Source organism: Manacus candei, unplaced genomic scaffold (assembly GCF_025592945.1).
Source record: "Manacus candei isolate 608988 ecotype Guabito, Panama unplaced genomic scaffold, ASM2559294v1 h1tg000113l, whole genome shotgun sequence".
NCBI classification, from domain to species: Eukaryota; Metazoa; Chordata; class Aves; order Passeriformes; family Pipridae; genus Manacus; species Manacus candei.
This window is the reverse complement of record NW_026138161.1, coordinates 1,271,271-1,415,449: the sequence shown is the minus strand read 5'-3', so window position 1 is coordinate 1,415,449 and position 144,179 is coordinate 1,271,271. Positions and strand designations below refer to the sequence as shown.

General features: G+C 43.0%; 1 protein-coding gene and 1 long non-coding RNA gene across 3 annotated transcripts; both read right to left on the bottom strand.

Moving 5' to 3' along the window:
- Positions 1 to 76,018: 76,018 nt before the first annotated feature.
- On the bottom strand, positions 76,019 to 84,509 carry LOC127461826 (uncharacterized). Its single transcript, XR_007900203.1, has 4 exons — positions 84,299 to 84,509; positions 82,987 to 83,109; positions 77,340 to 77,456; positions 76,019 to 77,251 (listed from the first exon to the last, which is right to left on the bottom strand). It is a non-coding gene; the product is annotated as an uncharacterized LOC127461826 (long non-coding RNA).
- An 8,276-nt stretch (positions 84,510 to 92,785) lies between these two features.
- Positions 92,786 to 138,502, bottom strand: SYT16 (synaptotagmin 16). 2 transcript variants are annotated; one of them, XM_051769884.1, is made up of 5 exons: positions 138,020 to 138,502; positions 117,443 to 117,699; positions 112,981 to 113,424; positions 111,721 to 111,910; positions 92,786 to 100,180 (listed from the first exon to the last, which is right to left on the bottom strand). In XM_051769884.1, exons 1-5 carry the CDS (start codon positions 138,483 to 138,485, stop codon positions 99,867 to 99,869), a joined length of 1,671 nt encoding a protein of 556 aa, XP_051625844.1. In that variant the 5' UTR covers positions 138,486 to 138,502; the 3' UTR covers positions 92,786 to 99,866. The 2 variants fall into 2 exon arrangements, with proteins under 2 accessions (XP_051625844.1, XP_051625845.1); XM_051769885.1 differs by lacking the exon at positions 92,786 to 100,180 and having other exon boundaries at positions 111,657 to 111,910; positions 137,930 to 138,502.
- Between the last annotated feature and the right edge of the window lie 5,677 nt (positions 138,503 to 144,179).

Genomic DNA, 144,179 nt, shown 5'->3' with positions numbered 1-144,179 from the left:
CCTTCTTAGTTTGCATGTCTAATTTCTTTATTAGACACAGTCATTCCAGCCCCTCTAAATATTTATTTCCAGGAAGAACAGGTTCTGTTGAGCCATTAGTAGCTGCAGTCTTTCCTTCATGCTAACCTCCCTGCCTCCACCATGACCCTACAGTAACATCATCCAATTATATATGCCCATCAATTCCCTCATTCTGGGGAAATTGGGTCTATTTAAATTCAGAAGCCTAGCTCTTTCCTTCACCTCCACAGCTTAATATGCAAGGTCAAATCTAACAGTTATGTGATTTCTGTTCCCAAAAGTCTACAACCTTTACTACTTCTTTTCCCCAGTACCTGCCATCCCCGGGATTGCCTCATATTCAGTTCTTTCTTTTGTAACTTGCATTCAAATTCTAGAATCCCTAGTTTATCAAAATCCTTCATTTTCTATCCAGTTATAACTCAGTGAAGCAAAATACTGGTTCTCTTAATTTCTTTACTCCTTCAAGAAAAATACATATTTCAGCACCTTGCTTAAAAAGGGTGTAAAGAAAATTCCTTCTCTCTGTGAAGCTGTAGTAAATCACTAATTAGTTGTATAGTTTCATCCAGGTCAAGAAAAAGAGAAAAAAATAATCTGCTCTTCCAAGTTCATCAGTCTGGCTGCAGGTAAACAAGCTGCAGTGATAACCACAGGTGGAACTGTTATTGTAACTTCCCTCACAAGCCTGAGCCAAACAGGTAGGGATGAGGGCAATGCCTTGGTGGTAGATATTTGTGTGCCTTGCCACATTTTCTGTGGTACACAGAGAAATCTGTAATGTGTTTTTCCCCAATTTTCTCAAACAATATTTTTGTATAAATGCACAGAAATAGTTTGCAAGAGAAACAATCACCAGCTGACAGCCAGCCAGCTCTGCAGATAATGGATGTTTTTATACTTTCAGACTCTGAAATGCCACATTCATTGCTGCAAGGTCAGCACTTAAACAGTTACAACAATGTTATTTAAAGCTGCTTTTCGGCACTTTGAGTAATAATTAACTATCTTAACATTGTTGGTTAGCTGCCACCATCAGACCACCTGATTTATTGCTCTATCAGAAAAGTTTTGCTCTTAATAAAACACTCTTCAATTCTGTGGAAAGTCTCAGATTTATACATCACAAGAAGTCACACAGCCTGGCCTGGAATGTCAGGATAACTGTCTTCTGTTCCTCGCTCTTTTCTTGATCTCCTCTGTGATTTGAGACAAGTTGCTTCTCTCTGCACTGGTTCTGTCTGCTCTGTAATCAGGGCATAGACCATGTCCCTGGGAGGTGTCTGTGAGTGCCTACCACAAACAAGGCTGCAAGTCTGAGTATCCATAAAAGAAGGTGACAAAATGGTGTGACATCTCAAACGAAGTGTCATATACCACTGCTTTGTAGAGGATAAAAACTTCCACCACTTAGTCTAAAGGAAAATAATGACAATAATTTTAAGTCTCACTGAAAAATAGGATAAATCTTTCTCCAAGAGAATTAGCATTAACATATTTAAAATGTGCAGTAGATATTACATTTTAAAATACAAATAAAAATTGTGTAAGAAATGCACCCATACATCATTTTACAAATATGAACAGGATTTGAATCTCTATTTGTTTTCAGCAAGGAAAGCTGTTATTCCAGTTCTGGAAAAACCACAACACGTTCAGTATGGGAATCAGACCCAAACCTAACAAAATAGCATGTGTTGATTCTTGGTCTCCATAAACAAGACAACTAAACACCAACTTCAGCATTTTACAGCAAAGAAAAGGAGTAAATACATTTTTCTATAGAAACAGAAAACTTGAAGAGCTTTAATATTTTTGGCAATTATATTCACTCTGCAATACATCTACATCAATCACCACCCACACATGCTTTGAAGACTGAGAGTAGATAGTAAGTCTAGCAGAACTTCATGGTGGGAGTTGTGAGGCTTTTTTTATCAAACCTTAAAAGTAGGCTTGTGAAAGGTAGCTTTAAAAACCTGGTTAAATCCCAAGGATTTTAAAATATGGGACTAACTACTCATCTCTCAAGCTTTAAACCAGTGGGTTCACCATTTTAGGTAATTCTTAATTGAAGATTGGATTATTTACTTTAGTTTTTTAAAATAATGGTTTGCTTTAGTTCATAAAAGTATTTAGATCAGGAAGCAATACTGACTTTTTTCTGGAGTAGGTCAGAATAGATGGCCAGTAATCCTCCTTCTGATCCTGCAGATTTACAAATCCCCTACTGATTCAAAGCAGGGAGATAGGATGAAAAAAACCTGTTCTCATTATACCTTGGATAGAGGCACAGGTAAAAGCCTGGCCTTTTAGCATAGCCTAAAATTCTAATCATCATTCATAAAATAACCACAAGATCTCTGCTTGACCCAACACACAGCTTCCAGAAAAATTTCCAATCTTGATGCTTCAGTTTCAAATGATAGAGAACACACCATGTGCAGTCACTGGATCTACTCATTTGCACCTCAATAGAAAGCAGCCATATGAGAAATTAATCCTCCAAGTCCTTCCAGTAGAGCTGAGAAAAAAGAAAACAAAACAGAAAAATACTGCAATGACTTAATTTTTATTGATCTGAATTTTACAGCAGGACAAAAAGAACTCTTTTTCTATATGGACTACTGCACTCATGCCAGATACAGAAGCTTACATGGCAAAAAAAGCTTAGCTCCAACTAAACTGTCACCACTTGTGTACCATTTGGGCAGTCAAGGTGGGCACTTTTGCTAGTGTATCTGGGCACCCAAGCCTATAAAACAGAGTTTTTAGCAATCAACTCAATAGCCATCTACTTAATATTTTTATTTCTCTATTGCATACTTCATTCTCAGAGCAACAGTGCAAGAAGCCTTTATTCTGGGCTCTGACTTTTATAACTAAGGAAGGCAGCCAGCTCCCTTGCGAAGGATTCCAAGACAGTAAATTCACCCACGTTAGTGTAACCTGACTCCATGACTGCCACAGACCACAGCAGAAGCTCACAGCTCCTGGCAGCAATGGGGGATCATTTTTCTTCCTCCTTATGAAGCTCTTCTGGTTGGGGACACCTTTAAAGAAGATTCTCCATGTTCACAGTCAATTGTTAACCCCTGCCAAAGAGAAAATAACTCTAACCCCAAGAATTGGTGGGTTGGAGGGTCACAATATCAAGCCCCCTCCTCTATCCTGAAGCAGCTCTGCAACAGCAACATGTCCCTCCAGGCCCTCAGCCCTGGCCCTGCGGCTCTCAGACACACTTGAAGGCTGGTCTGCAGACTCACCATGAGGGACTGTCAGGGCTGATGTGGTCCTTCTGCTCAGCTCACATAGTCCTTAAAAATGATACAGAGGGTTCAAGAGAAGGTCCTGTGCCCACACAGCTCTGTGGCTTACCAATTTGGTTCTCGAGCATGTGGTGCCACCACCTAATAATAATAATTCTGCCTGTAGATGCGATTCAAAGGCCAGAAGCTTTTAAAAAGACCTACTAGGAGTGGTACTCTGTGGCAGCAAGGGCCAAGCCACTTGACTTGGTACAATACCTCTGAACAGACCAAGGCTGCAGGAGAGAAGATCCTACAGAACAGAAGTGTGACCTTTCCGAGGTTCTCTGAGTATCCTGAGCTTGTCCCCAGCCTCCTCAGGGGACGTACCTAGGAGGGTATGCCAAAGGATTCATGACAGAGACAGCCTGAGTTCTTGGTTTTTAGGACACAGATGGGCCCTGGTGACAGAACAGCATGAACTCAACCAGCAAGTGTACAGAGTCTTGCTTGTGCTGCGCGTTATTGCTGCTTTTCTCGGGGCTTTTAAAAGCACAGAATTCTGTAAGAAGCATGTGGGAACTATTTCCAGCAGTAACTCCACCCCCTAGCATGAAGCTCACTGGGCAGTGGCAGATGCTCTCTGCACTCTGGTCTCTTCCTTCCTGACACGTTTTTACGCCCCACCCAGGTGGAGGTGACTACTCAAAGTGACTTAATCATCACACTGCCCTCCGAGCAGGGCTTCGCTGTGTCTCTTCCCAGTGGGTAATTTACCTTAGATTTAACAAGTGCCTGGAGTTTTAGTTTCTGTTTTTAGTTCTTGGCTTTTGTTTTTGTTGGCATTTTCGATTCAGGGTGCATATATACATATACAAAAATACTGCCAGGGTATTGTCATAATAATCTTGAGGGAAATAATGCTTGAAAAAATGGGAGGTATTCTTCCTACACTCCCACATGCTCTGCTTTTAAAAGGCGAAGGAAGCAAGAAGCAAGCAAAATATCAGCCACATTCTCTAGATAATCTATTCCTAGATTATCTAGGAGAAGTCACTGAAGTGAATAAAATGTTTGGTTATAAATTCCTTTTGGTTTTGAGAAATTTATCACAATGAACTTGAATTAGCCCTTCCTTTTGAATGCACTCATGTTTTTGAAGAAATTAAATTCATCCAATGTGATGAGGTTTTGTTTATTTTTTACCACTTTAGGTCCCACGGAAGGTGTGAGAGTATATTCCTGCCTGCTGCAGGCTTTGCATAGTAATATGATGTTGTTTTCCCTTTCTAATCTCCAATATATTTCTCTGAAACTGCAGATGCACTGAATCATCAAGCTTTGTGTTTGTTTGCAGGGGATAACAAAAAAAAATCAAGCACAAGTTAACTTTGCAGTGCTTTTCCTTGTATTTTCAGTGTTTGAGTTATACAATGTCAATCTACCTCATTGATTACCAATGGAATTAACAAGTAATATTTCTAGTCCTAAATTACTTACTTATCCTAAATATGCAAGACTTTTAGAAGCAGGAGCAAGCAAGACAAGTTGATTCTCACTCTGATATTAGAATGTGGAGGAATGACTCTGCTCCAAGACCTCTCCCTCCTAAAAAGTTTTTGTAAGGAATAGCTCCATTTTCATCTCTGAGCTAGGCAGCTCACTGACAAGCTTCAAGACAGAAATAAAAATAATCAACAACATTCTGGAGCTTACATCACATCTAGTAATGGTGTTCAGAGAACCAAAATGAAATACCAGTAATATATTCAGCAGAGTCTTGACTCAGTGGGCACAAGAGGAGTGGTGGGGCGGGGAAATCGTACCAAAGAACATAAAAAAAAAAAAGAAAAAGAAAAAGAGAACAGTGATTTTCTGTCTTTAAAACCTAAATCTAACAGAATATTTCAAAATGAAAGTTACTTTTTACAGCAGTCATGCTGCAAGAGGAAAGCTTGTGCACCACACTAAAACCCAAACAGGTATTAAAAGCTGTGAAGTTTATCTGCTACGGAACAGAAGGACAAAGACAAGGTCATTGACTGTGTGCAAGTGAAAGAACAAGACTCAAAAATCCCCAAATAAACAGGGGCAAAAAATAATCTCCTTGGCAAAGTTTTGCAGTATTTGAGCATTAGGAGAAAGTCAGAAGCAATATTATTGACTAACCAAGCTGACATTTGGCTACGGAAGTGTTTAATTCTTATAGTTCCTAAGAGATGAAAGGAAAGCATTTCCAACTCCAAGTGATGGTTTGGCACAGTCAGCTACAGAACACAGAATATCGACATTCTTTTCTTAGTGGGTCAAGAAAGAGAAGTCCTGAAGACTTCTCATTTGCCCTTTGCCCTTTATCTTGCTTGAATAGTTGAATTTCGGCAGCACCTGAGTCAAGTTTTTCTAGCAAACCATTCCCATCTTTCTTCAGTCTTTCTTGTAGGGAGATGGGTGAACAGGAGGCATCCCAGGAGGACGTGTGTGGGAGGCTACCACCACGTATGTGTGTCAAGCCACAGCATCCACAGAAGAGAGACTGATAAGATGGAAGAAAAACTCCCTGAGAAAAAGAGCATACATGGCACTGTGCATCAAGCAGGAGGCTGCAGTAGTGACTAATCACAGTCTGGAAGGTGATACATCCAACCCCTGGCAAGTGCTCAAGTTGGACCAGCTCTTCTGATCTGGAATAAAATCGCTCAACACATCTCAGTCTCATGGCAGAAGCTGCTGAGAGAACAGTAGATAAGTGTGAACATTTTATAGATGGCAACATAGATCACCTGGCATCTAATAATTGTGGGATGTCCTTGTTGACATGACCAATGTCTGAAGACTAAAGAATCTAAATAATCATATCTGTTTTCTGAGAAAGCTCCAGCTGGGCAGCAATTCCACTATCAGTGTTATATTGGCAAAGCTGCAGCAGTACTTTATAATGTTCAGCCACAGATGACAAACTACATCCCAGTGGATATTTCATTGTAAACTGCTCCAGTCATTCTCTGCCACCCCGCTCTTCTTGTTTGCCAGCTACCTACAAGCAGAGTACAGATTTTTTTCCCATTTTACTCAAAGACTGTTTGCTAAGATTTCCGTGCACAATCTTTGATCTGTGGATTGCTGCACGTATTTGAAATTCAACATTTGACCTGCATCAATTGCTGACAGGTGAATTTCAGCCATAGGACCGAAAATGCAGGTTCAGGATCAGACCTATGGTGCAAATATTAAAATATACATTTAAGAAATTGTACTAATTTTGGAAAATCATGGCTTAAAAGTCCCTAGGTTTATTCCATAGACTCATCTATAAAGGATCAGTAACCTATGCAGGAGAATTCATTCCAGTTCTCATTTTTTTATTCATTAGCTTACTGCTCCACCTAGTATCTATCTGTTTTTGAATTTAAGGAGATAGAAATTCTTGATCAATGTTGTTATAACTTAAGACTTCATGCCTCCATGGCCTGTTCTGTTTTCTTAAAAAACCTCTCTTCTCTGTACTGACAGTCTCCTTCCAGCACATCTCCTCCACAAGAAACTTCTTTACCTCTAAAATACACTCATTACCCCGCAGTTAAACCCCTCCTAATTTCCCTTCGTTTATCCTTTGTGCTTTGGAAGAGGACAGCCTATCTGCCTGCAGATGAACATCCCTGTTACAAGCCATGCTGGCCATTTCCAAAATGAACACCCAGGATACTGGTTTGTGCTCAGGTCCACCCCGTCCAGGTGATGACTCAGGTAGAGGGGACACGTACACACCACCCAGCCGTGTCTCCACTGGTCCCCACTGTACCCCACTGGGCAGCAGCCCCTGGTCTGTCAGGCTCAGCACCTTTCAGGAAAGCTAAATTCTTCCCTTCTCTCCCTTCCTTTAGACATTATTAAAAACCTTCATTCCCTGATGATTCACCAACACACCTGGGAGCAAGTTCTGCTTTTTGTTCGTCTCCGACTCAAATCTGTGCTTCCCCTTAGCAACGGAGTGGCAAGACTTCGAGATTCAAAAGAAACAAGAATGAGTGTGTAAGTGTACGCTCGCTTCCTTGGAGTGCATGAAAGGCTAATTATAGAAATTAAATGCTAATTTCTTCAAGATTAATATAGGCAAGTGAAAGGCTTTTGCATTATCTGCGTAAGAGGATACTTCAAAAGCTTTCGTCCTTTTGCTCCTCACCTGTTATTTCTACCCTTCCTCCTGGTGCTGGGTTACACCAGGTCAGAATTTTAATTGGTGCTCATTAGCCAAGCTGTGGATGCTCCTCTATGGTCAACCTTTGTGCCCACAGGCGATTGCTGCCTGTGTCTCCGTAGTGGAAGAGGAAAGCAGACCCCCCTCCCAGCAACAGCAGCACTTTGAGCTCCATCACCAGTGGCTTTCCTGACACCCTGTGGAGAACTGTAAAGGGGAATAAAATATATTAGAGAGAGAAAAATTTTTGCAGTCCAGCTCCTTTGTCTGCCAAGAAGACACAAAAATCCAAACACATGCATTTCCAAAACCTGTGTTATTTTGTTGTGATTTTTAATGGGCACTGACTTCTGCAATTTAATGTCATGCTTTACCATGCTCAGAACACCTCAGTTCAACATGCACCATAAACTGTCCCTTAAAGCACAGCACTGCAAATGAATTGAGGGTATAGTAGATATTCATACACAATGTGATCTAGTGGAAGGTGTCCATGGCCATGGCAAGGGGGTTGGAACTGGGTGATCTTTAAGGTCCCTTCCAACCCAAACCATTCTATCGTTCTATGACACATGTTAATCTGATTTTTTATCCAAAAAATCTCTCCAGCACCACAGAGGGTCTTGGCATATCACACTCTGAACACATGTAAGTGAATATAACTACATCACAAGAAAGAGTATTTAAAAGTTTATTCTCTCCCTTTGGTTCTCTAAGACAACTTTTGGCAGAACACTGACTCATTGCAACCTGCCATCTGACCAAGAGCTGACCAGGGCTCTCTAACTGGAATGCTGACTCTACCAAAAGCAGCAAATCCACATCACAGTAGAAGATCTCTCTTAGACAATAATAGGGAGTCCCCAAACACATCAGGGGCCCACTCCATCATGTCTCAGTGGAAAATCAAGAAGTGGGATGACAGTAAAATGTATGCTGTGCTGTTCCTAAAGCACCCCATTTTTTGATGCTCCAAGCAGGAAGGTCAGTATTAGGTTTATGTTGATGGTTCTCACCCTGAAAGAGCTACACAACTAGTCCCAGGAACTCCATCAGAGAAAGAATAACAGAACTGCCCCCATTTAAGAGCTGCAATAAGGCAAGGAAAGAGAAGGAAATAATTTGGTATACCTACGTGCACATATTCATTAAAGATAACGAGAATAATTATACACTTGGGAAAGGCGAAGACAGGTCCTCAGAATATCAAGAGGTCTATAAAAATTCTGGTGAAAGGCACCAACACCTAAATAAAAAGGGGTGTAATTATTTCCCACCACCCACCTCTGCTGAGTGTGGGAAGGGACAAGAATCTCAGCAACAGAAAGTAAATGTCGCAGATGGGACAACAATTGGGAGACGCTCTGTAAGGTCCCTACAACAGAAAATGGCTGAACTGATAGGATCCAGCAACAGGATTTACTTGCAGGAACTCAGGCAAAATTAAAGGGCGTTTCACACCTCTCCCTCAGTGGTGGGAAATGAACAGGCAACTCTTCAAAACTAATTGGAAAGGGTTAAGGTGAGTAAAAACTGGAATGGGTTTCTAGCAGGCTGGTGGTGTTTGCATTTCACCTCTTTCAACATCAGGTTATGAAAATAATCTCCTACATTCCCCACCTTGTTAAAAAGCACAATACCTCTTCCTTGCAATATTTCTGCTGCAAACCTGAAGTTTGAATTAGACAACAGAACAGGAAAATATAATTTACAGTAAGAAGACTGCATACAAACATCTTTTGCCTCCGGCATAAATGCATGAAACTATGTAGACCCAGCAACACAGCGAAAATGGGTTTATTGAGCTGATATCCTACATATCTTTCTACATTAATTGTCCATGAACTGCAGTTGATTTCATAGGGATGGTGAGGAAGCTGACATCATTAAGAAAGGAGAAAGGAGAGGCTTATAAGAAGATATCCTTTGAGCACCAGGGACAGAAACTTTTCAGCAGTAATTTAAAACCCAACGGGGTGCCCCTACTGGGAAATTAACATGTGAATAATATACATTGATATAAAAGTATAACCCCCTCATTTGATGTACACATCACACAGCTGCTCAAAACATTTCAGAGAGCACAGAGAAGTGACACATCTCAATATGAGAGACTTAGGGACTCCTGTTGTTGCAGAACAGACATTGTACTACAGAAGTTTTAAAGCACAAATGCCTTCAGCAATTTAAGCTCTCGCTAAAATGTACATCCACTCTTACACAATTCCACCTCTAGCATGAGCAAAAGACAACCAACACTTAGGATATAAACCTGAGATGTCACTAGGCTCTAATCAAATTTCAGAATCTTAATTACATTAATCCTTGGTGCTAAATTCGTACACAAGGATTTCATATACGTGTGTGTATATATATACGAATTTTTAAATTTAAATGAAATTTTAATCTATATTCAATACAATAATATAGTTTATAATCACAGTTTAATTGGAGAATATCCTAAGCCAGACCTCATTTCCCCAAAATGTTGCAGAGAAAATCTAAATCCAGAATGAAGACTGATAGCAACAGAAGTCCTCAATGTACACTCTGTGTTATTTAATCTCCAATTAATAACCAAGAAAGTTTCACTGCAGCTTTGGATTGTACCAACAGGAAGAGCAGAGAAAAAAATCCATAGCTGAAGGGTCTGCAGCGGAACAGGTACAGGTCAGCTGGAGGATTGTGAATAACCCCTTTGTTCTTGTTCAAGAGGGCCACGGACTAAGCCATCACTTTCCAGTACTATTTCAAAACAAAGGGCAGAATATGATACTGATGTCTGGATGCTCAGAGATTACAAAAAAACAGAGTTCTGGAAAGCATTTTTGCCAGATTTTTTTAATAGCTTTGCTTTAGATAGTAACTTAAAATCCTTTTTGGCAGCAATTATGCGGCAGAACGTACGGATGAGATGTGGCACACATTCCACCATATGGGCTAGAAAAAAGCAGATGTCTAGGGAATATCTTCAACTAAAAATATTGTGTCTTATCCGGCTAAGAGAATTGTAAATATTTTAAATGATAGTCAGAATATTTAATTGCACTCTTTGAAATACTGGAATTTACATGTAAAATAAACTGACAATTAGATACAGCACCTTGAAAATGTACTTTCTAGCCCTTTTCTGTGATTGCATGACAACACAGAAAAATTCAATGAAAAAAAAAAGGCAGAAATCTTCTGGAAAATCTTCCAGTAAGAACAAAGGTAATGGGAAAGTATACCTTCATCCAAGGCAGATTTTGGTTGCCTTCTGAAAGATAGTAGAAAGACCTGATGACCCAGAAGACCTCTTCCCAGTCTTCACAAGTGTCTGAGCTAAAATTAGTGTCTCTTGGAAGCCAGCTGCAGAGTATTTGAGACACCATGACTTAGCGAACGCCACCCATGTGCTAATTTAGCAGACAAGGAAGATTGTCATGGAGGGTATCAGAGTGAGTCACACCAGAAACTAAAAATCTCTTTTTATGTGATGGAGCCTCACAGAATCTGATTTCTTCCACTGCAGTGCCTGGGGAAACAAGGCACACCGTACATTATACAATTCTAAATTTTTTCACATGTCAAGCGGTATTTGTACAAACAATGGAATTAGGAATATTAGTCATTATTTGGTCAGGCAATGATCTGATTTGCATGTGAAAGCCAGTGTTTGCAGGAAAAGGCATAGGACCAAACATAGTTGTAGACTTCAAATAACCAAAAGAAACTGTAAATATTTCTATTAATCCAACAACAAAGTTGAAAGGTTGAGAGGGACATTAAGATACAAATCAAAATCCAGCAACAACACCCTCAGATCCTACCCTTCCTTTGAGAAGGGATATTGGATTTGTTTCAACTAGACCTTCAATAAAATGATCCCAACTGTCTCATGGTGGGATGGATATGGGGGGGAAGGGGATGCTGTGTTGTCAGAGGGCTGCAGGAGTACAACCCAGCATGTCACAACCCTTTACATCTTCCAGGGAGAGGAGATTCTTCTCTGAGTATATTCTGCTCTAGACTCTCTTCTCTCCAGTGAATGACTGCAGGGCAAACATAAAAAAATTCCTACTTGAGGTTTTTCAGTGTCCTCAATGGTCTTGATGGTGTTTGTCACTTTTGGACTCTGAAGCACTAACACTACTTCTCTCATCTGTATTTTATTCTCTGCAAAGCTGGGCATAGAAAAGCAGAAAAGAATGGCTTTGAGATCCCAATGTATTTCCAGATATGACTTCCTGGTACTTGGCTGTGCATCCTGCAGCTAGGACAGTCACTGTTGTCCCTTCCCTGCAGCTCAGTCCCCCCCATCCACTGGGATCCTGTCTTCAGTACCTCTGCTTCCCAACTGGGTAGCAAGACATTTTCTTCACCAAAATACACAGAAACACAGTGTAGACATCTGAACATTTAGAGATGACCCCACAATTTCATCTTAAAATTCAGATCAAGCTGTCAAGACTGTCTGGAGTCAGCTCATCCCAGACAGCGCTGCGGGAACTTGGGAAAAGCACCACTAACATCAACCCATCCAATAAACGAAACCCTGGGAGTCAGCAGCAGCTGCTCCTGCAAGCTTCCAGCATCACCGTGGACCTGCTTGTGCATCTAAATGTTCCAGGGCTGCTTGGGAATGGAGAATGGGATAGCATCCACAAACAACTGTACAGCCCCCCTCGGTGCTCTGAACAACGATGCACTTTGCTGGTGTGTTCAGCATCTTATTAGTGGTGCACTAGATTATCTCCTCAGGGGTAACATCCAGTCTGGTCAATAACACCAATAAATCCAAGGCTAATGCCCAGCAACTGAAAATTTAAATGCAATGGCTGGTATACAAATTCCCAGTGACACCTCATGATACTCTGTATAACAGGCAGGCACAGATGAAAAAACAAACTCAGTGCTACAAAAAAAAAAAAAAAAATCATGATTAGGAAATGTCTTTCCACCCATACATCACTTCTTAACAAAGAGAGGGAAGATACAGAAATTGTAAATACAGTTTTGGCTCAAAACAGAGCCTTTCCATCGGGTTTAATGGTATAGGATCAAACAAGCAAACAAATAAAAAAAGTACTTGGAGAACAAAAGCATAAGACAAAATCTAAAGAAAAAAAACTAAAAGAAATAATGAATCGATCCCGGAAAAATATCTGAAATACAAACTAAATAGATACAAAAACTGAATAGAAATCCTGAGCAGGAAAATGAAATCAATGTTATTTCATAAATGATTCTGGTTTTCATTAAATAATTTCTTACTTGAAAACTCTTTGTTATTAAGAAAAATTGTCTCGTACATAGGTTTTTCAGCTACTAAGATTTAGACAAGACCTCTCTGTAGCTGTCTTACACACTAATTTCACTGTGTGCAACACCAGATTCAAGAGATTCAGATTCAGACCTATTTTTGTGTTGTGTGATGCAACAAGCAATGTCATCCTGTACAGCAGAAAAGGGAATTTAATCTCTTTTGATTTCCACTGCAGATCACTGAGTCATTACTGTTCTATTATGTTTTCAGGACAGTAGATTAATAGAGTTTAAAGCCATTATATACTAAGTCCATGAAAACCAATCTGCTGCCTATGCCATTTCTTACCATATTAAAAAGTCTCAAAAGGTAACTGAATGAAAGCTCACACTGAAGAAAAGAAAATAGATCGAGTTGTTTGCTTAACCCTGCTTCTGAGTTTCCAGTGGCTTTTCCATATTTATAATAGAAGCAGGTGATATAATGCACTATGTATTTCAAGTCCTCTGCTGTTACAGAACCAAAGGATCAGACAACCATTTTATCCACTGCCCCTGCTCAAGCAGGGCCAACTCAAGCAGCTGCCATGCTCAGGTATTGGCAAGTCCCTACACCCATCTTAAACCAACAAAATTGAAATTGTTCTAGAATAATTAAGGGTGAAATATCTTAGTGCAGAACTCTTACTTGCTGTCTCCACTTGAGATTCAGCCATGCAAAGTTCCACCACTGATCCCTGAAATCCTTCCTAACCTGCTATGGGACTTCACTTTCCCAAAATCCATGTCCAGCAGAACAGAGCCAACCCTTCTCTGCAGTAGCAGGTGCCCTTGTCACTTCATGCCACATGAAGAAAACATAATCTTGGAGCACCACTGGTGCTGGCCTTCCTTACCCGCAGGAAGATGAGCTTTAGAATCCATAAATTCTCAGCCAGGATAAAGAAGAATATTTCCTCTATGACAAACCATGCTCATATCTTTCTGGTTTTCCCAAAGCTCTCAGCTTCAATTTTTCGAGGTAAACTAGGAGACTCACATTGACTCATCAATTTCATAATAACTTCAGATGTATTTGTAAGAAAGAAATGCATTAACTCTCTTCAAAATGGATTAGGCAGACCTTGAACAAATTGCTAACACTCTTTAAGTAACTCTTTTCCATTGGTGAGAAGCCAAATACTCTCAGTCAGAAGCACTAGACCACTTTTTCCACTAAACGAGAAGTCTTACAAACCATTAGCTTCCATTTCAGTTATTGGGCAATAGTAGACCTTCATTTAAAATCCACCTGCTCAGGAAGCACCTAGCAGAACCACAGCACTGTATATGAAAACAAAAGGAGTGAGTGAAAATAACAGAACTGAAGGATGGATCATACTATTCCTGTCCAAGAGTAACCCGTACCACTATTCCACTCCATGTAACCAACACATCATTCATGTGCTGTGAAAGTGAAATGAAAATCAATCAACGAAGTGAAAAATCACTACAAGTCTGTCCACGCCAATCTGACCTTTTGTAATCACAGATCTGGCTTCTATTCCTTGCATGATGGGATCCTAGAATTAGACCAAAAATCTGCACCCAGATTTGAGATGCTGCAGGTCTTTTCAGAGCTGGCAATCAGCTTCTCCTTCTTTATAGGTAGGAGTCATTTGTCGGAAACATTATAGCTGATGTATGTCGGAGTTTGAACTTCTAGTACAGCTGAAGCTTGAGGATATTCATAGCCAAAATAAGGACTTTATTTGCAGGTGAACTGTTACCCTGGCATCTGTGAAGTTTTGATTGATGGAGTAAAGCACATACATGCAGTCACATTCTGCTGGCTGCGGGTTCTGAATTACTGACACCACTTTTCTATTCCTGATGCATTCCAGATAGAGGCATGAAGGATGTGACCACTGGGCTAGAGAGCGAGAAAAAGGCTGTGGTCCTTCTGATCCCTTTCCCTTCAAGTTATCTGCCTTCAACCGGGAACCTCATTTCAAAATTCCTGATGGGAACTAGGCAAGCAAAGTTCTGAATCCTTCTTCATTCCCCCCCAAATCACTAGGTCCCTTAGGCAAGGTGTCCTTCACATCTGTTTGCTATGAAACCTGTGTTACACCATCACAGCTACCACTTCCCTGGTGCTTTGCTACGATCTTTATCCCACAAAACAGTGCCAATTTTGTGCCAACTGTGGTCAGTGCAGATTAGGGCTGGCGGATGGAGGGAAGGACTGATGAGCTCTGCTTTTTCCATGGTCATCCCTTTTTTTCCTGCAGTCCTCATTGCAGCAAGAAAGGTATCAAGAGCTTTAACCACTACATCTTTAAACACACAAGTTAGTACTTTCTCTCCTTCCAGACAGTAGATTAGTGCAGCCTGGCTGCCAAACATGATTAATAACTCTGCAAGGGCCTTTGTGCTGCCTGCAGTATTTGCCAAAAATGGCAGAAATCAGAAAAGAGGAGGGTGTACTGCAATGACAGTTATTTCAGAACGAAATGACTGGTTTTTTGTGATTAAAGAACAAACTCAATTACATGAAGAAAACTCAGTGACATAAGCCCTCCTCTACTTCCCTCCTCCCCAGGCCCCATCACCCCTCCTTCTTTAAAGTGCTGCTTGGCATTCCTGAGATTAATTTCAGGGCTCTAAAATAAACACTTCCAAAAATAGTAAGAGGAAATGGTAATCTTGCAAAGTGGAGTTTGTTAGCTTATTTTCCAGAAACCAGAAGCCCTGCCTGCTTGAAACCCTTATTGCTCTGCACAGCAAGACACAAGAAGATAAACGACTTTCTGTATCAGCAAAGACCAAACACGCTGCTGTGCTGGTGCAGAGGCTCAGGCTTCAGGATGTGTGAAAAGCCAGTGAGCAACACGGGGCTGGAGGGGCTGGGGCAAAACCCCAACACAAAAGACAGTCTCTAGTCTATGAAACCCCAGTTCTGCTTGATGAACAGGTTGGCTACTAGGAGCCCAATCTGTTTCTTAGAGGCATAGATGGTCTCTCAGAGCCATAGGTGTTCCTGTCAGAGTCAGCACCAACTTCACTGGAAACATCCCCAAGAAACCTTTTAGCTTAGTCTGTGAACACCAGTTATACAGGTTAATACTCTTCACAGTCACATGCACGTCCTCATTCCCAACAATTTTTGACCATCTAAACTCTGCCTCTCTCTGTAATCAATATCCTAGCCCTACCTGTCACCCACAGTGTGAGTTCATTATGTCCAGTGTGGGAAAAGGACTTCACCTGTGATGCCAGTCATTCTATCCTCCAGGATATCCAGCAAGAAGGCAGCAATCACTGCTACAAAGGAAAAAGGTGGAGTTGAAAAATATATGGTGACACTCCCTGGGAAAAGTGCAGCTTCCCGACTCCAGTGGTCAGCTGCCAAAGCCACTGTGCACCACACAATTCCTTCAATCTGAATAATGGAGATCAAAAACAAACAAACAAATAAAAAGGCAAGGCTTTCTCGAGGCTGCAGTTTCTAAATTGTCGTGTTTCTGCCTCAAAGTACACACACAGCAGAGCTCAGATAAGCTGGGATGATACTTGATAAGCATCAGTGTCTTTTGGATGGGGGCTTACATTTTTGTCTGAAGTCAAAATAACTGTACCATTAATTCTTTATGACAATCTGAGACAGCAGAGAGGATCTGTTCTGTCAATGGAGCATCTCCATCTACCGTTGGAGAGTGGAAAAGGAGCAGCACACCCCCCACAGGGAAGCAAGATGAGGGATTTGCCAGCCAGCAGGATTGCCAGGAGCTCCATCAAAAGGCTGAGGGAGCATTTGGGACTTAGAGAGAAATTTTGCTTCCTACTCTGAGCTCTATTCCAGTGTCTATTAAGAAAAGAATTTTCTAGATGTCATCGTTTAAAAAACCCAAAATTTTAGGAAAAAATTTGCATGTGAGCCAATAAAAAAATGTTGCTTTCTTAATCTTGCCATCTCAAATAATTATCTAAGGAAATTAGAAGTCTCTAGGTGGGATATTTGATGGTGAAAGTTTAGATGCTAAAACAGATTTAAATCTTTCACTGATGACATGAAACATGCAATAGCCAATAAATTTTAATAATTTTTTTACAATATTCATCAGGTTTCAGACATTTCTAAAATAAAAAAACAAAAAGCCTTGTACTTAAGTTCCAAAGGGATTCCAAAAGGTATCTAAGTGGAGATAAAGGATTTCAACCTTTTCAGGGTTCTAAAGTTTACTGAATTCACACTCCTATCTTTGATCATCTCCTAACTGAGAAGGAGAACATAATAGATGATCATACTCAGCACTGCACAGCAAGGTATGGATTTAGTGAGGGGCAATAGCAAAACTGAAATGAAGACATTAATAAACCTGCCTGTCAGAGAAGATGTGGAATGATTCCAGACTAAAAACTTCAACACCGCTTTCTAATTACAGATTATTCTTCATCATAGCAGCATGATGAAAACAATCTCGATAAAGTTACCTATTCATCAGCTAACTGTCATTTCCCCACAATAATAACCCTACTTCTACATAGAAAGCAAGAGCTCAATATCTATCACTGGTACAGAAACAGCTCCTGAAACTCGAGGGATGGATTAGAAGAAAGTGAGCTATTTGTCACTTTTATATGGCCTTTTTTTACTGTGCATGTGATGTAGAAGTGGGATAAAAATTAACGAGACACGACTGCTCCCATGCTGCAGAATTTAAGCACCCACTTTAAACAGGGTCCAAAGAAGAAAGGGAATTACTTGCACACCTGAAAACATTCGCTAAATTCAAGGTTTTAATGCTGAAGTATGACTGAAAGCAGCCTCAGAAGATGGCATATTTTCATGATTGATATAATTCAGAAAACAATATTTTAATCTTGAAAGTGATCCACTGTGGTTCAGAGGCTGCAATTGCTGTGCATGTGTGCACAGCCCCAGCTTGCAAAGGAACGAGCAGGAGAAATCCAAACACCTTTTTTTACTGTGTAGACAGTTCTTAACTTATTCCAAAACCATTTTGGACATCTGTGTTTGGATTAACATTTTTCTTCTCCTCATCCTTATCAGGCATTCTCCTTGTCAGACCAGAAAAAAAAGGGAAAAAAAAAGAAGTCAGACCTACATAAGGTTATTCCAAGGTCAGAAGATGACAAAGACCAGCTTCTTCACTCAATGCTTCCATCTCTCAAGGGTGGAGGGTTTAACCAACTTTCTCAAAGTGACCAAGGAACTTCATTGTCACTCCTCTAGTAAACCAAAACCCAACTGGGATCTCTTTCCACATGTAAAATAGGGAAATAATTACGTTTCAGCTCTCTCAAGAAAGAGTATTGAATCACAGTTTGTCTTTGGGCTAAAAAGATTGGAGGCCATCTACTCAGTCTGCTCTGGTTTGTCTCCTCTTGAATTCAGGGTTTCCGTGGAGGGAGATGAATCCTTGCATAGGCTCCATGGGTCATCCTCATTACAGCTCTTCCTCATCACAACCCCTTCAGGTCTCCCAGTTCATCCTTTGCAATTGATACCTCTCAATCTTAGGAATCCTCCTTGCTGCAAGGTGATAGAATCATTAAAGTTGGAAATACCTCCAAGGGCATCAAGTCCAACTTTCAAATACTACCATGCCCATTAAACCATGTGGTCTACTCAGTCTTTGAACACTTGGTGACTCCACCACTTCCACAGGGAGCCTGTTCCAATGCTTAACCACTCTTCAGTGAAGAACCTTCTCCTAATATCCAACATGAACCTCCCCTGGTGCAACTTGAGGCCATTTCCCCTTTGTCCTATCTGTAGCTGCTTGGGAGACAATCTCATTTCAGGTAGTTGTAGGGAGCAAACAGATCCCCCCTAGATCTTGACAGACAGCCCTAGCTTTAGTCATATGTGGTTTCTTCTGCTCCAGGAAGACTTCACCTCCTCCAGGTCCAAATTACTATTTTCATTCCAAGGATCATCCTCACATTCCTTGGGGATGGAAACACCTCCGCACACCACACAGGTTGCCCAGAGAACTTGTGGATACCCCATCCCTGGAAGCATTCAAGGCCAGGTTGGATGGGACTCTGAGCAACCTGGTCTAGTGGGAGGTGTCCCTGCCCATGAGAGGGGGGTTGGAGATAGATGATCTTTAAAGCCCCTTCCAACCCAAACCATTCTATCATTCTCTGATTCTCTGATCTGTCAAGTTCCATGCACTGAGTTTCCCACAGCAGAATCTTCACACACTCCTCCTGGTCTTGTAAGTTATTGACCAGTAACTCTGGACTGCAGGAGCACAACATGAAGCCCCACGTTCCTGGGTGGTCACCTAGAGAGCCAACAGTTCCACCTCTGCTCCCCAGGGAACATAAGACTGAGTCTCTTTAGACATCCGTCCTGTAGCACACTTTAAACAGGTCTTCTCCTTAAAGACATTATTAGATGACCTCGTAGTAGAGAGGATTTGAATGAAAGGAAGGACACAGCATCAGAAAGCCAGTTAAGGCTTTGATTCCTCGAAGGCTTACACAGGGACAGTCCCAAAGAAATTAATTTGTAAAATTAAGCACATGCATAAGTGCTCACAGAATTTACGCCTGAGAGACAGCAGGCTCTCACATAGCCTGGGAGAAGCATATCCAGCAAAGGATATCCTACTTTTGAATCAAAATAGGTTTCAATAAACTTAACAGCTCCACATAAACATTCTTACAAGACCATATCCATTTACTGTTGGAAGGATATAAAAGCATCGAAATAGAATTGAAAATGATTATTACATCCCTACACTGTAAAAGTGATTGTTAAGGGCATCCAAGAAGTTGAGAAAATATTAAGTTTTATTAAACCCTGAGGGGAATTCAGGAGACCAGAAAAGACCAGAACAACTGCACAAAGGTATTGACAAATTCCTAGAAACACAGAGGCTGGAAATCCAAATGAGTGAGTGTCAGGTTAAAATAATCTGATAATCTCTCTCCACTGGCAAATAACAAGGGGCAGGGGGAGAAATTTCCAAGGTTTCCTGAAAACTGAAACCCTTTCCTCCTTTTATTTTGGGGAAAAAAAAGTAAAGATAAGCTTTTTGTTAGGTGGGGAAAATGGGACTTTGCTATAGAAACGACAAACCTCCAGCAGTGGAAGACCAGGAAAGCTACTAACACAGATGGTGAAACAACAGAAACTTTTCATTCAAAAAAGGAAAGAGAGAATACATTGAACCTATACATAAATACATACATACATATCTATGTGACCATATATATATAAATATATACATATATATATATGTGGTCACCAATGGCAACCATCTAAGCTCCTGCAAGAGGTCTGCAAACTAACAGAGTCTATCTCACCATGCTTAGGCCAGCATGGTTTTGACAACCAGATGATATCACTTTAGCAAGAACAAGCCACAGTGAGAGTGGGGACCAGGGAGAAGAGCCCCAGACATAAGGCTGCTTACAGGAGTGTTATGAAGAATATCATTAAAACCAGACAACAGATGCTTCCAGCACCATGGGAGGTGCCTTATGCAGCACAAAAGTCTCAGCATGGAGGAGTTGCCTCTCCGACTTATGAACACTGCACAAATCAAAACCCTGAGCTCTCAGATATTAACCAGGATCAGATGCCTTTGCTTCGTGTGAGCATATGACCAGTAAAGCAGAAAGGAGACTTTTTTCTTTGCGGGAAACTACCTTACAGGCCATTTAAAATACAAGATATCTGCAAAGAGCTCTGAGCAGCTGGGATGCATTTGCCTCCGGATGACTGCAGAAAACTTTGTGTAGACAGGTGATGATCTCCTCAGGGCAGCAATTTGGCAGAGTGCTTAACTGAGAGTGCTACTTGATGACTTCACACATCGGTCCAAACCACAAACACTTTTTAAATCTAAGCAGTTCTACTAATGAATAATGAATTAATTTTCATCTTATTCTGAGTATTCTTAGGGGAATTCTTAATAAATCTGTAATTTATTAGACACACACTGCATTTCGTGATGAGGAACTCTGTCTCAATGAAAAAATTGATGGTCCTAATCTCCCTTAAGCCTGATTCAGGTCATGAACGGTCCCTACCAAAGCCTACACTCATCCCAGCTAATTTACATGTGAATTACAGTCTGGGGCACAGGTAACAGAATTTCTTTTGCTGTGGCAGCAGACTTATTTGATAAAATCTACCATTTTGATGAAAGCAATTTCCTTGTTGATGAGGATACTTTGCTGCCTTACACAGTTTTCCCCCATCTCCTACGAGGCAGAGAAGGAGAGTCAGAGCAATTAGAAGTACAGAGATGTCAGCATGAATTAAGTTGCCATCAATAACACTTGTCATGTTTGCCTTCTTATACATTTTCATCTAACTTGAGCCCCAAAAGAACAGAGCTACTGCTCCTCAGGGTTCATATATGAGAATAATGGCCAAAACAAAGCACATTTATTTTGGAATAGAGAGTGCTTTTAGGAATTGGATCAAAACTAGAGGATTATTTTTTCCAGCATCCTGTTGCTACCAACAGCAGGTACCAGCTGCTTCAACAGATGATACAACAGTGTTAAAGTCATAGAATAACCTATCTACAGAAAAAAAAAATTACTGTTTGATACATAAACAAGTACTATTCTATTATTTTTTTGTCCTGCCTGCTGTAATACTGGTGGTCTCTACCAGTGATGTAGCTGTCCCCTATGACTCAGAAAAAGATTAAAAAATTATCTTGTCTGCATGCAGGGGTTATGTGGAGTTTGATATATTAGGTGCACTGTGTAATATAACTAGTATTCTCAACAACTACAGTATTGTGTCGAACATGATTTCTCTGTAGGTAATGAAAGCCTTGAAAACCAACAGCTACAGCAGCAGAGCAAGATTGGTTTTCTAAATTACCAGAAAGAAAAGGTTTTAGATTGTTATGGATTCTGTGGAGTAATTCACCTTTAGAGAGCTCTGCTGGGCACATTAAAATTCACAAACCACACAACCTATGGCATTACAAACATTAATATTTATTGCTGCAAAAGCAGTAACAATGCTCGTATTTAATACAGTGATAGTGGCTACTGTGACCTCCAACAATTGCCACTGGCATTAGTGGGAGACGGAGGCTTTTCTTCTCCACATGGAGAAAAGACCAACACAGATCTTCCTGCTATTTTCATGGGAAAAAACTTTTATCAGCTGTGCTGTGGGAAACAGGGAGGGCAAGTGACAACAAAACCTAGATAGGTCATTACTCATGGCATTTAAGCCATGACATCAGTCTGGCAGGCAAAGCAGCACCTGCTTCTCCCTCCTGCATCCAGCCCCTCATACACCACCACAGTGTTCAGGGTAGGGATGCCAGTTCTGGTGTATCCTAATGTAGGAACCCATCCAGAAAGGGTCATGGGATCCTGTCAATCCCATTGCTTCTTGATTTCAAGTGGCTTTCAGTAGCATTTAGCAGAGCAAGTTTACAATGTTCAGCAGCTGAGGTTCAGATTATTTGATTTATTTAGTGTGTTTTCACTGATACAGGCATGTCACCAACACATTTTCATTCCAGCTGATGAATGTTTTTTTCTCTTGCCTGATCAGATCATCTTCTTTTTTTGAAAAGACATTGTTCCTCAATAGTGCAGGGACCACTCCAGCAATTCTCTTTTTTTGTCCCTTACATCCCTATCTCCCTCTCTTTTTTTTTCCAAGACTGTCAGTCATCACCAGTAATATTTTTAGGGGCCTGTAGACATTCTTCAACAAAACTAGGATCAGTGCAACTTCTACCATCAGAGGTTTTAAAACAAGATTCCACCTCCCAGGTAAAAAATCACCCAAAGAGAAAAACAATCCTGCATTTAAAGACACAGTAACATAAAAAAAGGTTCCTTAAATCCCTTGGGAATTGTCACTTAATATCAGCTGAGGAACCGACTCACTTCATCTGCAAACCTGACCTCAAAACAGGACAATTTTTTCATTTATTCCATTCAGGAATCTCAATGGTAATTCAGAGTCCACCCCGAGTGAGGCCCTTTCTATGACCAAACTACAGCTCAGCCAGTGCAGGGATGATATATTCATCTTTACAAAACAATGCATGTTGTCCTTCATGAAGATTTTTAAGGTACATACTACAGATAATACTGGCTTTTCATGAGGATTTACATACATGGATACAGTTGCATACTCAGATAGAGTTGCTTTTAATGTTCTCCTCCCTGGTTTCCTCACTAGATTCTGCTTAGTATTTTGAGATTTCCATTCACTAATTAAAATGTCTTGCAAAACAAAAACACCCCCCAGCTGCTTTTCATTAGCTGTGTTTCACAGGTTTATTATCCTGTACCAACAAAAACAACTGACTGTGTATTAATGCTTGTATGCAGAACAACCTCTGGACTGGATTTTTCTTAGTGCCCCACAATAAGTACATGTGAATAGTGGGTCAGTTTGAAAATCTTTTAGACCAATTTTTCTGACCAACAGAAGCATTTTCCTTGTCTGGGCACTCCAAGCTACACTTTCACTGTAATCAGAAGCAACAACAACAAAAAGGGAGGGGGGTAAACTTTGTAAAGTGCAAGTGTTCAGTAAGTTGCCTGGTGGGGCACAGTTTCTGGGCAAGTTCACATTGAGGTGGCCTTGTAAGCAGTCATGAATTGCAGTTAGAATGGGATGTCCACTGTTAGGTACCTTAGATTTCCCTGGCCTCTGTTTTCCTGGTGTGATGGGGATTCCCTTCCTCAGTTCTGGTGAAGGTCATGGCTGTCTGACATGGTAATTTTGCATCCATTGGACAGTGGCATGTAAAGAGGGAAAACCTTCAGAGAAATGTTGCAGGATCCAAATGCCTGACACTTACCTAATACTTAGGTCAACAGCTTCTTCAAAGAGAGTAAGAGGAACACAGGTTGCCACCACTTCTCACTGAAATATTTGACCCTACCTCAAAGGAATGAGGAATGCATGGAGTTAGAGATGGTCTGACAACCAAATACGTTTCCTTAACAAGCCAATTTCTGAGTGTTTTCCTGTGTCTGCTTTTCCTATATTAAGTATAAGTGTATTTATTAAGGATAAAAATAGGATGCAAAAAGACGTATTTCTGCACATGCACATCTGTAAAACTCAGGACCATAATGGGTGAAAAGTTTCATATCTGTTAGTAATATTCTCATCACATCTAGAAACTGTGTTGTTATTAAATGGACATTTCAGCAGACAGCAATGGTTGTTTCTTTCCTTTTGAGCAGATATAAACATATCCATATTGTTATTAGTGCACAGTAGAGCACAATCATATGTTTGAGAATTTATACATGCTGTAATATCAAAGTGCTCATAAATGTCAGGTTTAAGTTTTGCTTCATTTTTTGTTCCTAGAAAATGAAGAACACAGATATTATTTTATTTCATTAGCTATTGATAAAAGACAATCCTCATTTGGTCATATCTCCAGGAATATTTGAATGACCATGCATTTTTTCCTCCAACAAGATCAGTTCATTTCTTGCTGAGTAGTTTGAGACACTGGAACATTAGATGGGGTCCCATCAACTTAAAATTTTTCATTGCTTATTGTTGCCTCTGTAGGTGATGAGATTTCTTGTGCTCTCTCTGCTACACGCTCTTCCACTCCTGCAGACATGTCCTTTTCAACACTTTCCACTTGAAATACTATTTCAGGATCTTCTCTAGCACTTTTCCCATCCATTTTCACTCCTGAAATATCTACTATTATATCTTTCAGCTTTGCTGCAGTATAAGCAGCACCTTCTGATCCCCTTCTTGTAGACTATTCACACCTAGGCCCTTTTTATAAACTTCCTTGCCTAACTTCTCCTATAATTTTAATTTCACCCATAAACTTTGCTATTTTAATAGCTTCCTCTTTAAATGTCCAGCTCTTGCTTTGGAAGACAAACATAAAAATATTTTGTTTTCCACCTGCATTGATTTCAGCTAATGATCATTTAAATTCTACTGAATTGTCTAACTCGGTAAAGATTTCTACTTTGGGGATCTCTATATCCAGTGGTTTAACTCTGTGCTATTGAAGAGTCAGAGAACATGTAGGAAACTTTTGGTAAGATTGTTTTTTTGTCAGTTTTTGAACCACTTATTTCTGGTTTCAGCAGCTCTGCTGAAGCCACAGTGAATTCTGAATTATGCAGTCTTGTCCTTCAGCACCAGCCTTAACTATATCTCTACATATGGCTATATCTGGTTTTGCAATATTCACTCCCATCCTGTTCTCTTTGCAGGTAATGAAATGTCTTCTCTCATCTTTGGCAAGCTTACACCAGAACTCCTCATACAATCTCCTAATTTTGAAATACCTCCTTTTCTGAACAAAATTTTGAAGCCTGCATAGGGAAGGTATTTTCAGGAATACTTGTTTCAATTTGTATTTTGGCAGAAGGAACGTCTACCTGAGACTTTTCCAGACTTCTTTCAACCTCAGCATCATCTTTTTTTTCCTCCCTTTAAGGTTGTCCAGCCTAATGCAGGTATTCTGTATTTTGGCATATAAAAGCATCTCTGGTTTGCCTTGGTCTCAACTTCTACAGTTTTTATCTCATGTTCTCCTTTTAATTTGATTCCTTCTTCTCGGGATTCTCAACACCTCCTTCTCCTCCAGGATCTGACATATCAAATTTAAGTTCTGATGTTGGAACTTGCGCAGAAGCGTCAGCAATTTCCAGTGACATTTTTAGCTGGGCTAGCTCTGCTTCTGGCTTTGGAGAGCAGATCTCAGACTCTGGCCCTTTTGTTTTTCTTAGGGAGATGCCAAACTTTTGCTCCTGGAATATGGAGATTTTAATATTTCCATTTCTTCTCTCTTCCAACCACAAAAATGATCCCATGATTCCTATTTCAGAGTTCCTCAGTTCAACTGAAGCATCTCCTTCAGGTTTCTGAAAGATGTCTTCATCAGCAGATTTTTTTTCCTAGGCAGTTGCAGATTCCATTTTAGAACAAATGCCACTTTCTGACAGTTTTCCCCTAAAGCAAGAAATCCTAAATTTTGGGTTTCAAGTTTAATGTATTTTAATTGCACATTCTGTGTCACCTACAGATATTTCAGGAGCTGATGTTTTCCCTCCTGGCTTCAGATTTTTTTGCTTCAAAGAGTCATCTTCATTTAAAACTTCAAAATCTCTTGCAGATTCATATCAGCAAGAGCTGGCATATTTGATTCAGATTCTGAAACATTCATTTGATATTTAGTGTTGCATTCCCTTTTGGTAATGCAGATTGCTGTTCTATTTTGGAAAAATGAGTATCAATGTAGGGCAAACCCAAGCCAGAAATTCTAAATACAATATTTGTAGAGGCTCTATCTCCCTTGCAGACAGAAGGAATTTTAGATCCAACACTCTCTGAAAGAGTAATGGGAGTCTTCTCTCCTTCTGCATAAGAAAGATACTCTGATTGAAAAACTTCAATTCCCAGCGTACTGGAAGGAGATGTGAAATGATGTTTGAACAATCTCAAATGTCCAGTATTTTCAGTTTAGAACTATTATCTGATGTGTAAGCAGGCTTCATGTCTTCTGGAACTTCTTCTAAAGATTCCTTCCTAACTTTTCATAGCTTCACAGGCATTTTCCCCATCTCAAATTTTGTTTTGCTTCTTGTTTTTATCATTACCAGTGTGTCAGGTGACATATGTAATTCTTTTTTAGCAGTGCCCTTTTCAAACTTTCTACCTGTATGGATCCTCGTGCTGTGTGACCCATTACATCTATTTGGATTCTACCTTCTCCTTTTCTTTTGTCTGCTGTTCATTTCTGCCTCTTTTGGGGGAATTCTGATGAGGCCTGTGGTGTTTGTTTATCTGGGCTCTCTTTCAGATCAGGTATTTCTAAACTGAGCTTTGATATCTGTGTTGTTGTAGCTGGCACTTCTGGTGCAGTAAACTTTGATGTTGATTCCTCATCTTTGTTTTTTAATGCTTTTTTTTCAACTTCAGGGTGGTTTTTTGCATGGGTGGGAATGCTGTTTTTCATTTCTTTCAAGTCTTTTGTTAAAGTTTCAGAACAGGGCTTGGACTGCTGAAGTGTTTACTTTTCTGTGCAGTACTTAAAGGCTAATTAGCACAGAATCTTAGTGGTTGGCACTAGTTCTGCAACTGGAAAGAAAATGAAGAAAGAATTACCTGGGAGGATTCTTGGGTTGGTTCTCTAGTGATTCTCTTGTTTTATTCTTGTGTATCTTCAGTGACAGATCTTCAATCTAGATGTGGAGCAATGCAAATGTGAGGTGCTCCATTCTCAGGAGTGGAATGTTCTTGTGTGATTTGCATGGTTGATTCATCTCACCATCCAGTGAGGCACAGCCTCTGAGTCTAGAATAGTGCAGCTATTCAGAGTGTTGCAAGAAAGATTAAACTTTATAAACCATATCCTTTAATCAAAGGATAGTTACTTGCACTGGCATATGAAATTACTGTCATCCGTGTGCTTCAAAATCAAATTAAGAAAGATCAGAAACTGGAGTTGTTGTTAAAAAAAAAAAAATAGGTTATAACCTCTTTTATTAATCATTCTCTTTGCCTTGCTTATAAATTATATTCTTCTCTCTGTACTTCTTACATTTGTACTTTTGGCCTTCCAGGATTCAATACTGAAGATGCATATGAAGGTAGGGAATTTAAGTAGTCTGTCTTATCTTTAAGGATGTAAATTTTCATTCCATTACCAGGCCTTATCTTTCCTGCTAAAAGTTGTTCTGTTTCACTTTATTTTTATTTATTTTTCTATTTTTGATGGATAGAGCTAAAACGCTGCTGTTGTTTTCCCTAGAATTTTGATGTAGATCAGTTTAAATTGACAAGAGAAGCAATGGTTATACTTGCACATATTTTTGACAAAGATGCAGTCTAAGCACAGATCACACTGAGGCAGAGAGAATCTCTTCTCACCAGAATAGGTTTCCTCTTGCCATGTACAGGCTGGAATGAACTATCTAATTTCACTTCAGCGATTTTTTTCTTAACAGACAGAAATTTGAGGTGCCATAGACCCACGTGAAAACTTGTGTGCTTTGCTCACGCTTTTATTATTGTTTGTTAATAATATCAAGGCTACAAATTGTGTCTTTGCTTTACTAGGCTTTTGGTGTTTGCTACTTACCTTTTCTTAGTTGTCACAGTCACAAAATCATAAAATGACAGAATGGTTTGGGTTGGCAGGGACAGAATCAGAGAACTACAGATATGCTGAGTTGAAAGGGACCCACAAGGATCATCAAGTCTACCTTCTGGCCCTGGACAGGACCATTCCCAAGGGTCACATCATGTGCCTGAGAGCATCATCCAAACACTTCCTGAGCTCTGTCAGGCTTGGTGCTGTGACAACTTCCCTGGGGGAGCTGTTAACTGAAAAATAAGTCAACAACACTTCTACATTTGATAAATCTGTCGTGTAAAGTAGATAAACATGTCAAAGCATACAGTTTTATCAGAACATCCGCCCTGCGTAAAGCAGTAGAGCTGTGAAGGGGAGAAATAACGTAGGTCAAGTTTAGCAACAGATTATTTTATACAATTCTGAACCATTAAGAACGGATTATGACAACCCCAAGTGCACAGCCCGTGACAAGCACCATAGGAATTTCACAGTCTGTGTGCTCAGAATGATGCAGTGACAGCTAGTGCTCCAGTATGTAAAATTATTGTTCATTTAAAAAAAAAAAACAAAACAAACTGCTGGGAGGAATTAATTCCATGCCCTGTTTGTTGAACAGAACTCTGGGAGTGGAAATGAGAACACAAAAGCATCCGTGGCTGCTCAGTTCCTGACAGTCATCGTGGCATTTATTTTTCACTCTCACATTAGGATCCCTCAGAAAAGGGAGTGAGAGGAATCTTCCATTTCAGTCTTTCCCCCAAAGCAAGGCGAACCAGCAAATAGCCCCAGCTTCTGGCCAGTTAAGGGACTTGAATATAATTTGTTTCTCACTGAATTCCCTTTCGAAGACAGATATGCAGATAGCTTATACTTGTGCTTAAGCATGCTTATACTCATGCTTCTTAAGCACAGCCAATTTTTTCTGGATAAGGCAAACACCAGGAGAAATGCTAAATGCTTAAAAGTGTTTTTTATTCACGTTCTGAATGGTGATAGCTTTGGAGAGAGCCCCAGATGACTCCCAGGTTTGACAGGGAGAGCTGATTAAAAACAAGTATTGCATGTTTGACTCAGAACAACTCCTGAGGATTTGTTCATCAAGGATCTGATTTCTCCGCTTATTTTCCTTTAACAAGTTATGCTCCAAAAATCGTTTGCTGTTATTCCTTTGCTTCTGAAGGTATACAATCTGCTTGAGACTTTTTTTATTGGTAGCACACTGCGCCACAGAGAATTAAGTACATTAGTGATTTTTCTTTCCTTTTCTAAATGTGGTTGGGTTTTACCCCTCTTGATATCCAAATCCTGCACTCTATTCCCTTATTTACACATCTCTGCCACAGACTCTAAGGATTCGCTTTTATGAAAGTTTAAGTCTCAGCTAATCACAGAATATGCCAAATTGGGAGGACCCACAAAATCATTGAGTCCAACTCCTGGCCCTGCACAGGACCATCCCCAAGAGTCACACCATGTGCCCAACAGTATCATCCAAATGTTTCTTGCACTCTGTCAGCCTTGGTGCTGTGACCACTGCCCTGGAGAGCCTGTCCCAGTGCCCAACCACCCTCTGGTGAAGAACCCTTTTCTAATATCCAACCTAAACCTCCCCTGACAGAACTTCAGGCCATTCCCTGGGGTCCTGCCACTGGTCACCACAGAGAAGAGATCAGTGACTTGCCTAAACTTGGAGTCTGAAATTAAGAGAGAAGTGACCTGACTTTTGCTGCCCCATCAGCCCTACTGAGACTTGCAGCCAGACAGTGGATCAGCAAAGCCCAGCAATGTGTACACAGCAAGGATGCAGATTGAACAGAGCACTGCAAAATTAATGTTTTCTAATTAGCTACCATGCCACTGCAAGGGACTTCCAGTTGGTCAGATGATTCTTTCATTTATATAACTGGTGTGGGACTAATTATCAAACAGAATTCAACCAACCTGCAAAATAGACAACTGCCTATCCAGGAGAAGGTAAAAAACCTTTTTGAGCAAGACTGGAACCCCAAATATTCCATAAATCTGGAAGATGAGCACAGACACAAAGACTAACTGAAGAGATAGACTCTGAAGTGAGTGGAAATACACATTTAAAACAAAATGTATATTTGAATATTTTTCCCTGTGCAAAGCAAGGAACTTTAATTCCCATCTCACCACTGGGTGCCCAGTGCTCAATGCTCCACTCCCCTCTGGGGTGGTGGGACAGTTTCTGGCTGTTATGACCTACCTTGTCATTCTGGAGAGCTCTTAGCCCTCCCTGTGCCCTGACAATCCCCACAGTAACCTCCAAGTCAGTTTAAACAACCTGTTTTGGTCAAGGTCAAATCCAAACCGAAGTTAAGAATCCCCACCAAAAGAAACAGAAACAAATCTGTAGCCTTCTAGGCACTTTTCTGCTCTTTGATGGCAATTTAGTTTTTCTTTGAAGTAAAAAAGTTGAAAGAAAACCTTCTGGCCAGATTTCTTAGAATGCAACTGAGTTCACATAAATTAGGGCTAAACTGGAAGTTTCCTTTTTTTTTTTTTTTTTCAATCACAGAACAGCAGAATGGTTTGGGGACCATTAAGATCATCTTGTTCCTACCCCTCAGCCACGGCAGGGAACCTTCCACTAGACCAGGTTGCTCAGAGCTTCCCCCAGTCTGGCCTTGAACACTTCCAGGGGTGGGGTAAATGGTTTGGGTTATATATATGGATTTGCATATATTTATTTATTTAATATTTGGATTATGTGTTTGGTTTTATACCAGTATGGGGCTTTTTTTAAGCCCCTGTTTACAAAAGTATCTATGTAGACCTGCCCCAAACTCCTTCTTCCCAAACAAGAATTTAAAATGATTTGTTAATTACTGAAGCTTTATCATTTGCATCACTCTCTACAACTACCTGAAAGGAAGTTGTAGCCAGGTAGAGGTTGGTGTCTTCTCCCAGGCAACTATCAGCAAGAAAAGAGGGCATGGTCTTAAGCTGTGCCAGGGGAGGTTTAGGTTGGATACTAGGAAGAAATTCTTTACAGAAAGGGTAATCAGACATTGGAATGGGCTGGCCAGGGAAGTGGTGGATTCTCCGTCTCTGAAGGTTTTTAAGATAAGACTGGATGTGGCACTCAGTGCCATGGTCTGGTAACCACGGTGGTAGTGGATCAAGGGCTGGACTTGATGATCTCCGAGATCCCTTCCAACCTGGCTGATTCTATGATTCTATGATTCCATGTTCACTTCAGACCTTCTTTACTCTGGTAACAAAGGGAACTTTGAGAAGCTGGGAATTTGCCCCACTGCATCTTGTTCTTTTACACCACACTTTCTACAGAAATCTGTTACAGAGGAGCCATCCTAAAATCTCCCAGGTTACATTTCTGCAGAAGTCAGCAGAACAAGTTATAACAAAAAACTTGGCAACTCTTTCAGTTATAGATGGCATCTTTGCCAAGTGCCTCCCTGCTGCACAGAGCAGATTGCTGCTTCTCACTTCAGTTCCTTGTGCTTTGTCCCACAGCTTGATAAGCATTTCTGCAAGTGTTACAAGATGGGATCTAATCCCTTCAGACAGACATCTCTTTCACGTGCAGAGCAGGATGTGAAGCGGAGAAATCTCCACAGCGAGGACTGCCAGACCAAAAGCAGATGTTGAGTGAAATCTGGGGTTTTGGATACCACAGGAAACCACAGGTGCTCTTAGACCCTTGCTCAGCACACAGAAAACAAGGATCAGAGGGAGAAGACACTAAGTTGTCAAACTTCATGCTTCTTGCTGCTGCCACTATCATGGCAACCAAAAGTTTTCCATGCACTAAGAACTAGATAGTCAAACTGCTGTACTATTTATATGGGCCCCTTGCTTCTTTTTCCTTTGTCCTTGGCAAAGCTTTCAGTGCCTGAAAAGGGTGCCTGATAGCGACAGCATTGGAGCAGAACAGCTTTAAATCAAAGGTTTTGCAACTTTTCTCGTTGTTATTATATCACTGCCTCAGCTGCTCTCTACTTAAAGCTGGTTCCACGGGTAAATCCAGGATAGCTTAAATCCCTTGCTCTCCTGCTCCAATTTGAACCCTGTCTGAGAAAACCTCATTGTCTCTGCACAGTCCTACTGAAATATGATCATTCCCCAAAAGAGGTCTCACTTTGTATGTGCCTGCCCTCCATGCAAAATCTTGATTCTCTGTTATTGTCACTGTCAGGTTTTTTTGTCCCTGCAGCAGGAGAGCGTTCTTTTTAGTTTCCTGCTTTAAACAGGTGAAGACAGAATGCTGCCTCCTAATGTGCCCAGAGAAAAGTCTTGGAGTTTGCTTGGTGATGGGGAAAAAATTGGAACAAAAGAGTCACAGGGGTTTGAATTCTGAAAGGAAAAAGTTGTTCATAAGCTTATAGAAATGTCACAGGAATTAATGGATTTGCACAAGGACAGACCAACTAAGAATAGAAATACTTCAGTGCTTGTCTGTAGGGGCTCAGCCCATCCTGCTTTTTGCATTCTCCCCGTCTCAGCTTCCTCACTGCTTAAGCTTCAGTACCAGGGAAAACAGATGCTAACACCACAGACAGACTGACACTACAAAGTCAGGAGCGGACCAACGCTTCTCCAGGCTAAAAAGCTGTTCCCACTGCCACTTTCTGAGACATGGAGAATTTTGAATCAAGCCTAATAGTGTGTGTTTAGTTAGTTTAAAAAAGGCACCTTCTACTTCAGTATCTGAAAACCCCTGGCACAGTGTGCCCCTGGGACTGTTTTTGGTACTTTGCTAAAAAAATTAATTCTCATCCTGTAGAGCTTCCAGTTCCTAACAAAGGAATCTGCTAACTCTCGGGGGAGAGACGCTGGAACATGTCCAGAATAGAGGGCAATGGAGCTGGGGAAGGGCGCACAAGTTTTATAAGAAGTAGTTGAGGGAGCTGGGGGTGCTTAGTCTGGAGAAAAGAAGGCTCATGGGCACCTTAGTCCTTTCTACCACTGTCTGAAGTGAGGTTGCAGCAAGACGAGGATCAGTCTCTTTTCCTAAGTAACAAGAGACAAGAGGAAACGGCCTCAAGTTGTGCCAGGGGAGGTTTAGATTGGATATTAGGGAAAAATTTCTTCATTGAAAGGGTGGTCAAGCATTGGAACAAACTGTCCAGGGAAGCAGTGGAATCACTGTCCCTGGAAGCATTCAAAAAACATGTAGATGTGGTGTTTAGGAACGTGGTTTACTGGTGGACGTGGTGGTGTTAGGTTGGTGGTGGGAATCAATTATTTTAGAGGCCTTTTCCAACTTTAATGATTCTATAATTCTATGGAAAGGAAGGGAACACCAGAAATTCAAGTGCAGTGCGACACTTCGCTGGTAAAAATTACCATGAACATCTTCAACACAGATTAGCAAGACTTGACTATTGGTGGATGCATAAACTCCATCAGGCAGCAGTTCTGTAGCTCCAGCCCAGGATTCAGCTGTGCTCATTTGCAGCTGTGCTGAAGTAGTTCTTCTTCCCTGGAAAATTGTTGGTGAGCTCAAATAGTCTGCATGTTAATAGTGTGCAAGGAAAGGACGGGAGAGGGACACAGAAATCATGTTGCTGCGATGATAACAGTAACTCAAGCAAACAAAAATTGCCGACATGAGAAGGCATAAACCCTAAGGGCCACACCAGGAGACAGAAATTGAGCAAGATCAGGGATCTGCCATTCCAAAAAGCAGTACATTCCCACCTAACTGTCAGACTGCCTGGCCAGCAGAGACTCATCAGGGGTCTGCACGTCTTCCTAGCATACCATGGATATACTGCCCGCAGAGTAAACAGTGCCATTTCACAACACAGACATGACCAGTGACATTTCTGGAGTGCCCAAGAGCAATGATGATGAGGAAACATGACTCAGGAGGGGCTGCAGTAACCAGGTAGATTGAAACAATTTTTCAAGGGAAGAGAAGTCAAAAATTTTAGGACAGCGATGAAGACAGATGTTGTCTCATTTTCTGAGCCAAAAGAAATACTTTCTCCCCTGTAAGAACCTCAAGCATTATAAACCCCTGTTTTTGCAGACGTGCAACCTGTTGCAGCGCGTAACTCCCTGCAGTGGTGTTGTGTCTCATTCAGGGGACTGTGCTTCCCAAAATGAAGCCAAACAGGTGTTAATGACTCCAAACCCCTGCACTGCAAGACCAGTAGGCTGTACAGCATGGTACCAAAACACCTGACAAGGTCTCACCAGCACACACCTACCTTGGAGACACAAAGAAAGCCTTGGGCTTGTGTGAGCGTGTCCTTCTGCATTAGTTCCAGAGTGAGCTCTCTTCACTTTTTTTTTTTTTTCTGAACTCTGTAAACATATTACTACAGGATTTCATCTAGTAAGTGTTGTCTGGGAGCTTTTTGTATTTGTGTGACATTGGTGATCCCAGATTTTGACAAAGGAAGGTTACTGCCTATTGCAGTCGCAGGAAGGTTTCAAGTGTGACTGTATCTCCACACGAGGGGCAGTAAGAGAAGAAATATTACTTGTCACTAAGAAAGTACAATCTGCCCTTTTCTCTGCAGGATAAAGATTACTGTCCTCACCTGGATATGCCAAGGTGTGTTAGAGAGTTACCCAAGGTAAGACAAAAAGACTGTCGCAAAATCAAGATCAAGTCTCCAGTCAATATAAAGTAATTTACTTCCACTTCTCTCTAAAGGAAGATTTAGACACTGTTTGCCAAAAATCAAAGGAAAACTCCAAAATTTACAGTTTCAAACTAAATAAATAAGTCCTTTGCTCAGCTGAAGGTTGTCATTTCAGAGCATGACCCCACCTAAACAGAGATTATTTGAGGAAGAACAAGGTAGCAAAGCTGAATCTCAGTCTTAAAGAGCAAAGGGAATACAGATATAAATACCTTGTTGCTCCCCTTCCAACCAGCAAAAATAAGGCCAAGAAAAAAAAAATTAAAATCTAACTCTGCCTGAGCCATCCTCGACTGATTTTGTTTGAAGATTTAGGGACGGGTTGAATAACAGAGGCTCCACCTTCTATTCCAGTTTTTTTGCTATACTTAGAGCCAAAATTCTTATGCTAATTTAAACCTCCCTTGTTTTAATTTAAATTCATTATTACTGATTCTACCCACCATGTACTTGAACAGATTATTCCCCCGCTCTTTGAAGCCACTTACACACTTAACACAATTAAGGACTGCTTCCCTTCTTCCTCAGTTTTCTCCATTTTCAGGAGACCCCATTCTTTCCATTTTCCTATACAAAAAGTTCACTTCCTACATCCATCAGCAGCACCAGCTTCCAGCTGAGACCATGTCTCACTGATCACATCCCTCTTGAATTGCAGTGCCCACTGGGTTTGTAGGGCTTCCCTGATTCCTACCTGCTTTTCCTCCCTTGTATTCATGTAGCTGAAGGGTCCTCATCTGAGTCTTTTACTTGGAGTCTTCTCTGCTGGTGTATCCCATGTACCCCACAGGACATCAGCATCAAGCTTTTGATGTCTTTGTTTCCCATCACACCAACACACCTCACTAGTCCTGGTGGATCCGTTGTGTTCTTTAGTGGCCCACACGCAGGAACCTCCAGCCCTGCTGTGACTCCTTTGCACATTAATTGAGAGAGTGACAAGCAAAGTTACGTGACCCCTTCGGTCCCTGTGCCAACCCGGATGGGTGACATCCCCAGGGAAGGAGATGTGAGCATTTCAGACTCTGGATCGATGCTTTAGGTAAAACTGGTTTCAATTTGAAAAGGTTGGCACGCATGGGGGATGCTGCGAATGCTCTCCAACTGTCAGTGCTTTGGCAGGGGCACCTCTTGGCTTTCAGTGCCAATCTGGCTTTAAACATCACAGTCTGCAAACCTGCAGATGGAGTTTTCCACAAGCAGAAGCTGACATGTCAGAAGCTTGACGGTGGGATCCACTGGCCACTATCCAGCAGCAGTGTCTCTCCCTGTCAGTGGGATGTGGGCTGAGCAAACAGGCAGCTCAAGCCGCATCCTTTGAGGGTTTGGGTGCACCTCAGCACTCCTTTTTTCCCTCTTCTCCAAGAGAGGAAACTTAGCAGGCACTTTGGAGGAAAAGCTAAGAGCACAGAGGTGTTTATTGGCATGCATTTATTGGTGCCATAGGCAAGATTACATCCTAGTCTGCAGACTCATTCCAGCCTGTTGCTTCACTACACTAGCTACTAAAACCAAGTGTCCTAGTTTTGGCTGAGATAGAGTTAACTTTCTTCCTAGTAGCTGATGCACTGCTGTATTTTGGATTTAGTATGACAATAATACTGATAACACACCGATGTTCTAGTTGTTGCTCAACAGTGCTTACTCTGAGTCAAGGATTTCCAGTTTCCCATGCTCTGCCAGCGAGGAGGTACACAAGAAGCCAGGAGGGAACACAGTCAGGAAGCTGACCTGACCCAGCCAAAGGGATATTCCAAACCACAGAACATCATGCCCAGTGTATAAGCTGGGGGAGTTGGTTGGGAGATGCTGGTCACTGTTTGGGGACAGACTATGAATCAGTCAGTGGGTGGTGAGCAGTTGCACTGTGCATCACTTTCTCAGTTTATTTTCTCTCTCTTTTTTTCATTACAATTATTATTATTATCATTAGTATTATGTTATTATATTTTATTTTTTTTCAATTATTAAACTGTTTTTGTCTCCATCTGTGAGTCTGGGGGTTTTTTTCTCTTTTTCTCCTGATTCTCCTCCTCATCCAGCCACAGTGGGGGAATGAGCAGCAGCTGTGTGGTACTCAGTTGCCAGCCAGGGTTAAACCACAACACCAAATTCAGTGGGTTTATGTTTCTTTCAGTGGTGTTTTTTTTAATTAACTTTATACAAATTTGGCCTTAATACCTTCACTCTGCTCAGATCAAGAGCAACCATATCAGCTGCTGTGCACAGGTTGTGCGTTCCTGGTGGCAATCAGGTAGTGGTGTAAGTGCCCCATCAGCACAACCTCGACATTAAACCTGATACAGAAAAGTAAATACAAGAGTTTTGAATAAAGTCAGCCTAGAAAATCCAAGACATTGAGACCTATCCTGAAAACTGGCAACAGGACAGGGACAGAGCAGCACATTTGCCTTGCTCTCCTAGGCTGCCTAATATTGAAGCCAAGCTTAGTACAGACCAAGCTGTAAAATGGATTGCTGAGACATTTATCAATTTTATTCCAAACTGCAAGAAAATTAGTTTAGAAAATGCTTACAAGCATTCCTGTAAGAGTGTCTTATCCGTTTGACTTTTGAAAAAAAGTCAGATACTCTGAAACACCTATATTGCAGCCAAGAAATAAAAACACCTAATAAGTATCACTACAATAATAGCATTTTGGAACACACATTTATATCTCTCCTTTCTAGTTACCAAATTTACACTCATGTCTAAATATTCAGCAGATAATTTGATGTCTCTGGATGTGACATTGTGAACAATATTCCTCTCAAAGTGGTGGGAATACATTATGACTCACACATGACATATGCCTTATGCCTAAGGAGTTATTTAAACAAGAGTATTTTATCAGGGGATTATTCATTTTGGAACCTAAATTAATGAGCATTAACCTGAGTGAATATCTAGAAAATATTACAAATGGGTAGGAGGGGAGAAAACCTACTTGATGACTCAGAGCAAAGTTTAAAATATCGCTTAAGGGGATATAATGAGTACAGTAATAATAATTTAAAAAATTGAATCAGATTATATCTGAGGTAAAATCTGACAAGGGTAGCAGCAGTGCCCCCCATCAGCACAAAGGGCCTTGTACAAAGTCACCACAAGCAAGAAACAAAAGCACCTATTTTCCATCAGCCCAAGTTTATTATGATCTGAATGAGAGATAGACACAATGCAAACAATTTAAGGATACAAAAGCACTGAATTTGAGAGCTTGAGTCCATCAAAATGATTTCTTAGGTTTGAAGACAGCACTTCCAACTGTAAAAGAAGTTTGGCTCAGTTGTGTATCACTGCTGTAAACATTATACTGGAATGCACAAATGGGAGCACCGCCTGTAGGATGCAAATTATTTTTCCATTCCATTCACCAGTGTAAAGGCCATGCTGGGATTTTCCCATGTGCAGCACTACAGCACAGTTGGGATGTTGGCTGGCTGAAGAAAAGCTGGAGGAGACTGCAAGATTCAGATAGGTAGAAAATATTAACCTCTGAAGAAGCACAGAGAAAGCTTAGCCCAGGAAAGAGAAACCTAAGAGTACACAGAACCATATACAATGTATGTAAAGGCAGCAAACAAGACAGTGGAAATAAACTGTTCTCCACATTTGGGGGGGAGGGCAAGGAGTAGTAAATTTAAATTATAACAGAAGAAAATTCAGGCTGTCACAGGTTTAACATTGTTAACACTCAGCAAAGCAGCTGAAGAAGAAGAAGAAATGTGGATGGATGGGGAAGACATATTAGGGTCCCTTTGAAAAAGGAATTTAAGCAATGTGTCAAATTTCACACTTGAGAAGGCTTTGAGGTGACCTAATTGCAGCCTTCCTATACCTGAATGGAGCTCATAGAAAGATGGAGAGGGACTTTTTACAAGGCCATATATTGACATGACAAAGGGAAATTACTTCAAATTGAAAGAGGGTAGGTTTAGATTAGATATTGGGAAGAAACTCTCTACTGTGAGGGTGGTGAGGCACTGGAACAGGTTTCCCAGAGAAGCTGTGGATGCTCCATCCCGGGAAGTGTTCAAGACTAGGCTGGGCAGGCCTTGGAGCAACCTGGTCTAGTGGAAGGTGTCCCTGCTCGCTGCAGGATGGTTGGAACTAGATGGTCTATCAGGTCCCTTCCAACCCAAACCATTCTGTGATTCTATGACTTGATATGCCAGGAATGAGAAAAGCAGAATTGATAGACTTTGGGGGAGAAGGATGCCCTAGATAGCTGTTTGCTAATCTTGAGAGATAAGGACTTTGAGGAGCCATTTCCTATGATTAACCAATGGGCAGAATTCCATTCCTACTCATACCAAAATCATTTCAGTTGGCAGCATGAAGGAACCTAAAAGAGGACCTGGGCTTAAGAGTCAAATGTGTAGCTTGGTAGGTGGTAACAGGTAGCAAATATTTTCCACAGTCTCTAGAGAATTTATGAAGTACTCTGTCAGAGGGAGGTTATCTCTCTCAGATATGGGAATATGTCGAATTAGAAATGTTTAACTTTTCCATCTTACAGTTGGAATAGGCCACCCAGGGCTCAGAGCATAGGCACCATCTGACAAGCTTTTAATGGGAACCCAGCAAGCCCTCAGTTGTTTAGAAGCATGACTACTAATCTGAACTTCCCAACTGTATTTCTTGTCCTTTATGAAAAAATAATGAAGTTTTTCTCTGTGAGTATTTATAGTACTTCATGAATTTGGGATGAGTGCTAGCAAATAGTTTAACAGCCAGTGAAACAATAGTAAATAAATGCATAAAGGCTTGGACCTCAACTTTCAATGCCACGGTTTCCCCTTCTTTGGCTCTAATTAGCAAAGGGCAATTCACATGCCAGGCCTTGAAATGGGTGGTCTTTTACGTGACACAACCATTCAGGGAATAAAAGGGAGCTCCCACTCAGTGTTTTGCCTGCCTTGATACTCACTGACTTATACAGCAGTAGCAACCACGTTGGTCATCCCATAAGACCTTCTGCTTAATGCATCTGGCACTGGAATCCCCAAAATTCAGAGGTGGTGGGGAGCACTACTGACCACACACCATGAGGGCCCTAAGCAAGGACATGATCTCAAGGGAGAAAGGGAGGAAGGAAGAAAGGGAGAAAGACAGCCCTGACAGGCAGAAGAGGGGTCATCACGGTCTTCTCCCACACAGAGTTGCAGCGACTGAGGAATGAGGTCTCACCCTTGTCCAACCCTTCCTCAGCATCACTGGTTTGAATCCCACCATGGAAGGAGGACAGCAGCCCTGAAATAAATAGCATTTGAGCCTGATCTGAACAACCCCAACCCAAAGCCTGCCCAAATCTCCACAGTAAGCACATCAATCACAGGACACCTTTGCATAAACACTTTGAGGAATGAAATTCATAACTTCAACTGTAGTGTGCAAGACACTGATTTAGACTTCAAAATAGTCCATCTCAAGTAGAAGCAGACACAGGTGGTGCTTGCTGTGCCCTGTCCTCCTGAGTGCCTTCTTTATTGGCACAGAAACAACTACAGCCTATTTGATTATTATAAACAAGATTTGTTTGCAATATCAATGGTGATGCCAAGCCTTGCTTCATTTATGAAAAAATATTGGTTTGATTTGGGCTTATTTTTTTTTCCTGTGAGTCATGTATTTGCAGCATGAGTAACAGCAAAGCCTTCTTAGATCAGGAAGAGAACAGGAACTAAAGTGTGAGGCTGTTGACTGAAGACAATTTTGATCTGATGATGTTTTGCTGAAGACAATTATTTTATAAGAAAACAAGGCCTAAGAAAATATATTTTTAAAAAATAATACCCCAGCACTCTCATGACGGAAGCAATAAGTGCATGAAGAGGAAACATGCACAAACATCTTTCTCATACACTTTCAAGTATGTCAGAGTTTCTGGCGGGGGAAACTTACAGTGATCTTCCTCTAAAAACACACAGAATTATTTTAACTGTGACAGTGTAATGATTAAAACCAAGATGAGTGCAGGATCCTTGTAACTACCTGTCATGCAAGGCTAAACACTCAAATTCCATTCTGCAGATCAGCTGGCACAGAGGCAGAAGGAGAAACAAACTTCAGAGACCTGAGCCTTTCTCCAAAACAAGTAGCAGGAAGCACTGCCTGCATGCCTGGGACATCACTGGGTCCCCTTATTCACTGAACAGTAAAATCTAAGATGGAAACATTCGAGGCCAGGCTGGACAGGGCTCTGAGCAACCTGATCTAGTTGAAGATGTCCCTGTTCTTTGCAGGGGGGTTGGACTAGATGGTCCCCTCCAACCCAAACTGTTCTGTGATTCTATGGAAAATGTTGCTGTTTGAGTATAACACAAAGTAACTTTATCCAGGTTAAGGGACAATCAAGTCTGCACAAGAAGCATCTTGCATACAGCATCGTATTCACGACTGGCATCCCAAAGGAGAAGAACACAAGTGTGTTCCATGATTAGAAGAAATTGATAGTATCTACAAGACTGAATCTAAGCACTGCTGGTATTTTGGCAGCTTTTCAGCCTCCTCTCCAACCTGTGGGCATTGTAGAAATCACTCTCTGGTTTCAAAGTGCTGATGGTGGCAAGAAGGACAACTGACAGAGTTTTTCCTTGGTGAGAAGGGTTGGGTGTTGGGTAAAGCTCTGTCTCTCCTTTTTGCAGAGCCATGGTCGGATGTTTTCACTGATAATTTTCAACCACTCATTAATATTTTATCTGAAAGCTGTACAGCAACACTTTTTTAGCATTTCTCAGTTTGAAAAATAGGAGGTGAGTGTGGAAGAATGGCTGAGTGCCAGGAGTTGCAGAGAGCTAGTGGGCAATGCCTTTTATTACCCAGACATCTTTAAGCAACCTCAGCAACCTGAGAAGGCTATGAAAACCCTGTGGCCAAGTCAAGTGCATTTTTGTGGCTTACAGGTATAAGAAAACTCTTGCCTCTCCTTAATGACCCGGGAGCAATCCATAACTAGCAGGGCCTGGATTTGGTGTCAGGTTTCGAGAATCTTGATGGAAAACACACGAAAACTTAACAGATCCAGTTAGGGCTCAGTATGCAACATTGTTTAGTCCTAAATGATCTGGAAAACTGAGGAGTTCAGGTAATAGGAGTATCAGGCAGAAAAAAAAGATATTGTTATACGAAGGAGACTTTCCCCAGACACTGTGTGCCACCAGCCTGGTACTTCTGCCACAGCCAACTTCTATTAGTTTAAAGGAATAGTCCAGGCAAAACAAGACAAGCAAAGCCAAGCTAAGCAAAGCAAATGGAGCTGGCAGAGCTGCTGACAGAGGCAGGTGAGTCCCAGCACTGTCAGCACAATGCTGTGCTGCAGTCCTTGCTTCCAGAGCAAGCGCTAAGCTTGCTCTGATTTTTACACCCTTTATTTTCCTTCCCTTCTCCTCGCCTGGCATGATTTGTTAAGTAGTGCCCCATCCAGAAGGAAGGGGAATTAATAAGGTGTCAACTTTTCCAGACTCCTTTTTTGAGGCAGTCTAAATTGCAAAGCTCAGCCGAAGCCCTCCATCCCACCCACCTCTCCCCCTGCCCGGCTGATCCAGCTTACGAAAGCAAAGATGCTTGCCTTCAGCCATTAGGCTGTTAAGAGCCCGGCACTAACACTATAAATATCTCATATTCAAACATTATCATTGAGCTCCCAGAGAAGAAACTACCTTGATTGAAGAATGGACTCATTAAGGGAGGGAAGTGACAGCTCTCTTTGCAGTTTCTAAATGCATCTGCTCTGATGGGATTAAAGATGCATTTCCCACTGGGAGGAAAGAATGGCCTTAATGCCCAGTCTGCCTCTGGCTACATCATTAAGCAATAAGACATGACAGGCAGTACATTTTCAGGGGATTTTTTGCATACTTAGGTATGCAGTGTGGTGTGACAGTCACGGCAGAGCAATCTTAGTCCCCAAGAGCTGCGTTCACTGCACCAGTACATGTTATACACACCCCTCAGCCAGCCAAGCCCGAGGTATTTCCAATGCAATAGTACTGGGAACCAATCAGAGAGCACCACTTTTTGCAACCCAAACCATTTTTGGGTGCAATTCATCCCTGCTGCCTAAAATCCAAGTAATCGGGCTTTAGATTAAATACACACGTGTCGCTGTATCTAAGAAAAAGGATTTGTGAGCAATCATCGGTTTAGAATTGCTAATAACAGGCCAAATCCTGGAGAATTCCCTGAGCCAGTGTCATGCCAAAATATTCACAGATGGGTGTAGAGAGCCAGCCCTGGTCCCACGGGTTTTTTGTCACTAAGCACAGCTGCAGGAAACCAAGGTGTATCCCCTGGTGCATGACTCTTCAAAGGGCCTGGGAGATTGGTACACATACTGGTGGGCAACTCCACATCATCTACTGCCACCTTGATGTAGGTTTGCTCTCAGTTAACACAATTTCTGTGTCAGTGTCCCTCCCACCTATTATCACTCAAGCAAATAAAATGGTATTAGAGCTGTTCACTTTCCACCACTGGATACAGTAAAAACATGATGAAAAAGCTTGATTTTTGTCCATGCAGGAGGTACAAGTGCCCTGCCTAGTCACTGCAGAGGATAGCAAGCAAGCCCTACAACTAGGGAATACCTACATCTGACAAGACCATGATAGCCAAATAGATCAAGGCAGATCCTAATGACTGACTTAAGGGTGATAAACCCACCTTAAAAAGAATAGAGTGGTCTTGAACCTCACAGATCCCAAATGATGGTGAAGAAATTAATGTAACAGGGTCCACCTATTACTGCTTCCACTGTTTCAGTACATCTCCATAAGCCAGGTCTTGCAGCTCTCCTTGCCTCTGGACTCTGAATTGCTGAAGTCACTACTGACTGAAGTTGCCTGAATGTACTCATAACCTATTGCTTACTCAAATAAATTTTTCAGAGAAGAAATCCTCTAAAAATCCCTCAAGCCAGACACCTTAAAATGAAGATGCTGAAAAATACCTGGGGATGCTTTCCAAAAGCATACACTCTTTCCTTCAGACTGCTGTGAATGCAAAATACAAGTTATGTATTTCATATCTCCACAAACCAAAAAGCAAGTCTGCTCTACATGCAGTTTGGTTGGGTGGTTTATACACACTATGTGAGCGATTCAGGAAAGAAACACTACACAAAAAAGACAGTCAATGTGGAAATTTTTCCTTGGCTCACATGGAAATCATGTGATCAAACACCATACACTGAAATAGCCAGGAGCTCACAGCTGCTAAAATAATCTGACCACAGCAAATGTTCTCACCAAGAAAGCCCCCTTACTTCAAAGCAAGCTATGAAATATGTAGGGGTTCTCTTACAAATCTGGGGATTTTTCTAAGTTGCTTAAATGAATTCATGTGGATGGGCTTAGGGCTGGCCAGCCCAGCACAGCTAGCAGTGGTCAGCTTTAGACTCATTTAATACAGGAAAAGACCACCTGCACTATCTGGGGGCTCAGTACTCCATTCCTGAGAGAGGCTTAGCCAGAACATACAAACGTTATTTGTCTGCTGCATCTGAGATTTGTAACAAAAGTGTTTTCTATCAGTAAGATATCACATAAAAGGGGAAAGAAAAACAAACATGATGCATTAGCCCTTTCTCTTGGATGGAGCAAGAAAAGGGGCTCAGACCATCAGCATCATCTCTCATTGTTCTGCTCAAAAAGAAAATTTCACTCCAGTGTTTTAGTCAAAAGGCTTCTGTTTCTACCTTCTACCTGGAAAGGACATTTCCATCCATGCAGTTGATGAACTCAAATGACACTCTGGGAAGCCTCCCAGCCTACCCCTCCTGTATGTTTTTATCAATTACATAAAATTGGTGTTGGTGTTCAAGCTCCCAGCCTAATCCCCTGCCATAGTGCAGCCACAGCCTCACATTAAAGCATGAAAATTTAAACTCCTCATGTTTTGCAATATTTACAAATCTATGAAAGTAATGCAAGCAAATGGCAGTTGTCTGGGGCTGAGAAAAGGTGCTGAGCTGGGACACTTTCTACTAGCAAATCTGTTCCCATCTTTTATTTACAGGAATTAAAGAGTTCATTAGTCATAGGACAATTCATATTTCAAGACAGGTGAGAGCCACACGAGTGTACTACACTCAGTATCTCCCTAAATGCTCCCATGTTTTTGTAGGAAATGCAGATGCTGGAACTTTTCAGGCTAGAAAGCCCCAGTGAAGAAACCCAGCAAGTAAGTCTGCTGAGGTGGATCCCATCCAGGCTGTGCTATGCAAACCTCTGCCAAGTGGAAGGTGTCCTACTGTAGAGCCAGGAGCTGGCCCTGCAAAGGAATCTGCCTCTGCACCATCATCTTCTGAAAACTCTGACAGTCCCTTCTCCGACACACATTTCCTACAGGTCTCTTCCAAGAGAGATACAGCCTGGCATGGGAACCACTTTGCTAAATTCATATCTGTCCAACCTTTTCAAGCCCACACAATATTGGATTATCTTTCAGGTTTCAACATCAGGTGGATTTTTAAAAAGCTGTTTAAATTCTGTGCCACTCAAACCTTTTTTACACATTTGCTGTAATATTCCTAGAAACAGAAGGGCCACGTTGGAAGAATATTCCCATTTCTTTTATTCATAAGCTTTGTATTACAGGTACATTTGTCAATAAACACCAGTAATATACTTCTATCCTGAAAATATTCAAGGTCAGGTTGGATGGGTCTCTGAGGAACCTGATCTAGTGGAACGTGTCCCTGCTCATTGCAGTGGGCTTGGACTAGATGATCTTTAAAGGTCCCTTCCAACCCCAACTATTCTATGATTCTATGCTGGGACAGATTCTCTACCACCAAACAGAAAAAGGATTTTCTTGGTAGCCATCACAACCCATCCCAACATCACTTTTTCTGTAAATATATACCCTTTAGAAACCAGGCAGTAGAGAGAACCTGATTTATCCCACAGGCAAACTGCATTCCTGCAGATTACCTTACTTGTCTGGATGCCAGTTTGCTGTTAGATAGGATGAAGCACCCTTTGGGAAAAGGATGTTGATGAAGAGAACTACATAAGGAGCTAGATAAGTGTGTATTTATCGATAGCTTATGATTATTCTGAAAATCCTTTTGTCTGAGGATCTTCAACAACATTAAGCTGAGAAACACTCAAAGCTTTCCAATTACGGAAAACAGGGGGATCCATAGCATTTGAAATGGACCATTTTTAACAGGAACATTTATAAAGTTAGGCCATATAGACAAGGCAGATGATGGAAACTCAGGAAATCTCCTTAACTTCGGTTGACTTTAGCTTTCTTTCTAGAGTTACCAAGGCTATTCTTCTTTCTTCTTGTCTTCTACATCCTTTCTCTCTTGAGAACTCTTCAGGACTCTTCAGAAATGTCTTGAGAACCTAAAACACAGTCTATACAACTCATAGCACAGTGAGCCCTGTTCTTAATTCACCCATAGACGTTACTGGAAGAAAACAAAATATAACATCCTCATTAGCATGTGAGTTATTCCTGGAAGGCTCAAAGATTTTCCCATCAAGCTTGGACTGTTTTGGTTTAAAAGGTTTTAGCAATGTTCTTCTGCCAGCTTTTCCCCAGCCCAGTCATAACTTATTAAATGAGACTGCAAATTTACTTTAATCACTGTTCCTTCCCCTCATCTACTCCTCCTTACGGGATTTCAGAATAATCATAAATTTAATATATTCTTGTTTAAAGGCTTAATGCTCTTCTTTACTTTCCTGACATCAGAAATGCAGGTAAGCACAGTCAGCCTGCAGGAAACCATCTGAGATGGACACAACTCTCTTGGGTTGTCTTGAAGGAGGTACAAAACAGTGCAAAATGTTACCTCCAAGGGATAGGAATTGCCCCCCTGTGTCATTGGCATGTTAACATGAACAGATGCCAAGCACTGCCTCTGGCTACAGCTTTAAAAAAATATTACCTTGTTTATCAAGGAGATGCCCTGAAAGCCCTTTGATATGGAACAGAGTTGGCCGAAACCTTTCCCTCCCCTCAAATAAAGATCAGTCTTGCAACATGGTGCACACAGGCCATAGGTCTGTTGAGAGTCCCATAACAGGGCTTAGAAAACAGTATCATACAAGGGGAAATAGCTGACTTACTCTAAGAATACAGTTGTGAATACAGCAGCAGTCCTGAAACTCTGGTGGAGTGCTGTCATTGTTGCCTATTTCAATACTCTGGGAGACTTTCTTCCAAAGCACAATCCAGTTGATGTGTTTGATGTGAGTGGACACCCAAACACTTGTGATTGTCACTAACACTACACTGAGGAGGCCTCAGACTCCAAATCAGGCTGGAAATTTCAAAAAAGGAACTATTTTGAGACTATTTTGAGGTGTATCTGGATGGTGCTAGAAGACAGCCTCCTCTCTTCCCGCCTCTATGTACTGGTGGACTTCCACATGAAGGTCTCATTCCACCTTTGGGTTTCCTGTGTTCAGGAAAATTCAGGGTTTCTACAGCTCTATTAGCTCCAGCCAAGACAAGTTGTCAGAAACCACATAAAGAAGAGTTCTGGCCAGCACCATTGTGCTTGAAAACTCACACACAGAGCCAAAATCTGGCACTCACAAAAGTCTGAAATTTAGAAGACTGACAAATCTGGACTTGAAAACAGTCATGGTTAATTAAAAATGGAGACATGTTCCTGAGCCAAATACTGAGGTGGAGAGGCATTTCTGTTGGGTGTCTTATCCCTTCCTGCACCCAAAATGTTTCCACTTTATTGGCTGTAAAAGAAAAAAAATGTCATCCTTTTTCTCTCAGTTTACCATTAGTTCTTCAATTTGTTTACAAGGCAGCAAGTGAAAGACTTTTTCTATGAGGAGCTAAAATGCTTACAGATCACTGTGAGTTCAAAGGATGTGTCATGGAAATACGTTGGGGAGAATTACTATTTCTCATCAGTGGGATAATTGCAGCAATCCATCTGAAGGTTATAACACAATATTTGGAAGAAGTTATTGCTTCTACATTTCTTTATAGTCTGACATGAAAGATCTGAAACTTCTTCTGCATGTGACTCAAATATGAATAAAGCTCATATCAAAACATAATAGAGGAAAATGAAAAATTCCTGGCTGATATAGAGGCATCTGCACTGTGGTTAAATTATATTTCGATTTTCAGCTCATTTGTTCATTCCTCCAGACAGCTACTGACCATGTTCTAGAGGATCTTAACTTTGTTGAGGACCCCCTGACTTTGCTGACTTTTAATCATGCGTCAGGGAGACTTTAGATAAATCAGGCACTGCTATTGGTCAATAATGAAAAACTGATTATACAAGCAGGATCTACAAATTGCTGAGGACACATACAGAGAGCTGTATTCACTATCCATGGGGCAGATGGTTCATCTGCAGAACCATAGGCTTTTACTGCTAAAACCAAGGGTCCTGGACTACTTAAACCGAGTTTGCCAGAAACTCTTACAGTGTAGTGTGGGAGTTCCTACAGTGACTGAGCCAGCAGTAACATAAGCAGATTGTTGTTTTGCCAAACTCATCATAACAAAGGACCACAAACTGAACTTACCTGGGAAGAAGAGTAAGACAGTATTTCCTTCTCACGTCAAGAGATCATCTCTTACAGTTCAGGTCTGAAAGTCCCTTGCTGGAAATCTCTAAAAACAATTCTGTCACTCATCTGAGATTTCCATCCTTCCCTCTTCGAGCACGTGTAGGAAGTCTCTTCATCTTAAAACCCAGAGTGGTTTCTTTACTCAGACCTGGCCTCTGAGCACAGAAGTCCCCTTGGAGTTCACTGTGTTTAGGAGTCAAAATGCCAGGCCATAGAGAAAGGCCCAGAGGAGCTCTATTTCATTCTCTGATGCCACGGTAAAGCTTGGGTGGCAAAGAACAGTCAATCGTCTCAGAAATGCTGACCAAGAATTTGGAGATCTCAACAAAAGCATGTCCAACACAACTGGTTTGGAGTAGATTTAAGTAATGTGACTTCCTCCCCAGTCTTTACTCCTCAGCATTTATTGCTCTTCATTGGTGCAGATTCTTGCCTTCAGCAATTTCTCACCCAAGCAGTGCAACTAAAGATACTGACTGTGTTGTGGGAGCACAGCACAGCCTTGGGCACTAAGTGCTTCCCAAGAACATCTCCTAGCAGATGGCATAAATTTAGTGAGCTGTGGATGGGAAAGGGAATCCCCAGGAGATGCAGTGACAGTGACACTGCAAAGCAGATATTATTTCTGTGTCCTCACAATTCATTTCCATACAGCTCCCTACTTTTCTCCACATAGCATCTGGGACTCGAGCATCTTTAATGAATCACACTTGACTGAGACAGGGATGAGGAAGAGAGGAATAAACAGCATTTTCTAATCTTGAAGAGAGATCACTGAGACACCCAGGGCCTATCTCTAAGATGTGGAGTGTGAGATGCTGGCTCCATGTCAGTGTGTAGATGCACCAGCACAAATGTATTGGCAGCAGCAAGGAAATGCCCTAACTTCTGCTGCCTCCAGGCCTCTGTTACCTCCTTGCTCATCTCTGAGCTCTGCAACAGAGATGCACCAGCTGTCTCTGAACTCTCCTGGGCCCTGCACACTGTGCTGCTCCAAGGGCTGAGACACCGCCAGCAATTGTCACAAAGTACCTCTCAAGTACAAGATCACATAGCAGGATCACAGTCATGGAAGAAAAAAGCTTTCTGGGCCCAGGAAACAACAGCTGGACTACATCAAACAAGCGAACTATGTTTAGAAGATGTTTGCTGTCCCCATATCCCCAAGCCACCTTTGCACATCTCCATGCACGTGAGCACAAAAGGCCCCAGGACACGAGATGTGTAAGTCACCGGCTGGGTATTCACAGCACCAACACATCAGGCTATGGTATAACATACCTGGTCAGGTGTGACAAAGCATGAGGCAACCTAATAGCAAACAACACAGCCCTCAGGATTAAGAGAAGGAATCCTTTCCCGTGCTAGAAATGTTTGTGGTTTGGTTACCAGATCACCTTGGTGAGTCATACCTTTCAGGAGGCTTTCACCTTAACCAGATGCTTAAGCATCCCACAGCACCAAAAACCCCATCCAAAGTGAAACCTGGATGAATGACCAAAAAAAACGTGCTGACACCAGAAGTGATATACTGCAGTGAGTCACTCAATTAGCAACCTCTGGGCAATGTTCAGCAGCCAGGGAAGGGCTGTCCTGTCCGGTAAGTGACTCACAACATGAAAGAACGTAACCCAGTGGTGATCATTCACAAAGGTGAATAAGCAGCAGCAGTTTCGTCCAGAGGCTGAGTAACATACACAGCTACACATCAATGTGATCCATGCTCCTGCTTCTTTCCACTTAGTTAAACGAGCACTACTGAGTGTAAGCCGATTGAATCATGTGGTTTCTTATCTAAAGGGTGTAGATCAAAGAGCACCAGGGAGAGAGGTTTTCAGACACTCACATAACTTTACTATTGCCAAACCCCCTATTGCAGCAGTTGTCTGAGTCCAGATATGCTTCAGAAGATCACAGGAAATGGACTGTACAAATTCTACCTGAATAGAGACTTGAATCTACTGGGAAAGCCAACCAAACTTAACTTTAATTCAAGATAGCATTTCTTACCACCTTTTCTAGAGATAAACCCTGTCCTTTCTCCTGTCCCTGGATGCTCAGTCCTATCACAGAATAACAGAATGGTTTGGGTTGGAAGGGACCTTAAAGACCATCTGATTCTCACCCCACTGCCACAGGCAAGGACACCTTCCACTAGACCGTGTTGGTCAGGGCCTGATACAACCTGGTCTTGAGCACTTCCAGGGGCAGGGCAACCATGGTTTCTCTGGGTAACCTGTTCCAGTGCCTCACTGCCCTCACAGTCAAGAATTTCTACTTAATCTTTAATCTAAATCTACCCACCTACAGTTTAAAGCCATTACCCCTTGTCCTACCAATACATGCCTGTGTAAAAGTCCCTCTCCAGCTCTTTTGTAGCCCCCTTTTTAGGTACTGGGAGGTGCTCTCAGGTGTCCCTGGAGCCTTCTCTTCTCCAATCTGAATAGCCCCAGCTCTCTTAATCTGTCTTCATAGGAGGGGTGTACCAGCCCTCTGAACACCTTCATGGCCTCCTGTGGACTTTTTCAGGTCCATATCCTGAAATAGCGCGGCTACATACTAAAGGGAGGATGTCAGGAAAAGACAAGCTTACAGGGGATCCAAAGAAAGGCTTGGGGCTTTTTCTTCTTTCCCGTGGAGCACAGTCCTGAGTCCCTTTCCATCCACAGGCATTAGAAAGTACAAGGAGACAGCTGAGATGGTAAAATTCATCTCCTTCCAGCCTTTGCCCACCGTGAGTGACAACCTGTCTCTGCTACCTCTTACTGTAACTCAAGATCTGAGCAGCAACTTCAGAACAACATAACCAGAGTAAGTGGGGAAAGTGGTAGAGTTTTCTTACTTGAAAGGATAAAGCTGTCACACACCCTCCCACACTGTAGTTTTCTTAGTGACCCTGAAAGCTGAGGACAGCTGGTGGATATTTGGAAGAGCTGGGTTTGCACAGCATCACACAGGAATTCACCAGGCAGACGGAAAGTTTCTGGCACCAGGGCACCCTCCAATTAAGCTATAAAATCATCCTCTTTCTCTCATGAAGAGCAGAAAGGCTTTAAGGATCACACAACATATCTGGAGAGGAGAGGGGTGTCTGGGCAGGTGGGCACTGCCATGAGCAGATACAAGTTCCCTCCATGGTGCTCAAATACTACACATTTATGATGGCTACATGCAACACAGAAAGACTTATCCACAGAACAGATATGGAGTCAGTGCAATGTTACCAAATCGCTGCTCTCTTCATAAAGGAAAACTCAGCATTCCATACCCCAGGCAAGCAACTTAAAAGAAAATAAAATGCAGAACACAGAGCCAAGTTCTTTAGTGCTAGAAGTTTGACTTAAACCTTTATTTCCTCCTTTTAAGACATGCAAATACAGATAAAAATACTCTAACAATGCTGATAAACCCTTTACAGTGCTGTATCTGGGGTGATCACATTATTCATAGGTTAGAAAGCCTTATATGAATAGTGCAGTTCATTTGGATGATTTTTTATTCAACTTTCATACAGTGGCACATAATGGCACAGCATGTCATAAACCCTCTAGAATTCTATTTTAATGTCTTCCCCAAATATTTCTAACTTAGCATTACAACAGTTGCTTTCAACTCTAGAGACAAATTCTTTGGAATGTATAAAGGCAAATGGGCAGAACTCGGGAACAGCCTCAAGATAAACTAAGAAGCAAGAAAAATCCCTTTTCACGCTTAAAGACTTTGTATTCACTCAGAATTTCCCAGGACAATGATGTTTTTCCCCCTTCAACGGCACACAAGGGCCAAATCCATCTGCAGAGATGGCATAATCCAGACCAGCTGATGTTGCAGCCTGGTGTTCTGGGGGAAACACCTCAAGGCCTCTTTTCCACTCCCCCGTCCCCATCCTGTAAATCCATTCTGATGTGAGGGCACAAAATAAGGGCTTATTAAGCTTTTTTTATCAATGCTGGAGGCAAGTGAGAGTCTGTAAATCCCGTCGTTTCGTTATTAATGCAGCAGTATTTTCACATACAGCAGTATATTAGCTTGGAAGTTAGCCCAAGCTCTTCCATTCCACATCAGTGCCTTCAATTTATTAATTAGACAGGAAGAACCCTGACTACTCTCCTTTATCCAGACAAGCTCTCACTTTGACAGATTTCTGAGCTAGCTTTAAAGAGTTGCACAAAAGACTGCTCCAAGTGAGGCTTCCTATCTATCTCAAGAGCAGTGCCCAGTACATATCTCACACAAAGATGCAGGCAAAAGACCGAACTCAGAAAGAGCTGCCACGACTTAGTTTCACGTCAACCTTCAAGAAACCCCAACATGTGCATTATTTTTATATTTTTGCTTAATTCAGAGAAATCCAACAGTTTACTTCTAACCCAAGCTTAAAGGCCAAGGCAGTTTTGGGTTACACCCTCCCACTAGAAAGTACCACAATATAATCTCCCTGTTAAGTGATGACTTGAGTTCAAAAGACACCGGTTTTAGGGCAGTCTTTCTTTTTGTGAGCGCAGAAGGAATCATGTCTACAACACTACAAACTCTCCTAGGCCTGTTCTGCTCAAACTCAGATTACATTCAGCCTTTGGAAAAATCAGGTTGTCTTCTGACCTTTTGCAACGTAATGAAATCAAGCCCAGAGATTTTTAGCAGACCGTGCCTGAAGAAGACCTATGTCAGATCAGGATCTCCAGAGTTAAAATATTCTAACTATATTTTGTCTTCTCTCTTGTTAGTAGCACCATGTCAGCTATTCTGCATAACAAAACACAAAAGCACTATTCAGTCAATTATTTCAGGACAATAAGGCAGGTTAACAGAGAGCATGTCTAAGCAGGTTATCTTCAGATAGGAAGAGTTTCACTGTATTCAGTTTTTGTTGGCAAAAGCAACAATCTGTAGAGTTATGAAGCACCCCCTCCCAATTCTTCCTACTAGGAACATGATCATTTGGATTACATATACCATTAGTCTGAGTAGCAACAATCACAAAAGAAGTCAAAAAGGAGCATAATACTTGTGAAATAGCAGTCAGACCCATCATGTATCAGTTGCTCATTCAGCATGAGACAAAAGTCTTTAATGCTTTGGTTATGTTAATTCTGCCTTCAAAAGATCCTTAAGCTACAGGGAAGATACTTGCATAACATTGTAGCTTAAATCTTTTAACCTCTTGTTCAAGACAGGCAACATAATCACTAAAATGAAGTGCCATGTCCAAAAAAAAAAAGAAAAAAAAAACAGTTTGGAGAAAAACCTTTCCAGAAAACTTTAGTGACCTTCACACAAGTATTTACATTTTATAGGAAAAGCTCTGATTAAATAATTTTTTGTTTAGCCTGCCCCAAAGAACACAAGTTTACAGATCCACTTAAACAACCACTTCAGTCCTTATATCCTTATACCTCTGATCTAACAGAAACTTCTCGTAATTTCTTTTCCTTTTTTAAAGAATTAGATAGTGAAAATAAGCATCAAAGTGTGAAGACTAGTCTAAATGTATTTTAGCAGTGTTATAGGAGGAAGAAATACAGAGAGGACCGTGAGTTTGTGCATCTCAGAAATAACCTGCCAGTTTAAAAGTCACCATTACCTCGGCCACAGACCTCTTGGGGTTTCCACCCTTTTCTGAATTGTTGCTTTTCCCTTGTTCATTCATTAGAACCAGATCTCTGAGTCAGCTAAGAAAGAAAGAAAGAAAGAAAGAAAATGTGAGTTTCAGCTTTCTGCAAATCTGATTGTTGAATATTTTCAGCTGATTGCATTATCCCCTGGCCTAAGCCGACTAATTGCTTTGGCTCAATTGAACGATAATTGGATTGTTCCCTATAGTTGTGGTTCAATGCCACAGCATTGTGCTATCGATAATACAGTAAAAAGCCTATTAAATCCATGGCCTTGTTGTGGAGAATGGTACTTTTAAAATAGATATTTGCTCATATTGTGCATCTTAATTCTAGTTTTCTTCTTACTTAAATCGTTGTAAGGGTATTAAAAATATATTGCAAGCTGCATCAGAGTGAAAGAGCAGAAACTGGCCCTGAGTTTCCTACCAGGCAATAACTTCAGAAGACTCTTTTCTGGGATGTATCTACCAAAAAGTTTCAAAACCATATTTTAGATCCTTTGCCTGGAAAACTCACATTTAAGGAGTTGCATTCCAAAATTTTTCCAGTTTCCCGAGATTACTCTGATAATTACAAGACAGGCAAGTCTCCACAGCTTTAACTCCAGCACTCTCTTCGATGTTTACCGAGACAGTGGATTTCCCTGAGTGCTCTGCAGCATGCAGCCATGTCCAGAGGGTAAACTGTGCAGGTGAATGCTGCTAATGGAGACCTTTCTGTAACAAAGGAGCAGAAACTGACCCTCAAATGACAGCGATTCCAGCAGCTGCACAGCCCAGGTGCTCTGCTGAACGCTGTCCTCACCGAGGTGTGATGAGCAGGAGAGCTCTCTGCTCCTGTGGGTGAAGGTGAAGCAGCCCTTGAGAAGATGAGCTGTAGCTCGAGTTGAAGAGCCAAAAGGCTGGGTGGGAATTCACAGCCCACATTCAGCAGAAAAGCCACTTGCGACTTTTCCACCCTTTACCCAAAGGCAGCTTCTCCTTATTGAAATGCTAAAATGGTTAAAATGGGGCTGAAGCACACGTTCAGCTCACAGCTGTACTTGGTCCTAACAAGGCAACATTAATTTGGGCAAAAGAGTTCTCAAATACAGATAATTTGAATCAGAAAGAGTTAGAGATATCTGTAAGTCAGGAGGTGGCCTGGGACAGCCTTTGTCATCAAGTTTAATATAAGTTAACCTCAAAAAAAGTCTCTAATGTTTCATAATTTTTAGGAATCATCCCAAGGCAAACGTGCCTGGGTTCGTATCATGGCTGAGAAGAGTTTGCCTTTGTAATAAATGAGAACTTCAAAGCTCCTGCACCACCTGAAATGAAAACTACATCCTCTCTGAATTTCTCTTGCCTCCTGTTAGCATGCTGTGGCACAACTGTGCTTAGACCTACGCCTTTTCCAAGAGCAGGGACTGAAGGGTTCTAAAATCCCTCCGTGAGGTGATTAATTAGATGATTATTCACACACAGAGCTTAATCCCAAACCCAGGGAGACCTGTGGGAGTTCACTGACTAACAACCTGCAAGTTGCTACCCAGAGACTCCCCAAAGATTAATTATGTGCCAGATCTGCTTAGATTATAGGCCTGATTTACAACACCGTTTGGTATTAAGCTTGCCCAACTCTTTTTATTTTTCAGTTTAACATTAAGTGTTTGTGCTGAAGTGTTCGTATTGTAGCTTCAGGGAGCACTTTTGGAGAACATTCAAAGCCAAACAGCTTAGTGGCTTCCAAGGAGGAAAAAAAAAAAAAGAAAATAACATAAAGACATTGGCTTGGTTTGTGCCAGACGTGGGGAGAGAGGAAGGGATTTTTAGGCTTTTATTTGAAAACCTCCAGCACACTAATGCTGTGGGATGTCAGCAAAGAGAAAGGGGTTAGCAGTCACCAATAGCCTGTTCTTTCTTTCACCACATGAAGACCCACATTTGTTATTTTTGTTATTTTAACTCTTAAAATACCCGAGGACCCTTCTCAGCTCCCACAGAAGATGATCATTTCCCTGCCAGTTCAAGTGGACATCACTGTGGGCAGTTCTGGGTCTGATGGGAGTGATGACCCATTCATAGCATCTCCTGCTGGGCCTTGCCATGCTGGAGGAAAAGGGTGCACCTCATCCTCCTTCAAGTGTGTAAGTGGCAAGAGATAAGTGGGAAAAAGTAAGAGATTAACATGCAAAGGGACAAATTACAGACAGGGATGTAAACTGGTTGGGAAATACGAAGACTGAAACCAGGAGGCAGAGAAGATGAGGAATGAACTGGAGAGAGAGGTAGGAGATCAGGTGGGGATATGAGGGAACTTAACACTTGACATCTTTAACACAAGAACCCAGAAATCCAAATATCTCTCACCATTTTGCTATTTGGTATTATAAATGAATGTGCAGAAGAATTAGCTTCAATGTTTGCCCTGTAGTTCTGTCTTCCAAACTCTCTGTTCAAAAAGTCTTACTACGGCAGCTACTGTCCTCTTTCACCTGCAGAAGAAGGGTGAGGATCTTCAACAAAAGACAGACAAGCAGATGGTTTGTGCTTGTATCCATGACCCACATCAGAACTGTCCTTCTGCCTGCATGGTGTGGCAGGAAAGAAGGTAAAGCTACCCATGAAGGCCAAGGTAACACATCAGGACAATGGCACCCGGTGTCACACAGATGTGGAAGGAAGGACGTAGGGAGATGGGCTGGAGCAGTGAGCCTCCTACACACAAATGAGGTTCTGGGTGTATAGACCACTGGAAGGGTTTTCATACGAGAATTTCTGAGTGAGTTTAACTCCCTAACTCGCCTTAATTGGGTCAATACACCAGGATCAGGATCAAGGCATTTGCTTGTTTGCAACAGGCATTTGGGCATGGGTTCATTGCTGAGTGGTTTCTGCTTCAGGCTTGGGTCCACACGCTGGTCCATAAAATACTTGCAGGGGGAGGACAGTCCAAGCTGTTAGAGCCATCCCTTGGGCTGGAACCTGTAAGTGAAGGTTACCTTTCTTTGGAAAGGTAAGATAGCATCTGTAGAACAGAGACTGCTTCACTAATAGCATGGATTACAGACTGTGGTGGCAGTCATTTATCTCTTAGGAGTTAGGAGTCTGCAGTACAGAGCACTCTGGAAAGCCAGACACAGATGTCAGGGATTTCCCTAATAACGGGGTTACTCATCAAAACAGCACAAAGGAACTGAGCTGACTATCTTCTCCCAGGCAGAAAAAAAGGAAGAGTGACAATGAGGTAGTGAGCGTGCACAGGTACAAAACTGGGGCTTCATCAAAGATGCTCTTTCCAGTTTCTGGGGGATTTTTCTGGACCTCTGCTTGCACTGTTTAACCACAGCATCCACCTCTGCAGAGCTAAGGGAGGCAAGAGGAGGAACATCTAGGAGACAGACCCTCTGTTATTCCCAAGTAAGTCAAATTCTATCTGCAGTGCAAGGCAGAGATAAAGGTCTTCCTACAGAAGACCATTTAGTCTGTGAACAGGATTCCTTCAGCTGTACAGGATGGTCATATTGAGTCTACATACTGCCACTAGCCCCAGAAGACACAAGCCAAAGTACTGAAAATAGTAAATAGAGCTGTGGTTATTCCTGCAGTTCACATCAGATACAGCAAGCAAATAAAAGGACCCTCAATTCCTTTGCTCTTCAGCCTAAATTATTCACAAATCCCTTTGGTCACCAAGGACTGTTTTCCAAAAATATGCTGCAGCATTACTCACTCAAGTGCTTTTTTATGATGTCATTTTTCAGACTCTGTAGTGGGCAGGTCACAGGACTGGGCAGAGTCCTCACCCAGCAATAGGCACCAAGTCCTGCACAGGCTTCAAGTTTGCAAGTTAAAAACTGATTTGAGGGGAAAGTGGCTTTACTAGATTATCTTGCTGATGATCTCCCCGACTTCAAAGCTCACATCTGTCTCGTGAGGTGAGGATGGTTTCTAACTTTAGTTGACCCAAATTACTTCCAGCCCTCCTCTGCAGCACACAGCAACACTGAATCTTTGTATTATGCCTTTGATCACTTCATCTGCAACATAAACTGGTCTGTGTGTTTCTGCAAAGAAAGCTTTACAGGCAAAAGGCATTTAGGTGAAGCCCATCAGTGATTCAGCAATGATTCGCTGTTTTGGAGAGGCAGCAAGGGTGACCTGAGCACAAAACACACTTGACCTGCAAGGTGCTGAGCTTCTGTGCACTGCTATCACATCTAAGGGTGATTCCACACCCAAGGGGAAGAGTCACAGAATCACAGAATATGCCAAGTCGGAAGGGACCCACAAGGATCATCAAGCCCAGCTCCTGGTCCTGCATAGAACCATTCCCAAGAGTTGCACCATGTGCCTCAGAATGTCATACAAACGCTTCTTGAACTCTGCCAGCCTTGGTGCTGTGACCACTGCCCTGGGGAGCCTCTTCCAGCATCCAACCACCCTCTGGATGAAGAACCTCTTTCTAATATCTATCCTCATGCTCTAGTTTTCCATAAGGTGGTCCTGCAGGTGGCAGAAACAAGCTTTTCTGAAGCCTAAGTTAGTAAAAAATGATGCAGTGACCTATAGCCTGTCTCAGTCCCCAACTTACTTTTACCTTCATCAGGGATGGGAAACTGGGACTGCACAAGAAATTTCCTTTGCATCCTGAAATCTTTCCCATTCCTCCTTGTCTCAATCCCCTCAATGAACACACACGCTCAGTAAATGCTGAATTAACATCAAGTTACTATGAAAAAGATCCTTAGAAGTAGAGAATTTATATCAGAATTTTTATTACTCATATTTTTCTCTCAAATTAATTTCTAGTGTATTTTGCAGTTGTATTCCTGATGGGCAGAGTGATTGGGGTTGTTGTCCTTCAGTACTGGGATGATTTTTGGTCATCCTCTATACTTACAACTCCACTGATTTAGCTGCAATGGCAGCAAAATAGTTAAGGTTCTCAGGGATATCTGTGACTTTCACTTCTGTTGTTTCAAGGAAAAATCAAACTCAAGCAAAAAACCACAGCATCTTAGAAAAGGGCAAGGCCATTTTTAAACACTACGAATTAGCAGAACATAGCAAAACTCAGGCTTTTGCCTATTCATAGATGTGACCCTTCTAAAAAGTGAGAAAAGGGAGAAGAGAATTTTTTGTTTAAAAAAAAATGTTTAAACCCTTAAACAGCAGGATATTATGTACCTGCTATTAAACTCCATCTGGCACTACCCATGCAGGCAAGTGACAAACAAAGATAACCTTTTTTTCTGGGGGGAGGGAGGTGAGTGGGTTGGGGCAAAGACTGATTTTAGCAAAAGCTGTAGAAGAAAAATTTGTTTGAACTGTTTCTGCACATCTTTTCATCATGCACTTGCAATTCTTGAAACTATTTTAAAATAGAGTGGTAAATGTGTTAAATAGGTCACTTTCTGTGTCCAGCACAGAGATAGGAGGCTGTTTATAACTCCAACTGCAGAACTTTGGCTTTTGAGCTCAACTGGTAACTGCTTACATGGCAGGTCCCCAGTGCTTGCCCAGAAGCAAATGTTACAGTCAGAGAAAATAAATAAATCTGATTGCTCTCATGTTTAGCCTTGCTCCAGCACACCAGTACTTCTATATATGGCAGCCCTGGAGCTCTGGTGCACAGACATCACAGAGCAGCACATGATGAGTTGGAGAAGCAGTCCAAAAAAGTTAAAGCATTAGGCGAGGAGGCAAACTGGATGGTTTTGCAAGAATAAGATGAGAGAAAGTAGGTGACGTGCCTGCCAAAGAGGACTTGGGTCCTGCAGCTGCTCCCAGAAGTGACACGCAGTGACAGTGTTTGTTTGATTCAAAAAGGAGAAGCTACAGGAAGGGTCTGAAGGAGAAGAGGGACACCCAAGAGACACATGAAGCAACGTCAGCATTGATCCAGCACTGCCTAGGCCGTGACAAAACTGAAGCCAAGAGCTATGTGACACATAACAAGGGTGTATATTGGGATAGGCACAACCTTGGGAAATATTCTGGCCGATGCACCTGATGAAGGTGCTAGCAGAGAGGGTAAATATGTTAAATGGGTTGTTCTCTGTGCCCAGTACAGAGATAAGAGGTTCATTATAACTCTAACTGCAGAACTTTGGAGCTCAGAGCCACATTTCAGGAGGGTTTGCTATCCTGCATAAGAGCTTTTACATCCCCTTGGGATTACTCCTAAGTTGTACTAAAGCCTCACAAAGACTGACTGAGACCTGTAGAGAGAGAATTATAAAACAAGGTCTCTGCTTTCTCTCTCCTTGTGCCTCCTGGAGGCACTATTTAAAACAAGAGCCCTAAGTCCAGGTCTGCCATGAAGCACCCATGACTCTCAAGGCTTTACAAATTTCCAAGACTTTCTCAGTATTGGTACCACTTAGTAGTAGACCAGTAGTGCATCAGCCTGTCTGTGGACTACACTGCACCTTGTTTGTCATTCAAGAGGAGGGGTTTAATCAACTCTCTGATTGCACAGAGATTAGCTAAACCACTCCCTGCCTCCTGTGTGGGCTAGTTGTACCAAGAGGAAGAAAGGAATCCGGGAAGTTGTGTTGCACCAAAGCTCTAAAAGCAACAAGATCTCTGGTCCAGAAATACCTTGTTTAACAAATAAACTCTGTTAGAGGTTGGAGAGTTATTGGGGAGCAAGGGCAGAAATACTTCAGATACTGAAAATGAAAAGTTTCAGCTGATGGCTGAAATAAGCTTGTGAGACATGTTTTGGAGAAGCAGGAGACCAAAGGATACGGTGACTACGCAGAAACAAGGAATTAGAGCCATAAATCCTCTCGTCACATGCAGCCCTCCCTGACATAAAAATATTATGAAAAATACCCAAAAGTAAGGCCTGTGGGTGGTGAATGTTCTGGGTCTTCACATTTCTGCTGCTCCTCTGCCCTTTTGTTCCTGCTTTTGGGCACAGCAAAAGGAGTGTGGAAACAAATCAAGAGTCAGTCGTACTCAGGAGGAGCAAAATCTCAGACAGCAGCTAACGGGAAGCAGAACATATGTTTACTGTCATCATTCCTCCCCACATTTGAAAAGTTACCTTACTTCCAAGGGGGGAAAAAATCCTTTTGCAAGTCTCTTGGAAGTGAGCAGAGCACCTCATCAGCCGGCTGCTGGCTCAGCTCTCAGCGGTGGCTCATTTTCCTTCATCTGTGCCACCCTCCCCAGCGCTCTGATGGAGCCTGTGATTAATTCAGCTCTTTACTCTAGTTTAATGCTGTTCCACAGTCGTTTTGTGGAAGTCATTTCTCTCCCGTGGCAGAGAGCATGACATTTTCATGCGCGTCTGTGTGTTGTTGTTTCAGATTGATGGCTCGTACTGCTGTCACTCGCAGAAACATCCCTTCCACAATCCACGTCCTGCTACAGGGCAGGGGATGGCTCAGTTCCCATCCTACAGAAGGGTCAAGAGCCCATCAGAAGAATGGCACTGACCCAGGCTGGTGTGGGGCAGCACAGCCTCCTGAACTCAGGCTACACAAACCAGAGCACAGCTTGCAAGCACAAACCAACCTGCACATTGCTACCTGGGGAGAGAGGGGTGGGGGAAAGGAGGAGTAAATAGGAAAAGTAACAATTTTTGCTTCTGACACTCTCATTTAAGCTCAGAGGTTGCTATATAATCTTTTCATTCCACAGTCAAACCTTATCGATAACCCTCAATTTACCCCACAGAGGTGACCTCTCCTACCCAGTTGCAGTGTGTGCCTCTGGGTCACCTGCACAACCAGCTTACTGGGAGACCACAGGGTTGTTCAGATCTGGAACTGGACTCAACTGGAATTCATTACAGGCTGCAGGACTGGGAGGATTAAAACTGGACCATGCACAAACTATGACCAAATGACAAATAACAGTGCTGGGGCTCCTGTGTATAACACAGCACTAGACACACATACAAAGCGAAGAGCACATTTATGTACTTCATTCCTTCACCAAAAGCATAATAAACAGACTCTCTAGGTTTTTACCACTTGATTCTCTGCTTTGTTTCATTTTTTCCCCAAAGGGTTCACTTGGCTCCAAGTTGAACTTATCTGTGGAATTAATTACCTTGGGTGTGACAGCAGCACAAAGAAACAGAAGTGTAGAGTCCTGAAGTGCTTCAAAGATAAGTAAAATTAAACGAATTTAAAAACTGTCAGACTATTTATCACATATTACATATTAAGATGAGGGTCACTGTCATGCAACAATCACCTCAGAGAAGAACTTACTCCCACGAATTACAGATGCCAATCTTTCCCAAATGTAGTCCATCCGTGTTTTCTCCTGTCTGCTCCAAAGAGCATGAAGGTTTCAGTTTTCAGTTGAGTAGTTTTTAATTTGTGTTCTGGGTACTACTGTCTGCTGGACAGTCCCATTTAGCAGCTCCACAGCACTGCCATGGTCATTTCTGTGTGAGATCAGAACAGAAAGTACAAGGAGTACTCAGCATCATCAGGATGAAATAAACTTGCACACCTGGAAATTTATCTCCGGTGATGGTTTCAAATGGGTTATGAACAACAGGGTCATCGGGTCATCTTTTTGCACTTGCAGGTAGATTTCATGGCATGACTTTCTGAAAAAGCTTTCTTTTCTACAGGCTGAGATTGGAGAGGTACTTAAAAGTTTCTCAGAGAGAGCAAGAATAGAGAATTACAAGAAAAAAAAACCAAAACACCTTGAGCTGATAAATTAGTTAAAATGTATGAGACAGAAAGAAAAATAATGTTTAATGAGTTGTTATGGGACATTCTGTTTTGCACAACATTCATGGCCACATGATAACCGTGACCTGTCACAGCCAACACATTCACTTGCTATAAATGTTTGACTTCATCTGCTCACCAGAAAGATGGAAGGTGCTCTCATTAGAAGGACCATCACTAGGAAATCAAAGCTTACTAATTGATATAACTCATGAAGAGATGATGAGTTAGTAGTGAACAGTGATATTTATTTTTTTTTTTTGAAGTGCTCAATTTCATAATTTTTATTATTTCCTTTGTCTCCAGAAAGCAAGCTCTCCATTTTATTGATCCTTTCAGAGAGGGGAAGCATACCTGACTTCCTACTGGTAATTATGCAACTGTACATGCTTCCTTTCCCCTCAAAAAAGCAATGACAGTGCCCTTGGCTTCATTTGTAGTCTTCATATTTCTGGGTTTTATCATTCAGTCCTTGACCTCTCTTTAATTTGGACCCTGAAAAATAAGTTGGAAGACACAGATTGTTTGATGGCTTTTCTCTCCCACACAAGGAAATTTTGAGAGTTTATCTTTTTTGTTCCAGAGGAAGGCAGAGGGGTTACTAGGAAAAAAAAAAAATGAGGCTTTGCCTGTTCTGTTTTTGACATAGTTATGAAAAATCTTGGAGTTTTTTCTTACAGTTTATAAACGATAAACAGCAATATAAACCAGTAACTAATTGGAATGAAAAAAAACCTTCCTGGTTATAAGAGGAAATGTGATATGCTTCCTTGAATCCTAAGATACTGTCAAGAGCATAACTAGACATACACCACATGTGTATGCATATTATGTACCACCATAATTCTTATTGCACAGGGCAATATTCTGCTTTTCCTTCCTCCCTGCATTTCCCCTTTGTCCTCATGAATGAATTAGCCAGCAACAAACCCATCTGCACAAACTGATCCATGTGACAAGTTGCCATTAAACCAGTTTCTGGTCTTCCCTTGCTCATGCTTTCCCACGACACATCCCAGTCTCCATCCCACCACTTGCACTCTAAGTCTGAACTGCGTCAGTGGAAGTTTGCCCCAAAAGAAAAAAAAGGATCCAACATGCCTCAATAGCTACTTGAAGTCATCTGAGTTTTACACACAGGAGGTTTTCAACATGGGGATTTTCTAATATGGGCATGTTCTGGGCAGCATTATTACAGGACATTCCAGGGGGAGCAGATCCAGCTCCTGCAACAGGAATCCAAATAAATTTTAAGTATTAATGTGAAGGTAGATTGTCTTCTCATCAGTCATAGCACTATAAATATTAACCTAAAGTTGATTTAACAGGAATTTCTCCTGTTCTTGATCTGCAGTAGCAGCTTCTAGCACTGGCTACAGAAGCACTCAAGAGTTTCTGAGGTTCATATTACAGGGAGAGAGTAAGATTTCCCAGGCTTGGGATTTCCTGATTAACACTGATCCATAACACCTTGGTGGTCTCAGAGTGCCCTGTGCTGACTGTGAGGTCTGAGGCTTTTGGGACTTGCATGATCCACTGAGCTCTAATGCTCTCAAGACACCACAGGGTGGATTACAGACAGCAGCTTGAGCAACACTCAAGGGGACAATGCAGGCTATTTCTCCTGCTTTTTTTCATTCCTTTGTTGTCCATGTTTTTTTAACTGGCTTTCCCCCCTTTTTCTTTTGATATGCAGTACTTTTTTTATACCCTTGGGGTAGAGGGAAAAACAGATATCTGTGGAGAATTTCATGTCAGAAATTCTATGCTAGGAAAACGTCATGTAAGGCAATGAGGCACCACTATGAACCCCCATGGGGAGTTGATACAACCCTTGTCTGGTACCTCCTGTCCTGTAGCCATCGCACTGGCACTTGCAGCAAACTAAGCATTGGGTTTTCCTGAGTTCAGAACTTGCACTCTCAATTTCTTTGTCTCCCAGCCCCCTGCCAGCAGACGTGTCTTCACCTTCTTTCTCCCGTGTGATCTGGAATTAATGAGAACAGGTAATATTCTCATCTTGACACAGGGATCTGCACCCCAAGCCAACAAATTTGTCTGCTGGCACTCTAGGGTGATATATCCAGAATCAATTTTGCATCTTAGAGTCCACTGAAACAAACATAAAAAGGCAAGAGTCAAGAAACTGGATTAAAAAAGACTACACTCTGTGTAGGCCAAGAAATCCTTAATGCTTCGTGTCATATTTTAGAAAATCACTTTAGCCCAAGACTCACTTAGTGATTATGGTCCTATTTCAGCCCCAGATATCCAAGTGAAGCTCTGATGGAAGGTTTAGAAAAGGCCTTTTAGCCACAGACAAGGAGATCAATCTGTTTAGTCTCAAAAGGGAGAGAGTGGGAGGCAACTTCATTACACTGTCTTCACATGGAGAAGATAACAGAGCACTTAAAAAGGATTCTTAATCTAGGAGAGTGGATTAACAAAACGCTCCTGGCTAGAAGCTGAGTCCAGACCAGTTCCAATTAGAAGCAAGAAACTTTAAAAAAAGAACTGAAAATTATGAGTCACCTATTTAAGTGGTTTTGACCACTGGGAGAGGAAAGGACAGTCTCCAAACCAAGACTGGATACTTTCTGGGAGTTGTCCTGCAGTCACCCCATAAGGAGCCCAAGAGGGAACCCAGTCAGAATTTACCAATTCTAACTTACCAATTCTAATTTACTCACCAGCAGTTCCTTCTGAGCTTATCTAAGCCTCCAAAATAGCTGCATTAAAGGAGATAAAATATCCCTTCCTAACAATGACAGTGCAGTGTTATTTTGGTCCACATTCACCTGGACTTTAGCAGCATTTGTGCCTCTACCAAAACTATCCTTCAAATGAAGAGACTACCCAAAACAGACAGTCCAATGCCTTTTTCACTGTGATAATACCTTATCCCAGCTGGTTCTTATCTGCTGTCATCCCTTTCTGTGTATGTTTGAACTGGAAGAGAAGCTGACTTTTGTAGAAAAGCAATACATTTACAGACATCTGTAGTACAGCCTTCTGCACTTCTCTCCTGCACCCACCATCCCACAGGCAGGAAGGGCAAAAGTGGATTGACTGGACACATGCATAATGAAAAGACTTGTATTTCACTCCATTTATGTACATTCATAGAATCGTGGAATTGTTAAGGTTGGAAAAGACCTCTGAGACCACTGAGTCCAACCATTAAGCTAACACTGACAGGTGCATCACTAAACCTTGTCCCAGAGTACCACACCACACAATTTTTTTAACACTTCCAGGGACAGTGATTCCACCACGTTCTTAAGCAGAATATTCCAATGCCTGACCACCCTTCAGTGAAGAAATTTTTCCTAATATCCCATCTAAACCTTCCCTGGCACAACTTGAGGCCGTTTCCTCTTGTCCTCTCACTTGCTACGTGGGAGTAGAGACTGACCCTCAGCTGGCTATAACCTCCCTTCAGGTAATTGTAGAAGTGACAAGGTCTCCTCTTAGACTCCTTTTCTCCAGGCTAAGCATCCTCAGTTCTCTCAGCTGCTCCTTATAAGACTTGTACTCTGGAACCTTCACCATTCATTCCTACTTCTTAAATAGCAAGCACTGCTGGCATTCCTCATACCAGTGTCCATCATTATGCAGTTCAGAGAGAGATTCTACCACCAGTCACAGGTCTATAAAAGCTCTAAGTGATGCAGTAGTGGTTCAACAGAAACCAGCAGGGCTGCATGGCTCTTTCTCCTGGCACATTCGTATCCAGCTTCTCTATACTGAAAAGAAAATGATACCATGGGTTCCCAGAGAAATGAAATGGCTCACAGAATCTCAGAATGGTTTTAGTTGGAAGGGACCTTAAAGACCATCTAGTTCTGAACCCCTTCCATGGGCAGGGACACCTTCCACTAGACCAGGTTGTTCAAAGCCCCATCCAACCTGGCCTTGAACACTTTCAGGGATGGGGCATCCACAACTTCACTTGGTAACCTGCTTCACTCCAGAAATATAAATGACAGGAGGACACAAGATATCTCATACAACTGGTTCCCTTTCTGCAAGAGTTTCAAGTGGAACAGTTTGCTGGCTGACCAGTGTCAGATTCCATTAGTGATTCTGAAGCACAATGCTGTTTGATTTATTTATCAAAGCTGTTATTTTCAAAGGCATTTAAAGGGAACATGGTCATCTGGGAGGGGAGGGAGAGAGACAGAAAGATGTAGCACAAAGAGCTGTCATCTGAAAAGGCCTTTTAAAAAATTTGAAGTTCCGTGAAAGATTCCTCTAAGAACTCCCCAAAAGTCTTTATTGAAGCAGTTACACACTTCCATGCCCAGTACCTAGAAAGAAGCAGAAACACCAAGGTGCAAAGGGGTTTATGTGCACATGCAACCCCTGCAAGCAATGCAGAAGACTTTACCTGTGGGTGGTTTTAACCCCAGCCCTTCCTTTCTTGCTTCTCTCACTTTTCAGGGGAGAGCACATAGCTATGGGGGGTGGAGGGGGGGCGGAAATCAGCACTTTAAATATCACACTGTAATCTGGAAAAGACAAAGCACAACTTTCCACCCCAGGTAGTTTTTACTGGCAAACATGTTTCCTCAGGAGTTTGTGGAGTAGAGCAAAGGTACACACCAGCCACCATCAGCAAGGAGGGAGGCCCCAGCTGCTCTGCCCACGCTGGCTGTTTCTTGGTCCCTGCAGAGGAGCCCCACTCTCAGCTGCAGGGAACTTCTCCAGCAGAGCTACAGCTGCTAAAATTAGTATGGGATTAAGTCTATTGAATTCTGAACGATCTGCTGCCCTCTGTAGTCCGAGAAGAGCTTTATTCAATCCATGGCAGGAACATTACTGCTTTTAACTGAATTCCTCCACCAACCCTTGGAAGTGTGAGCCCAAGATGGCATGAGAAAGAAGTGACAAGTCCAACTGGGCAAGCAACAAAGTCACTCTGGTAAGTGTGAGTCGCCACTGAGGCAGTCATCCCAAGGGAAGCACTTCCCAAGAGTCAATCATCAAACTCCACAGACACCACCCTGCAGCTAAAAGGGGACAGACATAGCTTGAGGCAATACCTGGCTTGCTGCTCATGTTTCTAGCAGCAATGCTGTGTCTCCAAGCTATAGAAATTCAAAGCTGGAATAGAAATCTGCAAAGTCTGTGTGAAGCTGGAAAATAAAACCCCACAACAGCCTGAGCACAGACCCCTGGAGAGGTACAGCTCCTCAGCACACTGTAATACATCTGCAGATAAGACATTTCACTTGTCAAGCTCTTGGTGCTCAACTGCACATCTTGCTCCTCTGAGTTCACCAGAAAAAAGGGAGCTCAGCCCATTGTGTGGGCTCTGCACGAACCTGCTGAGCCAAAGGGGACCAAGAAGGGCTTGGGTTTGGAGACCAGAGGGGCTGAGCCACAGGGTACCACTGTCCAGTTCAGGCACAACAGAGAAATAAATGGCTTGAGGCATGTTCAGGAGTTTAAGGACCTTTTTGACTCCAATGGCATATGGCCCTAATATTTAATTTATGAAAGAGGGAACACAGTTCAAAACAAACTAACGCTCCTATTTTCACAGCCCGACTATCCTGAAGCAATTTCCCTCTCTCCCTCCCAACCCACTGCCTTTTTTAGAACTATCCACAAAGCTTCCAACAGGGGAAAAAAGCACTTTCACTGCAAACCAATGAAGTCTACAGTCAGATTTTTTCCCCAAAGAAAACAGTTCCTGCTTTTCAGCCTTCCCCAATTACGTTAGTACAAGATATCTCACAAGGTGACAGGTGCTGTGGGTTTAATGTAACCTAAATAGAGTCTGCAGGTAGATGCAGCCCTCCAGTGGTCAAGATAAAGACAGACAGCTATGAATTTTTATTGTGTGTGCATAGAAGCAGTCATAGTAATGGGCAAAGAATGCTGCTGCTTCTCTCTCTTGGTGGTGTTCGGGGGTGCCAGTGTACAGAAAACAGTAAATCCAGACCCACCCCGAGTGGGCAAGTGGGCTCCATCCCACAAGGACTGTGGCTCAGGGGCTGAGGACAGGCAGATCTCAGCACAAAGCTGGGGCACAGAAAGCTTTAAGAGGAGCAAGGCTTCTCCATTTTCACCCACATCTGACCCGGGATGGTGTCCTTCTGCCCAGGAGCCCTTCAAACCAATTGCAGGGTGTGCATCAGGACACCCTTCCATCCTAATTCAGTCCCAACCCTGCCTGCTTGGTCTCTTGGCATGCAGGTAATGCCCAAACCACCAAGCTCAGGTTGGATGCTGCCTTTAGGCTACTTCATGTTCACGATCCCTAGAAGACATCACTGCCACTTCAGCCTGATTGCAATCAGTCTCCTATCACCTTTGCAATGAAACAGAGCCAGTGTTGATGGTCAGACAATAGATCTGGGACACCCTGGGCATCCAGGGGCCAGTGGGGGTCATCATTTCATCACTCTATGGTCTAATTCTTACCTGCACAACATAGGGATTATTTGCTGCTACTTCAAATTGTTCAAGAAGAGAAGGAGAGGGGGAGCAGGACATAAGCATAGAAAAGACAACTTTGTTTACACCTTGTGGCTCTGACCACCCCTGCTTTACTTGAAATGAGCACCTGAGCAGAGCCTGGGTCACACTCCCATCCGCCTTCTTACCACCAGGACAAGAAGGGAATCATCCCTCATGAATAACTCAGAGCAGCTCCCTGCATTTTGTCATGCTCCCATCAGACCTCTGTAGAACTCAGCAACCAATACACACCCTACAACTTCTTAAGAGAGCAGAGGAGAGAGTTTACACCAAACTAGCAAGATTTGGATACTGTCAGGGGACAAATTCTAGGAACGCTAAGGAAAAACTCAATATTTCAAACAGGTACAGAGAGAGCCTTGGTTTGGGGCTGCTGTTATGGGAAACGGGGTCCTTCGAGTTCAGACCCAGACAGCGCCGACCGCTGCACCCATCCCTGAGCTCGCCTCAACAGCTCTGGTTTTACGTGCAGCTCCATCACAGCAATTTTCCTGAAATCCTTCAATACAGCAGTGCCATCTTCAGGCACAAAGCCTGCCCTGCACCCCTCGGGAGGAGTAGGAAGGACAAGATGTGCTGCAGGGTTGACTCAGTCAGCAGGGGTATCAGCATTTGACTTACTATTGCCCCTTGTTAGCCGCAGCTTGCCCTCACTTTCCAGGTGATCCCAGCCTTGAGAACTGCAAATGCAAGATGCATGTGAGCTTTTTCAGCCTTGTGGCAAGTCTCCCTCCCAATGCTCACAGCATTGATTTTTTATCTCAAGTGGAACTAGAGCAGACACTGTTGAGCTGGTCCATCAACCCCTGGTCACTGCTTCACTCAGACCCATCTCCCAAGACACAAATTACTAGGTAAAACAATTCCAGCAGGAGAGTAACTCCTTGGTACCAAGTGTAAGGCTCCCGAGAGCTGAGACCTTCCACCTCTTCCAGCACAAATTTTTTTGTTTTAACTCAAGTGCTACCACAACAACCTTTCCATTCTGCAGCCCACCTGTCTATGCAGCAACCAGAGACAGTCTCTGGTTCTCCTCCAGAGCAGACACGTCTTCACCTCAGTTATCTGCATATGGACCTGTGCCCCCAAAGGGTACCAAGATGCCCACTGGCCTTAGACTCAAAATTTTGCAGAAAAATAGCTATTTACATTAATGCTGTAAAAAAAGGGCCCAACTCATTGGGATCATCAGGAACAGCACTCTGATTCCATGAGCCAGAGGCTGCAGTTGTGGTGGGGCATCGCCCTCTAGAACTGGCCATGCAGGACCTGAAATGTCTGCATGGTCCTGAGCTTCAAAGGACAACATGGGAGAGCAATAACAGTTCCCCACTATGATCAGAGGATTCTGGCACCTTACAGGGAGAAAGACCTTTCCCTTTCCAGCCATTCTTCCTCTACCCTGACAGCAGATGTTACACACAAACCTCCTCGCAGCAGATTGGCAACAATTTCCACTAAGCAGTTTGTGTCAGGAAAAGCCACCTTCCACCAGTAAGAGCTACAATCTGGCACCACTCAGCCCAAGTGGGGATAATTTCCCATCAGCAAGGCAGAGCAGGACTCCCTGCAGGACTGGGAGAGCTGGGATGCTGCAGGGCTTTGCAGCACTCTGCAGCCAGGACCTCAAAGTGTCGCCTAGTTTGACTGTCAGCACTACTTAGCTTAGGGCCTGAATTAATTAAGCCCTGACATGCACGGAGTGTGGGATGTAATGGTGAGTTACAGCTCTCAGATGGGTTCTCTGGGTCCTGTGTCAGCTGTTCCATGAGTCTGGGCTGGCAGTGCCAAGGCAGGACAGCCCAAAAGCTTCGGTTCAAAGTGGCTGCAAATGGCTGTAAAGAGCTAAATAAGATAATACAGCTGAGAGCAAAGCAAGCCTATGGTGGTCTGGGCACAGTGCTTTCACCACCTCCTTTAGCAGCAGAATAATTGGCATAGAACACCCCACCTTCAGTCTGCAGCTGAATTTGCCTTGTAGCAGGATGATTCATAGGACTTTGAAAATACCCACAGTGGGAAAGTATTTGCATGTGTTGGACAACACGGTATGTCTGTGCTGGGAGGTGTGAAGCTGCTCCACTGTCTTTTATTTCCACACTAAAGCAGTTCTTTCCGTGGTTGAACCAAGCAAGGCCCAGTATCTCCTACCAGTGTGGTGAATCCTCAGAGGTGGCTGCTCCCACCCAGGATCTAGGAGGAATTTTGTCCATTTGAATATATTTCTCTGTGACAGGGATATGTCACTCCAGAGACTCTTGGTCATTAACACACAATATGGGGAGAAAACAGGCTAAACCTGTTAGCATGGAGCAAGAAGCCCATTCCTCTAAGTCATATACATTCCCATGCCAAGGTCTAGATGCAGCTCTTTGGTTTAAAAGAGGAGCAGTTCAGAGACAGGAAACATCTCAGGATTTGGGTGGTGGCTGCTAATCCTGGTAACACTACATCCAGATGAGGTATGTAGGGGACTCAGGATCAGTGATTTCAGAGCTGTCCTCAGGCTGACAACACCCAGCTGTTGTCTCCTAATGCAACACCATCATAGGAGGTGACTGGTGTACTGCTGTGCCTGTGGCACCTGGTTGCAAAGCTTTGTCCTTAAAAAACTTGGACCTGCAGCCCCAAGTGGTACCCAAGTCCTGGCTGGAGATGGGAGCTAAAGCACTTGGCCCTGGAAAATGTCTCCCTGTGATTGCCTCAAGAGGCTCCTGCCCACAGGGGAAACTTCCTTTTGTAAATATTTCTCCTTTTCAGTATCTCTTGAATATTTTCAGTGTTTCATTTCAGCTTCTTCAAGAAAACAATTCCAAATAAAATCCCTGAGGAGGAGGAAGATGGTGATCTTTCCATTATATTCAAGACTTTTAGTAAAAATACCATTTTCCTGAACTGCTTTGATAGCTAACTATTTTTTTCTTTCACCCTTTGACAGCATCTGAAAGATGCCCTGCAGAATATCATTAGAAAAATGGTTTCTTGCAGATTTTTTAATTAAATAAGTAAACAAGGAAAAGAGGAAGGGCTTTGTAAGCCCATAGGCAAGTTGGGATGCAGACAGTGGGATCAGGACAGGACAAGTGATTGCCAGAGTTTGCAGAGCATCCAGAGGAGTAGCCCCAGGTTCACCCTCAAAGAATCTGCAGCTTTTAAGTTTTTCAGGGGATTAATGGTGTTAGAAACCTTTCTTTAGTAACATTACATGTTAACTTCTAAACCAAACCACATACATTCAACAAGAGTCCATCTTGTTCAATAGAAATAGATCTTTATTAATAACATGCACATCATACGTATATTTAAAATACATATACATTTTTCTACTATTCACTTTAGAAAACAATTTCATAAAAACCTTCAATCAGGTCCCAGGTAATTTTAAACATTAAAAAGCTGTTTTTTGTTACAGAACCAGTAGGTGTTATTCCAATTACTTGGTGCATAATCACCATGTATTTAACATTATGCAGGCTCATGCGTTTCAATAGAAATAGGTGTTCCCTTTTCTGCTCTGTTAATCATGTCAAATATATGATGATATACTTGACAACACCTGCCACAGTTGTTATATGCAGCTGTGATTCCCTCCTGAGAGCACGCCCACAGGTGGCATTTAAAAGCTGGAGACAACTTTTTTTACAACTTTCTGAGTTCCTGCAAGTGGCTCCTGGTGCTGTAGGTGACCCAGAACCCAGCTATGACAGAAACCAGAAAAACAGAATTTCATGAACAGCGAAGAGAAAAGCAATCTGAAAAAAAAACCAAAACCAAAACCAAAAACAAAGAAGAGGAGAGGGAATTGGCATATCCCCTCTGTGTTCACGGCAAACTGAGGTCAGGGTTGGGTTTCCCAAGGTCCTGCCAAGTACCAAATCAGACCTGTATAGAGTGCACAGAGTCATCAGCGATAGGCGGTTTGCAGATTTACAGAACATTTACAAAGGCTCGCATGAGGATGGGACTTTAAGGCACAATAGTCCATATACTCAACACATTCATTGAAAACAAAAGTTCAATTTACAGTGCAATATAAATGTAGTCAAGAATTCAAGCGGCAGCTCAATAATCACTTCCACTGATAATGAGGCAATCGAGGAGAACCAGCAGCCCCAGCCCTGCACAGGCTCATAGACATGCTGAGCATCAAGCACACGAGGAGCCTCTTGGGCAAGAGGGTCTGTGCAAGGACACTGGATGATAACTGAAGCATTTACAGGATCAGGGCCCTAATATCATGGAATCGTAGAATCATGGAATGGTTTGGGTTGGAAGAGACCTTAAAGACCATCCAGTTCCAACACCCCTACCGTAGGCAGGGACACCTTCCACTAGACCAGGTTGCTCAAGCAATATATTGGGGTTCATCACTGGGTTGTACAGGCAGAGACATGACACCCACACTGTGCCTGCCACGGAGCCACCCCACTATCAATCAACATGTCCAGTCAGGTAGGGAAAAGCAACACAAAGAAAACTTAACTCACAGAAACACTAATTACAGCCCAGTGTGCTGCTATTCCAAGGTGAAAATGAATCGTCCTAAGCCAGTCATTTTCTAAATGATCAGCTCTCATCACCAAGTCTGTCCTTGTCACCCAGCTCATTTATATTCTCTCCGATGAATATTCTATCTCCAAGGCAACTGAGTCAAAGGGAAGGAAGGACTTTCTTTACATCCAGTGCAAACATAGCCCATATGTAGGAGTTCCTAATGCAGTCATAATAGAACATATATATATATATATATATATATATATATATATCACTGAAAGTTGACCACCTACAGACAGATTCACACATCAGAAGCCAGAAGAGCTGAATTGTAGCTACACACCCCATAAAGAAAAATCACTGTATGTAGCTGTATTAAAGTGCTGGTAACCAGTAACTTGGTAACTAAATGTTAAAATCAGTATACAGTTCAAAAGCTGTACAATTAAATATTTTGGGAGTCACTTGCAATGTTATTGCACCTCTGTACTTCTTTATCACCCCATAAACTATGGGTTTTAAGCACTAAAGTAGAATCTTTCAAATCCACTTTTCAACAGGACCAATCACTGGCAAAGCGGAAGGCAGTACAGACTAAAGTAGACTAAAAACATTTAGAATTGGGGACCTTTGATTCAATTTAATATCAATAAGTCAACCAAACAAAACCAATTTGTTCTCTAGAAAGAAATAATCCATTTGAACAGCTCCGAGAGCAAGTAAAAGTTAAGAAATCGAACAATAATTTTTGTTCAAGAAAACAACACATGAGAGAAACAAGAGTAAAATATCATCCTTTGTCCTAGGAGTTTTGTGATCTGATGCAGATTTTTTGTCTATTGTATGTGTTCAGTTATTTTAACACCTCATCAAAGAAGCTTTCAATAGGCAAGAAAGTATTTGCCTCTTCCAGCAGGCAAAGAACCTTTTCAAAGATGAATCTGACAGGGCCAGTGTTGGTTTTTTTTTTCAAGTGAGGTTAAAGACTTTGATCCTACTGAGATTTTTTCATTTCATTGAAACATTACTAATTTAAGTTAAAAGTTTTATTTATTCAAGCCAGAACCATCCTATGAATATAATAAAGTCAGTCAGTGAGAGAAAAGAAGCATTTTAGCATTTCATGTAACCACTAGATCATCATGAATTCAAGTGAAATGGACATGAAGAGAAAAAAATGCATAAATCAGATCAATTCGGAGTGGAAAATTACATGGTTTGAAAAATCAGAAGACAGGAGCAATTTTCCTCTGCCACCGTCCCAGCCCTAAAGGCAGCACGAGGCGTGTGAGGTGCCCCCAGAGGCCAGAGAGCTCCCTGGGGGATAATGGCAGCTCTCACAACAGCCTTCCTCTCGCCAGCCCACAGCCCACGCAGCAGATGGGCTTCTCTGCCAGCTCCTACTGGTGGTACTGGGGCTGTTCCACACACCTGATCATTAGCCTGGCCTCTCTCAGTCCCCTGTTGGGGTGGGCACGGCTGCCTTCAACTGGAGATTTCTCAAACCACACCAAATGAAAGCTTAACCATTCACACGATCTGGGGCTGCTGCAAGCCCAGGGGCAGCAGGAATCAACCACACATAGCCAGGCAGCTCTGATGCTGAATTGCACTGACCAAGGATTTAAAGATATCTTCTTGTACGAGACAAGTAAATATGCCTCGTCTCAAAATAAAAACTAAAACCTGAACATTCATCATGACTAACAGCACCTCCCAAACAGCACAGCCCTGTTTTTCCAGCCTTCCCACAATATCTGTGCTGTTTATGTTCTCCAGTTTGCAGGTTATCCTTGTTTTGAATTGCACTGCTGCCTTTTTTTTATTATTATTTTTTAAAAAAATCTGGATTTTACTGCTTTCTTCTGTCTCTTATACCTCTACCGGCTTCTAACCACTATCAGAGCTGACTTTGTTCTTCATACCTCTTGCTTTTGCCTTCCTGACTTTTCTCCTGCACTAACACGTGCCTGAGAGCTGTGATGATATGTGCAACTCACACGACTAGGATGCTCTGAGCAGGGTGACAGGAGGAATCTGACACAAAGCACATTCCTGGCAAGCCATGGTGTTTGTTCATACTGTATAATGCTTCAGAAATAGCATCAGCCACATCTGCACGAGCAAAGCCTTTCAAAATAATAGTAAAAAAAATTAGTTTCTTTTATATATATGTATATATATGTATATCTGCCTCCAGCTGAGTGTGCGCTATTATTTACTTTGCTTTAAAGCTTTAAAGTGGTGATAGCCAGCGAGGCAAAGCCAGTTTCTTTGCTGTAAGCCAACAGACCTGCAGGACTTTGTCAGGCTTTGAATCATCTTGTATATTTGTTCAGCAATTCTGGGATGCAGGTCACCCGTGGGTGAACTGCAGGTGTATCGCTAACAGCTAATTTACAGGCTCATTAATCACATTTCCCCAGATTATAGTGCAATCTTTGCTTTTGACCCCATTGCTGGAGCATCATCTTTTCCCTTATGTTACTCTTTGGTATTTTCATGACGTAGCTTTGGCAGCTATAAAACTTTCCACTTGTAGTCATTCCATTTGCTGAACATCTCGCATGTCGTAGCTTGTGAAATATATATTTACATCTTCTAAAGTTAATTCCCAGATTGAAATTAGACATTTCACTTAACCTGAAACATTATTACTAATGCTGAGCAGTTTCATCAGAACCTCTGAGGTCTTATCAGCATCTGTCAGATACATTCATTCTCTATCTACGAGGGTTATCATTGCTTTTCTGCCTTTTATATTCCACATAAAAAGAAATTGCTGTCTATTCCCTAGCACCAGTGTGAACCTCGGGCCAAACAGCAAATTAGCATGCAAAGAAGTATCAGGGAAACAGCTAGGGAAAGAGGCAAATGAAGTTAAGGGAACACCAATGATGGGCTGAAAAAACAATCTTTCCTGTGAGTCATTCTGGTTCTTATTAAAATAGCAAAGTAGATACCAGCTAAGAGATAATATAAGTAAAAGGTGATGCAATTATTTTAAAAAAACCCAACCCACAAACCCTTGCAAATCTCAGTATAGAGTGTCTTGTAAGTAGCAAGTGAGTTCAGTCTCTGAAAATCCTAAACTAAAGGCTGATTCCTTTGGCACTGACTCCTTCATGGTCAAAGCATTTCTCAAACTTTCTATCTATACCTTTACAGTAGATAACTTGTGTTTTACTCCTCACTGTTAGACTACTCCACAGCTTTGGGCAGTTCCCCCTTCACCAGGGATGGCATAATTTAACTGTAAAAGTGATTTGGAACATCTGTATCTACACACAGGGAACTTAAAAATGCAGCTTTGTTTCTACAAAGCGCGCTGCACGCAGTCTCTGCGGGTAAGGACCTCCGTATTGCACCAGCTCTCTGTGTACAGCAAGGTACTTCACAACCGGGGGGTTTAACAGCGGGGGGCTGCAGAGCATTATCCAAAGTACCTTCCACTCAGCTCCCAACGCATCCGCCTTTGATCTGCAATTAGTGCCTCACCTTAACACCTCAGTAAGCAGTTCAAGCATTCAGAAACAAACATCAGTGGGTCTAACAGCTACTTTTAATTCATTTTATAAATAAGCAACTGAGAATTTTGCTCCAGGTGGCTGCCCGTGTAGCCCATCCCGTAAACGGCGTTCTCTGCAGAGTAAGGCACGATGCGATACGAGTGCAGCTCTTCATAATAGAGCGACTGGGAACAGCACTCCTGCACCATAAACTTCAGCCGTTTTCGTGCGTCAGAGTAAGCAGTCCTATAGCACGGAGCCTCCTTAAAGTATTCATAGCTCTCCCTCTCTGTCTCTAGGTGAATCTTCCTCAACAGATTGTTAATTAATACAGACCTACGGAGATAGGCTTCGGGGTCGTCCAGGAAGCGGAGTTTCTGGAGGGATAGTTTTAGGATACAAGTCCGGTCCTCTGGTAATATCAAGTGCTGGGGAGTAAAGAGCAAGTGAATGGGTCTTTAGCAGCAAGGAGTGAAACTAGGGGAGGATGGGGTCTGGAGTCAGAGAGATACTCACTTTTGGACAATACTCATGGTAATCTTGATGTAAATGTTCTTCTTCTGCATATTTTCTCTTAAAGTAGGCTACTTTCGACGTCGTTAATGTCTTTGGTAGGCCCTGATCAGACCAGCTCTGCACAAAAGAAGAAGAAAAAGAAGGTCAGTACTGCTTGCTGCCCTGGTGGCTGTAACATTACAGTCTGGGGTGTGTAGGGGAAGGAGGGGTCCAGAGGGGGGATGCAGCCAGGGCGACACTCAGCCTCGACCTGCAGCCTTCAACACACTGGAAAAACAATTGAGAGGCTGGCAAATGTGAAGGCATTTCTGAAACACCCACCCAGAGGCTTATCAGCACAGCAAGCCCCTCTCTGGACTGACCACCACAGCACCAGGCACAGGCCGAGTGGGCTGTCCTGGCCAGCCAGAGCATCACGGAGCAGGCGAGAGATGCCCAAGGCAGGAAGGTCGCCATAAGGAGTGACTGGGATGGGACCATCCGTCTGCAGGACAGGACCATGTCCCATGCTGTGGAGTGTGCAGGCCAAGAGATGGGTTTTGATTTCCACACACCATGCACAGAAGCTCCGTGGCTTCCCTGGAAAACCAATACAGAGCATATTCACTAGATGGTAGTGTCGTCTCAGAGAAGCAGCAGAGCCTCAGTTCATTGGGAGGGTGATGGAGTTGGTTTGTTCTCTGTGTTGCTTCAGTTTTTCAGGGCACAGAGGATGAAGGCTCAACCTTTGGACTAAGAGAAGGAACTACTGGGCTTTTCTTTTGTCCGGAGAAAAGATCCTAGTGGAGGTCTGGTTCCTCACAGCAGAGACCTGCAGAGGACTAGGGCACCCTGTGCTCCTGCAGGCAGGCCTGGCTGGCTGTTCTGAGCTCTCTTATCTCTAGAGAAATGTGTCATGGTGTTAATTCAGCATCTTAATGAAGTCCATAACTCCGGTGGTACTCAGTCTGGTGAACACTGGGTCCCTGTGAGAGCCAGGATTTGTCTTTGCTTTGCTATACCAGACAATAAAAGGGGGCACGTGCACTTGCGAGAGGCATCAATTCCCACACTCTCTCTTTTATAAGAAAATTGTGTTGTTTACTTTTAAATGTACCATTTTTTAAAACTTATTATGTTGATGTCTAAAGTCAATTCAGGGAAAGTATCCAGACCTACTTCATAGAATAACTCAAAGTCAGGTCCTACAGGAAATGTTTTCTTCCCCAAATTGAGATCTCTTCATGGCAGCATTTGAAACTTTTCTGAGAAAATAAAGGATTTGGTTCTGGACAGCTTCCCTGTCACAGCAGAAAAGCCAAAGGATATTGCACAGCTAGAACACAGACCTCACATCATTAGAAGGATCCTGCCACGGGGCATGAAGGACTCCTTGAGTCATAGCTGCAGGTGGGAGTAATAAGATACCCACACAACCATTTCAAGGACTGAAAGAATCTCTCCTTCACTAGCAGGAAGGATCAATGTGCTCTTCCTTCCTTCCTCTACATCAAAAACCCACAAGAAGGGGCTGAAGAAGAAATTCCCTCACACGAGACTCTTCTTATGCTTTCTCACAATTTCAAGTCCATGAGGAGGGAGGTTTCTCATAAAGTATGTTACAAATCTTTACAGAAAACTCCTGACTGGTGGATTAACAGCCCATTTGGAGTGGAGACCCCTCAGCCCTGCTCTGGAACGCATCCCAACATGGATTGAACAAAACAGTAGCATTTCTCTGGGTGATGGACTATCGCTCTTGCAGTGGAACAACACTACATTCTCATCACCCTGGACAGCCACATACACCAGGGATGCTCCCTGCGTCCACCTCAGCTCTCCAGGGTAAGGGCACAGTTGTGGTCTTCACCACTCCATTGGCATTGAGCAGCTGCAAACACTGGTTTACTTTCACATGCAGCAACCTTCGCTGCTTGCAGGTTTTATTCCAGTATTTGAGTTGCACCAGAGCCCTGACAGCCTGGACATTTAATTACGCTGATATTAGGTTCCCTTAGGTGGAAACCCCACTGCTGTCTTATCTGAGCACAGCAACAAATGCGTTTATCTCCCAGTGCCATGGGATGGGAGAATTCTACAGTTTTTCTCACACTTCTCTGAGACAGACAAAGGTATAGACAGATGAAGTGACAGTCCTGTAGCCACCCAGGCTGTCAGGGCTGGGAATGGAGCCAAACCCAGCACACAGGTAGATGAGTCAACCATGGACCCATCCTTTCCCTGAAACCAAGACTCTAAGTTCTCTAACTTGCTCCCTAGAGCTTCTCAGGGAAAAAGCTGAGAGTGTGGCCCTAGTACTGCCTGTGTGAAGCATAAACAGAAAATCAGCCTGAGTGCAGGGGCAGCACAGACAATCACAGTGCACAGAGCACCGTGGCTCAGTTCCGCAGCTCCGCTAGCTCCGTACAAACCTCTACTTTGCTGCTCCATGCCACAGGAATTTCTCTCCCTGCCCTAGAGAATGGAGGGTGACAGTGTGAAACTCGGCATCCCCCGAGCACAGGTGGTCCTATAGATACCAGCAAAGAGCAGAGAACAGGGACAAAGGAAGGAGCACTGGCACCCTGACCCTGGGAGGGAGGGAGAGAGAGTGAGGGAAGGTTGTGTTTAAGCACATGCCACAGGATGGGGACTGTTGCTGGCTGGCGGGAGCAGACAGAAAAATTGTATTTTGCTGAGGGATATATATGACCATCCTGGCAGTGAGTTCATTGAGCATCCAACTGGCACCCCTTTTGTGGGGTTATGTTCAGCACCAGCCTGGGATGTACCCACTGGGTGCAAAGTCGTTGACTGTATTTAAACTCCTAGAGATCTTACATAAGCTAAAGCAGCAGAGTTGTAACAACCTCCCCATAACTTGGTTTAGGAGCAAGGAAGCAACGACCAAGCAAACACCAAGAGCATCTCTAGGCTGTAAATTCGGCTTTAAATGTATTCCCACTTTTAAATGAAAGACTACACTCTAGGAGCAAAGTACCCTCAAGCTGCTTGACAACACACCAGCTGTTAGTAAATTCCAGCAGTTACAAATCTGCAGCGCCTGGGGCACTCAATTCCCCACACCAGCTCAGCTGCTACCTTCCTCTCTCCGGGAGGGAAGGGGTGCTGACTGCACACCCGCAGCTTCAGGGTGAGAAAGTGAGCTGAAGGCAAACAAGTCCCATCCCAGGGCTGCTCCACAGAAGTTTGAGGTCTGCTTTTGTGCTCAGTGTAGCTACCATCCCACCACCACCCGCCTCGTTGTCACTGCCATGTTTTGTGGCTGCTGGTGATTCCCACACACCTGTCTGCAGGTGCAGGGAATGAGAGCATGAACTGTGCCTTGCACTGTGCCCTCGACACCAACACGGATGCTAGAGCTTTCCAGGGGCCCCTCTCCCTGCAGGATACTCTCAAGGACCAAGCCTTTCTCTAACACTTATTGAAAGTCAGCGTGCACTGGCTCTGTGTGTGCCTGGGAGCTGCTTGGCTGGGGTTACAGGCTGTAGTAATGCCGCAGTGAATCAGACCCTTAGTGTTTTGTTTAAATATAAACATATTGAATCAGTGCTTTTTGTGTAGAAGGCTATTCTCGCGAGCCAAGTGTTTTGACAGCTACAGCAAGGTGGTATGAGTCACTGCCTCTGCCTCACTCAAGCTCAGAGACAGATACATCTTAATCACATTACGTTTTTTCTCAGCGCTACACCACAAGTCAAGGCACGGGGCCAAATTTCCCCGCGGGGAGACTAACCAGCGGAGCGCTGAGTCCTGAGCCTGGGCTTTGTCCTTCCAGGCTGGACGAACCTTGGAAAAGCGCATCCAGCGTCCCGGCAGCGTTCAGCCGCAAGCCCTCCGCTGCTCACCAAGGACTCGGTGCAATTTGCAGCAGCGGGAAGTGCTGCCGAGGGCTCGGGAGCCCCAGGGCAGGCGCTGCTGCTCACGCTGCCCGGTGTTTACACCCCGCCGGTGCCGTGCCTGCTCTGCATGCGCGGCACATCAGCACATCGGAGCACGGCGGCTGCAGCTGCCATTAGCGCTAATGGAAGTTTAAAATATAAATCCCGTGCGCGGCAGCGAGGACGGAATAGGCGCCTCTGTCTCGAGCTTTGTAGCTCTCAAACACAGCTTCGCAGGGGCTTTAATTGTACTTTCAAAAGAGCAGAATATGTCCGTTCCTATTTGTTTCTCAGGGAATAATTATGGTGCTCGATGGCGTGGTACTCACAGAGTTATTAGGCATGTTTGGACAGAGGGTTATCTTATCTAAATTGGGTTGGAAATAGATTTATAGCATGGCAACTTCCCAGTTGAACTGCAAATTGCAAGAAATTTACTTCATCTGGCCCCTGTGCTCCTGCATTGCCCCAGTGACAGGAACCCCTCTTTGGCACGAATTAGTGCCGGGTGATTTCCACAGGGCTGCAACCTTGCCGAGACAGGAGCTAAGACAGAGTTTAATAAATGATTGAACAGCCAGGAAAAGAAAACAACCAAATCTCGTGCTTTTTCCTCTCAGGCATTGGAGAGGAATCTGGAAGCCCCGGTCTGCACAGCAGCTCTGTCCCAGAACTTGCACGTGAGCCCTTGGGAGCATCCCCACCCCTGCCTGTGCCTCCACCTCCCCTACCTTTTCTCTGGAAGAAAATTCATCCCTGCCTGCTCAGTGCTGCAGTGAAAGGGGTTGTACGAGTCGATACTACTTGGTGTTGATGCAGACATCTGCAGGGGGTAAGCACAGAGCCGGCTGGCCGAGCCAGACCTGCCGCCGCTGCGCACGGAGGTGGTGACTCAAATGTGCCGGTGCCCTGCAGGATTCCTATCGCAGCCTAAGGAGGGTAATCAATATACAAGCTAAAGCTGGCTGAGACGGAAACCATTTCTGAGCATCTCTTGCATGCACAAATAGAAAACCTCAGGCTTCTGAGCACACAGAAACTGGCCTTTATTTATTGGCGGGAGATGTGACTTGGACATGGCAGGACGTATCATCATGTCCTTGCGACTGCTGTCAAACTGCCGTGATAAATTCTCCCGTCTCTAACCTTCAGAGCACTCGCAATTAGGGGGTGCTCAGCTGAAACCTGCCTCTGATTTTGCGCGCTCTGCTGCAGCTTTTCCCCCTCTTCAGGGGAAGCATAAGCAGCTGGTCCCACTGTGGGATTCCCAGCTGATAACGCAAAGCTACCAGACCACAGGCAGATGAACATGTGGATTGAAAACACATGCCAGCCCTAGGATTTCACACGGACTGCCAATCGATTGCAGTCCTTCCAGCGTATCGAGCCTTATCCCTCTCTCAGACAGAGTAAGCCCCCTTTCATTGACTCACGGAAAGGTGGGAACCCACAGCCGTGCTGTTGTCTGCTGGCTTTGCACTTTAAAACTACCTTTTAGTTGGCTAATTGCTTTGCAGATCTCCCTAATTGCAGATTCTCCCTCGGCACACGTGTGTACAAGGCACAAGCATCTGAATAGCTCTCATGAGGGCATGAAGGCACGAGACTTAATGGCTGAGTGACTATTCCTGTCTCGATTCCTACAGTCCCACTACTTTTATCAATAGAACAAAATAATAATTCCAGGTTCACCCCCTTTCAACACTAATCCCGGTAAATTCCCTCACTCAGCTCGACCAGCTGAAGTCTGCAAACTTGTTAGTTACCTGAGGATGCGGAGTCAATCTGCAAAGGGTCTTTCTGGGATAATCTCAGCAGTTCTGGTAAGATTTCCCCCTCGCACGGGCTCAGCGAGCATTTCTGGCAGCACGGCACTGCTGAACGGTTACCTGGGGTGGTGCATCAAGGAGAAACACACATAGCTCAGGTGGCAAAGTCAGGACAAACACGGCAAGTAGCTGGACCACACGAGAAGAAAGTGCTATTTCAGCATCCCCACAGGGCTTAGTAGCAGGAATAAATAAGAGTCCTGATGTCACACCCAATTCTCTAACTTTGACCTTGCTTCCTGGAATCCCTTTCAAACATCATCATAAAACATTAAGAAAAAAACATTTCAGTCCCTCAGTGGTATATCCTCTCAGAGCAAATGCTGCAAAAATACAGCTTGCTCCTCTAAATATCCAGACATTTCCAGACCTAGAACATGAATTCTGCCCTGACCGCCTCTTAAATTGGCACATTATTTTCTCCATTAATTCTTGTCATCCTCAGAGGACAGCTAAAGGGCTACTATGAACCAACACCATTATTTTGAGTAGTAGCATTAATTTCCTATCATACACACACTGCCTGCAGAGCAATACAGGTCCGGGGAAAGTCATATTCCCATTTCTCTTCAACAGAATTATTGCAGGATGCATGTTTCAGTGTTTGCCTGACATACAGTGCAGCTTCCAGGTTGATGCCTTCTCGGGGAAGTATCTGGCATGTAAGAATATCTCCCGCTCTGGGGCAAAAATTATCACAGATATGTGGGACTTTACCTAAACTCTGCACTTTCATATGTGTGTGAAGAGACACTCACGCTTGTTTATGCACATGAATGAAATTAGGCTTGTCTAAATCCTACAAGAAAGAAAGAGCATGTATGTGTGCATATTCATGCCTCGCAGCTATAAGACAACTATATTTAGACAGTTGTGTCATCCCAGAGATGACACCATTAACAGGCAATGAAAGAAGAGCTATGGTTACTTTTCAGAGTTCAGCTCTGACCGTAAAAAGAGGACTCTGATTGAAATGACCTTTCGTAGAGCATGCTACAGCCCGGCAGAGCAGCAGCACCTCTGCCCGTAGCCCATAGCACTGCGGGACGTGCGTGAGCCTCCCTCTCAGCTCTCTGCCCTCTTCCACGATGCAGCAAAGCCGAGAGCTCACAAACAAACACAAAACTTACTCCTCGTCAACAGCCACCTGCTAAACCCGCTGGGACAGATCCCACCAGCAAAGCCCCGCGCCACTTCACTGCCTCGGACAACCCCACAGCTTGCTGTCCCCCGGCTCAGCGCCACTCACCCAGCGAGCCCCGGCTCCAGAGGGAGGGCTGCTCCGTCCTTCCCTCGCTGCTCCTGGAGGAGGTGGTGGCGGTGGAGGTGGTGGTAGCGGTGGTGGCGGTGGTGGCAGCTCCTGCGGGTCCCTGCAGCCACTGAGGAGCGCATCACCTCCCGGCCGCAGCCCGCGGAGGTGGGTGCCCAGATGTTCCCTGCGCGGATTGGTCCAGCGGGAGCAGATGTTGCCCGGTTGCTAGGAGCGTTGCTAGGAGCGCTGCTAGGAGACGGTGACGCTCTCTCCATCACTGGCGCGACTCGAGGCCGCGGGGAGGGAGGAGGAACGGGGAAGGAGGGAGGAGGGAGGGGGAGGTCCCGCCACCGGGATGCTCCGTGCTGCGCCGAGCCAAGCCGAGCCGTGCCGTGCCGTGCCGGGCGGGCCGCCGGGCTGCGGGGTGAGCCGGAGGATGGAGCAGATGCCGCGGCTCAGAGCTGGACAGGCGGTGAGGAGCTGCCTGAGACTGGCGGCAGAGAATGGGGATGTGAAACACCGAAACTGGGAGGGGGGTAGCAGCCCGAGGGAGTGGGAAGGGGGGGCATAAAACCTCCATTTGGGGCGGACTGAAGGAGGCACGGAGAGGGTCGGCAGCCGGGGAGGTGCTGAGTGCCCGTTGTGGCACTGAGAGGGCGAGAGCTCTGCTTGCTTCAGGGCAAGACTGGGAAAAACACAAGTCAGTGCCTAGAAAGGCTGGAGGGAGAGGTGAGTCCAATTCGGTACTGCTGGCAGAGAGCCGAGCTCTTCTGCTCTCTCGCTGGGTCACGCTTCTCTTCCCTCCCGACTTACATTGCTCCCTTCTTCCTCCATTCCCACATCAGATCCTCACACACTGTTTTTCCCCTGAGCTTTTGGGATGTTCCACCACTGTGCCCTGGGTCTCACCCTGGCAAATACACCCGTGATCCCAAAGAGGCACTACAGCACTCTGCAATCCCATGGGCAGAAATTGGATTGCTGCAGGAATAAAAGCTGCAGAGCAAAACAACCCAAATCTCCTCCCGAACCAAACAGCAGGTCACTGTGGGTTGGGACAACTACTGTGCCTCACTCAGACAGCAGGATTTTACTGCTGAGCACACTCCTTATGGCAATAGGTAGGATATCAGGCTCAGCCTACCCTCATAACCGAGGGTCCAGCCAGCAAGGCCCAGAAAAAGTTTAAAAGGAATAAATACAATCTTAAATGTGTAAGTGAACAGAGGGGAAATCCCTTTCCCGAAAATACTGGCAGATAGAAGAATATGAAAAAAAAATTTTTAAAAAAAATTATTTTTTAAAAAACAGTTAGTACAGCCAACTATGCGTAGGGAACTTCCCTGGAAGAAGTGAGGCATTCCCAGAGGAGTTGTACAAGTTGAAAAGGATGAGTTTTTCTGGAAAAGATGAGTTTTTCTGGAAAGCCAGATTGGTGCCAGTGGCTGCAGTGAAGTTACCAGCACAATACTGTCTTAGATCAGTCCCAGCACCAAGCCTGGGCTTTGCTCAGGACTTTTCTCCAAGAGGAAATCTTCTTAGACAATATATTTTCTTCTGTGCTTCCCAGCTGTGTCCTTTTCCACACAACTAGCATGGATGACACCGTAGCTCCTGAGAGGCTCATGCTAATACCATAGCCATCCCCATCACTCCATCCAGCCCATAAATTGTGGAATGGTTGGGGTTGGAAGGCACCTTAAAGATCATCTTGTTCCAACCTCCCTACCATGGGCAGGGACACCTCCCACTAGACCAGGTTGTTCAAAGCCCCATCCAAATTGGCCTTGAACACTTCCAAGGATGGGGCATCCACAACTTCTCTGGGCAATTATGTTCCATCTTGTTACTGAAAGTGACTCAAAGTCTCAGACAGTGCCAAAAACAAGGCAAGGTGCTATGGGAAAACATTAATTTTAGCAGCATCTGAAGGTCCTGGGCAATCCCCTGTTCTCCTTTGATCTGTAAGATGGTGTCCCACACACGCTGTAACTTGGCATATCACTGCTGGTGGGACACATGGACTTCCCTTCCCTCTGGTTGCTCCAGAGTCTCTATGAAGGTCCTGCAGAAAAGCATGCACCAGCCTTAGTCCTCCTCCCTCTTACATGGTAGGAATGGAAGCACACTTCAACTGGCATTCCCCTGGATCAATATCTCATCCAAATTTTAACAAACTGAGTCTTGGCAGGCCTGAGTCCCAGCTAACACACGTCAATGCCACAGACTCAAACCAGTTACTCCCTTGACTCTGAGCATCTGGCTGTGTTTGGTACTCAGCAGGCACGAATGTGTGAATGCACTCAGCTCTCCTGGTCTTTGCAGTTTGAGGAAAGATCATTCACAGCCATATACTTACTTCAAATTATCTCCGAAGCTCTGCTTCTTTTATTGAGAAGTCAAATGAACTCCAACTAATTTCAAATTTGAATTTTATAGGACAATAGGAAGTCACTGGAATTTAATTGATTTTGATTACCTACCTTATTATTATGCTGCCAGTAGCAGTAGTTCAGGTTGGTGTAATTTTAAATTTACTGTGAGATGAACCTGACATTTCTCTACTGCTGAATAGAGGACTTGAGCGATTCGTCAGCTCTTCACAAAGATGTCATAATTAATTCAGTAATATCACTTCTGTAAGCAGAGACAGAAGACACAGAAGCACCTACTCCGTGCCTAAGAGCTGAATGAACGACAGCCTCACTTACTCCAATCTTCGTGAAAATTACTGTATTTTTTTTTTTAACATTCAACACAACTTCTGCTGCAAAGATACATCTTCCCCTCTCCTCTCAGCACACAAGCAGGACTTATTAGCAGGCAATAATTTACAGCCGAAAGGTCAGCTATGTTTCCTCAGCTGGCTCCAAGAAGTATTTCCAACCCCTGATCAGCCCGGAAGAAATTCTTCCACAATCCAGATGAAGCTGCTTTTCTTTGTCCGCTTTCCCAGGGGGCAGAGAGTGCAGGGAAACAGATCCCTGCCAGTGTAAACCAGCATTACTCTGCTGGCTGAAAGGCGTCTCCACCAAGATGAACAGCAGATGCTCCATCTCAAACCATCCCATCCCCTTCCTCCTGCCATGGGAGCATGAGAGATCACCTCCCCTCTTTGTCCAAAGAGGAGTTTTCCCCTCTGCCAGGGATGCCTGGTTGGGAATCACTGTCCAGCTGAATTGCACAATGTTTTAATGCAACGGAAATTAAACGGACCTGTGAACTGGGATCAAAGTCCCTATTGACAGTGATATTATTTGAGAAGATAAGAGTTTAAATGTGTACTGCATAAGATAAAACCCGGACAGGCAGACAACAGAAGAGCAGCTTTTTTCTTTTAGTTTAGTCTTTTGAAAGCAGGATTGCCTGGCATAGTCAGTGTTATAACATATGTATATTTTAAAATGGTTTAGAGCAATTGGGAATATAAAAGCCCAGAACATTAGCATCTACTTTACTTTAACTGTCTCACAAAATTAAAAAAAAAACCCAGTTCCTTCCTTTCAAAACAGCTGTCTCCTCAAGCCAAGTGTTAAAGAAAAAGTGAATTAAAGTAATGAATTCAAGCACCAAACATTCAAAAGATGTGTGTACAAAAGCACCAGTCCTCTCAGGCAGCATATGCCTACACAGGTACTGTATTTCTAAACACAACATGCAGAAGTTATTTTCAAAAGATAAAACATACCCAAAATGGTCAGCATTTGTATCTGAAAACTTTCAGATGTCAGGAGCTACATCCTGGACCAGGTTTTATCCCTGGCCTGGCATGCTCAGCTGCCTCCAGCAGACACAGACTATCAAAAGCTTTCCCAGCCATTGGCTTGTCACAGCAAATGAAGATGAGTAGCTTCAGTTTCTGGACCCTGTTTATGCCTCCCAACAGTTGGCCAACCTCAGAGGGACTAGATGCCTAGGGAGGCTAATCGTGCCTGCATCTAAAATGAAGCCTTTGCATTTCATTTTAAAATACTAGCTCTTTCTCTTTCAACTCTTCCAGTACTAGAACTCTGTTTCTCTATCTCCCAGTTCATTGTATAAGAGAATTTGTTGGTATTTTAAAATTTGAAAACTTATTTTTTACCTCCTTACATTTTAAAAAAACTTAGAAAAACCTTCTGAAACAAGCTGGGGAAGAGCAGAACTAATGAAGTTCATTTTCCTACTTATTTGTGTTCTTTATCCCCTACATCCTCCCCACCACCCCCAAATAAATTCCACCATGTCCGCTTGGACACCCACAGCTCAACCAGAGACAGAACCAAAGTCAGCACATGCTGAAGCTTGTCTGGAGCTTTACACTGTCATGATGGACCAGATGACCAACCCTTGGCCATCAAACCTACTTCTTTCTGCTTCCCTGTAAACGATCCTCTGTCAGCTGACAAAATTTGCAGAAGCAAAACTGCCTTTGAGACAGTTACCCTTCGCTCAAATGTGATTGAAATTGGCCAACCTGTTAAAAAGTGATGATGGTGGAAGAGAGACTGGCGAGGAGACAGATGGCAGACAGCTCAGCTTTAGCCTCCACTGAGCTGATTGAGAAGTGGGAATGCTTTCACCCTCTCGTGAAAAATGATATCACTCTTTCGCTGAAATTCAAAACTTAGTTTCCTGACATTAAAAATGTGACTTTTCCAACTGGTCAAAACTAGGATGAAAAAAGGGACGAAAAAAACATTACTTGGTGCTTTGCCAAGGAACGAAGTCATTCTAAGCAAGGAATTAAAATGTAGCTGGAGGAAGAATGGGATAATAAGAGCGATAAAACATAACACAGCCGGGAGCCGGGAGCCCAGCGAGACCCACACGAGTTGATGCTGAGCAGGGCCGTCCCAGCAGGAGCAGCAAGTGGATTGCTAAGCCCATTGCACTTGCACTAGTTGTCCACCAAGCACATAGAAATCCTGAGTCTTTTATTCCCAAATTTATGGGCAGCCTCACTAAGGCCAAGCTAACCAAGTGTTGGCACCAAGACATACCCCCTCTCTCCCCGAGTTCAATGCCAGCAGCTTCATCATCATGTGTGCCAAGCTTGCACAGGGACACAGGCAAGTCTGCCCAGAGGGGTGAAACAAACCCCATGCTAGTTAGCCCTGCACTGGGAACCAGCCTGAGAAAACTCACCCTGAGGCTGGGGACATTCCCAAAAGGACATGGCGAGGCTGCAGGAACAGCAACACAAGTGTGGTCCCCCCCACAGTGCTTGAGTCATCCAGAGCAGTTGCTGGCACCCCTCAGTGCTGGGTTTACACGAGAGGAATCGGGTGAGTTGGTGGGAGGATTGAGGCTGGTTGATTGGGCAGGGAGAATTTTAAGTGGTTTTCAGAAAATGCGTGGGGTGAAGCAGTGTTATGGACAATCAAGCCAGAAAAACTCCGTGCTGGTACCGACTCAGACCATGGCAGCAGTGCCCACCTGAGCTCCCAAATCCCTGAGCAGCTTGCAGATGGTGCCTGATTCTGTAGATCTTCCTCTGTGTCTGGGGGAGCTGCTGGCTGCCACTCCAGAGCAAACCCCCAGCCTGCCCTGCAGCCCCACCCAAGCCCTCTCAGCTGAGCCTGGTCACCCATGAACATCAACAAAACAAGTTTTTCATCCCCAATTTACACCAAGGAGGGTGAGTTTTCCCAAAATCCCTTGTTTTTCTCTTAGCCTCCCAGCATAACCCACTTCCCCACTGTGTTTCAGATGAAGGGCTCTGGGCTGGGTTTTCTGTGTCCCCAGACATGTCTCGTACTGGCCGCCTTTCCTGAGCTTTCCAGGGACTGAAGCTACCAACAGTTGCCAGAAAAAGAAACTCTATTTCTGGGCTGGTCCTGGAAAGCCAACCCTGTGGATGCCAGCAGGGATGCAGAAATCGTGGTTTCTCATGTCTCCCTCAAAGGTGGCACTGCTATTCTGAGAGGAACAAACTAACCCCAGTTCAAAATCACCAGTCTGGAAAGTTTTTTTAGCTTCTGTCTTTTTCTGTCTTAACGTAGGCATGGACTACAACTTCAACCTGCCAGAAGTAAACCACTCACACAAATAGATCACGATCAAAGGTAGATGTAAGCAAAAGTACTCACCAGATACAGACATATCCCTCATGCTTGGCTTCATGTCAGCCCAGTTTCAGCTCTCCAGCTCATCACTTGAGCACTTACTTCTGTTTCCACCCTGTGGCCAGCCTAACTGCTATGGGGGCATCCCTCAGTGTCCCAGGATGTCAACAAGGCTGGTATCTACACACAGGAGACACAATGGTGACACTGACCCCTGCATGCCCTGGTGCAGATGCCAACATGTCATTGGTGTATACGAGAAACCCGGTGATTGGGGAACCACCATGGAGAGGGTGGGAGGGACTTCTCCCCCAAATCCTGGTGGTGCTGGATGGCAGAGTGGGGAAGAGCAGGCATCAAAGGCATAGCCAGCACTTCTCCTTCCCCGCACAGAGCTGGCTGAAAGGAGGTGTGCAGGGGGTAGCAGATACACAGTGGGACATGGGAACCTCTCCAATCCCCCAAAGCCCCCCCAGCCTGCTGCCACAGGGCCCCTCTGTCAGTGTGGATGGACATGGGGACCGGGTGGGGGGCAGATACTTCCCATTCCTCCCAGTTATGCATTATGCACCAGGCACCTGCATCCCAGTTCCGAACAAAACACATCCACCTCTCCTAGATGCATATTCACTCCGTTCAGCCACAATGGGAACGAAAAGGAAGATACGTCGGTTTTGCATGTCTACATGAGCCATCTGCTTCTATTTTATTGATAAAAACCTGCGACAGCAGAGTTCACCTTAACAAAATAAGACTGTTTCTGAGGTGTGGATGGCTGTATGTGTGGGGGGGTAATTTCAGCCCAGAATTTTGCAGAAGCTGGGTTTGATGCTTTTTGGGTTTTTTCCCCCAGCCAGATATCATCTAGACATTAGTATTCCTAACACAGCATATAATTAGCGAGAGGCAATATATTGTATGATCATGCACGTTAGCACTTAAATAGAATAAAAATGTTTCATTGTCAGCTGCATGAAAAGCTAAGAATAAACCCGTACCACTCTTTCTGATGAATATCCAAACATCTTTTCATCATATATTTCATCATTTTGTCACAGTTTTGCACTGCAGATATCTCCTTCAATCACGTACCCAGCAAGTGAAACAACAGTCAAACCACTCTGGTGGCCTTACCAGTCAATACCAACTGTTTATTAACTAGATTGAAGGTACAATTTTCAGTGCAAATCTTTGAGCTTTACAAAAGTGAAAAGAATATATGAATTTGTTCCTTATAAACTTCATGAACAGTTCTCCCTCTATAGATTTATTTATCATAAAAATAATTCAACAATAAATGCAGGCTCTAGAAGCCTTGCTTTTGAAACAACAGAAGTTAGAGACCTGGCCTTTTTTGCTAATTTTTCTGTATTGTTATTATTTAAAGTGAATAATTTATAGATAAATATTGTGTTTGCCCAGAGAATCTGTGGATGCTCATCCATGGAAGTGTTCAAGGCCAGGTAAGATGGAGCTTTGAGCAACCTGGTCTAGTGGAAGGTGCTCCTTGCCACGGCAGGAGGTTGGAACTAGATGATCCTTAAGGTTCCTCCCATCCCAAAACCATTCTGTGATTCTATGAGACATTTTTGTTTCTCTGGGAACTCATGGTAATATTTTCTTTTCAATATGTGAAAGCTGGATACAAATGTGCCAGGAGAAACAGCCATGCAGCCTGTTGGTTCCTGTTGAAGCACTACTGGATCATCTAGAGCTTTTATTGACCTGTATCTGGTGGGAGCATCTCTCTGTACTGAGTAATGATGGATGCTGGTATGAGGAATGCCAGCAGTGCTCACTATTTAACAGTAGGAATGGATAGTGTGTCCTCCTGTTGTTCATACTTTGGGAGTTGGCTGCGCTGGTTGCCCAGAGAAGCTGTGGATGGCCAGGTTGGACTGGGCTCTGAGCAACCTGCTCTAGCAGAAGGTGTCCCTGCCCATGGCAGGGAGTTTGGAACAAGTGTGTCTTTAAGGCCTCTTCCAACCCAAACCATTCTGTGGTTCTGTGACCTCAGGCTGCAAAAGGGGAGCTGAGATTTCTATTACTTCTGATGCAGCCTCATCTAGAGGGCTGAATCACTCTGAATACCAACTGGCTCACTACACACCCATGGGATGTACTTAGGAGACTACAGCAAAGAAAGGAAAAATCTTCAAGGCAGATTATTCTACTAAACTCCAGGAGGGAAATGCGGTAAGAGGCTTACAACACTGTCCTGTGGCAACACACCCCAGGAGTTATATCTGTGTACTCACAAAGCTGCTGGGGGGGGGAAAAGACTCCCACATCACAGGGCACACAGAGGAAAGAGGAGAGTGACACCTCAGTCTCCGCATCGCCAGTGTCCAGCTGTGACTGCAACAGCGAGACAACAAAAGCCTGCCAGAGGTGGTATATTGTTCCAATATAGAAAGAAGTCAATACACACTAAAAATAACTTATTATATACAGTATATTTAAATCAACAGTCAAATATACATTGAGATGTGCTTCATGCAAATGCCTCGCGGCACTCTACCATAAAAAACATTTTTATATATACACATATAAATGTCACGCAGTATTTAAATGCTAAGTCTACCGAATGATTACCTCATTTACTCTTCTTGACAAACAAAACTCTCTGCTGGGAAAAAGTCAATGAAGTTACAGCTGAGAATACAGCCCAGCAAAACACAAAACACGGCAATGTCAGCAGAAGAATACAGGAGAGATGTGGTACCAGTTCAATTGGAAAACTTGTGCTTGAGGTGCCACGTAGTGACAGCAAGAGATCAGAGGATAGGTTTTATCCTGAGCACCATGAACATAAAATATTGCTACCAGGCACAGACCTGTGTTGGAGCAGACCTCTGTAGATATTAATGAGAGGATGGGAAACACAATGATGGAGATAGCATGAAGGAAAAGCACCTGGAAAGTGTTAACAAGACACAGGGATGAGGAAAGCTGGCAAAATTATATTATTTATTTCCTAGCCGCTAATGAAGAGAAAATTTTGCAATGTTATCCTAAGTTTGAGAAATTAAGGGAAAGGGAGGTATTTGGCACAATAAAATGCCTTCCCTGGAGGTCACGACTCATTAATGGTTGTGGGGCTCAGGAAGAATCTAGCTTTTGTCTGGATCCTGAATCCTTGTTCTTCACCCATGGCCAATATCAGCTTTGTCTCTTATTACTCAGTAAGATCAGCCCATGTTGGGTATGATGGTACAGAGGACAGACACCTCTGGAGTATTTGATGTTTATTTTATGTCACCCATTACAGACAGAGGAAATGCAAGAGCCAGGAGGAAACATCCTTACTTCCTCACACCTGCAGCTGCCCAAGCAGCTGTGATTTCTGTTAAACCACTTCTGTTAAGTAAAACCCAACAATTTGCTTTCCAATTTTCTACAGAGATGAGCAAGTGACAGGTCTAAATGGAGCTTCACAGCTCCCATCTGGTTTTTGTGTTTCTTCTTCAACTTTTTCCAACCCCAGCCTGCCTAAAGTTCACTGGATGTGACACGGTGACCATATAGGTTTTTGGTGAGATCATATAGACTACCACAGCCCATCTGCATTGCTGCCAAGCAGCAGTCTTCCTTCTGCCTTATCAGTAGTGATAACTTGTAGGATTCAGGATTTTATGTTCCTGTGATGGGCAATACCCAATTCCCACGCAGGTTCCCAAATTAGGATCGAAAAAAGCATCAACATTGGACTTTTTTCTGCCTTCTACAAGCATTAGGTTTTCCCTGCTCTGTGTACAAAACCTGTCTAGTGACAGAGCTTTTCTCAAGCTGTTCAGTTCTGCAGCAAAATCTCAAAATTCATCCTCCCATGACAAACTCAGGAGCAGAGGGGAGGGAAAAAAATCTCACCTTCAACCTTCAGTTTTGAGGGAGCAGCTCAGGGAGAGCCCAGCCTGCAGCTCTCCTCTTACTAATTTGTACAGATGGCTTGTGTGGAGAGGAGAGGGATTGTAATGCCAAAAGAGATGAATGGTATCTACCAAGTTCTTTATCCAGGCTACAGTATTGACCTATATCTGCTCCATAAAGGTGAAAAAACATGGATAGCTGTGTGGGTTGAGCGGGAACATCTTCCTGCTGCCAGCTGGCAAACAGCTTGGGGATTACAGCATGAGGATTAATAGCCTTTGTCATTTGTAAGTGCAGATGCTAACCTTACTCCTATGACAGACTGATCTTCTTTGGATTCTGTGCCTGTTTGCTGTTCCAGAAAGATGACCTTGGGCTGCTGTGAGAGACAAAATACTTACACATTCATTTCTTCAGGCCCACAGTGTAGGCTGCAGGAAGACACGAGCTCACCCTGCACTGAAAAAAAAGGCTGTATGCCTTCAGCAGATCTGGAGCTCAGGAATCACGCAGAGAAACTGGGTTTCAGCTCAGGCTTGATGCCACTGCAGCCCAGCTGTGCTGCTTTCTGGAGTAGAGAGTGAGCAGACTCCCAGCTCTACAGCAGCATGAGCACCCTGAGAGCCTTCCCTGCCTCCCTCCCCCCTCACCACCTTCCCACCACTGCTTGGGGTTTTCATTTCTTGCTTGACATCTTGTTAAATCTGCACCAGATCCCAAATAAACACCCAAAACAGCTATGTGGAATTATCCTGGATGTCTTTCCAAGCTTTAGGATCTGTCAGCTTCTGGCTGCTTGTATCACAGAAGCAGATGAGCTGAGAGCCAGCACCGCTTCCTGGGATATGAGAACGTATTTGTTGGGGCAGCACATGCTGAAGGGGAAAACGTGCCTCATTCGAAGTGTGAGCTTTCCTACAAACCCTGGATGCTTTGTTTTTCCCCCTCAAACCATAGTTGCAAACATCACACTACATTTTAAATGGAAAGCGGATGTTCCTGCATACTAATTCCTTCAGGCTGTTGTCCTTTCACAGAACACAATGCCCACGAGAAAGAAGAAAGCAAACACAGAACAGGATGTTTCTTCTGTCATTAACTTGGTCCACACTGAGGTGAACGGGTGTCACTACTTTGTAAATATTAAAGTATCACAGCCCAACTAACAACCTTCAAAGTCCACAAGTGGATTAGACAGCAGGGATGCAACGTCTTGATCATGAGCATCAAGACTTTAAGACAACCCCTCTAGGAGTCAGCTTCCCTCAGGCCCAGGGATAACGTGATGGAGAAGGCCACATTCTCTGCTCAGCCTTTTTGTCCACCTTTCGTGCTGAAGGGCAGAAGGCAGCTGAGAGGCAGAGAGATGAAGCGCTGTGATCACACAGATTAAAGATGATGATAAATATGGGAGCGGAAAGCAAGCTCTGCAGGCACGCCAGCTCCAAGGTCATCGCCAGCTCCAACTGAAGGGGAAAACGAACTGCCACCAGAGGAAACGCCTGCTCCTCTGCCAAGCTGCCACCTCCGGCTTTATGCTGGAAAAATGATCAATAGCAGCTGGCAGCTTTTGGTTCTGCGCATCCAGGAACATCTAAAGACATTCATGACTGAAGATCAGTCGACTGTGTAAAGCACCAAACAACTCCTCGGGATCTGCAGCCGCTAAAAATATATCTGAGTATTGTCCATGTACCCCAGGAGCCACACAACCCACATTATCTCCAAAGGGAAGCGCAGGCAAGGCAGAGCAACAGGAACGAGCAGGCCACAGCAGGGTCCAGCTAATTAAAGACACTGGTAAAAAGGAAACCCAAACAAATCAAAGGATGCAGAAGACCATCCAGGCAAAGCTTTTGCAAATGGACACTTCAGGGAGCCAGCACTGCAGCTCAGTGGGCTAAAAGAGGTACTCATTTCTGTGGGCATCAGCTGAAGATCACATCATGGGGAATATAAACATGGTGAGATCATTCTGTTCTGTTGTCGATACACATTTAAACCAGAAGATAAAACAACAGCAGAGCTTAGCAGGACAGAGCAGGACAGCTCCAGCTGGCTGGAGAGAGACCAAAGAAGGAACAGACTGCAACCAGCTGAACGATGCTGTTCAAGATACAGAGCTATATGCAGGGCACTTGCCCACAATATTCTGGGCCTATGCCAGTGCAGTGAAGTTCCTTCCCACACAATGGTTTTGTGGGTTTTCAGTTTGTTTTATTTTCTGATCCTGATCCTTGAACTTCCCATGGCCCTCCCATGGGAAGCTCCTCTCCCCCCCCCTTGGAACCCCAGAGAAACAGAGAGGAAGCATCAGCATCCACATGGAGGAAGGTCAGTGAAGCACAGGGCCCAGCCTACCACCCATCACCAGCTGTGAGCCAAGGGAGAGTCAAACTTCCCAAGGAATGGAAACCTTTCTGCAAATTCAGTCTTGTCAGCCACTTCCAAAGGAAACAAGGGGTTAAAACACTGACTGAAAGGGCAATGGTATTTACCTAAGAAAGACCAGGAGCACAAGCCAAGCCTGTATCAATATTAGCAATGACTAATTCAATCTGTCAATGGGAAGAATTAGAGGAGCTTTGGAATATGCCAGGGCTGGTACAAATCCTTCATTTCACAGACAGTCAACACCAAAAAGAAAAATAAACCACGAAAGCAGCAAAAATATCAAAATACAATTAGCAAGCACAAGCACCTTGTTCATCCCAAGATTCAAAAAGTTCCTCCATTGCTTTAGTAGGAACATAATGAACCCCATGAATGCACTGCTCAAGGCATGGATATGCCAACAGTTTTGGCAGTAGCTCCAAAACCCCAATGGTCCATTTGCTGCATCCCTTTTTACCCCCACTCCAAAATTTTCTGGTAAAATATAAGGTCAAAAGATTGCAGCAAGAATGCAGCAACCTGCTTCCCTTGGACAACTAAGTTTTAATACATGCTCAGATATTAACTTATTCTAAGTAAGATGTTTTCTTTTGCTTTCCTCTGACTCCCAATACTCTACACTGAAATTATATATTAAAATTCAATTCCCATAATGCTGTATCTTTGGAAAAGATCTTACTGTGAAAACAGCATGGAAGTCCAAAACCAGTTTATTACATTGCTTTTTAAAATGATCTTTTTCAGTAGTTTTTTTTTAATCATACTGTTATAAATCTGGGTTATCTCCAGTTCACTGCTGAAACACATTATCAACTTACAGTTTTCCCTTAGCTAATCATGAAGCATAAGCAACACTTCGCAGGTTCAAGAAGTTATGGAGAAAATCTCAGTAAGTTTATCATATATTCACATTCCAGGTAGTAAAATTAATTATAAACACTTGCACATACATTTTATGCAGTTCAGGGAAAAAAAGATGCCGAGATTGGAAAGCAACTGGAATCAGCAAATGTACCTTTTGAATTGGGCTGTTTCCTCTACTTTTTTTTCCCAGAAGAAAAGTGTGTGATAAAAAAAAAAAGGTCTATTCTGCTGGTTACCACTCAAATGTTCTTTTTTTTTTTTTTTTTTTTTTTTTTTTGCATTGGTAATACAGCAGCATTAGCAGTGCAGTCAAAAATATATTTGTTTGCTGAGCTGAATTTAGATTGTATCCTGTTTTGTGACAGAAAGCCCCAGTAGTGCAAAGTAGATATGTCAGCTTATCTAGACAGGAGAGGAGAACCCTCCTGCATATGATACCCAGAAGTCTCCCTGAAAAAATGATACTCAGACAGGTGATAAGAATATACAAAAGCAGGGTCTGTAGAATAACTTGTATCACCTGTACCAGAAGCCCTCCTACATGCAGATTATTCTGTCTGCCTCATGAGGACAGACAGAGTCTGTGTGTATGACACCAAGTGATAACCTGTGAGTGTCACAGCAGTGCTCTCAGGGCCTGGCTGGCCTGGATGTGAGCCAAACCAGCAGAGAGGCCCAATTTTGGTCAAACAGCCAGTGCCAAAATTTGCATTAGTTAGATTTGCACAGCACCATTGAAGGAAGGAGACGGCTGCAGTGCAGTAGGAGGCAGAATTTGGTGCCAGATCTCAGCAAATGACAAAACCAAAACACGAAGTGACTCAGAACAGACAAACCTTTTCAGCAAAATATTTCCTGTGTCTTGCTGTCATCAGCAGGAATGGAGAAATGCCAGTCCTCTCCTAGAGAGCGGGGGGAATGGGAGATTGGGCAGCTGATAGCATTTGAAGATCTCAGCACCTCACTGCCTACATACCATCACTGCACTTGAAGATGAACATCCTCCTTTGTGTCACACACGGCACTTGCTTGCAAAAACAACCACTTAGTCAAGCAGCAGACCGAGACACATCCCCTATCCATCATCTCCACGGCTTCAACTTGCAGAGACAGGGAAAAAGAACAGAGTGGAAAAGGACAATATAGTCTGAAAAGTTACTACATGAAAGTGTCATCACCTCATCCAGCAAGCCTGCTCCTTGCATTGTTTTCAGTGAGAGGCAGGAAGCACAATACTTTTCTCTGGTGCTAGTTCAGCAGAGCCCCTCTGGAGGGTCCCCTGGATCCTATTCCTCGCCTGCAGGAGAGCTCACCCCCAAGATGAGGTGACATGGTCTGGCATCCTCTATGGCTCAGTATGCCAAAACTAGTCCCCTGTCATATCCCAAGAAGATATTAAAGGATAGCCCTCAGCAAACTGAGTAGTGCTCAGCTGAATGACAGAGAAACCACAGATGTGAAGCCTTCACCTGTAATGCTCACAGAAATGCTTTTCTGAATGAACCTTGCTTCTAAAAACCAAATTAACACATTGGCAAAACAGTGATGCAGAAAAGAGTGATTCAGGCACAAAGGTGGATGTGCAGCTTTTTCTGGTCTTTTTTTTGGTATTTGTGATGACAGAAGCCATAACTTCAAGTAAACATCTAAACATGCATTGTATAATGCAATAGAAAAACTGATGCTCATTATCTCTTGTGCAAACCTATGGCAATGCAGGCTAACAAGTGCACAGGGTGCCTAACTAAAAATATCAATAGTGTTAAGTCCTAATATCAACTGTTAGTGCAGGAGAACAGTAGTAATGTCTAGGCACTTTAAAGTTGACAGAGAATTCAAGAGTTCTTTCTCATGCTGCTTGAAAAATATATCATCCAGTCTACAGTGGTATCAAATGCTTATTTCTAGGACTTAGACACACGATAATAAAAGGGAGAGGATGTGATCTGCATGCAGGTTAGCCTTTCTGTGAGCTATCTGCGTGTGAAGAATATTTGCAAACTTCATTAATATAAATAAGGGGAGGGAGAGAAGAGAGAGTTTAACCCAGAAGAAAACAGCATCAGAATCAGCCTGTGATGATTAAGCCTATGACAAAATCAGCAAGACAACGACCAAGGAAAGGATTTTGTAGGTATTCCCAGTGCTTCTCACCAGGGTTAATTATATGGATGTAGAAAATGCAGGACAACCTGGAAAGGCAAGAACTAAATGTGCTTCCCAGGCCTTGCCACCTTTAATACCCATGACTGCTGACACCAAGCAGCCAGGTTAAAGCACACATGCCCCGTCAGAGCACAGCGCTTGCCACGGGATAGCTGTTTTCTGCTGGCTGAGAACAAGGTAAGACAGCCCTTTGTCCCAGGATCTGCAAGTTGCCCTGGTAACCACTAGGACTCCAGCAGTGTGTGCCACCTGCAGACCTGCGTCCCCTGCGATTCCTTCATTTCCTGCCAGTGGCTTTGCTCCTCCTCTCCACTGCTGTTCTGACCCATGGAAATCCAGCCGATCATCTCCTTGCGCTTCATGCTGCGCCTGTTGTATATGGAGATCATCAGGGTGACATCAGAGAGCTGGAAGAGGGCAACCTGGAAGATGAAGGTCTCCTTGTAGACAGGGTTGGGTTGTCCTCGGCGGATGGAGGTCTTGCAGCGAGACATCTCCTGACCCACAGAGTTGCGCAGGCAGAGCTTTCCATAGGTATCTAGGACAGAATAAAAGAGGAGACAATACGTCTGGCACAGGTAACAGACCCAAGTGGTCAAAAAACACCCAAAACCCCTCCAAGTAGAGCAGCTTTGTCTGTAGTGAATAACAGATGAGGGCTGGACATCTCTCCTTGGTAAAATCCATGGGATGAGAAGCAGCAGATGAAAGCACCTCTTGGATTTTCTCATATTAAGCTGTGGAGAAAAGGAAACTGATGTGTGTTTCAGCCCTACTCTCTTGGAAAGAGCAGGGTACCTCGTATCCAGTCCTAACAAACCTGTCTACTATTAACTCAACCTATGAGCATCTCTATGGATTCTCCACATCAAATGGTGTGTTTCCATCTTCCCTTCCTCTCCCTCACAATCAAGCTTCATTTGGGCTCTCTTACCCAGGTTTCCTTTGACTGCCCTTGTCTCTCCACCACTCTCTTTTGGAAGAATGCCTCTGTGACCTATTGTTTGAGATACCAAGCAAAAGGATCTTGAAAGACAGGGGAAAGAAACCTGCATACACAGTGGAATGATTTATCTCCCATGATAATTTCAAGTTTTTTCCAAATTCTCATATTAAATTTTTGGTGGACTCAGGGTCAATTTTATTCACTATCTAAATCAATACAAGGAGTAAACATGCCTAGGAAGGAATGGTCCAATTCAGCGTTCCTGTAAATCTGTTCTTTAAACTCTTGCTGCCTCCTGTATTAATTAGTTCACCTCTGTTATGTGCTTGTTAATATTGTGGTCTCAGAGCTCCCAATGCTCCACAGATCCAGCTCAGTGTAAGTTTTCACCTTGCTCTGCACGTGACAGTGACAGATTGCTTGGCTAGACAAGTCCTCTGCTAACCCCTTCGTAATCTGTGCCTGGGTTCCTGCAAGTGAGTATTATTTCAGAGTGTGCTGAAGATAGGAAATAAATAACAAGCCTCCGTCTCTTGTCTACAGCATTTCTATCCTCTTCTGTTCCCATTTGATGTGCTATTTTACGCACTTATCTACTGAGCAACACAAGGTGTGAAATTACACTTCAGGTGTGAAAACACTTCTATGTCTCCAAAGCAGGGCTTTCCACTCCTCTCAAACTGTTCCACTGAAAAAGCTGTCAGGAGACTGACAATCAAGGAGCAAATTGTGAGCCTGCACAGCTGTACAGCTATCGAGTTACTGCGGGGAAAGTTCAGCCCAGTCATTAGCTGGGGGGGTCAGCTTGGCTCCCAGCGTAACACTGGCCATGAATTAGATCTTGCCAACAAAGACCTACTTGATGCACAGAAAAGCAGAGCTTTGATTTAATTTCCTGATGGTATCTGGAAAGGAAAAAAAAAAAAAAGGAAAAAAAAAGCTTTATTAAGAGGTGGACTAATTTCCACCTTACTATTCAGTGTTGGTGGTGCTGAGGGACTGAAATCTGTAACAACTTCAGATCCATCAGAAGCACAAAGCCCAAGAGAGGACTCTCTCTTCTACCTCAACTCAATGTGGAACTCTGCAAGACAACTACCAGACACAACTCTTGCAGTGTTTGTAGAGATGTCACTTTGTTTTGGACTGACAAACCACAACGTGCACTGAAGCATTCCTCATGTGTGAGTCCTGGCTGCTGGTCTAGGCTGCAAGGAACTCCCTGGAAATAAAGATAAGTGAGGAGAAGAGGTTTTATAGATGGGGATTTTTTTATGTATTCATCCTCTTCTTCTGAGAAGGGGATTTCCAAATAGTAAAAAATCTCCACCAGGCTAATTTTTAAATATAAACAAACAACTAACTAGTACAGTTCCCTGTTTGAACTTTAAAATTTTTCTTTCTTTCAAATTAAAAGCTCACATCTTCACATAATTTTAGTGTATTTTCCAAACCAATCCCATTTACAGGCAGAAAGATGAAGTATCTCACTTCTGCTGGAAGAGAAGTGAGTGCTGAGCCTAAGAATTCACAGAGATGAGACCCCCTCTCTTTGCTCCTGGCCCAGTTCTTCCATTATTCTCTGGATATGTCCTTGGTGTCACATTGCTTTTCCCTCTACCCTCTGAAAACTGCTTAGTTGAGGCCATTTGATTGGGCTCACAGTAGGAGCTGGGAACAGGAAGGGCAGAGCTGGGGCATGGAGCAGCACTGGAATGATCCTGCCCCTGGACCCCTTGGCAGTTCCTGGGTATGTTTCCCTGCCTATGCTGGGGCAGGGAATGGGCAGAGTGGAGAAGCTGTATGCAGCCAAGAACTGCTACCAACACCCTCACTGCTATCCCACCTGAGCATGGCAATGTACCTCATAACCAACAGCAAATAAAGAACTTTTTTAGATTATTTTCCCGTGTTACTTGAGGGAAAGGTCACCCACACATGCCTGTATCTCTTGTAAGAAGACAGGGACGGGACTGAGGTCTAGATCTCACTCCTAGTATACCTTCATATCATCCCTCCTTCTGTGTTTCACCAGTACTGGCGGCTCAGGTGGGATTCATCACACCTAACTGCAACACACTCATTTGAACAGCCCCCAAAGGAGTCAACCCATTTATAATCAAAGAAGCATATGGCATAATTCAGCATCGATCTAGTAGGCAGTGCTGCCATTAGAGATGATTTAGTTTTTAACACTAAAGCAAGTGCCACAGCTAAAGAGCCCCATAGGATACTGTTTCAGGATGCCCTGCTTAATCCTCGAGGCTATGAATGGAGGAGTTTCTTACTAGGATGTTACATCCCCGACTGAGGCCTCAGCTTTTGCACGTGTGGGGGAATATAGCTGGCTTTGAAGAAAACTGAGCAGTACACCAACAATGACTTAAACCAAAGTCAGAAAATGTGGCTTTTTCTTTAATACACATCAGATTTTTCTACATACTTCTGCACCAAGACCCTGCCTGTACAGTACCAAGGGTGGTGGAGACCCTGCACGTATCGTCTGGATCAGGCAGGGACGTGAAGGCTGGAAGGAGACTGTGCTCAGCATAGAGATAATATCAGGAGCCCTATTCATGCCCATGAAAGCACAGGCACAAAAACAGTGCAAGTGACAACTAAATCAGGCCACTAATTCTCCTAAAATTTATTCCACTGAGTGTATTTTACTAGGCAAAAGAATCAAGATTGCCCGAACAGAAATAAAAGAGTAGGTGTGTATCATATATTTAGCATCTGAAATTTGCTTTGCAGAGTTGGTACATATGAGACTGAGCTGTTATTCTGCTTCACTAACTACATTTAAAGATTGTAGTTTGCCCTTTCTGCATTGCACTCCTTGCAGCATCTTTTTAGGAGTCTCATCAGAAAACATTTCCTAGTCCTCCTTGTGGTCCAGTCTGGTCCTCTCTCCCCTCCTGTCGACTTTGCCAAAGAAAATCCATCCCCAGATACACAGTGAAATTATTGAAACTACAGAAAGGATGAACTTGACAATTTACTGAGGAATGTATGTGTAAGAGCATCTATTCATTATGAAGGCAAACATTTTCCATCTAATTACATGCTCAGATTCAGTAATGGCCTCATTACAGTGGTGTCTCAGCACTCTACACTCTTCAAAGTGTTTATTTTCATGCCACCTCTGTCAAGCACAAAGGGAGAAAAGAGATTAGGGCTCACATTCTTTAAAATGCCTAAGTGCTCACCTATTTGGGCACCCATCTCACTGACATGAAGAAGAGCAAGACCTCTTAATATCTGGGAGTGTCTGAGACTGCAGCTTACCCCTGGTTACACAAAAGTCTGTGAAGATTCAAGAACGAAGTCTAATTTTGCCAAGACCAATTTTAGCACTGCATCTACCAGACTCTCCCTTCCATGCAGGTTTTGGAACAGAAGTTCTTGCTGCAAATCATTTTCACCCTAAACTTATCTTTCATCTCTGGTATGAGTAGATTGAACAATGTTCACGTATACATAAAATATCAACACCTCTGCATTTAATACCGGAGTGAAAAGAGCTAAATCAAGGAATGCTGCAAGGAGCCAGACACATTTCGGGCTAGCACTGCATCATCTTGCTCCAGAGGTCTGGGCAAATCTCTCCTTGAGCAGACTGCTCTGTCTCTATCAACACTGCCCCAACCATAAAACACCTCTTGAGAGCTCATCTGCAAAGGCAATCACTTTATCCACGATTCTTCTAATGACCCATTTCTGTCATGATCCTTCTCAGGGAACTAACTGATAATGACAACTCAGGGGAATAATCAGCTCTAATTTATGCATTCCTGCTTTTGGAGCAGGGACCATAGCATGCATTCTGCTTTCATTTACCCTAAGCACTACCATTATTAATAAAGCTGACCTGTGAGCAAAAACACTGCCAATACAAAAGCATCTAACCCCCCTGCTTGAATTTATATTTAGAAAGGAAATAAACAACCAAAGACTCCTGACCCCTCACGTCTGTGGGCTGCAGGGTACCCCATGGTGCCGCATGGACTTTCCCACCCGCGCTCCAGGCAAGCTAGCTCATTTCCAAAAGCAGTATAACCATGTCAGCATGCTGCAATCCAGACTAATAACAGCCGCAGCAGAATAAAGCCTTGGGCCTGGAGCTTAATTTCCCCCAGCTGGCGTGCCCACGCTCCCAGCCTACATAATAAACGGCAGCACCGCACGGCGAAGCAGCCCCAGAGCTCAACTCTGTGCTACTCTGTACTGGCAGCTCCATGCCAGGTCTCAGTTTGAGACCCAGAAGACCATTAGTCCTGGCTTTACCTCCCCATTAAACCAGCAGTGGGGCAGAAATACTCTGAACTGGGCTCACTGCAGCTGGATCAGTAAAAGAGCAGGGAGAAGAATTAGACCCAAGCTTTTGATCCCAACCCCACATTGTGAAAGTCTGGATTTTAGGCAGCTTGTGGCCTACTCTATAAATCATACAAGAGCTGAGAACTGCCTACTATGTTGCTGAGAAGCCAACTTTCCTTCCCCTATTCCACCAAGTCTCTGCTGCTCAAGTCTCCTCTCCTGGGGCTTACAGCTCTCACACAAGGGAGAGGCTGGAATCTGGCAACCTTCACAACATGTGAGTCATCAGAGAACAGACCAGCAGCACCTCTAATTTAAAATGCAGCAGAAAGGAATGCACTGCTCCCTGGAAGCACTTCTTGGCCTGAGGGAGGGAATTGCCAGCAGCAGTGACATGCAAGAGGGGCAGGAGATGAGGGTTCCCTGAAAGCAAGGTCCAGGTCTCTCAGGAAAGAAAGCTGTTTCCAGAGACACCTTAGAATCACAGAATCATAGAATCTGCTAGGTTGGAAGGGACCTCCGAGATCCTCAAGTCCAACCCTTGATCCACTACTGCTGTGGTTACCAGACCATGGCACTAAATGCCACATCCAGTCTTATCTTAAAAACCTTCCCTGGGCAGCCCATTCCAATGCCTGATTACCCTTTCTGTAACGAATTTCTTCCTAATATCTAACCTAAACCTTCCTTGGCACAGCTTAAGACCATGCCCTCTTGTCTTACTGAGAGCTGCCTGGGAGAAGAGACCAACCCCCACATGGCTACAACCTCCTTTCAGGGAGTTGTAGAGAGTGATGAGGTCTCCCCTGAGCCTCCTCTTCTCCAGGCTGAACAATCCCAGTTCCCTCAGCCTCTCCTCACAGGACTTGTGCTCGAGTCCCTTCACCAGCCTTGTTGCTCTTCTCTGGACCTGCTCCAGCACCTCAACATCCTCCCCCTCGGAGCTCAGTTCCTCTGTGATCCTTCTCTGCTGCCTCAACACCCCACATCCACCCCATTTTACAACACCAGCCCTCACCTGGGACACCTGTTAGGCTACAGAGCCAGCTTACCATCTGCCTGCACTACCCAGCCCTGAGGAGGTGCAGCTTTCGTGCAGGCTGACCCAGCTGAAAGAGAACGCAATCATCTCTCCAGATGCACAAGGTGACTCTCCTCTAACAAGGGCATTTCAAAACTTTCCACATTTATGCATTGCTGCTGCCTCAGAGAGGAGATGGAGAACTCTAAGAGCATGGTTACACACCTCAACAACAGCAATGGCAATGGTAGGGGCATGATGTAAGGATGCTTAAGCCCGGCTTTTGTCACCTCCAGCAGCGGTGCCCACAGGCATGGCTTTATTACACATCCTGTCATCAGATCTCCTGCAAACACTGCTCTGTAAAGTCACTGCAGATTTACACTTAACATTCAGCTCCAGCGGAAACTTGGAATGAGGAGAGTTCTACTCCGGTAGCAATGGTTTTTTCTTCTGCTAGTTTTAGGAGGGGGGAAAAAACTGGTTTTTTTTCTTGTTTACAGCTATGGGAGTGGGAGAGCACCGCCATACATCCACTTCAAATGCACTCCTTTGATTCAGAAATATCTTCATTTTTATGCCCTGTAACAGATTATACTTTTCATATACCTTTTATAAATATAAAGCTATTGAAAACATTACTAGATAACCATGTGCTATCATTGGATGTCTAATTATCATAGAATATCCCCCACAAAAATCTTACAATTGCTCCTTGGAAGTCCATTGTTCTGACATTGTCTTTCTAAGCCTAATCAGGTCTCACATGTGGTGGGAAGAGCTGTGCCCAGACAGTTCATCCAGCCAACAGTACCCCAGCACACACACCTTAGTAAAGCTATAAAAATACGGCATATGCTGGTTCCCTCCCAAATACTCCCCCAGTATCCAGCAATTTGTGACTCAAGAACTTCCTCAGTCAGAGGCAGTGTCTTTGTATTTAGTGATCCTCTGTGGAACTTTGAGAACTTCTCCTGTGTTGCACAGAACTCAAGTAGATTTCTACCATCCATGACGTTCTGTAGTGAGGAATTCAACAGCGTAGGTGAAGAGCTGTCTCCTCTTCAGAACCCACTACCTCCTCGCTTCCTTTTATGATCCTTTGGGTTTGTATCAGGAGAAGACAATGAGTAAGTGTTGTCAATTCACTTTCTCAATGACACTTGTAGACCTCTGTGAAATCTTCCCCCATCTCCCTTTGTTGTAACATCGTAGGAGGCACAGTCTATTCAGCTACAGCTCGTTGGAAGCTGTTCCCATACCCCTGATTGTCTCCAAGACTCCTCACCACATCTTTTCAGTTCTACCATTCTATTTAAACAGAGGGAGCCAGAACTGTACACAGTATTCATTAGACTACTGACTGTGTATTTACAATAAAATATCAATTTTTCATTTTGTTCACATTTGTTTTGGGTTTTTTTCACTGCTGTTGCTGATCCTTGAATTGACATTTTCCTAGAGCTATTTACTGTAAGACTAATATTTCACTCCTAAGTGAAATATTGAGCCCATCCAGATTAAGTTTGAATTCCACATGTGCTCCCATGCAATACTTTACATTCATCCACACTTCATCTTCTGCCTCACTGCCTGGCTGCTCATTACTAAGACATCCTTCTGGGGCTACTTGCATCTGGCCTCATCTTTCTCACCCAAAACAAAGCTTTCTCAGCTGTTCTTATTGTAAGCTTATTTTAGCTGTTCAAGGAAGGGCAAAAAGAAGGTGCAGAAGGAGAAGTGACTTTCCTACAATTTTACTGTGACTGACTGGCAAGCACTTGGCAGCAAGAAGCTTCCCAGAAAATCCCAACTCTGTTAACCAAGCTCTCTGGAGGACTGAATCCACCCCATCTTGCCCTGGCAAGGTCCCCCTTCTATTACCAATGACATGGAAGCATGAATCACAAAGCTTTAGGAGCTCAAGCAAGTTCCTTGTTCAGAGCAAGATATGTAGGTTAAAAGTTAATTTTTTTTATTCAGCTTCTTGGTCTGATTTGGAGTAATTAAAGGAATTAACCTGTGCCTTAGTTCTCCAGGAATGTAACACGGTTAATAACTTTACTTCTCTCACAAATAATCTGATAAAATAAAATCCACTAATGCCTTTCAAGCACCCTGATACCAGAGCAATGCAGATCCTAATGTAAGAATCCTAAATTTTCTGTGGGAGCATTTTCTGCGTTTCTTGGATATCGTTACCTGTGGCTCAGGTAAATGTTTGTTTTCAGAAAAGTCTTTAATTCAAGAAGAACTTTCTCCTGTTACCAATAGAAATCCTGATAGCTTGTTCTCTCCCTCCTGTCTTTTCCAGCATTAATGCTATTGTATTTGTTTAATGGGGTTAATATGCTGCTGGTATAATAATGATCATGTACGGATGTAATTATAATGTGTGATTAATTCTGCAGCTGTTGAAAACCTTGGAGGACTTTTCTTAGGCGAGGGAATAACTTTACAATAGTTCTTCTCAAATTGCGTTACACACAGACATAAACCCCAAAAGAAATGTAGAAGGGAAAAGAGGGAAGGCTGGATTAGAGGAGAGAGAGCTGCACCCAGCAGAGCAGCAGATGAAGGTTTAACATCACATGGGCAGGCATCTCTCTGTTTTGTGTTTATACACTGACTAGTTCAAATGATTCCTGTTCCATCACTGTGATCCCAAGGTATTACTACCATGCACATAGTATGTAACTGGTTATAAATTTTTAAAGATGTCTCTGACAGTGGTGTAGGCTTCTCTTGTTACATTTTTTATAATAAACACCCTTTAAGAGAACATGCTGCGTTTTGTTCTAAGAAGATACAAGACCACAGAACAAAATATGAACTCCTACAAAATGTTAGCACAGGTTAATGTTTTTTTTACAAGAACCAAATAGAATGAGGTGCACAGCACACAAGCCATTAGCACTAAAATACCAACAGTGTCCACATCTGACAAAACTGTAGATGCTTTCCTGCATGAGGCTTTTTGGCACACAGATAATTTACGGTCCGATGCTGCAGCCATACTCTTGAGTGCTCTTAAGTGCTCTGAATTATAATGGATCTACTTATGTGATCAGGGATTGTAGGCTTAGGCCTATAACTCAGCATGTTACCCAGAACAATACCTGGACACTTATCCTTGCCCAAACTATCCTTAAATCGCACAAATGTGACCCGAAGAGAAGACACAGATTTAAGTTTCTGTAAGATGTCCAGCTGTTTTCTAACCTGGTTATTACTCATGTAAGCACCCATGACTTTGATATTTATCTGACTCAGTTTAAAGGTGAAGGAGACGATGTGCCCAGGAAAAACTGAAACATGCACTACCCTCCTTTTCTTCTCCAGAAAACCAACTCTTTCAGCCTCTGCAGCCTTTAACACCTAAAATCACCAGTGCCCCAGTCCAGTTCCTTCTCCTGCTCACAGTGAAATCCCTGTGCCAGGATGCCAAGAAGGAAGCATGCATGCTATAAGAGTACAACTGGCAGAGAAGAGGATAAAGGTGGGCAAAAAACACAGCTGGAGACTTTGCTGTTATTCAAGACCCTCCTGCCATTCTCCACAGCTGCAGCTGGCAGCAGCAGCCAGTACTAAATCCACTGGGCTGCAACAGGACTACATATGGGTCCTGTGTAGAGTCTGTGCTTGCAGGGCTGGGAATAGAGATGGATTCTGTCCATTGCCTTCTTCTGGTCTTACCATAAATGGCTGCCCTGAATAGCAGTTTGGGCTTGGTGTTTAAGTGCCCCAAAACACTATTATATCTGAAATTTCCATGATACTTTACAGAAATCACTCCCTCTGAGCCTCAAACAACAGAACCACAAATAGGACCTATTTAAGAAAATGCAAGGGCTCTTTCCTCACCCTCCAGAAAGCGGGATACCAGCTTTAGTTTTCACCTCTTGAAGGACTTATTGAGCATCTCATTCAGCCACCAGCATGTTTCAGACAGTAACGATCGGACCTCACAGCACTCCCCCACAGTGCCTGAGGAGTTATCAGTGAAATGCTGCTCCAGCATCTGACACAAGTGCTGGTTTTCTTCCTTCTTTTTAATTTCCTTCAGTTTCTGCTTCACTGGGTTTTCCTTTTCTCACCACACCGCTGGGAACTTTGTAGGCACAGAAGAACAATTCAGAAAGCAGATGCAACAATGCAACTTGGAATAAAAGCAGCAGATTGTGATAGGTTCAGAATTTGCCTATAGTCATTTATGGATCTCTGTGTTTCACCTAAAAGCTGATCTAACACTGAGAGACACTGGTCTGACAATGTTAAAGTTCTTTTGGATACAGAAAGGATGTGAAGAAACAACTCAAGATAGTCTTAACAGCAAATATGAAAGAACTGCTATGGACTGTTAGTTTGGTTGACAGAAGACTTTGCCCATCTTATCAAACAGAATAAATTAGATTTATCTGAAGCCCCCCAAACATAGAAATGGAAAATCCAGTCAGAATTTAAAATAAAAAGTCCCTCAAGGAATGCCTCCTTTGCCCATATCCTGCTTCTGTTCTTTTGTCATCAACAAACACAAAATGTTTTTAATAAAACATGTAAATGTTAACAAGAACATGCCTTTAAGTAACTCACATAGAGACCTATGTTGCTACAGATAATAAAAGATGAGCTAGGACTACACAGACTGGGGTCAGGTGTTTTACCGTTGCACAGGCTTGCCCTTAATTCTTGAGGGACTAACTGATGACACATTATTTTTGTAATATACTCCAGTATAGTTTAGTAGAAACTTGAGTTTTCACATCAATACACTGAAATATTGCATAAATATTTTGCTAGATCTGGGCCAAAGAGCAGAGTATCTTGCAAAAGCAATCTTAGCATTTTGCAGCTACAGATATTATGTCAAATCCAGCGAAGGCAAGGAACCGTCAAAGGTTATTATCTTTGACAAGTAGGCAAACATCACGAAAAGCAAACACACCAACAGACAAACAAAAAACACACATTATTTCACATTGCCATCAGTTGCTGGTGTCAGACAGGAGGCAAAAGGACAACACAGGATGAATACAGTGCTGCCATTAACCCCCTGAATGAGGCATCCCAGTGGCAAAGCAGATAAGACCAGGTGCTATGGCTTTGTGACTCTATCTATATCATGGACACCAGCACTATCCATGTCAAGGACTAACTACAGCTCAGGCACTAACTAAACCTACTGTAAGGCAATTTCCATTTTTTCCTGTAGGACTGGAGGAAAGGAACTCAACTATTGTGACCCTGTTGTGACAACTTTCCAATTTTCCTTCTGCAGAAGATTTTCTTGTGCAGCAGCCGAGAATTCACAGCAGGAGGATCCCCAAAGGGCCCAAAGCACCAGGTCACCCAGCACTCAGCAGCACAGTAAGGGGACTAAACAAAGTATAGCCCTGGGAAACACTTAATGGCACAAGGCAGGGCCCCTGTGGGTCACATGGTAACATATAAACACTTGGAAAGTGCTTCTTTCTTTTTATGGATCTGCTGAGAATTACCCTGTGCTTTGGGTATAATGACACTTTCGCCTTAATCAGATGTTGTAAAGGTATATGCAATAAAACAGACATTCAGGTATTACCATCCCATCAGCTGTGTCTTCATATGATTGCCTCCAATTACCCTGTAACATTTACCAACACGCGCATCTGAAATAAAGGCTTTTAATTTTTCATCAGGTGCTCTGCAAGGAAACCCGGCTCAGAAAAGGCATAATTGAATATCTCGAGGAAGAAAATAAAAAGCAAATTTTGACTCAATGGTGTTATTTAATAGCAGCGAGAGTACTTACCAGGTGGCCTATTAATTGCGAGGTTTCGGAAATGACTGCCTTTGATCATCTCCACCGACAGCCGCCCCGTAGTGGCATTGTATGACAATCCCACGAGCAGCTCTGGCACCCCTCCATGCGACAGGGACTGTGTTGAAGAAGCGCTATCACTGTGAGAGATTGCTGACAGACTAAGCTGAGAATCTGCACTCTGCAGGGAAAGAGCACCAAGAGAATCATCAGGACATTCGCCACCACCCTCCCCCAATTTATATCTTCTAGTCTCATTTGGTAACAGCTCTCTTAAGAAATTACAATAACTAAGAATTAATTATGCTGGGGCACCAGGAGAATCAGAGCGTCACTTTTACAAAAACACATCTCTGAACTTTCTCTTTAAAGATGAGGAACTCTGCATAATGTGTTATCACTACTGTAAATCAAAGCCTCTGAGATAACCAAACATCCTACTACATTAATGCTCAGTCAATCTCCTTGATAATGGCTTTTGGATGGAATACAGTTTGCAGTTTGGGGTTTTTTGGTCTGTGCATTTTCTTACTTTCTTTCCTTGCTCCCACAATGCTCTCTCTATTCCCTCTTCACCTGGAGTTCGATGTTTTATTCATTTTGTGTGCACAGCCTCTCACTGAGCTTTTTGTAGACAATGAATCATGACAGAGCCCATCTACACAAATTGATTGGCATAGCCAGAGCTGGATACAACTGTGATGTGCTTGGAAAATTAGGAAGCAGCACAGCCAGTTCCTCTTCCCGTGACCCACCTCTCCAATTCCATCTGTCATGTAAAGGAACATTACTAAGCATTTCTGGCAACATGGAGACTGCACCATGTGGAGATATACAAGCTAGTAGCTAGGGCCAAATGAGGTAGCTCCTGCACTGGCAGTAGTACAGGTCCACCAACACAATGGTGCACAAGAATCACTGTCCTTATTGAAATTAAGACATAATTAGCCTTGGTGGTTCCTGGATCAACCTACTATTTCTGAATGGCACAGCATGTGATGATTCGTGTAGATGTAGTACATACACATGGTTTGGTGTCAGCTTGCTAGCTGATCTGTTGTTAATAAAGCACAGCTTTGCATAGGGAACAAATATCCTGGGCTTCCCCTTACTGATAACTTTTTAAGTGACAGCAGGACAGATCCACCAGTCACATGCTAACAGCCCTGAATGACAGACGTCAGGTAAGGCTGGTCCCCGCTCACCAGACAAACAATTTTTTGGATCCCATATGTCTTTCACCAAACTTACACTCAGGTTACTTCTGGGCTCCAAGACCAGTGTCACCTTCACTTCCTCTTCCTGGCTGATGTTGCTCAGGTAGAACAGCTGCTCTCCCATCATCTTCTCTGCAATCATCTTGTGCACCGCGTAGAGGCGGAAGCGAACGGCGTGGCTGCTTAACTCCTGTGGTTCCAGCTTACCGAAGGCAATTTTATCCTTGAAGACGGGGATGGGTCCTCTCTGAACGCTCGTTTTCCCCCTCTGTTTCTTGCCTGGCATCAGAACTGTGTGCACTTGCCAGGTGTTCACACCGCTGCGGTCTTTGTCTGGGATGTCCCTGGCCTCCAAGATAGTAACCACCAGCTTTTGACTTGAGGGTTTATAGTTGAAGATGACATCTAGATCCCCACATTTGCAGATGGGCTCATGAGTGCCATGATGAGCTGGTACACTGTTCACTTCATTATGTTCCTGCAAAGAGAAGGAAGAAATAACACCTCCACTGGAGTTCAACTGTCTCTGTGATCTGAACTCCATTTAAAAAAGACTGTTCTTCCTTGTGCCTGCAAGTGTAGGCAGTTCCTGTGCAAAATAAAGACCCCACTGTTTCTTGAAAGGGCAATGATTGTTAATTGCCTGATTTTGTGTAATATTCCCCATATACTCTAGTAAGCAATAGCACTTGTTGAAACATTTCCAACAAAAAGTTTCATCAATATCTAAATGTTTTGCGGGAGACAGTTGATTTGGAAAACATTCCTCATGAGGAAAACCTCAACAAAGGTTTTTTTACATTTCATTCATGTCAATTTTGAGGCATTAACAAAATGTTTTGACCAACTTACTTATGTAAGTAAGTTTGACCAACTTAAATGTTTTTACCAACATACAGTGTTACTTTGAACGTACATTGGAATTTTTTGTCAAGACATATTTTTTGCATTAGCAAAATCAAACAATTCAGCCAAACCTGCTAACTTTTTAGATATTTTGTTCCGCTATAAATTAAAAAAATTAAGCACTGTGGTTCAGTTTGATGGGAGAGGAAATCACCATATCAGAATTTCTTGTAAAATTGAAATTCCATTTCTAGATGCTACCCTATATTTCAATACTTTTCCTACAGCTAAGGCAATGATAATGGAGAAAAACAGTCTGATTAAATACATACTGTCTCTTTATACCCTTTTTAAATCTCCCAAGAGAAGCATCTGTTCCTTCTGTTCTGTTTGGATACTAATACATTCAGAATAAAAATTCAAAATAAACAAGCACAACATGTGCAGACCAATCCACACACAATCTTTTACCTACTTTTAAAACAAAAATCATCTTGATAAAACAAGATAAAAACATGGATGCTCACCTTACCTTTTGCTGAGTGGGCGTGTGCATTTCTGTTCAAAAGTGCTTTTTTATCTCAGAGCTAGAATGTGCTTCATGTGATAAAGGGGTTGCTATAGTGATCAATGATTTGTATTTAAACATGAGTATACACTGTACTAGGGAAAGATTTTCAGTTAATAGCCAGAAGGTGAATTAAGGCCTGTCACCAGAATCTGAGTCACCCTCCTCCTCAAACATTTCTCTTCTTTTGCATTTCAAGTAACACTTCTTTTCAACACAGGAATCTTATTGTTCAGAGAACAGATGATGGGCCTTGGGATGTCTGATGTAATTCCCTTCAGAAGTGTCTAGGGTGGTATGTGTCTCAAACAAGGCCTCAGATAAACATCAAAATTTGTGTTTACTTCCTGCCAATCTACTTTTCCTAGTGCTCAGATTAATCTGCCATGACATGCAAAGCTCCAGCTCTCCATATTTTCAGAGGTGTTTAAGACTTGTGAACGTGAATACAAAAGTTCAAGCGTGCAGACTGAGGCTGGAGACCTGCTGTCAGACGTCTTGCAGAAGTAATGTCAAAGGGAGAAAAAAAACCCGCTTGGGCAACACCTAAAATGACTTGGTTGGCCACAAAAATACCTTTCTGTATGAACAGCAGGCTGCAAAAAACAAAAATGCAAGGTAGGCCAGGTTGCCTGGAGAGAGCGTGGTGTTATGCAAATGTTAAGTGCTGCTCTCTGTAGCTGTCAAGTTATTTCTGTCTGGTTGATGAAATAATATTTAAGAAGGAAACGTAATGGGATTGTGCTTGACTCATATTTCCCTCCACATTTTCACCCCTTCACACTTTTATCTGTGCATTTGCTACTGAGGTGATGGAATCAAAGCACATTCAAAGGTTGCTGCTAAGGTGTGGAGACAACCGTGCTTGCAGCATAACTTTGCTTTCATCCACGTGCCTGAGCTGGAGAAGGTGAACTCCTGGGCACCATCATAAACCCACAGGTACGAGGATCCAAGAGGCAATTTCCCATCCCAGCAGGGCTAAGTATCTCACCTTCTGGCAGCGTGTTAGGGCAGGCTTAAGGTCAGAGATCTGGTTTTTGACTGAAGAGCTAGAAAGGATTTGGATTTCAGGAAATGTCAAATCATGCTACTGGAGCTGCATTCACATCCACTGCAGAGAAAAACTATGTGAACTGGAGGCAGAGAGGGAAAGAGAAATGCCACACTCCGTGGCAGTAACCTTTCCATGGGCAACCAAGCTTTAGAGACCTCACAGCTCCTTTCTGTGCTATCCAGGACTCACCCCTGTACAGGTTTGCTTCACACACAGTAATCTCCCTTCCGTGGAAGTCATTGACAGAACTCCCCTCAGCTCTCAAAGCTCAGCTGGGCTACAAGTGCATTGTGAACATATTGATTATACAGACACTTAAATTGGAATCCAAGGAATGACTGGGGTTTAGATATTTCATCTGAATTTCTTTCCCTCTGCCCAGCACAGTTGTTGTGAAGTCAAGCCAAATATACTGATTGATACTGCATGTCTAACCTGGTCATTCAGGACAGCCAATATCCACTTCACTAAGTAAAATAAGTCCATTTCTGCCAGAGAAACCTGAAAGAACAGCTAATCATGGATAAGGATTGAAACGGTACTTGTGGTTCCACTGCAGGGGCATAAAATTACCATTTCCGTCTCTAAAGAGAGGTCCTTTGAGTGGAGCATAATAGCACTTGGACATTTCTGGCATGTCAGAACATTTAGTTCCTGCAATAAAAAGTCTTTCATTAATGCACACAATACCTTCAGATGAGAAGCTGTTTGTAGCAGATAAACTGGGTCTTGGGCATATCTGCCCCCTGATGCTAGAATCATTCTTTGCATTTGGAAAATGTAGATACCAGGAGCAAAACAAGAGATGTATTCCAAAGAAATACAAGAGGACACTGGAGACACTGAGGCACATGTGGACCACAGCAATGCACATCAAATTTGGAAAAGAAATACAAGAGGACACTGGAGACACTGAGGCACATGTGAACCACAGCAATGTACATCAAATTTGAAAAAGGATAAATGAGCCTCAGATGGGCAGACAAACAGCAAAAAGAGGGCAGAGCTGCTGCCACACAGAGTTTGCATGTGATGAGCAGTGTTTTGTGGGACTGGATTGTTCAGCAAACCAAAATGCTGCTCCAAACACCCCTTAGGGCTTGAGTATATGCCCCAAGGAGCTGCCTTCCATCTCTTTAACTGGCTGCAGGCAGCCTGCTCTGAGGATAGGAACCTTTCCCTCAAAGCCTTGTTGCTCAGAATGTGATGGAAGTATTAATTTCCACAGCTGAAGAACAGTCTCTTTTAACTCAGGCAAGTGTGACCTTTGTGCTGTTCTTTTAATATGCCTGATGCAGGCTGATATTTTTTCAGACATTTTACCCTGTGGTAAAATAATGAAAATCAACACATCAGGCAGAGAGATTAGGAGAGAAAAGGGAGATGCTAAGTAATCAGGTGTTTACAATGCCTTAAAATCCAAAATGTTTTTTTGAGGCTTCAAAATAAAGCTGTAAAACTAAGAGAAAGCAGCCTTGGGTTCCCTCCTTCCCTAAACGGTTGCCTGGTATCAGCGGGGACCAGAGTGATGGTCACTTGGCCAAGTCACAGGCCACCCCCACCAGCTGTGTCCAGCTTTCCAGATACTTCCCATTGTCTAAATCATAGAAAATACCTGAAAAAAGAGGCACAGATCTGACCCAGTGACCACATACCACATCCAGAGACGCACACCTTGCATGTAGAGCCAGTGACAAAGCCCTGGGCCACCACAGAGTGCTCTTTGCTAAATGACAGTAAATGCTGTCAGGCAGCTAATGGCTCCAATTTCAGCTCAGAGACTGCAGTCAGAAAGCAGGCAATAAAAGAGCTTCTGTGAATTAGTGTTAGTAGCAAGAGGTAAAATACCAGAAAGAGGGGAAACACAAAGGGAGGGGTGTATGTTCACGCACATATGCACACAGGAGTACCATTATCTTGGGCTGCGCTGATCAATTTTTCACTTCATTTCTCCTCTAACACTGTTTGGCCCCCAATATCCTCCAAAAGCTTACACCATGTGTGATAAATGACAATTCACCGTACCTCAGGGCTCCAAGCCGATGAGCTGTCAGTAGCATCATTTACTTCCAATCCCTGGTTGGCAGGTGCTGTCTCCATTTCCAAACGTCCTTCCGTGGCTGCCCGGCTAACTCCATCCCTGATGCTGGGCTCCATCCTGGGCCCTTTATGCTGCCCAGTGCCCCTATTCCCAGTTGTTGTTCTTGAATCAACAGATACATGGTCATCTCCACGATAGGATAGGTTGTCTTGGTAACTCAGTTGGCTTAGTCCATCCAGATCTAACAATTTTCAGCAAGAAAATAATTTCAGAGGGATTAGAACAAATTCCTCCCCCTATAACTTCAAAATGTGCCTTTCTCTCCTTTCTTTTCTTTTTTTTTTTCTTTTTTTTTTCCTCTCGTTTCGGTTTCTGAGTACTGCAGTGCTGAATCTATAAAATAACAAATCCTGTTTAAATCAGCATTTGATGGAGGGGACAGGGTTGAACTGAGAAACCAGTTGCCTTTACTTGACAAAGTTAACCACCAAATGCAATTATCAATGGAGTATCTGGGATATTCAAGTGCCTTGGAGCTGCTTTGCAGTCCCAAAGCAATCTCTTCCATGAAAACACAGGTCAGACAAACTACAGAAAAGCACAGCATAGGCCTGATGAATGGGTATGACAGTTTCTTTCCATGCAGGAGGAGGAGGAGGAAAAGAGAGGAGTTGGCATTGTCCTCAAGGGCATAGTGCTGGTGAGGAAAGGACTTTCACAGAGATAACAGAGTGCCACCATGAACCTATCACCCCTCTGAGAGCTTGAGTGAGCATGACCAGCCCCACAAGCCAAGCAGGAATCTCCAAATCCCATGTTTGGGCAAAATTGCCCAAAGGACAACTGAGGGGAGATGTGTTCTGTTCCCTAATTTCCTGCCTGCTTTTATTAGTTTTAATTCATCTGTTCCTACACACTTACTCCATGGGCTAAAGTTAGGTTCATTAATGAGAACAAAATAATCTTCTCTGGTTCACACCACAGATTCATTTTCTACTACCATTGATATCTCTGTTTTGAACACAGGGATCTTTTCTGCGCTTGAAAGCACCGGTGAGAGCTCTCTGGATGGAGCAGCACAGATAATTACATGTCCAGGGACACAGATGGAAACAACATCATGATTTGGCCTTGGATGTCGCCTGCAAGCACTTTCAGGAAAAAAAACAAGGTCCTTCCTTCTCCTAATGCATCTCCTGATGGGCCTTGCTTTAGGAGCACAAAGAGCAAGATTCTGCCTCCATCTCTTTCAAAGAGGCAAGGAGCAGTTACAGTGAAAGAAAACAAGTTTTGCTTCCAGACAGCTGATGACAGCAATGAAAACTGAATTACTTCCTTTGCAGGCACAGCTATTTGGGGTTTAGACTCACAGAAGGAGTTGAGGTTGGAAGGAACCTCCAGAGGTCATCTTGTCCACTCCCCTGCTCAAGTAGAGACACCTCCTTGTTTGTTCTTAAGAGGGTCATTATTACAGAACTATCTTTTTCTTTCAAATTTGGTCTCCAATTTAAATCTTAAAAAAATAATATTAATTACTGTGTTTAATAGAAAACTATTAGTTTACTTTTGTTTAGATGAATCAACGTTTTTATTCCCTGACAAATTAGACAGGGACCCTGCTGACAGCTGGTATGGAGAAGGCTGAGGTACCCAACAACTTTTTTTTGTCTCAGTTTTCACTCTCAGTTGCTTGTCCCACACCTCTCAAGTCCCTGAACCTCAAGGCAGGGACTGGAGGAATGAAGCCCCACCCTTCTTAGGAGAAGATCAGGTTTGAGACCTTCTGAGGGACCTGAACACAAATCCATGGGACCTGATGACATACATTCCAGGATCCTGAGGAATGGGCTAATGCAGTTGCTAAGCTGCTCTCCTTCATATTTGAGAAGTCACAGGAGTCAGGTGAAGTCCCTGGTGACCAAAGGAAGGCAAACTTCACACCCATCCTTTGAAAGGGCAGCAAGGAGGACCCTGGGAACTACCAAACTGTCAGTCCCACCTCTGTGCCCAGAAAGATCGTGGAACAGATCTTCCCAGAAGATATGGCAATGCACATGAATGTCAGGAATGTGACAGAAATGTGACAGGAATGTGACAGTCAATATGGCTTCACAAAGGGCAAACCTGCCTGACCAAACTGGTGGTTGCTGTGATGGAGGGACTGCATTGGTGGATAAGGGAAGAGCAACAGATGCCATCTAATTTGACTTCTCTAAGGCTTTTGAGATGGTCCTACACAACATCCTTGTCTCTAAATTAGAGAGATATGGATTTGATGGATGAACCAAAAAGCCAACTGCATTCTGGACTGCAACAAAAGCATTGTGGCCAGCAGGTTGAGGAAGTGGGATACTGCCCCTCTACTCCACTCTCATGAGACCCCACCTGGAGTTCTGAGTCCAGCTCTGGGGTCCCCACCACAGGAAAAACATGGACCTGTTAGAGCAGGTCCATAGGAGGGTCATGAAAATGGTCAGGGGGTTTTGTATGCACCTTTTGTATGAAGAAAGGCTGAGAGAGCCTGGACAACAGAAAGTATCAGGAAGACCTCATTGCTGCTTTTTGATACTTAGAAAGAACTTATAAGAAAGAGGGAGAAAGACTTTTTACCACAGTCTGTAGTGACAAGAAAGGGGGTAATGGTTTTAAACTGAAAGAGGGTAGATTGAGATCGGATATAAGGAAGAAATTCTTTACTATGAGGTGGTGAGACCGCTAGAACAGGTTGCCCGGAGAAGCTGTAGATGACCCACCACTGGAAGTGTTAAAGGCCAGGTTGGATGGGACTTTGAGCACCCTGATCACAGCAGGGGCATTGGACTAAACGAACTTTAAAGATCCCTTTCGGCCTGACCCATTTTATGATTCTCTACGCATTCCTCTGTCTAGAACAAAAAACCCAAATCTTTCTGAGTAGAACAAATTCTATGTTTGGCCTTAGCAGCAAATGTGGTGTTCCTAATGCATATCTGCTACACACACACACACACACACAAAATCCAACAAGGGGAATGGGGATTATACTCAGGAAACATTTCCTGGAGGTGTACAGAAGTCCTTGCCCCTCTCCTTGGTTGCCCTTTCAATTTAACAGCTCAGAAATTAGGAGAATAAGTTCATCCCCTTTCTTCCACTATGAATGGTCTCACACTCTCCCTCCCAGTAAATGCTTCCAGCACAAGCACTTCAACAGAGGAGTATGAGAGCATCTCACAGCTTTGTAATTATCTCCTCTTCCTCATGGGAGATGGTCCTTCAGGAGCAAAGAGGGATCCAAATTCATCTCTCTCAAATTCCGGGTGAGTGCTCTTCTCACTCCCTTATGAAATGCAAACCCTATTTCTTCTCCTCCTCATCCTCCCATCTGGCAGACCTAGTCCTGAGCCCAAAAGCCTTCTTTGTTTTGCCTCTGCCCTAAGCTGAAAGTCTTGAGTGAGGGTAGAAAGTAATTTGACTTTTTGCTATTCTTCTCTACAAAGTCAGAAAACAGAAAGAAGTAAACAGAAAGAGCGTAAGCAAGAAATAAAAGAACAGAAATTCCACACATTTACTGAGACTGAATGGATACCAGCGCTCCTTAAGGCATTTAATTAGCAAGCCAATGCCTAACACACATTTTAAACAGTGGGTCATCCATCAAAGCACACACCACACAGCAGGCTTTCAGAATAAAATGCTTCTGTAGTAAGAAATTATCCTCACACAATTGTCTTGTGGGTTTGACTCCTGCTGGGATAATATCTAGATCAATAATAGAGGAATTTTCAAAAACTACATTAAAGCCATAAAAGTCTATTCATAACAGGAGAACTCCAGAAATATATTAATAGAGCAAGCCATCTTCCTAAGACTCAGGCACAAAATGCAAAATGAATGTGTTAGGAAAGCAAATGTAGTATTCAGGGAAAGGAAGGGAAAAGGTGATTCACCAAAACCATTCAGAGAAGTAGTCTGGCTTTTTCTTTAAATTTAAAGTAATTTGGTAAGAGATAATCACGTATAAATACCAGTATTAGAGGATCATTACAGGTAATAGCCCAACTATACAGGCTAGAACAACTACACCTCTCCAATTACATCCGTTCTAACATTATATTCACAAAATAAACGGTGAAAACAAAAGTTCTTCCTGTAAAGGAAAAGGTCAGAGCAGTAAAATGCCTGTAATTTACCTGAGAGATCTTTAAGGAAGAAAATGTCAACTGTCTTATGAATACCTGACATGAATAAACAGCACAGCATCAGGGATATAGGTTGAGACAGCATTATCTAACCATCTGAACTTTAATTAGCCAAGAGTCCCCATAGAGAATAGCAGCCAGTTCTAAGATCAAGGGCAGATAGTACTGTACATCAGAAGAGTGTGACTTTTCTTAAGAATCCGGTCCCCCAAACTTTCCCTGTCGTGTCATATGTGTCCACAAGGAAGGAGCAAGGGGAATGACTGGGGAACAGAAATTACCAATAAATCAGAAAAGTCTGTATTTAAGGTTGCAGAACTGGCCGTGAAGAAACTGTGACTTTTGTCAGATGAAAGAATGAGCGTCGCCTCCTAATCAAGCTGTAACAGGAACTGGGATATCTCCAAAGACAGAGGGACATACTGGCACATCAAACACTGAAAATCAGGCTAGAAAATACTGTGAAGTCCACCCTCACATTGGCAGGTAAATGTTCTGGCTAATCTACAGTATCTTTCTTTTTTTTAAATGACACACAATCTCTCAGTTTTATGAAGGATTACAGTGTGCCAAGGAAATGTCCTGAGAGGTCTCATCACTTCCTAAAACACACTGCCAGAGCTAAAATACAGAGCCTGGTAGATCTTACTAAATTGACACCACATAGGTCATTGACCAACAAGAAACACATGAAGAGCTTATGTGTCCCTATTACCTGTGCTGACCGAGGCCATGTTTCTCTGTGAAATCTTGGGAAATCCTGTCCTTTCACACACACAGAAAAAAAGAAAAGTATGTCTTTTCTTTGTGATTTTCCAAAGCGAAAGAAAAACTCATGATGAAAGGTAAGAACTTGTTTAAATATGGTCCAGAGGAGAAAAGGATTTCAATATGGATCTAGGTACTTCTGTACTTGAAGTACTCCTAGCTCCCAGCTTCAACCCTTCACTTCCTAAAAGACAGTAACAGCAGCAGAGATACAAATTAGTGAGACTGAGGCATATTTGTCCTCATACAGCAGAAGTCCTCTTGCCTGGTCCCTGCTACAGCCCCAGTTCCAAATGACTGCAGTACCCTTTGCACCAGGTGCCCCCTTGCACTGAGACAAAACAAACCCTATGCAGGGAGACCAAGCAGTGCTCCTGCTCCTGGTTATTTTGAGATGAGCCACCATTAAAGTGCTAAAAAACTTCCTAGAAGAGCCTCGAAGGAGTAGAATCATTATCTAATTACAATAAATCTAAACAAAAATGGCTTGTAAATTTTAGGGGTTAAAGAGAAAAAGGATCTTAAATTTCAAGTGACATTATGCAATCAGGCCAAGATTGTTTAATTTACCACACGCTGGGTAATAGCCTGAGAAGACTCCATGTTTCCAGAACTAAAATAGGCTCTTTATTAACAGGGTGATTTGCAGAGAGGCTGTGGGCAGAGCTGGCATTCACGCCGTTCATCTCCCCAGAGCATCCTCCAAACACTTCCTTCCTGCAGCGTGCACTCCTCTTTCCAACATCTATTCAGGTTACTACAAAGATTTTTTTTTTAACAGGTGAAAAGTTAAAGGCAAATGAGACCAAAGTGCAGACTGTCACGACATCAATAACAGACACAGAGGGTCAAGGAAAATCTCCTGTAAGAACATGATGTGAGAAGACTTTGCCGTATGTCAGGGCTGAGTGGGAGAGAAGCTATTCAGGGCTCTACAAGATGCTCAACTTCACTCTGTTCCTAAGTTTGTTATAGATTTCTGCTTCTGTAAGAAATTAAAACTGCCAGCAATACGTCTAAAAGGTCTGTTAAAAGAATATGAGGAGAAGAGAAGTCTCAGGCAGAGTCTGAATATGCCATGATCCCAGTCTGGACTCAGCACTTTCCAAAGATCCTTCATCCCTCCAACCCCAGACAGGCCAGACAATCTGCTCCGCTGGGAGGGTGTTTGATACACCCTTGGGGCACAATGATGGCTTTACTCCCACAAGTCTTTATGTTTTGTGATCACAGCACCAGCCAGGGGGCAACATGGACTCTCACACATATGAAGTTATCAGATCAGTAACTGGAGGGCAGCAGGATGTGGGGTTATCTAGGATTTACCCCAACCACTTTTCTCCCAAAGAAAGGTCTCATATCAGGAGCTGTAGGTGTGTGCACATATCACTCTACACGCAGTAACAGCAGCTCTACATGCTTAGAAGCCTCTCTGGATTTGAGAGTGACTTGGCACACCTAAGGATTAGTTTATAGGCATTTGTCTGTAATCTTGAGCTTAGTGAGGAATGGGAGAGAGTACCAAATTTCTCAGTGAAAGCAGGCTTTAACACCTGGTTTCATCGAGTTTCTGAACAGCTATTTAACCAGTATTAATATTACTTCCAAAAAGAAATGTAAGAGCAACCCTGCAGAGGAAGAGTTTGATGGAGAGACGTATCTTCAAATGATCACTCCAAGTCGAGGGTGCATTAAAATCAAGCAATTATAATTCAAAATTAAAACATTCTATGGAAATAAGAACAAAGGGCACTTTCATGGCCCTTCCCTCTAATGAACTTCTCCAGATTTTAGAATGTTGAGGCCAATTTTCTAAATGGCTATGTTTTTAAATGCATTTCATCTCTGTTTGTATAAAAGAGTCATTACATTAATCCATGGAAGATCATAAAACTCCTCCCTTCTGTGCCATAAATTTTTAGTTTCTGTCATTGCCTGACATTTGGCGTATGCACTGGCAAATTATACAGCATAATTCATTCACTGTTCACCTTGTGTTTGTAAAGTTGTTACAAAAGAGGCATTTAACTTCTGCTAAAAAGCTTTCTAAAGAGATGGTGGTATAGATGAAAAATAATTAGAACCAAGTCCTGCAGTCTTTACTCTGGTAAAATTTCCAGTAAAAATCCATGAAAATCCCTGTGGGTTAAGGAGACAGAATTTGATAACTGTATACAATTAATGGAAAGATCTTCATGGACTTCAGCAAGTCTTTGATTCAGACTCTTCCCTCTAAGTATTTTAGCTGCAGATTTCCAATCGGGAAACCAAGTTTAGTAAGAGAGAAAGCAAGAACCAGGACTTGTTCTCTGCAAGAAAAGAACCTCCCTGTGTTGAGGCTACAGATCCTAGAGTCCAGGTTCTTCAGCCTTTTTCATGCAAACAATTCCTTTGCATTCAGGTACCTCTGTACTGTTCTCCTTGTGGCTGGAGGGCAAGTGCCTGAACTTGGGTCTACGCTCCACTCCTGCTGGTGTTGCTTTTTCAGATAGTTCTGATAGAAAACTTTGTGAGCATGACACAGAGAACTCAAACTGCTTAATCACCTCGTCGTTGTTGCCTGAAGATGCTGACTGTTCTTCATCCTCCCCGTAACTGGTCACTGGGAGAAAAACACAACTCGGGCTTCAGACAGTCTGCTGCCCTCGGCCAAGAAGCCAGAGGACGTGGCAGACTTTTGGCTCTTAGGTGAACTTTCTGGGGAGAAAAAGGGGACCAAACTCTTAGGGAGGTTTGTGGAATGAACCTGAGAATCAGCTACTTCTTGAAACCTCTGGAAAGTCTGTGAATGTCATATTGTGTACATATTATTAGACGTCCCCCAACTCGGTATGTTAAACTATATTTTTCTTTTTAATGAATGAAGATACACACAAACACAAAGACACAACACACAGAAAACCACTTGTAAAACAACTGGCACGTGCAAAGACAAAGTAGCAAGCAAAGGACTTGAAAACTTTTCCACGCTTCCATTCCCTTGCAGCTCCTGCTAAGGTGGAGAGTGAAACTTCTTTCACACAGAAAAAGCAGCTCAGATGTAACCTGCTCAGGGTAGTACCACGAACACACAAATATGGCACGTGGCTAACAGGCACCGCCGACTCCATCTGCCAGCAGCAGACGAACTCGGGAGACCAATGTAAATTATAACCTTTAAAAGTGAAGATACGCATTTGAGCACGTCCCTGTGATGCCCTTCCCCTCCTGCTGCCAACACGTGCTCTGCATAGGAGATGACTGTACCCTCATTAGTGTGTGAATACCCGCCAGATGGGGGAAGGAGGGTTCAGTGCTTACTATATATACACTTGGCCTTGCTCTGTCAGGATGGAAACACAGAGGCATTTTGCTGATCTCCCTGCCAGCAGCATCAGGGACGCACAACAGCAGGACATTTTGACCCACCAACGCATGGGGAAGGGAGCAGTGGGGTGTTTGTCATGTTTGTGGGCATGTGAGTTAACAAACCAGCTGTCAAGTGTGGTCAGGCCACCGCTTGCTCTGGAGCATGGAGTGTAGGATATGGTTGCCAAGACCCGCTTTGATAATCACCACGGCAAACCCCAGCAGCTGAACAAACGGGCGCTGCAGGCAAAGGGGTGGAGGGCACCTGTGTCAGGGACACTGCCTGGTTTGGGAGGGAAAGCGCCTTTTTCCACCTCGAACCTCACATCAACCACACAGCTACGGGTGGGGAAACTGGATCCTGGTTTTACACACTGCGCTGGGTCTGTTAAAAATCTGCAGCATGAACTTAATGACAAATGCTGTCACAGCTCCACAAATATTCCTGCTGCTGCACAGAGGACAGCACTCCCTGGGCAGAGAGGACAGAGCAAGGATGCTGGGAGCACCAAAGCCAACCTCTCCTAGCACCAGGCTGGTACATCAGACCCTCTGGTCTGGTTTGCCATTCTGACAATAAGCCTACTGTTCCTTCTAGGAAATTGTCCTCAATTGAAGGAAAAAGCTAAGTGTTCCTATTCTGATAGAAAGGAAAAACGTTTTAGACATTAGTTTGTAAATGGTCAGTGTACAGCTACCATAAAAAATGATTATTTTTATGTAGGTTGTTAAAAATAAGCTTCTTTGAAATTTTCTTAAATAAAAGTTATTTCAAGGTGTAACAACCCCGTGGCCTAAATGTGCTATGATCTATTCAAATAATCAAAGCACATAAAACTGAGCATTCCTTTTCAGCCAACTACGTGCATTTCACTACCTGAGGCTCGTGCAAGCTCTACAAAACTTATTTAAATGCCTGGCAAAAGCGGTTAAGTTCTATTTATATGTGCATCTTTTGGGTGGTTAAGATAAAAAAAAATAAAAATTATTCTAGTTTAAATTAAAGTCCACTTTTCACTTAAACAGCTTGGCAAAAATCCTGAGTAAAATAGCATCTTTAGTAATTAAATCACATCTTTCACCATTTTCTAAAACAACTGTAGCATTAAAATCCTGGGTCCATGGGCACAAGGCTGTATAGTTAAATAAATGTGCCTTAACATGATGTACAATTTTGAGTATTATAGGAAATTTTGGAAAGGCCACATGGATACAGCACCCTTGGACTGCTCACTGACCTGATTGCAACTCCCTGCAAGACACAGCAGAGGCCTTTCCCTAGGACAGGCAGGTAAGGGTGAAGGGATGGAGTAGAGGAGCTTGGCCTGGTTTGATATATTATTGGCTGCTTGACTTTGACTTCAACTTCACCAATCCCCAAAGCACGTCTGCATCACATGTTATGACAGTGGCTGCTATTTCTCACAAACATTTGGAAGCATCCAGGCTAATTAAACAGTGGCACTGGGGAATCTGTAGCAAATCCTTGATACGTCTGCTACTGATTCGGTGCCTGAGCAGCAGACAGCTCCTTGTCAACTTAATATCTCTGTATTAATAAAAGTAACTTTACCCAGGGGAGAGGAAAACGATCACCATTCAAATACACAAGTGTCCTGATTAGCAAAGGACAAGGGGGAAACATTTTCTATATCACCATGGAAACTTAAATAAAGGACCCATAATTATGATCTAAATTCTGGAAAGATAATGAATACATCTTGAGATCTGCAGATGTTGTGTAGCATATACATATTTCTAGCAACTTCAACTCAATTACTTCTATGCAGCATCTGTTTTATAAATCAACTTCCCACTGCTCATAAGGAGGCATGTGGGATTATTTTTTTTCCCCCCAGAGGAGACAGTGGGGGAGGAAGGAGGGTGACCTCTTTTTCTGGTAAGGTATTTCAAACTACCACTATTTATTCAGAAATTTCAAACACCCAAGCAGTTACAAAGTTAGCTTACAGGCATCCAGATACACTAAGCTAAAATGCATGAAATAAATAATTCAAGATTTCTCTACAGTGTTCCAAGTAAAAAGAATAACTTATCATTTGCTCCAAGCTTACCTAAGGAAAAAAATTACTGAATAAAATACATAGTGTAGGTGTGAAGTATAGATGTACTGCATACATCCTGTGTGCCTGTGTGGTAAAAAAAAAAAAAAAAAAAAAAAACAAAACAAAACAGCAACAAACAACAGTCATTTTGTCTGAACAATGAAAACTGTGCAAATGCCAAATTTCTGTTTTTCCTATACATTTAACTCTGCCCTTGTGTGTCCACTTCGGTCTAAAAGGTTTTGATTCTGCTCTACGGAAGTCAGTGAGAGTTTCAATGGGAACATCACCAAGCCCTGAAGGAAACAGAAATACTGTACAAAAGAAACGTATTTGATCACATAACCAGACAATATCAGTGCATCTATGCATAATGCATACACTCAGGGCATCCCAGGAGCACTCGTTGCCATGTTCTTTCCTGTTTGAGAAACAGTCACACAGGCCTGGCCTTAAAATTTTCATTATCAGGATGACAGAGAGAAAAAGTGATCTGCCACAGCTCCCACCTCAGCAAAACCCAGAACCGCACGAAGAAAGAAAAGGGCTTTCCTTCTGGAAAACTGGAAAGGTCTGCCACAAACTAGGGATTTGTTAAAGCTTCTCAGAAAAAGAAGGAACATTTTGTATAGGGAACATGCAGCAACACAAGTGGAGTTGCTCCCACCAATTCCTGTGCAACTATAGCTCTGTAGTTGTCATCAGTTTGGAGTCTTCTTTTCTTGCTCTTGCTGTCACAGCCACGTGAACTGGGAGTCCAAACTGAAGAACGAAGTAATGCAACTACCTGATTTACAGGCTTGACTGAGGAGAGCACCCAATCCAAACCATTCCCCTAGACTCCAAATTTATTTAAAATTTATGGAGTAGACCATGCCTCTATACATGCCATTATGGCCAAAGAGACTGAGCACAGTGACCAGGCACCACTGATTAAAACCTACCGATTATTTATTAACAAGGAGAAGACAGTCTTCAGATGAGCTTTCTCCTTGCACCCACCACTATGTGTTTTTGTCCCTTCCTGCTAAGTATAACAACTAGGGAACCATTTGGTGTCCAGTGTTACAGGTGAGGTTTGCCCCTCTCTGCTGAGTGTCAAACTAACAGTGCCCTGCTTTCTGCAACACCTCTTCATTTGTCTTCACCCCATGACCAAACCAACTGGGAAGCCCTTTGAGGCAAATGCATTCAGGTGTTTGCATGCAATGCAGGCAGAGAGAATCACAACTCGGAAGCCTTCAAACCAGGGGATATTTCCAACAAAAATAATTAAAAAAAAAAAAAGAGCAAAACAACAAAAAAGTCAGAGAGGAATCAGAAAGAAGAAGACATTATTTCTCTCTGACCATCAAGCACCTCTATAGCGGAACAACACACCAGTCAGAGCAACACGCTCCAATTCTGTGCACTGCTGTGCAAAGAAATAGAGAACTGCCCACAGAAAACAGCATGAAAACCAGCATATTTTCCTGTTGTTTTCTTCCTTCTTCCAAATTTGGACTTCAAAAATAGGCACATGGGATTCAACTTCAAACTGATTCTCACTGTGCTGTCTAAGGTTCTTCTGTGGCTATAGGAAATGGCAGCCAGGAGGCTGAACCACAATTGTCCCTGATATTCCCAATCACCTACTTTACATTTTACATGTGGAGTAAGTATGAGTCAGGCTTCATTTATGCTACTAGGTTCTATTAGCACAGGCGCAGGATTTGTGGAGAAGTGGAAGAAAAAAGAGATTACACACTATAGGAGACACAGCTAAGCCAGGAAACCCCCTGGTGTGGATGCAGTTACATCCATGAGTCAGCCTACACCTCTTTGACAGCACAGGTTGGGTTGTTTGTAGAAAACATGCAGCTGCAGAGGCAGAAAAGCACCTTCTGTCAGCAGATGTCACGTCTACACCGGGGACACTGCAGGGCACAGGTGTAGCTGTGTGTGCTCTGGGGTGTGGGGCTGTAAATGCTCATGGACTTGGAAACTAAACAAACTGCTGGATGCCAATGGCTGATGAAGTAGAAAACACTGTCCTTTCTTTCCAACAAAAGAAATAACTTTGACTTTTATCAATATTATTTTTATGACAGTTTTCCAGGCAGCTTTTGCACCACAATGGGTTGAATCTTTTCAGGTTCCCCATCCATCACCTCTTCTATTTGTTTACTTGACTTCTTATAATGCAAGGGAGTCATTTTGTAAGCTTCCTCCAATACATTTAAGGAAGTTTCTCTGAATGGGCACTAGGTCCTTTCATCTAGCAGGAATCAAACTGGCCAAGGAAACGTTTAGGAAACACAGGTCACTGAGTCTTGTTCCTCTGCAAAGCTGTTTCACTACTCCACACTCACAACCTGTGAGACTCAGCGTATGCACATACCATTCATAGCACCCAACCACCAGCTTCACACCCACAAGCCTTTGCTGGTTGACTAACAGGGTGGAAATGAACTCCCTCGAAGGGATATTTGTTTGGATTTGCTACAGATAACAACTGCATTGCAACAAAGCAGACATTTATTTTCCCACTGATTTTTCTACTTGAAACTTTGTTTGCTGCCAGAGGGTTGATTCACCACAGTTCCCCTTTACCACTACTGTAACACCTCTGATACCACAGCACTCCTGGGAAAATCACCAACTTTGGGAGCAGCAGAGGGTGAGGATGTGGTGCAACAAGACTCAGATGCCTTCAGGACCAAGGCAGTCATCCAAAAGGGACAACCCTGTCCTGCTTCCCCTTCCCCTCTTCCTCTTGTTTCAGTTTTAGCAATCATAGGGCAAACTCACCTGATTCAAAAGTAATAGGGAAGGCTTGGTAACTCTTGGCTGAAGGAACGGGCTGGTCCAGTTCACCACACAGTGGCTTGTTCATGGGGCCAGGCATGGGAAGCAACGCTACTGTGTGATAGGGGAAGGACATTGTATCTCAGCTGCAGTTTTACATCAGTTACTGGCAATTGTAAAACTCAGGCCAAAGGGTTTTATAGCTACATTATTTATGGCAATAAGTCTAGACCCCAAAACTGACCCTGCAACACGGAGTTTCAGTAAACCTCAGTGCTCTCATTAATCCAAATTCGGGGCTTTCTCGTCAGCGGCATCACCACTCTCATACTATTTGCTGGAAAATACTCCCACACAGATTATGCTGCTACTGTATAGACAGTATGGGCTTGAATCTCTCCCAGCCTGAGGAGAGAAATGCCTCCAAGTGCTCAGCTTGGGGTGGGGCAAATCCTCAGGCACAGTCCAATGAGTCTCTCCAGGGATGCTTTATCTCACATGGGTACTGAGCTCTCTAGATAGGGGAGCACCTGCCTGGACATTAGGGAACTTTTAGGCAGGGCAATGATGCCATGAGATCTATTTTCATTAGAAGGGATTTTCTACAGATTTTGCTATAGACTGACCTAAGATTCAACGAAAGTCATTCATGTTGGTCCACAAATAGGTACTGATGAAGCCTCCCTAAATAAATCTGTGAAAACTGCATGAGAATCACACAAATAAGCATCTGCAGAGGTACAGTCCAAACACACCTTCCTCATTACCTGGAAGGCCCCCACAGCCCAACAAGAACATCCACTGTCTTTAAAACTACACAGTTTTACCTCCATGACTGCTTTTCTTTCATTGCAGTCTTCCCCCTGGGTTACTAAACCTATTTCAGGAGCCTATGAGGCCACACAAAATGATGGCTGCTACCACCAGGCCCTCACAACAGCCAAAGATTAACTGGGCACAAGAAAGTCATATCCACATTCCAATCTGGCAAGAAGTGGAGGTCGACACCACCTCACCTTTTGGCAGAGTGATCCTGTTTCATCTAAGCTTACATTAGTGGCTTTTGTGCTGTTAAGCAATGCAAAGAGGTCAGGAGGGAACGGGAGATGAATTATCCACGCTTTCACTAAGCACATGCAGGCCAAACTAGCAACAACTGCAATGCAAAAAAAACCCCCACACACACATCAAAAAAAAAAAAAAAAAAAGACAATCAGTACTACTGTTTGTATCAGCACACAGAAATACTATGTCCCAGCTCTGCACAGAATGCTGCTAGTATGCCTGCACGTAACCTTCACCACAACACAATGAGATCATTCACACCTGCCTCGTCTGTAGTAGGAGATGGAAGGTGAGGAGGTAGGGTTTCTAGGAGAGAGGCAGCATTTCCCAGATGCTGCCAAGATGCTGTTTATTGGTAAATGAAGCCTCTTGAGTCCTAAACAACCTTCCCAGAGGAAGATAGAGTCGCAACTGCCATATGGGGAGTGGGAAGAGGATGTCACTTAGCAAGAGTGGATCAGAAAATACATGCACAAACACACACGCTCACACACAATTTGTTCTGTAACTGCTCTGAACAGCAAAATCCATTTCATCCTCCCAAATACATCCTTCTCCATACAGCTTATGCAACCTTCTAGATGACAAGAGGAGATGACAAGTACTCCTGAACAGATCATCCCTTCTCATGCCCCTAGGGAGACAGGCAAGAGGAACCTCTGCCCACCAAGCAAGGAACTTGGTGAAAGCCCATGCTACTGATCTACTGTAGGCTGACAAAAGTACTGTGTCCAAAATCCCTGACTGAGGATGAACAGCAATGCTGACAGGCCCGAGACAGAGCTGGCAATAGTACCATCTTTGAAAATTTGTGGTTTGAACCACTCTTTGGCTTCGTTTCCCCAGCTGTAAAGCTGACACACTGCAACCCACCCTCCTTTCAGGGCTGTTGTGTAGTCTCATCACCACTCACTTCTGGTGTCATGGATGAAGATCCCTTATACTTTGAAACACTGAAGAGACAGAACGGCAAAGGAGTACTTCAAATATAAATAGGAACACTGTACCACCTTCACAAGGACAGAAGTCTGTGCACAAACACTTTGAGTGGTTCTGAATTTCCCAGAGAGAAGGCATTCAATGCAAACTCACGTCTGCACTTCACTTCATAAAGCTGCAGACTTGTACTGCATTCTTCAGAGACCAGATGCATGTCCCCAGTCACATTTGTGCTTCACCCCACTCGAGCTGCCAGGAGTATTTTCCGTGAAGTTTTTTTTTTCTCCACTGTCTGCCTTTGCCTTCCTTCACTCACTCCTTGTGGTGCTATTGACTCAGTGGAGCCTCTTTAAGTGTCCTGCTTGGAGTACAGGCACTGATTTTTATAGGGCTACATTCTGGCTAGAACACTGGCTGGCTCCATACCCAGACAGGTGATAAAATCCATAAACATTTCACTTCTTTACATGGAGATTGGCCATCCACCTATTTTAGTCTCAAGTTCAAGCAGAAATTTAATTTATCACATAATCAGTATCTTTTTGTTGCGGGTATATTTTGCTATATGGGTTTATAGGACCTAATGAAAATTCACTTCTTGCCTAGGATTTCCTGCCCCCATGGAAAAGTCATTTACTGAGGTCAGGAGTGTTCATATAGAGCAGAAAGAATAATTTCCTTTACCACAGCAATTAGTGGCAAAAATCAATGACCCCTGTGAAGCTGGAGGCCAAAGTAACTAGATGCAATAGTGCTTTCTAGTTTTAAAAACTCCTAGGGCCTCTCCTTGTACATGTATTGAGGAGCACTATCCACCCATCTAGGCAAGATTCCTATTAGGATGTCAGACTTCTTAGCATTCCAAGGTCACAAAAATTATTTTAGTGCAACTAAAATGTCATCTTTGGCTAGCATTGAGATTGTCTAGTTGATGGGGGAAAATCTCCAAGGACTTCTTGCAGCTGAAGTGTCGTGCTCACCTATATATTACACCAGTGTTTATGAACACAGTGTCAGACAGCTCGGGAGACTCTTCCATCACAGAACTTGCTAGGCAAAAATAGTTCAGCTCTGATTCAGAAAACTCAGCTCTGCTGCTGTGTCTGTCCCCATGCCTCTTCAGGGCAGTGTCTGCTGAAATTCCTAACTTATTGGTCACTTTGGCTTTTTCTTTGCAAAGGACATAGGCCCTGAGGAAGAAGTGGGCTAAATCCATTTCTTTCATGGCACGGGTAGTGCTGTTCTTCACCTTTCTTATTATTACTGGTTTTTTCCCTATAGATTCATGCTGGGAAGAGGATGGACTGGCCACATCTACCCCTCTACTTGCAGTGCACTACTTTTTGATGTGGTTTATTGCTCTGCTGTTGTGCTTTTTTTTTTTTTTCTCTCAATTTTTAAGCCAAATGTGAAATGATGGATTTGGCAGCCACACTCTTGCCAGCCACCCCCAGTCAGCTGAGCAGCAGGTTTTAAGCCACAGGGGGATGCAAAGGCTGGTCTCTCTCTGCTCTGCAACGTGAGACAGTTTATCAGAAACACAGAGGTCAGACAACGGACACGGGTCTGCAAGAGCAAGTTCATCTGTATTTTTAAAATTCAGAACTACACTATTTGCAAGTGGTGGCAGGGATCTGCATGCACTGCCTTCCCATCACTAACTTCTTAAAACAAACACCTGGCATTGCAATATTTCCTGAACTCCCTTCATTAATAAGCTGTGAATCAAAAGCACCCAAAGGTAAAAACTTTTCCTGCGTTTGTTGGAAACCTTGCTACAACTTTACTAACATCATTTAATTACAGACCAGGGCTCAGCAGCAGCCAAACCTGCACCCTGTGATTAGCATGCCTCACAGTGTCTGACAGAAGTTTTACTCAAGAACCCAAAAATTTCATTGCTCAAACACTTTATTAAATCCCTAAGACTAAAAATGGTTTTCAACAATGTGCACGCTGCTTTAGAGCCTAAGAAAATCTACTCTGGGAGTTAGGAAACATTTCCTGGGAGGCAAAAATATGATCAAAAACATATTTGGTAAAAAGGAGAAGGGGTAATGACGGTTTTTAGCTACAACTTTATTTTATTTCATCTCAGAAGTATGCTGTCAGTTTAACAGAAGGGAACATCTATTGGATTTTGGTTTGCATCTCTTTTAAAAGAAAATTATTCTCATCTAGAGCTGTGGGGTTTTTTTCCCTAAACCCAATAAACTATATATTGGAATGACCTTGTAACAAGTTTCTGTGGCTCTTTAATCACCAGTGGCTGCTAAATGAAGCATATCTATTTTCTCTGTTACATTACTATTGGCAACCAGGTCTTCAGTAAGTGCCCAGAAATATTTCCATGGCAACAAAAAGCATTCAGTTTTGCTACTGTTTTGTGCCAATTTAGCTTTAAAATATTCTATTGTGGAGAGAAATGTGGTACATTAAGTGAAATAAAGTCAAGATGCAATGTTCTGAAAAGAATATAAGGATAAACAAGAAACATGTATTTTGCAGAAATGAAGGGGGGAACCACCAAATGAAAGGGAAAATGTTCAAAGCTCATTCTGATGCTACTAAGTGGCTTTGCTGAATGTCAGCAAGTCCACACACTTGCTTACATTGTCACTCAGGGTTAGGTAACAAAGCTAACAGAAATAAGGATACCTCAAATATCTTCTCTTGATCATTTTAATCCATGACTGAAATTTTAAGTTGCCAGGGTATTACAGTCTCTCTGCATGTCTAGGTTACCATCAGAAGAGTTCACACTCTTGATGTTAGAGAATGAATCTAAAGGGAAAAGAGGAAATAAAGAGTTGAAAAATATAATATAAAGAGCATGTGTGTTTTGGAAGTGAAAGTTCACTTAGAAGAGCAAAACGAGTTCTTTCACATCAAAGAGTTTGTGGAAGACATTTTCAAATCACAGTTCAGCACTTTCTCTCCCATTATACAACTTAGTTCTGAAAAAAAAAAAAAGCATCAGTTGCCAGCCCTCTAACCCTCAAACAACCAACTTTATGACTATGAAGTATTAAAACCATTGGATGGTGCTTTGTGCAGTGCATGGCAGAGATTAAAAGATTAAAGCCTATTTCAGAGCATTTGGAATGATGTCCCTTCTGGTGTAAAAAGCTATGCAATGCTCCCTAATGGAGCTATGCAATGCTCCATGTGGAAGCAGAGAGCTCTAGAAAGCAGCAAGGTAGGTGCTGGGGAGCTCTGAAAGGCCAGCCTTCCAGTCCACAATGGCTCCAGAGAGCTTACTGAGAAGGAAAGCCAATAGGTATTTAGAGGGACTCCAACAGCAACTCGATCAGTACCTGCTCTCAGCTGGGAGAGAGGTCCAGGGCGGCCCTCCCCTTTAGCTGCAGTGATGGGTTACTCTGGCATGTGTCTGTCACTCTAAATCTCTCTCACCAGGAAACTTCATCTAGTCCATCACACACTCCTAAGGACCCCCCTTCTCAGATGTCCCTGCAGACAAGCCTGCAGTTGATAAGCAGCTCTGACAGTGACAGCAGCCCATTCCTGGCTCCCATTTCCCCAAGAGCTCACCTCCTTTCCTCCCATCCACTATCAGTAGTCCAGAGACAGGACAAAGATATGGAGGCTACCACTGGAATGATGCATTTGGCACCTGGTTGAGCCCCAGGATTTGCTGTGAATTGCTCTAACAGCCCCTCTTGAGGGTGTACAGACTCTGCAGGAGGAAGGTATGCCCGGGATAGCACTTGTCAAGATTATCCCTGGCCCCAGCATTGCCTGAAAGGACACTATTTGCCCTGCTCCATGACTTCTGTGCACACACTAGGCACATAATCCAAGCACACACAGTAAATCCAGCCCTGCAGCAGCATTGACTCGATCCCTATGAACAAACCCTGGGGTAGGATATCAGACAGGAGATGTATAAGGATACCAGAAGGTAGGGGTTGGACTCCAAGAGATACAGCTCCGAGGTACTTAACCTGAGAACTGGCAATGGTTCATTTGGAATATTAAACAAGCAGTCCCAGTTCGGGAGACAGAACAACAAGACCAAAAGCTCTTTTTAATTATTTACTCCATGGCCATAACATTGTGAGAAATAGTAATAAAGAAAAGAGTTAATTTTAACATTCATTAAAGAACACTGTCAAGGTTTATACCCTCTCAGTCTGATATTCCTATTAAATTCAAAAACAAACAGGCTGATCTTCCACAGTCTGCATAGAAAAGGCTAAATATGTAAGACTTTCCTAGAAGCCAAGAGTGACGAAAAGCTCCTGGTCATAATAAAACACACATTTTCAAGAGCATCTACTGCCTGCTTAAAAAAAAAAAAAAAAAAAAAAAAAAAAAAAGATAATTTAGATATTTGAAGCCAAATTCTGAAAATTCTCAGTGAGTCAAGTTCTTCATCAGCTCCATATTGCAGACCCAGTCCCCCCACTCCCCTTTTCTCCCTTATCCCCATTCCTGGGATGTTTGTAAAGAGCAACTTTATCCCAGCAAGACCCAAGGATGGTGCCAGCAGGACTGCAGCTTTCCTGTGTGTAGTCAGGACATAAATCTCCATCGGACCTCTGTGACTCAGGAAACTTTCAGCATCACTAATGGTGATACAGAGGGAGTACAAGTCACAAGGCTGAACTCAGCCCTGAACACCATCGTCTGAAAAGCTGTTCCTGTCACTTAATGATCAGAAGTCATAGTTAGGCCTATTTTAAACTGAAAATATGAAACTCAGTTCTCCTTTCCATAATCTCCTGCCTGCTGTCCTCTTCAGTCTTATTTGAAAAGCCTGTGGGGGTGGTGGGAGGGGAGGAAAGCGATTTGGGAGCCTTTCATCCATAAAATCATGAGATATGTCTGGTTTTTTAGTACAGCATTTCACAGCACATGGCACAGTAACATCTTGAGATTGCTGGCACAAAGAAACAAGGTTTGAGATTATATATATCTTTAATAGCAATGACGCAAAGGCAGATGGTTCTCAAAGCAAAGGCTTAAGGCTAAACATTCCCTTTGAAGGGTCCTTCTACAAGAAACTAAACGGGGGGGAGCAAAACACTCCTTGCTGCAGCAACAGGGCCTGATTGCCTTCTAATACACAGCCTTTCACCCTGGAGATTTCCACTTACTTCAATGAAATTAGTCTCACGAATGAGAGAAGAACTGGAAAGGTTAGATTTTTCTTTGGGATTTGGGGAGTTTTATTTTAGCTGTGGGGAAACAAAGACAACACAGAACATAATGAGCAGATTAGCAACTAAATCAAATCAATACCAGGAAAAGAACGGTCTGGGTAATACTGTCAGGGTGCATGCTGGCTGCTTACCTGCAAAACTTGCCTTGTCATTATTACTTTTTAAGGAGCCACCCAAGCTGAGGTTGTGCTCATGACCTCCCATCCTCATAGAGGGCTCACCTTCTTCCTCAGCGATGGGAGGAAGTCGATCAAGTGGCTGGAGATCTTCACTTGTCCAGTAAGATCCATTGGCTGTCAAAGACCTGGTGTTTTCAACACAGTGCTCTGGCAAGGTGCTGGTATTTTTAACCCGTTTTGGCCTCTGTGGACCCAAGTCAGAGCCATGAGGGAGGTTTTGCGAAGCAAGATCAGGACCCCCAATGTAACCATCTTCTCTAGGATATAAATATTCCTCATCCCAGAGGTCCAGGTCTTGTTCATCCTCCGATTCCTCAGAATAATCCTCATAAACTCCTCCATTATTCTCCAAGTCCTGCTTCCTCTCTTCTTCTGACTTACGACCCACTCCACTCAAATTCAGCAGTGAAGCAGATATAGAGTCTCCTGCTTGTTGGAGAGCTTCATATATTTGAGACATCCAAGAAGACAGTGGCTGAAGGAAATTCTGAGCAGCCTCAGAAGCCATGTTTAATACTATGCCAGTATCTGGTGATCAGTTGTTCAGCTTTGCCAGCATGTCACTTATAATTCAGGGAGCTACAGAATAAGCACCATAAGAGATTACTGTAAATTGCTTGTCCATCAACACCTGTCGACACACTATCTACGTAAGATGTCTAGAACTGAGAGGGAAAAATGGAAAAAGCACTTCTACCCATTGAGAATACCACTAGAAATCCAGAAATGATGGACAAATTACATATATTCCTGCAGAGATCTGGAAGGCTTTTATTCAATTTCTAAACCTTATAAAGAAATAAAAACACAGAACATTGGAACACAAGTACCTTTTCGAAGTGCACACATTCTGGTTACAGCTGTCAACAGACCTGGTAAAAAAAAAAAAGTACAAAACAATCTGCAATCAAAAATCTCAAATAGTATCCTGGTCCCAACTACTACCACATCCTTAGTATTAGCCTGTCCAGGTGAGAAAATTGAAGGGAGGACAATTTGGGGAGAATTATGTTTTGAGTGAATAAAGCGAGAGGCCCAAAGGATACAGTACCAGCCCATGGCAGACAACTATCTCAAATGCATTGCTGAAGAAAGGCTCTGAAAAAGCTCTCTCTGCCCACAGAGCAACACAACACAGAGTTGTTTCACCCTCCATAGAAGTGAAAAAAAGAAACAAAACAGAGGAGGTGGAATATTATAGGTATGAAATGGCTGGGAACAGAAGCAAGTTAACAAAAGCACTGGTGTCATGTCAATAAGATGTTTTCTCAAAATTCATCTAAACTCTAAATAAAAACATAACTTGCAGAAAGTTAACATGCCTTTTTGCCCGACATACATCTTCCCACATTATCACAAGACAGATATTCTTTTAGGAACTCTGAGAAGAAGGAGAAACCTACAAATAGGATGATGGCTTTAGGAAGAAAGAATTAAATAGTTGCAGATTTTAGACTAAGAGACAACCAAAAAGAAGCAAAAAGAAGTTTCAAAAAGTAATACCAGTGTCTTGCTGAATCGATAGGTCTAAAAGCAATCATATCATAAAAGGGTAAATACAATGTAAGCTGCAAGAAAACAAGCTCAGCAGCAATGTGTATTGCCTGTGAAATGGTCTCCAGAGAAATGTAGTGGGAATTCCAGTATTTTGGATTTTGAAATGGAGCAAGGACTAAGGAAAACCCACCTTGTTTGGTGAGCAGCTCTTTTACAGATGAGATCAGTGACTTAATAAGACTTTACTTTTTAAAACACCTGTGCCAAATAATTTTGTTCAGTGAAGTTGAGTTATGCTGCAGACACTTCTAACAGGTTTATTAGCAGCTTCAGCATGTGCTAAGAATTACAGTCCTTACAAGGGCAGTGAATGAATGTAGGTTACTAAAGCCATTTTAAAAGCTGATGGCTGTTACAAACTCTGTGCTCAGGGCACAGGCTGTTCCAGGATCTGTCTGTCAGCCGCCGGCCTCTGGCTCAGCCACTGGGACCTGGGTACAGCTCCCTGCCATGCATTAAATCTTTGGCAAGGAACAGACAGTATCATAGCCCAACCTCCCAGGTGAGCTGTTCCCTTCACTGACTCTCCTCTTTCCAACCCTGCCCTTGGCAAAGCCACTCTGCTTTGTGCAACTTATTTTCTCATGGACCTAAAGAGATTACATGCTCCCAACAACACATTTTCAGCACACTGCAGATTTGCTACTGGTAAATCACAGCACCAGAGAAGCCACTGAGAGGAGACTTCTTGTCACTACTTGTGACAGTGGGGGTCTCCCAGACATGGAAGGAGATAAACTCAGATGGGTAAGTACTGGATACTAGGTAAATCTTTAACCTGCCATTTATTTACAGGCAACAGCAAATGAATCTCTGACTTCTAATGAAATCGGCCTCCATCTCAGGAGCAAGACTCATGACAATAGTAGCCCTCAGAGGGATGCAGGTATCCAGGAGTGATAGCTAACCAACACGGATAAAACATATGGGTGCTAAAATGAAGTGCTGATCTGTTCTAAAAATCAACAGAACATAGCCTTGTGATATTTGCATAGGGAATAATTAGCTCCTCTTGTTATTAGATTTACGAGCTAACACCTAATTGGTCCAACAGAGCCATCCCACTGCTCCTGGATGCTGTGGCTGACTGCACCATGCTCAGGCAAACATCGTGGTCCTGCACAAGAGACTCTGACACAGACGGGTTGGTAATCACAACCATGAAGATGGAGGAAGTTTCCAAGGCAAGATTTTACTTTAGCGAGGGAATTAATGCAGTGATTAGCAGCCACCTGCAGGGCTTGGATGTGGTCACCCACTCATCCAAAGTGGTAGATAAAACCTGAACATGAACTTTCATGCACCAAGTAATTGCCTGGATCACCTTGCTATGAGTAGGTTGGGGGAAAACACAATGCAAACACATTCGAATATTCACATTCACAATTCTACCTGAGACCTGGATATTTGTCTGCATTAAAGCCAGACAACCCCTACAAGTGCTTTGATTTCAGTTTATAGACAATGGATAGACACTGAACTACATTTCACCCAAAAATTCCTAACAATTTTGCAGTAACACCTGCAACTCACTCACGCAACTTGCAACTCAGTACCTACACAATCCCCACAGCCAAAAGCAATGCCTTTTCCAGGGTGCCTGACTCCATTTAGCCTTTGCCTGGCTTTTCCTCCTCTCTTCTCCCTCTTATTGAAGACTCCACAGTCAGTGATACGTGGAACAACTGGAGTTCAACTGAATTATAAATCATTTATTTTTGTTCTTGCAGCAGATGGATAAAATGTGTAACAAGCTGCAGACAAGTTTAGGCAGGCAATGATTTTAAAAGCTCAACAGAGGATCAAAGGGGGCTGAGCTGTGTCAGAGGCTCGCTGTTTCCCAGGAGCTCTCTCCCTTAATTAGGAGACACTGCTCTAACAGGGTGTTTATGATATATTTCACAACATGGCCTTTTCAACATAACAGATTTTTGCTTTTGAATTCTGTAACAGTTTTGACTTGCATTAGAAGGTGGAAAAAAGTAAAATAACTGAGAAAAACATAAACTGTGTGGGAAATAAAAATCCATTTCTTTTCAAAAGTACTCATCCAAAAAAAAAAGAGAGAGAAAAAAAGTTTAGCAAATTCACTTCAAGTTCCATCTTCTAAAACTAATCATCAGAATTTTCACACCAAATCACATGCCTAACTCAAAGTTGTTATGCTTTTTTTCCCCTCCTGGAAAATCAGATAGCTAAAAGGATCAATGTTAAGCTTCTCACAGAAACCATCATAACCTTTACTATAATCTATATTCCCTTGTCTTGATAGGATCGTTATTCCTGAGTAGCATTCCCATTGAGAGGTGCAATTGCTGTATGGCTAAAAAAAGAAGACTATGAGCAGAATTTCAAACACTACCACAATGCAGAGGTTTGTAATATTACCAAAGTGTCTTTCAGTCTTCTTGATATGTAGGTTCCTGAAAAAGTGCCATCAGATGTGCATTTCTTACAATTTCCCTTATTCAAGCTGTTGCAGAGCATGGGCACAGACTTCCTTTGCTTCAGTCACTTTTTGTGTGGCCCCTGCAAAAGTTTTCTACCAAGCTCCTCCCTTGCAGGGAGTCTTACGGAGCACAGGTTGAGCATAGTGTACCAAAATATAATAACTGAACAATTTTTAAGTGAGTTCTATCATTTCTGAAATACCAGATGAGGAAGAAATGCACAGACTCATCTCTCTGCCTGGGAATGCACCAACCCCTATAGAGACCCAGAAAGATGAAACCAGCTCCCAGTTTCCAATGATCAGGGGACATCTTTGTCACACCACTGTTTTAGAACAATGTACTTCTTTTACCACTACCAAGAAAAGTGTACCAAGAAGCTTTTTTTAGCAGTTTGGGCAAGTTGCTGAATCCACTTGTTCACAACTGGAACTCTGAGCACCGTGCTGAGTCTCTGCTTTCAACAGCCACACTACATGTGCCTACGTTCCCAGAGGAAAGATTCCTGCCTTCCCCACCTCTCAGGACTTTTAATAAGGACATTGATAATGATTTACACCTTTATTTCCCGATCTCATACAAAGAGCATCATGCCCACCTGGCCTGCCACAGATCAGATCCATGGACAGAAGCTTTATTTGTGTGGGCATCGAGGAACAGCAGTGTGACAGACCCACCATGAAGCCCTGCTCCAAGTTTAGGGGGGGAAATCTAAACCAAGGTGTGAATCTAAGCTGATACCCAGAACATCAAGGGTCTGTGGAAAAGGTAAGGCCATTTTGCTGTTCATGAAAGGAGGAAGTAAGAAAGGCTTGGAGGGCTAAGATTATTTAATAATTCTTTTTGAGCTACTGAAAACTATTAATGAGCCTGATACTCCTTTAAGACTAAAACCCAATCAGAACACATTTAAAATAGCAGAGGGGAGATTAGAAATGTACTCAGATGAAGGCAGGCAATAGCAACACTGGGCCAAGAAATCCTCTGTCCTAGTTCTGGGAACAATCTGGACTCTTTGCTCCTCTTGTAGTTGCTGGAATTATATCTAACAAGATGCTAGCAAAGCCCTTCCACCCTCACAGTGAAGGATAACCAAACATTGCTGTGATGAAAATGTACTTCCAGTCAAAATTGTCACAGTGCCAACCCCAGCCTGTGCACTTGGAGCTGTTCAGTTGATTGGAGCCTCTTGCAGAAGTGTTGTGAGGCAAGTTCACAGACAGTGCCCAAGGTTCACATCAACTGTGAGCGCCACTACTGACCAAGCTTCCCTAAGGTAAAAACAAAACTGAAATACAGAACATCTTGATATCTTTGTGGTCTTTGTGCTATAAAAATGCTATTTATGTAGCTGAATTTAACACAAAAAAAAAAAAAAAAAAAAAAAAAAAGATAAGACAGAGGCACTTTCCAAGTGATTATGTGCTCTGTAATAATAGTTTTCAGCTGGTGAATCAGAAACTCCAGGGCATTCAAGGAAAATCCAATGTTTTATGCCAATAAATTAGAAACGTCTCATTGGAAACATTCACAGGTTACAAATTAACATGGCAATAAACCCACTGCTGCAGTGCATTGGTCCTGCAAGCCCCAAAAGGGTGAAGTGGAAACAAAGATGAGATCAGACAGACAGCAACGTACCCGGCTGCAAGGGGTTCAGCCTACGCAGAGGAAGCCTGCAGACCTATTTCTCACTCCCAAATCATCTCATGTCTTTGCAGGCAGTTCTCTAGTGATGTTGTGCCAAATTAGCTGTACAAATTGATACCCAAATGACAGAAGTGGTTTTGATCAGGATATTTAGCTCCATGGTGTCTCCTCCTTTCTTCCCATTCCTTTGTTCATGTTCTTCTTTTGTCAATAATAATGGCAACAATTACTGATCCTCACAGTTTCAGTGGGACAGGGAGAAGAGGAAAGGGATAGAAGAAAAAAGGAATTATGCAAATGTGACATTAAACATTCAAAACTGTGGAGCCTTTTTCAAAAAATCCAGGTCTCTTCACCATACAGAGTATATAATAATAAATTCAAGAAAAAGTGTTCCTGGAAGACCAATATCCAAATATTGTGCTAAGGAATTCCACCAGCAGTGGGGCTAAGGAGCTGATGGTGCTTTCCTATGCTGACCACTTCACACCTTTGGTTTTGCCCAGTCTGTAAGACCTCCTGAACTCAGAGGTGTGTTGATTTCA

Bases quoted from the DNA above. Each gene is read 5' to 3' on its own strand.
- SYT16 (XM_051769884.1), bottom strand. From the start codon at position 138,485: ATGGCTTCTGAGGCTGCTCAGAATTTCCTTCAGCCACTGTCTTCTTGG. The intron at 117,700-138,019 runs GTGAGCCCTCTA...GAAAATTGTTAG, and splicing joins TCCCATCGCTGAGGAAGAAG to ATCTGGATGGACTAAGCCAA. The intron at 113,425-117,442 runs GTACGGTGAATT...TTCTCTTTGCAG, and splicing joins CATCGGCTTGGAGCCCTGAG to GAACATAATGAAGTGAACAG.